The sequence below is a fragment of the Columba livia genome, chromosome 4 (assembly GCF_036013475.1).
Source record: "Columba livia isolate bColLiv1 breed racing homer chromosome 4, bColLiv1.pat.W.v2, whole genome shotgun sequence".
NCBI lineage: Eukaryota > Metazoa > Chordata > Aves > Columbiformes > Columbidae > Columba > Columba livia.
Genome location: NC_088605.1, coordinates 66,687,848 through 66,805,988, shown reverse-complemented (window position 1 = coordinate 66,805,988; position 118,141 = coordinate 66,687,848). Strand labels below are relative to the sequence as shown.

General features: G+C 39.6%; 2 protein-coding genes across 10 annotated transcripts; both read right to left on the bottom strand.

The window, feature by feature from the left end:
* Positions 1-16,290: 16,290 nt before the first annotated feature.
* On the bottom strand, positions 16,291-86,341 carry TNIP3 (TNFAIP3 interacting protein 3). 8 transcript variants are annotated; one of them, XR_002423901.2, is made up of 15 exons: positions 86,147-86,341; positions 83,916-83,997; positions 67,132-67,217; positions 57,595-57,730; positions 47,581-47,667; positions 45,841-45,930; positions 44,656-44,721; positions 43,634-43,765; positions 39,978-40,106; positions 34,768-34,884; positions 31,646-31,771; positions 28,760-28,918; positions 25,481-25,541; positions 17,530-17,586; positions 16,291-17,138 (listed from the first exon to the last, which is right to left on the bottom strand). XR_002423901.2 is itself a non-coding variant. In XM_021298630.2 (15 exons), the coding sequence occupies exons 3-14, from the start codon at positions 67,137-67,139 to the stop codon at positions 17,582-17,584; spliced, it is 1,116 nt and encodes a 371-aa protein (XP_021154305.2). In that variant the 5' UTR covers positions 67,140-67,217; positions 83,916-83,997; positions 86,147-86,341; the 3' UTR covers positions 16,291-17,138; positions 17,534-17,581. The 8 variants fall into 8 exon arrangements, 7 of the variants coding, with proteins under 7 accessions (XP_021154305.2, XP_021154298.2, XP_021154302.2 ...); XM_021298630.2 differs by having other exon boundaries at positions 17,534-17,586; XM_021298623.2 differs by lacking the exon at positions 17,530-17,586 and having other exon boundaries at positions 86,147-86,337.
* A 10,514-nt stretch (positions 86,342-96,855) lies between these two features.
* On the bottom strand, positions 96,856-113,458 carry QRFPR (pyroglutamylated RFamide peptide receptor). Of its 2 annotated transcripts, XM_065062164.1 has the most exons (6): positions 112,551-113,445; positions 104,508-104,666; positions 103,907-103,968; positions 102,861-103,096; positions 101,204-101,301; positions 96,856-99,411 (listed from the first exon to the last, which is right to left on the bottom strand). In XM_065062164.1, the coding sequence occupies exons 1-6, from the start codon at positions 112,888-112,890 to the stop codon at positions 99,008-99,010; spliced, it is 1,299 nt and encodes a 432-aa protein (XP_064918236.1). In that variant the 5' UTR covers positions 112,891-113,445; the 3' UTR covers positions 96,856-99,007. The 2 variants fall into 2 exon arrangements, with proteins under 2 accessions (XP_064918236.1, XP_064918237.1); XM_065062165.1 differs by lacking the exon at positions 104,508-104,666 and having other exon boundaries at positions 112,551-113,458.
* Between the last annotated feature and the right edge of the window lie 4,683 nt (positions 113,459-118,141).

Here is a 118,141-nt window from a genome sequence, read left to right as displayed (position 1 = left end):
TGAATCCAGAGACGGTCCATGTTTGTACAGGAGCAGATCTCAGGCATGGCAGCATGCAACACGCAGGGCAACAAGTCCTAGACTGTAAAATGCCATTCCCTATGCCAATGCAGCAAAACTGAGAAACTAAAAGACAAGGTCAGAAAACCTCTAGATGATTTGGCTTTAGGCACTCTTCATCTCCCTGCACCCCCCAAAGGCTTCCAGGGAATGGAGTTTTACCAGCAAAAATGGCCACAAGAACGAATTTCAAAAGCTGCATGCTAAATACTGATGAGAACCAAATTATTCATTCACATGTAGTTGCAATCTTGTTCTGTAGCTGCAGACCATTTACTTGGAGCTGAAACTGTTCTGACTTAAGTGAGCAAACAAATATCCAAAATTTGGAACATCTGTAGCTGGTTCACAAAGGTGACTGTAAACTGTCTTGGTAACAATTGCGCTTTTCACAGTTTCACCATGCTGGGAGACCCTGTTAGAGTGAATGGATAGGTGCTACCAGAAAATAAGATGCATATTATGGAGAAAAAGAGGAGGAAATGTTTGATAAGCTATCCAGTTAATAAATCTGAATAACAAATCTTTCTAAAGCAAAATGGGCAATTGGATATTCTAGGAGCAGAGAGAGAGGGATAATTCATCATATAAATAATTCATCGCAAATTTTAGCACCCAGTGTTACTGTGCATTTGGCATGGAGGACAGATGACACTGTGTGTGCATGCATGTGTGTGTTTAATTGTGTGTATATACAATATTTTTCACCCAATTATGTGGGTCGCATTTTGATGCAGATCTGAAGATCTGTTATTAGTAATCCATCAATTAACATTTGTTGCTAGGAGAAGGGTATTGTTATCTATTAACCTCAGAAATCGAGATGCTAAACCAGACTTATCAATCAATTGTGCCTCATAGTCTATGATGGGTTTTAGTTATGCAGCATCACACAGTGACCACTCTCGGAAGAGGAATGGGCTGGGCAGCAGGGGCCTCCAGAGGCATGTAGGAAGCATCTGGCTCAGTAACTGCTGCCACCACCCCCAGTGGGGCAACAAATGAACATCCAGGTGGAGTCTCAGCAGACACAAAGATTTCAGTGACAGCGTGCAGGTAAGTGATAAAACAAAAATCACTTGTAAAAGCAGAGAAATTACCTTCCTATCATCTGCAGGAACGCTGATATGGCTTACTAGGTTTTGCTTGCCTGAGGCCAGGCCACAGATTTCATCTGAGCAAGCAGTCAAGTTTTCCCTCTGCCTGTAGGTCAGCACAGGGGTGCTGCCTGAAGCAGAGTGACTTGTGCGTGGGACGTGATGGCCTTTCAGGGCTGGGCAAAGCAGGAGCCTATGAGAACATCTTTCCCCAGGGTATTGCTACTTCATCAAGAGCAACCCAGGCAGGTGGGGAGCAGCGTGCCCAGCACGCTTCCACCAAAACCCCAGAGCTACTGCGACCAGCAGCAGGGCGGTGAGCATCCTGCAGGCACTCCACTGGCTCCCTTCTCACCTCAATTACAGTTTCTTGTTTTAATAAGACACATTTTCTTTACCCTACCTGGAAAAAAATCAAAAGCACATGCAGCATTTGGCGTGCAGCTCACGATTTAACTCAGTGTTTCCCCTGCATCACTTAAAAGCGCTGGTGGGAGGAAGATAAAACAAGACAAGTCAACAGCAGAGCACGGTGAACACAACTTCACAGCACCCTGTTACCTGTCCTCCAGGCGTTACCCGGCTGGCGTAAACTGACACATTGCCGCTGACCCCAAGAAATTACACATTTGGGCTGCCCTTAACTCATTACTCACCTATTTTATCCAATTATGTTTTATTTGTTAAACTAATCTTTAAAATCTCTTGGTGTTGACTGTTTTACACCTCCAGTGCATTCTTTTTAATCCTACTGTTTTATGAACTGATTAACAAGACATTTTGCTCCAACAGCATAAAAATAAAACACAAATCTAAAATATGGTGCTACTGAATGGAGTAGCCAGCATTGGCATTTACCATATCATGGTTGGAAAACACCTGCTGTTAGACACCACTGTAGCACTTGTTTTATTTTGCCAAATTAGATATATTATTACAAAACCATACTAAAGATGAATGATTTTCATGTAAAATCACAAATCTCCATGTGAAAACAAATAACAAGCAGAGCTCTCATGCTCCAAGCATTATTTCTTAATCATAATTTTATTCTACTGACAAAAGAAAAATGGTGCTATTTCACAAAATTTAAATAATCCAATCTATTTTCCAGATAAAATTGTTAACAAACCACTGATTTAATCTCAAGTGCCCAATAGACCCCTTAAACTCTGATGCAAAATATCTACTCCACTAATTAAAAGAAATTAATTTAATAAAGGAGAATCACAATATTGCACACTCACGTAACAGAACAACAAATTCTTTCCTTGGCAATAGGAATCAGCATTTCAAAAATGGTACTTAAGACTAAAAGTTTTGGTTTGTGGGATTTTTTTGCATTTAATGCTTCGTGTGTCCTGAACTTCAGGTAAACATAAAGCTTGTGCAGGCACATGAACAAATAGGATGTTCTGCTCCTCATAAAACCTCCTTGCAGAAGTAGTAATTGCAATTTTTAGGGGCAGTTTGAGGGTTCCATAAGTACTTATCTATTGAACACAGAAGATTGCAACTTACATGGCAGAAACTTAGAACTGGTTTGCAGAACCGACCTTGGGTCAAAGGCCTAACTGAGAAGGATTTACCTTCGCACAGGACAGGTGAAGGGAGTCTGTAGTGTTCTAATTCCTTCCAGGACACTGAAAATATCCATGGCATCAATTTCCTCCTCCTCTTCTTCTCCTTCCTCCTGCTAGGTGAGGACCAGCTCCCATCTCAAGGCTGAGACTTCTCTTCTGGTAACTAGTGATAAGAAAAAAAAAAAAATCAAAACTCTACTGAGCAAAAACACCCAAATCACCCTCATGACAACATTTTTCCCTTCAGACTTTCCCAGAAGATCCAAGATCCCAGGATGAGCCTAACATGAAGATGCTCAGATTTCTTAATGTTTTTGTACATCTGCGGCATATAACACGGGTGTGTGCAGTAGGCATGGCTCTCCCTCAATAGAATAGTCCTGAGTGAACAGTGGCTCATGTCACCGAGTGTATTTAATCAGCAGACAGCCATCATTCCTAGGACATCAGAAGATGCAATTTACTTAGTAGCCAGAAACACTGAGAAAGAAAGAGCAAAATGGAAATTGTTGGTCATTGACCAGATGGTACCTCTGCTGGGAGAATCTGAGGTATATCTGAGCTAAGATTTGATTCTCTGTAATTACTGATACAGACCAACAAGGAAACGAACTCTTAACCTTCCTCCTCTGGGGAGCCCCAGGGTCCAACTTGATCCATTTTCAAAGTCCACACTACAGGCTTTTACAATACAAAAAGAGGTTAAATTAAGCATGGCACAACATCTGGCTACTATAAAACTACAGCTAGCCACCACAGAGCACTTAAAGTATACATCTAGCTACATTAACTCATGTATGCTCTGTTTTTCTTATCTAAGTGTATCCAAGAGCACCCAGCAGTTAGCAGCCTTGTTTTGTGTTGGCATTTGCCTACACAGAAGGAAGGAAAGCTCCAGGCGACAACACAGTGGGATGGTGAGCTACAAAATGGTTCTTCTGAAGGCATTATTGAAGGGAAGCTCACCCTACATGATTTAGAATAAAAGATCACCTGACTGTTCGCTTTTGCTCTCATAAACCCAGAAATGCCATGGTACAAGGCAGTAGGCCTGCTTCATGTTGTCTGAAACTAGAGGCCATTTGGTGTTTTTTGGTTGGTTGGTGGAGTTTAAAGTAAATTCAATAGCAACTGAGTCAAATTCAGCTTCTGTTACCATGGGATGTCCTCTGAGGCGTCAGGACGGCTACCTTGTGTTATGGAGAACAGAGGCAGCAGTGACTCTGCTGCCTCATTAGGAGGTGAAATTAGTTATATCCATGCATTTCACTTTCCATGAAGAACATGGCTTATTACTACCTCACACTGCAAGAAGCAGGGTCTAAATCTCATCTTTGCTCGTACCACCCATGTTGAAGATAAGCATAATGTCCTCATAGGCAGCGTGTTTACATTGCTCTGTGATGTATTAGGGGAGTTGTTTGATTATATGAATAACAAATGTGCTTCTAAAAATGTTTTTTTAAAAGCTTTTGAGGCACAAATCTGAGAGGTGATGTGCATACCAAACTAGTGCGGTCCTGGTGGCAATGACGTGTAGCTCGACCTCTGAATTCACCGATTACGTCTTTCAAAAAACTTCACAGACTACAGCATGCTTAATTCTGCTTTCTTTGCCACACTCCAAAGTTTTATTAGCTGTCTTTTAGGTAACCAAGTTTAAGGTTGAATACTTTTCATTCTCACACCCCAACTGAAAGCTTTTTTCCTCTAAACTATTAGGCAAGCTTTCCAGTGCTTTGAATTTATATGGATTTAATAGCCAAAGGGTATAATTATTATAATTAAATATGAGGAGCATAAAAAGGGACAGAAAGATTTGAAGGAAAGAGTGATAAAACAGTTCTACAAAACAAGCTGGCGACAAGAAAATGAAAACATCAATGAAAGCTTCAAGAACTTCTAACCACAAAAATACGTTTCCTTTTTACACATCTTTAGCATCGGATATTGTCTGTTAAAAGCAAATGCTTGGGAAGACAAGCTTGCTCAATTCAACCCCGTTACGCGAAAAAATCCAACAAAATCGAGGTCTAGGTCCTGTTTTCCCAGGTTCTGCAGCAGCCTGCCGGACCGGAGCTCTATCCCTCAAACAAGAGCTCCATCTGGTGGACTTTCCAAAACGTTGAAGCATCCATCCAGCCCTCCCAGGGCCAAATTCAGATGCACTAATGACACGTGGGAATTTCTGCCATGACCTATGCCAGGGGATTAATTTTGGTCCTCAGGATCAAACCAGAGTACAGACCCCCCTTCAATGAGAACTGAGAGGACTGGCCAGCCGGTATCCGTGCTTTGGCACAGAGTTGGTCTTGCTTTGGTCCACCCTGATTCTGTGTTCAAAGGACAACTAACCGAAAGCTCGCCTTGGCTGGCTATTCAGCTCTCGCAAAGTCATAAGCAGACTTGTGTTAGAGAGCATCTCTTGCTTTCTGTGCTCCCAAAATATCTTATGTAGTTGTGTTAAATGTACTTTCCAATGTCAAACCTTAAAACATCCCTGTGCAATCAGTATTGTGGTCTTTACTGACAGAGAAAAGACACAGGGAGAATAAAGGCTACTTCAGTTTCCTGAAGAGAGGCACATAACACCCTCTGAGATGTCTCTGGGTGCCCTCTTTGGCAATAGCTGCCCATGCTGAAGGGCATAAACCTTCTATTACCCAGTATCGTATCTGCAGATGTTTTGGTTACCCAGTGGCATCTCCAATGGCACTAAGTGACTGTCTTTAGAGGACAAACTGAGCCAAGTGTGACTTATTCCTGGTCACATGGCAGACCAGTGACAGGAGTCCCGATCTCTAGACACCTTCTCCAGCTACTGCACCCAGCCACATCAATGAGAGACAGCACAGCTCAGGAACTATGAAGTTCCCAAATTTGCATTTGAGGATGTTGCCATAGTTTTTAATCCTCTCTTATTAAACACTGGATCCTGTTAAAGATATGTTGCTAAGTAGGACATCTATTTCAAAGATCTATAATTGCTTCCTGTCTCAAGTGAATAGATGATAAAGACCAATATATAAGATTAAAAGTTAACTGCAATAAATCACATTGGTCAGGAATGCAAAATTTAAAACCACACAAGACTGAAATTATATAGAACGCAATTATGAAAAGCTTGAAAACCAACATCTTGTATAACAGCAGAAATTTGTCTCTGACTAAAGAATACAGCATGTGAGAGCACACGTGACTTGTTTGCCTTCAGAAGCACTTTCTGTGTTGTCTCTTGTAGGTGCCTCCACAAATTGGGCAGGGTAGCAGGATTCATGTGGCATCTTGCACATAGCCGCAGATGTGTGTGTCCAGTCCACAAGCCCAACTAGTTTGTCTGTTTTTTCATAGTGACTGTATGTGGTGGGGAGCAAAAGGCACAACAGAGAGCTTTCTATTTAGAATTTCCCTGTAGCTAAGCACATCAGAGCTATTCAAAAGAAGTTGTTTGTGATTCTTGATAAGCCCAAGGACTGCTTGTTAGAAGATGGGCAATTAACAGAAAACTACAAGAAGAGAACTTGTGTGTGGTCCTAGGAAAAGCCCATGGGAGAGTTTGCCTCAAGACATTAAGAAATCTGTGCAGATGAGCTTACTACTGAAGCCATAATGGCCAAGGAGGAATTGATGGGATACATTTATTTACTCTTTCCTCTCATTTCTATAACACCATCTGTAGGAACACAGGGAATCAACTAAACCGGAGAGTTAAGAGTAGAAAACGGCACCCCTGAACTGAGTGGGTGGAAATACATTTGGGGTATTACTATTCAAAATGGATTTGTTTAAAGATAATTATTTTTCTCAGCAGCAGCTTTAAGGTTTTTGTACAAGCCAATGAAAAATATTTTCCAATGTCAATTTCTTCTACCATCCCTCCACAAAGAACCAGCATTTATTGTCTGTAAACACCATGACCTGCTGTGTCAAAGGGCTCTGAGGCATATTACTAAGATTACCACTTAGAAAACTCTTAAACTAAATACAAGAAACAGGCAGGCAAAAAGTTTCACAAGCCCTCGGCTTCTTATTGGAATCTACTTTCTCCTGGGGTCCACAGGCAGCTCATTTTTTTTCTTCCTCTTTTGGTGTGACTCTGAGGATAATCAGAATCCAAACTTGGAAAAGGAGTTCCCTGTGGCAAACAGGTTTCCCCTAGGAGAGGAACGCTCTCCATCACACTGTCTAGAGAGTATGCACACAGTGCTGACCAGCTAACCCAGGCAGAGAGGGCAAAGCCTTACCCGAGCCCACACTGGCACCACGTGAGCTGACTGTGCACTGGAGCATGTACCACTCCTCGAGGAATGCTCCTTAAACCTGGGGTACAAGAAACTGTGCACATGGTCTGCAGCAGCCCTGTCCAAGGGCTGTGTACTGTGCTGAGGCCTGAGGAGTTACCCCTGGGAGCAGGAGCCATACTGGCTAATAAAGCAATGCCTTCCCCTACAACCAGTAGTTGATGCTACCAGTTGTCCCAAGGACATCTCCCACCTGGCAATATCACCAGCTTTGCTAAGAGAATAGGTCTTTCTAGGGTGCAGAGTTGCTTCCTAGTATTTAGGAGTTCAGCAAGGAGAAAGGAAACAACATTTTAAAACCAAACAAAAGCCAAATAAGGAAATGGACAGCTTCAAAGCCACTAATTTTCCCCATCACTATCATAATCTTTGAAAGCAGGATGAGATGAGATGAGATGAGACATATTTGTTTTCAAATGGTATTTTTCTTCTGCTAAGGAATAGATGGGATGATGGAGACCTAAAGAGGAAGACAGAATTAGCATCTGTTGCAGCAGTGCAATGCTCCTTCAGTAAAACTCTGGCACTATACAGGCAGGGCAGAATCCTCATGTACTATTTATTATGTCCAGCTTTTCCAGAGGAGATAGCTTGGTTTCTCTGTGAAACCATCACGGCGATGGTGACCATGTCTTGGCAGTAACTCGACAAAAATCCCATTGTCAAATAGCAGGAAGACCAGCATCAAACTGCTTCAACTGTGCAAACTTCAGCCTACTGTCAAGAACAACATTTCAATTTTTTTGTCCAGACTCATCACCAGCATGTCATGCAGTCATTTATAACGTTTTCCTGCTTCGTTGATAACATTACAGATTTCCTCTGAATTGGCCTGGATTTGGATTACAAATGTTCTACATTTTACGCGCTTATTCCCTCTAAAGTCAATACAGCTACTTTCTAGCATAAAATTGCATTTGCAGCTGTTTGAAGAATTTTATGATTTCCAACGCAAAGACGAGTCTGTACAGCACTGACCATATTTTGACACTCCTACACAAAGTTCCCACTGATGAAAATGGACAGGTTGGACTCCACCTTCTGAACCCACAATGCATATGGAATTATACTTCCTGACCTGATTTTTATCTATACATACATGAACATGCACATATATTACTGACATTTTATGTTCTTATTTTTCTGTTCTGTTGACATAAAATTTCATCAATGAATGACTACGAAAAATACAAAACATAAATCCTGAGTTCCCTAAATAGAGGAATGCATCAGGCTTAATTTTATGCATGAGGTTACTTGTGATACATGTTCAGTGCTGAACACAGATGGAGTTTTCCTTCACTGAAACACTAGTCCACCGGAAAACGAACCTATCGTGTTACACGAGTGTAACCTTACATGACCCTATCTTCTGTTCTACAACCATAATGGAAATAAAGATTGATCGCCCTTACCCACATATCTGCCTTTTATGGCTTTATCAGACAGCCTTCTGAAAGACAGCTGTCTCTACACAAAATGAAGAGTATGACACAAAATACTTCTATGGAAACAATATGTATATCAGAAAAATGCCCACACAGTCTGTAGCATAACCACTCGGGCAGAAGTTGATCACATGCCTAACTGTGCAAGATTCAGATCATGCAGACTGTAATATCAGGAGAAACATCACACTAATTCCATAATTATCTGAGTGTCCATAGTGCACAGTATTTACATATGACATAATGCATGTCCCACATGTATTCATTATGGCCTGCCACTCTCAGAAAAATCTCACCAGCTCTGCGACCTGCAGGATCAGGGATGGAGGCCAAACAGGCAGCGTGGTCCCGGGTTGCTGAAGTCATGTTCCCTCAGGACTGGCCTCACCTGGCTGAGGCTTGTTTGGATTACCTGATGTCTATTAAGCCCTGAGTTCATGCTGTGATTTCCTTGAGCTAAGAGGTTCCCCTATCTTCAACCTGCCCACCCCTAGGAAGCTAACACCTTTGAGACCTCCCAGCTTTCTATCAAATTTGACCGGAGCTGGTAAATGTGACGTTTCATAGGCATTACAAAGTCACTTGGAAGGCCTGGTGGGCACATGCATGCACTCTAAGGCATCTGCATGCACACGGCCACCACAGCTTCATAAACATGGTTCCATAGGAAATCAAGCAAAGAGCACAGACCTGTTCTGTCTGGGCCTCTTCCCCTCTGTGCAAGGGTCAGGTGGACTTGGAGTTGTGTTTAGGAATTCTTAGAAATAATCCACTTGCTGTAATGAAGAACTTGTGCCTTGCACAGTAGAAACCAGGTCTCTGAGGTGACAGAATGGCCTAGGAAGCTTTCGGAAAAGCCAGTTTTTATACCATACTTTGTCTCGCTACAAAGAAAAGGTGTTTAAATTGCCAGGAGTGTTTTTTCAGCCTTGTCTAAAATTATGTGATTTCAGACAAGTCTGACCTTCCTCTCAACTGCAAGCACAGCCATGCTACACCAGCTCTGCTCAAGAGGCACCGACCTTCTCCATCCTGCTGAAACACCTCACACCGCTGGGTGAAAGAGTCTGAAGAGAGGAAAGGTGTCTGCTGCCCATCTCCCAGTGCAACTCCAGCAATGGTCACAGAGGTGCACAACAAGCCTTTCTGCAGCCTGTGGGCAAAGAGGACACTGCTCTTTAGCTCTGGAGACCCCTAATCCTGAAAAGATAAACAGAAATGGAACAACAGTACACTTTTGTGAGCAGGACAGCCTGATTTGGAGCCCAATTAAACTGTTCTAGTAAAATCAAAGTACTCTCATAAAAGAGTAAATAAAATCAATGGATATGCATTTTCCCCTCACTAGGGTGTAAATAAAGCACCAGTGCTGAGAAAGCAAGCACGGTGGCAGGGAGTAGATTCCTCCAGCCCTGAATACAATGGATTATTCACACAGGTGAAGCTTCCCAGGCTGGGAAGAGTTAAAACTAGAGCCTGGTGAATCTTGAACTCCAGGTTGAAAATAAATCTTCATTTTCTCTTACTAGAATGCTTTCTGCTGGGAACATGGCATACTGAGTCTTGTTATGTGGTCAGGTTAAAAATTGTAGCAATCCTACTAAACTTCTTTCCTAGAGGAAAGAGTGTGTATATTCATATATTTAGCTTTTACACTCAAACCTTCAAAACTGAATAATTATTTTCTATGCATATAATGTAAACAGGCATGTATGCACTTGAGCACAAACTGGGATGTGTTAACAGGTGCATGAACTTCACCACTGGCATATACAGTCCTTAGGCCACGTGGAAGAACACAAGTTATCTACACACATTTTCCTACAGATCAACCTGTGCAGTTTAGCAAAGCCAGAATCAGTCAGGCTCTGATGAGCCGCACCAGGTTTCCGTGTATTTCAGAGGCAGAAAGTCTCCAGAATTTCAAGGAATAATCTGTAGAAGTTTAAGTAGCCTGAAGAATGTAATGAGATTTATATGCCTGCAACTGAAATATTTTTGAGAATGACTGACCAAGATAAATGACAGCTGCTTAGTATCCATGGAACATCATGTCAGTGTTACACCATCTAGCATACATAAATGGAGGTACAATGTCTGTATCATTTTCTTTTCAGATGGAGAAAGGCTCACAGTCTTTGTAAAATTAAGCTGTTCTAAACCAAAATTAAATGCCACTTACAAACAGTACTGACATTTATATACAGAAGCTAAACAAAATTGGGCAGAGGAGGCTGAATAAATCAGAAGAAACATGAAACTCAGAAGGGATGTTCCTTTCTTCTTAATATCCTCCTCCTCCCCGGTACTACTGAGAGGGTTTTGTTTGCCTTTCCCACATCTCTTATCTGTGCTTTCAGACAGAAAGCGTCACCACATGTTATAGCTTGAATGTTTGCATTCATCAGCGCAAAATTTTCTATTAATAAGAATTCAATTATTTGGAAAAGTTTCCCGTTGGTACAACACCACCTTTTAAAGTTCTCTTCCAATGGGAATTCTACTTTCCACAAGCCTTGTTTGACTCATGAAATGCAAATAGATGCTTTGCTGCGACTCCAAACTAAAGGACTTCAGAGGAATGAGCATGAAAAGTGGAGCCTGTCACAAGCATCTGTGGAACAGTAGGAAGTTACAGTAAGCTTGTGAATAGTAGCACTGTCTAATGCTCTCCATGGGAATACTATTAAATTAACAGTACATTCAGATTAATTGTGCTTTTTTTTCCTGGGGATTTTTTTTCTGTTGCCCAACAGGTATCTTGTAATGCAAAATTGTGGTTCACAAAGGTCACCCTGTAATGCAGTGGGTTTGATTTGGTGGTGAGGTTTTCTGGTTTTGCAGCTTTTTCTTAGCTATGTTTCAAAGTCCTGAGTTATTAATTTGTCAGACAGAAATAGAAAAGCAACTACAGTGCTCTGACCCAACCCCACCCAAATCCTCAGGGGGGTCAGATGTTTCTTCAGAAGTCATGATTAGTGAGAGCAACATCACACATACACTTTGAATTTTAATTGTCATTATTGAGGATTAGGAACAAACCCTGTGAGCAACCAATAGCAGGCCAGACTCGAGCCTGCTTTTCACTAACTATAAGGCAATATTCATGCCTCAAACCTGATTTTAGTGAGTTATGCTCCCTCCTAGAGCAAGTACATCACTGGAGTCTCTGAGTCCCCCGTTTGGTATCCCCACTCTCATTAACTCTTGACTACAGGGGAATTATAAAAGGGAATAAAGTAATCCCTCCCTTGCTCCTGCAAATGTAACGAGAGCATTGTTACAGCAGTTCATAAGTGACAGGTTTTCTCCTGTGTGGCCACAACATTCCTTCCTAAAAGAAAGCTGAAAGTATGGGGAGATTGACTGTCCCTCCAAAGCTGTTTTGGTCCGAGCAGGTAATTTATGCAGAAATAATTTTATTTGAAATATCCTGCTCTTTATTATCGATGACCATGTTTTTCTCATGTCTCTCCTAGTCCTTCTGTTCAGCACAACTAGGATTGTTTCTTCTGACAATTTATTTCTACAGATTTGATGCTGGATCACAACTAGAAAGGACAGGCTGCTAAGATGTCATTGTGGAGACAGGAAAAAAGAACACGAATTACAAAAAGACCGACTCATATCTCAATCTTCAGCAAGTACAGTGTTGTCCCAGATTTTATCATAGGGAAGTAATCTAGCTGGTGCTTTCTGCCTAGCCTTCAGTAACAGTTTTAAGTGACTGCTACATTTAGTCAAAGAGATATCTGGTTTTGTGAATAACTTGCCGAGGAACTAAGCATGTACCAGCTCTACAGGGTAATGTTATTGCTTTGAATGGATTAACTTGGGATTTACAGGACTAAGAACTAAGATACAGGGTGCCTGAACACAGAAAGGCACAAAAGGAAAACTCCTTCCAAGAAAATGAAAACATCTCCCTTTATCTTCTCAACTAAACCAAACAATTAAGTGAAAGAAACCAAGAGAATGTCAACAAAGGAGCTTTACTCTTCCTTAAAGCTGTAACTTCCTTCTTAATCTAGTTATGCTGTATAAGCATTAGCAACACACATCTTGCTTTCACTCCACAAGATTTCCCTTCTCCAAACCCTTTCCCTTAGCCATAGGAAGACCCCCAAGCCCCCTCTGATCTGATACCTCCCATTAGACCAACAAAGTTGTGATCTACGGTCTCACTCTTGCAAGACCTTAGCTTCTTCAGCCATCAACAGATTGTCTCAGTCACCGTGCCCCATCATGTACCCTCGTTGCCCTCAGCCCTGCACTCACCATCACCAGCCCGTCACACGGCTGGTGGTGAGTGTGAGCCCTTTGCTCTTGCATGAGGAGCCCTTGGTCAGGAAGCACCTGGGTGTTCCCCATTTACAGGGCAGGTGGAAGCCAGGCTGTTGCTGCCATAAGTGAAAACACAGCATTAGCCAACGTCCTGGCTCCTGGGGGGAAAGTGTTTTATTAATCAGAAAATACTTTCCACCCTGTGGTGTCTTAGAGACCTTTCAACTTGCATCTGCAAAAATCAGAGAAATTCTTCCGTCATTCTCATAACAAAGTTAAAATACAGAAACCATTTTCAAATCTTGAGGATTTTTTAACAAGACCTTCAACCTGAGTAGAAATTCTCTCTAAGCTCAGCACAGGGTGGTACAGGCAAGGCGGTGCTAGCAGAATTTCCAGCTCATTAGGGTAAGGCTGCCTTCCTAGCCTATTATGGGGGAAGAACAGGGGGAGCTGGAGCAGCTAAGCTTGGCTTGACCAGAGGGTGTCAACATACAACACCAGCTTTTTCTAATTCTATTCTAGACTATAGAAAAGGAGAAGTGGATGAAGACTGGAAATTTTGGGTATCCCATGATCCTAATTCCCTCAAAACACATTGTAGTGGAAAGCGAAATGCTGACAGAGCAATGATTGATAGGAGGCTGGGAACATGACATGGAGCTAATGAAGTGCAAGTCTTTGGGTATGGGGAACCAGAGCCAATGCGTTCCTTCATCTACAGAATTCACAATGCATTTGTAGTTCTATTATTTACATAATTCATTTAATCTCAGAAGAAAATATTTTTGTTGATGATATGTTCTAAATGTAATTAATGAGATTATATATATAACAAAGTAACACTTTGCATTGCTGAGACTAATGCACTCATCCCTTTTAGGGGATTGTAGAATGGCATTCCTTGGCAGGAGATCCAGAAAAAAAGCCCTGAACTTCTCCCAGATATTATTAAAAGACAAATAAGGATGGTATACTAGAAGAGTGACTAGGGAGTCACCACCCCCAGAGGTGTTTAAAAGACATGTAGATGAGGTTCTTAGGGACACTGTTTAGAGGTGGACTTGTCAGTGTTCGGTTAATGGTTGGACTTGGTGATCTTTAAAAATCTTTTTCAATCTAAACGATTCTGTGATTCTATATGTCAACATGCATGCTCCCATTGTAAGCAACACAGCTTTCCAAGGGCTGATCACTGCCAGCACCTGGACTCCCTTGTCATTTTAACATGCTGAGTAATCAGCTTCATTATGGATCAGTTCTTCTTGTCACATACCTAAAACTTCACCACCTTGCAAGCATTTTTAATGTGGCAGGTGAGACCTTATGACATGGTAGCACAGGGCTGTGAGTCAAGCACTGCTGTTGCATCTCTCCTGGCCAGCAAACTTGCTAGCATCAAGGTAGGACAAGTGTGGCCAGGTCACATTAGTGGATCTCCCAAACAAGTGAAAAGCGGTGGCTGGCATGGTAACCTGCATTCATCATTCAGCAGGATACAGTGGGCCACAGTCAGAGCCCTGTGGTGAAACAGAAAGCCTTAGGGCTGGTAAACATCTATTTAAATTGCTGAGAGGATTTGACAGAAGATCACTTTGTGATTGTCTTGTTTCTCCAAGCCACCTTGGAGAGACTGAAGGAGTCAGGAGGGTACAAGCAACGGGTGCAGCTCATTACTGCTGTTACAGGTTTAGGTATTCAAACAAGTGCCTGGTCCAGTATGAAAAGAAAGTTACTCTCCCCGTGTGAATTACTCCTCTAGCAATGTGCATAGTAATTCCAGTATTCCCAAACCCTGAGCAGTTGCTACAGGAAAAGGAAGGAAAAAAGAAAAAGCCTTTCACAAACATCTGAGATTAGCCCCTACTGTAAAACTGGCTCATTCACTGCCCATACACAAAAATACTGGAGAAAGCCAAATAGAAAGGATCGGATCAAAAATTTGGTAAGTGTTTGGAAAATAAAATATGTACTAAACACTGGGAAATGCTGGAAGGTTCTTTAAAAGGCCAGAGGAAGAACCAGGAGTGCTGATACCCAGTTTTGGCAATGCTTGAGGAAGGAAAAATTGTCTGAGTACCACAGGTTGATTTTAACTGAAATAACTCACCTTCTCACACTTGTCTGGGTCACTGAAGAAAGCATATCCTTTGGGGCTGCTTGAGTCTGACAACGCTAATTCAAACAGATGACAGCACCTGCGTTTGGGAAACATACGTCATTACTAGAAAATTAAGAGGAAAAAACTGTAGAGGCATTTTATATGCATTTTAAAAGATACAAATTCGTTATTGTATAATACAAGGAATACCCCCCACTTAGCATGATTATGATCTGTGTAAGGCTAGGTTTACACTGTTGTGCCTAAGCCATCTAAACTTTAAAAGCCTGTGACTAAACTAAGAAAATAATAATTAGAAAAAATATATCCCTGTAAACTCTATTTTCTTATGGTGAATGACTTGCACTGAATCATCTGCTTGGGCCAGATAATGCCTGCACAAGTTGTCAGATAATGAGAAAAGCTCCACAAATGGAAGGCACAAACCTTTGCAGTTAGTTGGAGAAAACAGTGGAAATGAGTGAAACAGGGGTTTGTTGCCTCCCACACCAGCTACACAGAAGCTCATCTGTTTGGAGGATTCACGACATCTTTCAGTGCGGGGTGCTCTGCCCACAGCATTGGTCACCTGCTGAGAGCTCGCATTGAATTAGGTTACATTATAATTGGATTTTCCGAAGGCACCGCATTAGCATTTTCCATGATCTCACCCTTATTAGCCAAATCAGTAATCAGGAATAGTACGGTTATATTGTTTGCTAGTCAAACTATCTGCTGCTATAGTGTCTGTAAGCCAGCTCCAAATTCATGCAGAGATAAAAACCTCCTGTCTCTCTAACAGAGACTTGGGAGTTTATTCTGCAGCTAATGTTGCAGTCAAACTCTAATTTTCAATAGTTCATGAAAAAGCAATTTCTCTCCAGAGGCTGATTCACTCAGTGCTTTGCTCCTATTCTTTCCAAGTCCGTATCACAAGTCAGGAACATTGTTTATTTGATCAGTGTAGGCAAAAGCAGCATGTCTGTAAAATTTCACAGCAGAAAAATCCTTTCCCATGGACTGTTCCCCATTGTGTCCAAAAATCAAATGCTGAACATGTTTTATCTTGTAAGGTTATTATTTTAATGCACAGGCCTTTGTATATTGATAGGAATGGAAATATCTATTCCGAAAGCAGAAATGCTGCATGCAGGCAATCTCTAACTGATCGCTTTGTATAGCTCAAAAAGCTGTTTGTGTGAGAACTTAAAAGCACACAATCTACTTCTGAGCTATTAGGAAAGCACATAAAACATCTCACACAGCTTCTTATGGTGCAAAAAATCTCAGTTCCTTCTTTCAGGTGGGATACCTGCCTGAAGGGAAGAGTCAGTCTTGGAAGTAAATTATCAGATAACGTTTGCTTAACAGCCATTCACCACAATTTTCTGAAAAATTACATAGTCTAAATACAACTTCATTTTACAAGCTCAGTTTTATTCCCAGGTTAGAGGTTACAGAACAATGTTCAGATTCATTACAGCTCGATTCATTACAAGAATCATTTGGAAATATAAAGCCATTTTCACTAACAAATTAAACCCATGAAATCTTTCTGCTAAAATTTTACTGATACAAATAAGTACATCCAGGAAAAACTGGTTACATTTTTCATATAATTTTGGAGGAAACAGAAGGAGAGCTGGCCTTGGCTCAAAAAGGGAAGTAGGCACCTTCTACCTGGCCTGGCATCAGCGGTGCCCTGCTTACAATTACACAAATGTGTTAAAATGGTGAAGCAGATTTCCTTTTTACTAAACAACCAAGAGAAAGTGTACAGAATTCAAGATGGTACATCATAAAAAAAAAATCATTCAGTGGAATCAAATTAAAAAGACTGTAATTCTCAAACAAAAAAAAAAATCACAACCCTATTGGGCTTAAAAGCTCCTGAATTCAAACCAGATGTGACTGTTGCTGAATCCCCAGCAATAGCTCCATCTTTTATCATAAGGCTTTTTAACCGATTCTCACAGGCAACACAAACAGCATCTTCAGAACAAAGGGCAATAATGCTTCCCAGCAGTTTAACTGGATCCTGAGGATCACTAGCCTGTATGATCTGCTTTTTCTATTGTCCTCACAGGGATTTCAGCAGGCATAAATAATGTGCACTGAAGAGATAAGGAGCTAGGAGGAAGAAAAAAAAAAAGAAAAGGCAGAGCAAAACAATAATGAAGTTGCAAGACTAGCTTGTAGTCTTTGGTCTACACTCCTCCAGGTCATAGGCTGTCAGCGATGGGCTCCCTTCTCTGAAGATGAATCTGCAAAAGTAAATTAATACAAATTATTTTGACACTGAGAAACACAACTCACTTATGATTAATTTCCCTCTATATTGTAACACACACACACATAGAATCAATACTGTAATTTATTATGAACCTGTAACCAACACAAAGGGCAGTGAGAGTGAGGAAGCAACAGAGGGCAGGGAGATCATAGAGTGCACTAGTAGTCTCTTGACTTTCATCTAATCCTGATTCTTGAGACAGAGAAAACAGCAGGCTCTAATAACCTAAAGCCCCCACGTAAAATCTTTCTAGACCTCTAAAAAGAATGCTGACATTCAGCAGTGCTCATAGGTATAATTAGCATAAGGTGCACCCAAGGGAGTAGGTCAGTATGACAGAGGGAAGAATTAGGTCATAGTACCTACTGTTAAGTAGGTGTCTGTGGTTCACAGATGTATTTGACAGTAACTCGCTCAAGCTAGGAAAACAAAATAAAATCAAAGAAAGGAAATATATTATTGCCAGTGTAACACATACTTCCTTCCTGAAGTTTCAACAGATTCTGGAAATGTTGTTACATGTTGCTAGTAGCACACACCCAAGTGCACACAGTACTTCACTTACGAGAGAAACATTAAGAGTGAAATATTTCCACCAGGGTTTTGAATTTGCCTAGGAGAACTGCTCTGCAGCTGCTACACAGTAACCCCATCATTCACCTCCAAACCCACAGTGCTGCTGATATGCAAATATATAGGAAAGAAAACTTGATTGAAAAGGACCACATTTGTAGCAAGCAGTACAGTGAATCATCAATTTTGGTGACACCTTTTCCTTGCAGGCAGTAAAATTGATGTTATTGGTTCACGAATGCCAGGAAGAGGAAAAAAATCAGCAGACTGGTTCTTTGTGCAAGAAAAATAAATGTAGGTATTTGTGTTCATTTCATTTCAAATAAATAGCCCTCTCTAAGAGCAAAGAGGGTGGAACAAAACTTTTCTAAGAAGAAATATGCTTCTAAGCTTCACATAAAATGTTGCTATTTGTATCACAATATAACTTGGGGAAAAAAACCAAAACAAAACAAAACTAAACAACACCAAACACCAAAACCCACAACATAGAGAACTTGTATATTCAAACACCTCAGGCAGCTATACAGTGGCAATGTCCCACAATGATTTTTGTTCTTTCTTAGTCCCACTGAGACACACTGAGGTCACTCTGCTTATGCCAAGATGCTTTTGGCTCCTTAAGTGCTTGCCCAGCTGGTACAAACCAGCAGATACCACAACACTGCAGGCATGGTCTGCCAGAGAGGAAAGATAAACATGATATAACACACAGTTCCCAAAAACAAAGAGTGTCTCTCACCTAGGATGGCACTAATAATTCAGAAAACCTTCCAGATATTCTGCAGTGTAAGCCGGCTTCAGAGCCCCATAGACAGTAATTTTACACTTAAAACACATGCAATAGGCAAAGAAAGGTAGACTCCACTTGCTGCAGTATTACTGCTACTTGAACAAGCAAATGAGACAGAATTAATTTTTACGTTGCTTCCTTGGATGATCAATGAGGAACCAAGGATATTTCCAGATAGCAGACACGTTTCATCAAATCACCAGGAGAGAGAATGAGCTAATGAAAACATCCACCATGTCACCTGTCACCAGAAGATCACCCTCAAGGTTCCCTTTCAGGCAATTCCCCTTAAATATCTTGATTTTTACCTACGTTTCCTCCTCAGAGGAGAGGAAAAAAAGAAAAGGCAAAAAAGCCAGTATGTGTGTTTGAAGCCATTTAAAATCTAACAGGTAGTAAATGATAAATCCTGATATGTTGTTTCATAGAAATAAAATCATCAAATCATCAAATCATGCAGTTTTTTAAATTACATGTCCTGTTCCTCTTTGCATGAGTCTTTTCTGCATGGTACCTTGAAAAACTACATTTTCTGTGTTCTTCAGTTCATGTTGACTTTTCAAAGCAATAACTTTCTAAAAACTTCTCATGCTCTGAAGTTAGAAATTAAAGGTGTGTTAATGATCTTTGTGTTACGTTGCAGTAACTGACATCAATTCATATCAGTAAAAATCTTGAAAACAATCACATTTTCATTCCCAGGGGGAATGGCAAGCTGCTAATTAAATTTATGTCTCAACTGCTTGGGAGCACAGATAATTTCTAACGTAACGTATGCACTGAGGACAGGCTGATAGTAAAATTGTTTAAGGGTTGGGATTTCTTCCAGGAAAATTAAGATGTTGGTTAAATGATTTTTTTTTCTGTCTGGTTTTCATTTAAGACCTCCAAAATCCATTTTTCAATTTTTCAGTTTTCACCTCTCCCTATAGATGTCATTATTTTCAGTGGAAAACCCCACACTTCTCCCTCTCCTTCCAATTAGCTGTAATTATAACAACATTAGCAGCAGAGTAGGTACCTTGAGGGTAAAAATCTGAAAAGCAGCTGAGTATGGAAGGGAATAAGAGATTATATTATAATGAAAATAAGCAGACACATCGCACTTCATGTCTTGATCTGGACATCTCTAGGGCTTTGCATGTTTCCCTGGGCATGCCAAGACGAGGTGATGACCAGCTGCTCTCACCTCTCCCATAGGCCTCCAGAGCTACCCCTTGAACCGAGAGGCAGGTGATGGGCTATGTTTTGGCTTCTCCCTCTGCCTGGAATAACTGGATCCAAAACACAAATGTACTGTTTAGGTTCTGAAGGTAACGAGGGGCAACAGGCACAGACTGAAGCACAGGAGGTCCCATCTGAATGTGAGAAAAATCTTCTTTACTTTGAGGGTGCCAGACCACTGGAACAGGCTGCCCAGGGAGGCTGTGGAGTCTCCTCTGGAGGCATTCAAAACCTGCCTGGACACATTCCTGTGCAATATACTCTAGGTGAACCTGCTTTAGCAAGTGGGTTGGACTAGATGATCTCCAGAGGTCCCTTCCAACCCCAACCATTCTGTGATTCTGTAACTGGAGTTCTTAAATGCATGTACTGAGACTCTTTCTGCCAAGAAAACAAATACAGTAAGATTAATTTTGAAAGTAAAGATGGCAATACATGCCAGCGGCACGTGAAAAGGTTCTTGCTCTGAGTAGGCTTTGAGCAATAAACCTATTTTCCAGAGAATTTTTCATTAAAAACTGTATTCAGGGAAAATCTCCAAAATTGATCTTTTTTTTTTTCAGCTGTCTTTCCAATTTTGCACAGTTGGATAAGGAAGGAAGTCAACACTGCTTGCCAAACAAAATGACACTAAGTACACTTGCTGGAAATCATTCTGCTTTGCTCCTTAAAGAAAACAAACAAACACACACGCCTAACCAACTGAGAACAAAAAGATCAGAAACTGGTTCAGATACCAGTTTCAGCAATGCTGAGTGACACAGCACAGAAAGAGTTAGGAGTTAATGTCGCTCCAAAGAAAGCAAGCTGGTCAAACAAGGCTAAGCTTGGAGAATTTAAGCACAGTTTAGGACCTGCACAGCAAAGTCCCAGGGGAAGGACCAGGCCAGAGGCAGGCAGGAAGAATTATCCTCTTGGAAATACACTGCTGGTACAGTGAGACAACATCTCTCTTCCTTAATCTCTACCTGCCTCCCATCACTTACCTTTACATGTTGCCCTTTTCTCTTTATTGTGACCTTCAAGGAAACCCCTTCACTTCTGTGGAAGCCTGGTGATTTCCCCCTAATCTTGCTTTGCAGACAAGTGGTTCCCTTGTGAGGACTACCTGAGTGGTCTTGCCCTGGCAGCCTGATCTCCATTGCAGCCTACCTACAGAGCGTGCCTGCACACAAAACATTCCTATCTATCCATCTCTGCGCCCTGCCTCCTTTCAGCTGGAGAACTTCATGTTTGGGAAGGTATGGAGAAGAAATATTTATGTTCACAGACAAGCTGAGCTCTTGTATGACTTATCTGAGGTTTGTAAGCAGTTTAACAAGAGGTGCGACATGAAACTTTCTGCACACAAATGGGAAGAAAACGCTAGTAAAATCCGGCAAATAAACCTGAATACAGCCCACACCCTCCTATTTACATCTAAATTGAGTATCTCTGGATTCAGTTCAGATCCCAGTGGTGGCATGGAAAACCAAACTCTTGAAAGGATAGCAGTGTGAAAGAGCAAGAGTAAAGGATCCAGGTTAAACCCTCACCTTCCTGTGGTCGGGCAGACACACAGATGGCAGGTAACTGCACCCTGCAGCACAGCCTGGTGTGGAAGTCACCCCAGCCTACAGATATGCCTTTAGTACCTGCTGCATTGCAAATGTGCAAGGGTGTGGAATACATCAAGTCAGTAAACACATTGTCAGAGACAGAAATTTTTTCCCATCCGTTTGGAAAACTATGTATTATGCGGTAATTCTTTACTGTCCCATGCCACCCTTGTCAGGTCAAACTGCCTCCAAGTTCCTCTGTTCACCAATGGAGAGGCTGTGCTTTTCAAACTATGAAGCCTATTAAAACCATTTCTAGGGTTCCAAGGCCAGAGGGGCCTGAATGGCTCTTTGTCAACTCCCTAAAGTAAACTCCCCAAAGCCAGAGACATTTTTAAAAGCAAGTTGAGTGGTCTATATTAAGCAGCCAGAGGGATCATCAATCTCTGGTTAAAGAAGGCAATTAAAAAATAACTGTGGGCAACTCTGGACAGATTAAAAAAAAAAAAAAAAAGCAAAAAAAATATTAAATCCTGATTAATGAATCAAAAACATAAAGAAAGGCTAAGTCTTATCCACAGAATTCCATCCTGGATCCCAGAATGTCTGAATACAGACAGTAGCTTTTATTTTACTTTTTAAGCATATGGAGAAGTAAAAATAGTAAGTGTCATCAAACACGCATACCAAGATTACTAGTTGTGTTTTGTCACCTCCACACACACTCCTGCCATCACATTTCCCTGCCCTAGGTGAACTAAGGCAGAGATAAGATGCTCATGCATGCTCTCGCATCATGCCCTGAACTCTATGTTCAAGAAGATGCTGACATGATGCAGCAAGCCTGTGGCACCTCTGGGAATAACTGCCTCTCTTCATGGAGCATCTTCAGCCTTACATCCCACAAGGACTACAGACCCTTCTTTTCATCCAGATTAAACACTAAAATGGCCCATAGGTTAACTGTATAACACAGAGGCAGATCACTAAAACCAACTCCTTATGCTCAAGTACTGCAAGGCCTACAGACCTTTCTTTTCAGTAAGATTAAACCCTTAAGTGGTCTGTAGATACTTAGCTGCAAAATACAGAGACAGGTTACTTCACCAACAAGAAGCATAGGATGGTTCTATGACACTTTAGTCAAAGAACTGAGGACTACCCAGCACATCACTGAATGTCACTTAACTGACACATTTCTTGGGAAAGAGGGAGCTGTGGTAGCCATGTTTAAGTAACAAGTGATGTTCGCAACTCCAAACTCTGCACAGACACATAAGGTTTTTGCAAATAGATATGTTTCGTTGATGTAATCTTAGTAGCTTCCTTTAGCTTTGCTCTCTTCATAAAGCTAAAATGTATAGATTTCATTTAGATAATTAAAACTGTCTTCCTACCATGGAACATTTCTTGTTCATTCTCATCTTGGAAAGGTTTGATGCAAAAAAGGGTAGAACAGAGGGGTTTGAGTGTTTTTTTTAAATCCTTTTCCCCACCGGTTCCTCTCATACTTCCCGCATTCTGATGAAGTTATTTCTAGGCTAATTATAAAAGGGCTCAAATAAAAAAGTGCCAGATCCAAACCATCATACCACTGTGAAAGTTCAGTGTTGGAAATAACACTGCTCCTTAGGCTTGTATATAACTGATCCTCTGCCAACTACCAAAACATAGATTTGTGGGGAAAATAACATTCTGGAGTAGAAACTTTGGGAAATAGGATCAAGTAGGATCAGTACCTGGGTGCAAATACCTTCTTGCCCCACAAAGGAGGGGAGAGAGGCAGGAAGACACAAATCTAGGTACATCTGTATAAAACCACACAGAAACACACACAATTCCTCCTTGATAACAATATGCCTTTACAGTCCCAAAGACATAGCAAACTAGATATCAAATCTTTGTCCCAAAGCTAGTTAGAGTTGATGTAGAGAGTCTCATATATTTCAGATATCTTTAAAACAGACTTTTTTGGATGGCATGTAATAGAAAATAGCAGTTTTCTGGTTCATTTCACTTGTGTCCAGCTCTAAAGTTGCAACCTGTGACCCATGTTTTGTAATTATCCCTTAAGAAAAAACACCCAGTGTCAAAAGAAAATTTGTTCAGCTAAGGAAAATTTAAAAGGTTTTCCCTAGAAGCACCAATCTACTGAAATAGAATTTCTAAAGGAAACTGCCTCATGGCTGGGAGTTGCTGCATGATGATTTGTTTTTCTATAATGAAGGCCTAACTCAGAAGAGATAAGATTTATTGGTGAGTTTATGCCCTACTGAGGAAATGAAAGATGAGAAATTAGACTCAGAAATGTTGCTACACATAGTAGCTCATTTAAACCCACCATTGTAATTAGCACTCAGACAAAATAGGACAAAAAAATTGGAAAGAAGATCAAGAGTATTTTCAACACATATTCTTAGTGTTTCTATTCTTCAAACTTTTCTCAAAATTATTTCCTTAAATGTTGATTTTATATAGGTGACTATATCAAATACATAAACCCAGGCTAGTGCGCTTTGATAGTAGAAGCTAGACTTCTCTATGATTGATGGCTAATAAAATAATCTTTGTTTTATCAGCCAAATTAAAAAGAACAAGAGCCCTGAAGATGTTAAAGCAGACATCCTACACACAGCACTATGATGAGACTAGCTGAAAATTCCTCTTTATGGGAACTGAAGAAAAAAGGGAAAGGAAAACTCTCTAAGTGTTCTACTTACTGTCTCACTGAGAGGAGGTATTTGAATATCCTGGACAAGAAACAATAATAAAAAGACAGAGCATGGATTTTAAGAACAGTTTTTTTCCAGGGAGACAGAAGTCAAGTCATATAAGCAAGCAGGCTAGAAGAAGAATTTTCTGTTCTTCAGAGCCTCTTGTACTGCCCTGGATCACAGCTGCAGTTGGTGGCCGGACACATTTTGTTTACTATTATAAACATCCTCTCTGTATTCTCTGGTGCAATAAATCACTTTAAGTGGGAGGAACTATAAAATTAATCTCCTCTCTTGCAGTCACATCACTACTTTCCCTATGACCACATCAGAACCCTACAAACAGTTGCCATGCAATTATGGGAAGCTCATCCTCCCTTTTGGGAAGATATGTTCCTCAACCTCCCCTCTCTTCTGTGTGAATGTGGACAACAATAAACAATGGAAGAGCACCTCTGCAGCCATCTTCTTCTTCTAGATGCTACGAAACAGCTTTGATGATGAGCCCCTGCCAGCCTATATGGTACCCACTCACACTGAAATGACAGACACGTGAAGCACACACACTCCTGTTGTGCACAGCAGCAAGCTTTGCTGGTCCCCTTGTGCAGAGAAGGATGATGTATCATTCATCTGAGATGGTATCTCTACAAATGGGCCAGCAGACTTGAGAACAGAACAAATACAAAACTTCAGGTGCCAGAATCCTCAACCACTTTTGAAGGGAAAGGGGTAGTTTAGGGGAGTTTCCAAAAGAGAAGATCCAGAGAGGCAGATTTCCACCCAGAACAACTTTCTTTCTTCCCTGTGCTCTCTGGTGTCTATCTTTCGAGTGGTCTGAACTAAGTACTTCAAAACACCCAAGAGCTTGGCATGGATTCAACTCCAGGCACAGGTATTAAATACTCCTCCTGCTTTCCGAAAGAGAGTTTGCACTCACACTTCAGCAACTAATTAACTTTGTGCATTTAAATGGTTTTATTTTCAGACCTGGCACCTTAAACTATCAGAGCAGATCAAGCATAGCAATGGGTATTTTGCCTTTAAAGTGAAACAACATCCTAAAGCCTGTACTTTCTTATCAAGGACTTCTAAAGTCTGCCCCATCTTGGCCCTCAGGTTCACCATTTCATTAAATTTAGTCTTAGCTGGAGCAATAGAAGCTCCAAGGACAACTCTGAGGATATATTTTCTTCAGGACTCTTAGTAGGTGTTTAATGAGGTAAATGTGTGATCTTATAGTGTGTAATGGAGACATTTTATGAATTGCAATGAAGCTGAAAACCATAATGTAGATGATATTACATTAGAAACCTCATCTGTGTTGCACATACATCAGCCTCGGCTCTCTGAGGCAAAGCTGTCACATAAGCACTCTACAGATAAATAGTAAAGTTTATTCCACATCCCTCAAAGGCCCTCATTTTTAAAAAGTACATTTAAAATACGCTCTGTACAGCTGTTGTCTTACCATTTGCCTTGTGCTGCACATCTGGCGGAAACTGGTCAGGAACATACCACTGATAGTCTGGCTGCACAGAACAATAAAACATTATTACAGCAATATGGACTTCATAGACACTTCAAACAAAAGAACAGTGACATGTTAGAAATATAATTGTGCTGTAAAGTTTTTACTAGTCATACAAAAGTAGTTTACAAAAAAAATTTCTTATATTTAGCTTTATATTTCCACTGATTGAGTCTTTCAGCTTGCTTCCTTTTTTATGGCATGTGGTTTAGATGCTGCACTCGTCAGAAATATTGGTGTAAAACCTTGCTAGATCCCACAAATCAAAACAAACATTAACAGAAACAAAACAGATTTTAGAAGAGCTTTATAATACACTGTGGCAAAGGAATTAAGCACACTGCAAGATATTAGCCGACATCACATTTTTAACTGGCTCCATCCTCTGTACTAAAGAAGCCCAGAGAAACATGGTACACATCAATCTGACAGGTGAAACAGTTCTAGTTTGAACACGTATAACACACGTAATATGTTTCAGTGTGATAGGAATAACCCATTTAATAAAGTTCTCTCCCCTCCTCCCTTCCCCACAGGTTAGCATTAGTGTTACAATTACATTAGTTGTTATTGCATAACTTCCTGAAAATACTGTGGGGTAGGAAAACTCCACATCTTTCTTATGAGAGAAAGTATTGGGAAGGTTGTGTCCACACAAACATAATTTTGTCCAGGGAAATCCTGGAAGAAAGAATTACTGCATTACAGTTTATACCACACACAGTGGTAAATGAATAGCAAAATACCACTATAGAAAACAATTTTGGGACCAGACAGTTCCGTTGAAGTTGTATTAAACTGTCTATGTGGTTTGAATAGCACATGCAAGCCTGCCAAATTCCAGGTAATTACTGCCACAAATTAGTTAAACTGGGGAAATAATTACTGTTTTGCAGAAATTACTCTGACAAAATCCTGAGTAGTCCCAAGGAACATCTTACAGATTTCAACTTGTGGGAAAGAAATTTCATTGACTTCTAAAGAAGCCTTGCCTAAATTAAGATGGCAGGATGAAGCTGTAGATACAGAAAACAGATTTAACTTTTATGTATGCTGTCATCCATAGTTACATAGCAGTAACCACTATCATATGCTGTCAGGGAAAAAAGGAACTGTCCTATATTCACTGAAATTATACCATCCACAGGAATTCTTAACTAATTCTGTGCTTGTGAGCTAACAAAATAGGCTTTGATACAAAGCAAGACACTGCTTTACTGTAAGCACAGGTGGCTTTTCATCTGATGGCTCAAAATATATTTATTTGCATTGTTTTTTTTGAGTTTCCATTGAATTTTCTGCTCTCTGATCAACTCTTTCACAGGCGCTTACACTATGCAAACTTGAAAAAATTTCAGAGACTAGTGTGTATTTCATATCAGACTAAGCAAAATGCTTTGACTAACAATGTAAAAAGGAACAAAAAGTAGCAAAATATAACAAGAATGAAAAAGCAAAAGCATAGACTAAACACACAGGATTACGTATGTTAACTCAGGACACTCATTAAATTCTAACACCTCTCTTCATTGCTAGCAAATTGCTCAGGGAGGTATCAAAAGCTCAGAGCAGCAATGCTGCACTCACAGAGAAAGAATTTAAAAGAAAACTCAGAATGAAACTGGGAGTTACAAAGCAACCAGTCAAACTCACCCCAGCACTCTGGCAGGAATGGCAAAGTTGTAAACCTGGTGATACCTCACAGAATTAGAAACCCAGATGATGAAAGTTCAGGGAGAAGAGCCAAATAATCTGGGACAGTGTCCAAATTGCCATGAAAAACATTGTGCAATACTTGCAACTGATAAATAGGCAGATAAGCACACTCATGTGTGCTTAATGGAAATTACTTGTTTGACCACAGCTTTTCCGGTGGATTTCTGCAGTCTGAAAGCATTTTGCAAATTCAGCTATAATGTCTCTAATAATTAACATCTTTCGATATGCAACAGCTTTAGAGCCAGAAACAGATACTGTGTATTTAGAATGACATCCACCATGTTTAAATGCATTCTCACTAGATTTGAACAAGCACAGCCCACTTAGATGCGCTTCAAAAATATTCTTTGAAGCGTTATTTTTCTTGAAGCAGATAACTCTGCCTCACATAGCCTGCCCTAGTGCAAAGTTATTCTTCTTCGTGCTGAGGAAGACAGAACCCTGTTGTGTGCCAGGAAAAAAAGGTATTCCTAAAACATTCACAGCCAGAGTGTCTCAGCCTCAGTAGAACCTTATCCTTCATGTAATCCCGTTTCACAGCAGAGTACCAGAGGGAAGATACTACTCAGTACAAGCAACAGCACCTGGAATTTCACACTTGCAGGTTAATAGCAGCACTGCGTAACCTGTTGATACTTTGTCTGCCCACCCCAGAGTGCATACAGGGAATGTGAGATTGTGCAGTCTGTCTACAGTAGGATTGTCTGACTGTAGGACAGTTATATTACCTACGAATGCAGAGGCTGCAAGTAGAGAAGGAAAGGCGTTTTCCAAAGACAAGGCCAAAGGAAGAAATACCCAGTGTAAGACATGGAAATAAGACATATAAATCAATATGCTTTCCTGGACGCAATAAAGGGAAGTGACCAGAATAATGCTGACCACAGTCAGTTTCTCATTTTTGCCACTATCATGGATGTTGAAGGCCCAGAAGTGGGGTCCAGAGAGTATATCCAATTTATGAACTTGGGTTACTATATAACTAGATAGGCCTCTGAATATGTGTCATGGAAGTCAAGTAACCTAAGAAATTAGTGAGAGTCCAATCAACCAACCTTATTTTTTTAACTAAGGAATGACCATCAGTATCATTGAAAACAAATGTATAATAATCCCTTTTTTATTCTTAGTGATAGTATAAGTAAATAACATTTGCCAAAGTAAATTTAAAATATATGAGAACATATACAACTCATCAACCATGTATTTAAATTCCTGCAATTTTTCCTCTGTGAGCACAGGCTTCTGTTGGTTATGCACTGATTTGCAGATAGCCAGGTAAGAGAGACTGTACAGAGATCAGGAAGACTGTTCCAGACCTAAGGCTAATTCTAAAACCAGTACAAAAATCTTTATATGGAACTGATAATGAACTGGGAAACAACAGATTTATTTACTGGTGAGGATGGCACTGTGACAGCACCATGTTATTCTCCTGTGGTCATGATGCTGTGAGAAAAACCAGTGCCCTTGTGAAACAGGAGACAGTGAACACCTTACCGAGTGCTGCTGCTGCTCATGGGGCCTACGAGATGCTGGGTGTGCTTGAGGATCTTGATAGGGAAGAACGAGTCCACAGCTCCCATAATTAACACACGGTGAAAGAAAGAGCGAAGGTGGGTAGCTGAGCCTCTCAGACTGTACTGGGAGGTCTTTTGTCTGTTAAAAAATAAGAAAAGCAAGAAGAAATTCGTTAATAGTGGGAGATTATGAGCAGCAGAATATTCATGTACAAATTCATCAGTAAAAAGTAACAGGGAAGAAACCCTCCTCTCTCAGCATGTGTCGTAATGCTACTCATTTAGCTCCATCAGACTGTTCAGGATTTAAAAATATATTTAAGAAAGCTGACTTATGCCATGCCAGAGTCTTGACACTTTTTATGTGAATAAATAGTAGTTTCAAGATACAGCAAGCACTTTTCTGGGCGTTTTCTACATTCAAGAAACATTTTCGTGACACATAGTTGTTTTCAGTAGTTTGAAATAGAACTACATGGACAGGCACTTGCATAACAAGAAAAATTCATAATTTTGGCAAAGGACCAAAGTTGACGGCCTCAAGATTTGCATCTGCCTTTTCTTTGACCTTCTGTCTCCCAGCAGCCAATGGGAACTTGCCTGAGGACAGAGCAAGGAAGGGTAGAAGAAGCGTCACAACTAAATAATTTGACTTAAGAAAACAAACCGATAAATATTCTATATGGCTCCTCTCACATTTAAAATCCTTCACAGGCTCTGTTTAATCAAATCCCAAGCCAGGAAAAGACAAACAAGATTTCCAGTGTAAATTCCCAGCGCACCAACTACTCGGCAGTGACTGCCTGTGTGTGTGGTGGTAGAGGCAAGGCAGCCTTCTGTGAAAAAGGAGGAATTGCACAGCATCAAATGCCGTGGAGCAGCTGAGGCACTGCAAATTCACACCCTGCTTGTTCTCTCTCTTCTGCCCATAGCCACAGATAATCTGTAGAACAAATTTCGGTCAGCAACTGCCGTTAAACGTGCACAGAGGATAGCTAAAAAGCCTGCTGCTGAGCCTCCTTATGCAGGTGAGCCTCGGGCACAACTCCAGCATCCTCCATCTCCACAAGAACACACCAACAAGTCCCAGCATCTGTCCTGCTGCTAATTTCCAGTTACAGAGCTGCTTCTCTGGCAGGCTAAGAGAGGAGGAAGAAAGGAAGAAGGGCACTTGTTCTCAAGATGTAAAGAGCTCAAACCCTTCAGCTCTTCTCACCATATCTTCTGCCAGTGGCTTTGGTGACTGACAAACAGAAGGAGGTGCCAGAAGTGGTAAGAAATGGAGATAATGCCTCAGTGCATCTGAGGACCAGCATTTCCGTGACATCCAACAAACAGGCACAGGAAAATAAAAGCATATCAGCTGCTCTAACTGCCTTTCTAGTTGTTCTTTTGCTTTCAAAGAAGTATTAATCTATGCAGAAATGAAATATTCAGCCTAATAAATCAACTCCTCAAAAGCTGTATCCAAAGCTGTTCCTGTCAATGAAATGTAGGTACAGTCAAATCGTATATACACATTACACAGCACTTGTACAGCCCTTTGGGTATGTTGTACATGTGCATTGCAGTTGGCATTTCTCCTGATCTAGAGCAGCTGGTGAGGAGTGGGAAAGGCCTTTTAGCCCCATTTTTAGTCCTGCTCTCTACTGTCACTGCTGTGAGGGGTTCTCATGGAGTGCATTGACCAGTTGGAGTTGTTTAAGAAATTCTGTCTTTCATAGTCTCTAGACAATGCAAAAATATAGAGGAAGAAGGCATCTTTGAGTACTCTATCCCCTACAAAAAAAATTCTTTACCTTATTGAACAACACAGGAGTGGGCTGGTGGGTGGAGGAAATATACCTACAGGTTGCTGTATGCAATACTAACCGATTTGTCGAGGTATTTCTACAAGACTGGGATGTCCTGAGTGGCAATCATGGCATTCCCTCTTGTACCGCTATTTGTGTACTTGCAACGTTTCCAAGTAGCCTTAAAGCACTGACTAGCCTGAGGCTCTACTGCAGCAGTGCCTGGTGTCAGCCAGGATGCTCAACCTGCACTGCACTCCAGCTGAAGGTGATGGGAGAGAGGGGCCCTTGTCAGCACCTGGACTCTGATCCTGTTGCAAGACCCTACTAGTTTCGATGCATGGGTTGGTTGAGAATAAGTCAGTACTGAAATTTCTGCTTCACAATGTTGGAGGGCACAATAAATCATCACAGAACACTTTGGGAATCAGTTGTTCTCTTAAAACATTGCACAATTTTGTCAAGACAGAAAACCTCAAAATTACATCATTTTTAAAGGGTATTGAGAAAGCTCAGAGTTTTGCACGCCGTGATTTTGCTTTGGCTTCCTGAATGTCTGTGAACAGAATCCTGACACTACTGCAATGAGATAAAAAGGATGTCGCAACAAAAAAACCATTACAGAGGCTGCTCAGCTAATTTGGATGGAGACAAGTTATTTTTTTTTCCTCAGTGATATTAGCATTACTCTGTAATCCCAAAGCAGAAGTCAGAATTCATTACAGAAGCTTTTTATTTCAAAAGCTGGTTTGATGTTACAACTCTCACATCAAGTGCCAGTGAAACAACCAACAATCTTCTGGATTTGTTTTTGGTTCCCCTTCCATTTCAGAACATGTTTGAAGAGTTTTTGCAATAAACACTCCCTTCATCTTCTTAATTTGGAAGTAGTCTCTAATCATTTCTCGTCTTCTTACTGCATTGCTTCAGAATGATTTCACCCCAGGTGGTGACCTCATATAAAATCCAATGTCAATTAATGGAAGCTAGAAAGCCTTGAGTTGTGTGGAAAGTGAGAAAATAAACATAAAATACATATGTGCCAGCAATGGAAGCTTTCTTTTGATTCATACCTGACAGTTTAGTTTACTCAGTTGAGACTGTAATCTCTCATTTATTTTCTGCAATTCTTCTTTCTCCTCATTAAGTCGTTCTCTGTCAGATCTCTCCTTTCTGAAGTCTTCTTCATATATTTGTACCTGCAATCATTATGATCGAGTATGTGAAATTCAGCAGAGGCACAATGGAAATTTTCATCCACTTTGTTGTTTGGTTGTTTTTTAAACACTGGCCAAGTAGTAGGGTACTTTGCAAAAGGATCCCTTCTCTTTACAGTCCTGCAATTAAAAGCTTCCCTCATCTTTTTAACACCAATAAAAAGTGACAAGCAATGGCTATTCTCCAATGGCACCTGTCAGTCAAAACAGTCCACACCTTCAGTATTTATAGACCCTTGTAATTTAAAAAGCTGCCTGGCAGACATCAGTTTTAAATATTCTTATAAATAAGATAGCAAATACTAAACATATAAATCTTTTAAAGTGATAAACAGTAGTAGAACATTTTACTAACACCTTTTTCCAATTTTCTTTTCAATTATGAGCACTTTAATCTCCCCTCTGTACCTTGGATGCAAGGAGTTAGCATCTGGTGGAGATGGCAGGTGCTGGCACAACATGAAAAACTGTCTTGTAGCATGCAGTCTGACAGACATTATCACCTTATTCAACCTAACGATGAGCCAATATGATCAAATAATATCCTGACTTTTTATAGCCTATCAAATACCAATGTGACGAGACTGACTTTAAGCCTTCTTTGCTTTACATTTTTCCATAATTGTCTGCAGCTTTATCCTACCCACTGTGCTTGTTGTCTAACTAAGATGTGGCCCAAAGCACTATTCTGTGCAGAAGAAGTGAGAGTATTTAGAGTCATGGTCACATATGAATGACCAGAAGACTGGGACTTGTCAGTATGGTCAAGGAATTTAGACCTTGGCTGGAGCACTGTGAAAAAAAAACAAAAAAAAAAAAACAAAACAAAACCAAAAACCACTGTAGGAGGCTATTGTGCCCCAAATGTTAGAAACTACATGTGGAAAAAAATAATTAGCCCATCTACCTCTTGTCTGCAGTACAGGACTCAAATTCATCCTCTCAAACTGCAGCCCAAAGAGTCTACCCACTGCAGTTTAGAAGCAGAGGGAAACGTTATATACACAATTCAAACTGAAAATATAGAGGTTTGACCCTGTCCCTGAAAGATAAGCTGCCTTCCAAATACTGAAGGATGCAATGGCTTAGCTCTTATGTCACCAGGAATCATAGTGCTTCATCCCATTAAAAAAATACCTGACCACCAGAAGCACAGGCAGCAAGTACACAGATTCAGAAGCAAACCACAAATCTGTAAATTAATTGGTATTAAGCTGACAGGCTTTGTTCTTTAGCGAATGGGCAGGCATCCAGCTGGTAAGAAGCTGAAGGTTGATGGTACTTCTACTGACAAATAACAGCAAAAGCACATTGGGGTTGGAACCACCACCAGAACTTTCAGAGGTCCTTTCCTGTCCTCTCAATTGGTCACTAAATCTCACCAAAGAACTTCCATGCTGTGGGTCATACCCTGTTCATCATACAGATGCCGTTTTCTTTTGCTGGCAGCAGCACTATGACTTCACAGGACTAGAGAATTGTTAATGCCTCAGGAGAAGAAAAAAAGTCAACACAGGGTTCTACAAATTATTTTCACAACTTACCTGTCACAGCTATTCCTGAATAACACTCTGTAAAATGAACAAAGACTCTGCGTGGCTACATGGGCACTCAGCTCCACAGCCTGTGCCTAAAGGAGACATGAGCACCCCTGACCCTCTGAAGCAGAGGCAAAGCTGTCGTTTGCAGAAATCCAGGTCTCTTGCATCCCTGTCCACCTCTATGCTTCTCCCTTCAGTATTTCCTCATTCCTTCTCTCCTGATTCCCTCTCTGCTGTCCCACCTCCCTCCCGCTTCCCAGCTGTACGATCTGCTGAAGCTGCAAGAGAACCAACATTTTCACAGTTTTGCTGTTTTCTCAGTTGCCTTGAGAAAGAGGGGGACACCTTCCAAGGAATTAATGCCTTCATCTCTCCTGCAGTGGCCAGCGATGGGCTGATGACAGCCAAGCTCTAATGAGACTCTGTCACGCCGCTGTTTGTCCCAAGAGTCCCTTCTCCATACAGTTAAAGCCTTCTGCTCCACTTTGTGCAGAAGGAAGTCTGGGCTCACTCTACTAATTTATACAACTAGAAAAAGACATTCATAAAATGGTTATCCCATGAGTATTCCGGAAAAAAATAAATGGTTTACTCTATTTTATTGTGTAGAATGAAATAATTCATTACTGTACAATCTAGTGCAGGATTTTATTCTCCAGCATGTGGCAAGCATTACATTCGAGAACAAAATCTGGCTCCACTGTCAAACGTGACAGAAACAAGTATTTTATTCCCACTGAATAAAATTCCCATTTTGATCACATCCATTTGTGTGTCAATAACATTAACCCTAACACTGTCCAGAATGACAGATCTAAAAGGTAAAATGATCTGAAAAGTATTGTGTTTTTAAACAGATTTTTTCATATGGAAAGAAAAAGAGCGCACAAAGCACTTGAATTGCACAGAATGAAGATTAAGAATAATAAATACACTTCTCTATAGTGGCTGCTATGCAGGTTACAGATTCAATATTTTGCCTCATGCTTTGAACAACTGCAATGCCAACACATTGGTTTTCCAAGACCAGGATTCTTAGATAATTCACTACAATTTCAACTTCTAAGAAGAAAGGAGAAGACAACACAGGCAACAGATTTGTCAGTAACTCATGAAGTTTGGCGTTACCTCTAGATGAAATTCATCCCCTAGCAGAGAGCTGACGGGACATCTCTCCAAGAGTCCCAAGAGCCATTCTACTGCTTCAAGTCCTACACAAGGTCTTTTTCCAGTCCTCTGCAAGGACTCAGTTTCACTTTGTGGATGTTGCTGTGATGACAGCATCTTAGGAAACATCATTTGAACAGGCCACAGCTCAAGCGGTTCTTCCTTTCAAAAGCTCTATGTTATATCAAGTCTACCAGGCATGGTTCTTAGGGGACAGGGCAAAATTGTGCTGCATGAAATCCATCCAGTCTGAATTCTGGCTGTTCTCACCTGCTGTCTGAGAACTTCAAGTTGGATTTTCATGTCCTCAAGGCTGTTCGTGTCATTCTTCTCTGAAGGAGTCCCAAGAACAGGTGAGTGCTGCTTTTTCAACACATCCAGAAGGGCCTGAAATGTCAAATATCAAAATTAGTAAACAGAGATTCACTACATCAAAAAAGTCTCTTCAATGTATTAAACTGTTTTCTCTCTAAATAAACAGATTAGATTGAGTCACAAACTTATGGACCAAGTTGCAGTTGCTTCAACTATGTACATTAGATATAAAACCCATGAATAGCATATATTCATGACCAGGTCCAAATTTTCAAAGCGCCCACACTACATACAAGAATTTGAGACAATGTTGTTTAGAGGACTGTGCTTTTACTTATAACTATAAACAACATTTACCTGTGGAAATCACAGCTGCAAATCTCATTCATATACACCATTTCTCTGTGCAAATCAGAATTTGGGAAAACAAAGACAGGAGTCTAAACTCAGCTGAGGCCAAAAGCAAGAAAACCAAAAACCCAGGAACATAAAAGCAATATTCAAACATGGGCTAAAAATGTGTCTATAGTAAAGTCAGGCTGACACATTTTTGCAATAAGTGTGCAAATTTCTTCAACTGAAACTGAAGTAAAACCTCCAGCCAAGAGGAAGTAAAGTAGTCTCTAAGGCTCGTCACTAGAGGGAGTTATGAATACACACACTACACTGATAATGCTCTTACTCATTTTTCAGTCAAATTCTGCCATAGTTCTTAGCAGATTTTATTTACTTCTAGCAGTATCACACAGCTCTTCCTTGGACTGGAAAAAAATTTTAAATCACTCTTACACTCTGTCTATGACCACATGGTACACATATGGTATATTCTATTTTTAGACTATTCAGTACTTTTCAGTGTCTTTTACATAATATATGGACTCAGTTAACATCTCCCCCTTGCTGGCCACACTCCATTCATGTCATAAGGGAAGGAGACAAGATAATTTGGAGGGGGAAGAGGCAGAGGAGGAAGTGGCCAAGCAGGAAAACTAGTATCTAAAGTAACCCAAGGACTAGCACATTGCAGTGCTCTGCACAAATAGTAAAGTAAATAATCTAAACACGTTGCACCTTGGCATTTAAGTTGGCCATGGATCGCCAGCAGCAGCAAGAATCAGTGAAGTCTGACAGTATCGCGGTACGTATGATACATTCCCTGGCTGACTGCAGCCCAGATCCTTTCCCAGGTGCGTGGTTTGCTAGGTATACTACTCTTCCCCCTGCCCACATGGGATACATCTCAATCTCGCTGACAAGGACAGAGTTACGAGACTCATCTGGAACGCAGGGGACCTCTGGATGTCCAAGAACCTGCTCAGCACTGAGCCAGGGAGATCAAGTTGCTCAGGGCCTGTCAACTGAGTATTGAGCACCTCCAAGGGGGATGATTCCACAGCCTCTTCAGGCAACCTCTTCTAACACTTGACCACTCTTGAAAGAAAGTGCTTCAGATGCCCCAACTCAAAGATAACTGGATGCCCTGCTTCCTTCACAACATACCATTTTCCCAGTCATCCGCTGCACCCACTTTTCATACATGTCTGTCTTCTGCTAAAGCTCCTTCACTAGAGTGGGTGTATCTTACTGATCATGGCCACGGTGATGTTACCAAATGGTAACCTGTCTTTACAGCTGAGGTATGTATATGCACAAGCTGTTGATGAGGCTCTTGATTCTTGAACAAATGGCACTATATTGACTGTTTTTCTTCGTATAATGATACAGACCTATTAGGTATTTGGGCAGTCCTTCAGGTTTTTTTGTTTATTCGGGGTGGTTTTTTGAGGATGTTCTACATCTTACAATTGTGGAGGGGGAAAAAAAAAAAAAAAAGAAATCTAGAAAATTTGATCTTCAAAAGGTTAAGAGTAGAGAAAAATAAGGTGAGCATTTTTTTTTTTTAACCACATTTGGAAACAATATTGAAAGAAAACAGAGCACAAATAAAGCTCAATTGGTTTAGGGTCATACTAAAACCAGATCAAAATCTTTAAGGAAAGATTGTAAGAGACATTTTGAGAAGTTCTAGGTATGGGGAAAAAAGTAAAATTCTGTAATGTTGCTATTAGATCAACAGCAAATTATTGAGAATTATATCATTATAGGAGACTTGAGGTTCCAAGTATAAAATGAAAACTAAGCACTACTAAAGCTAATAACTCAAAGATGTAACAGGAATATTTTTCTTTCAAAATTCCCATCACACTGACCTGACAAAAGGTGGGGCTGTTTCAGAGTCATTTATGGAAGAAATGAAGATACTACTGTTCCCTGTATTTAAAAGACAAATGGGAATAACATGATCATGAGACACTTCAAATTAAAAGTAAATAAGCTATTTTAAATAGGTAACTAGGATGCTAAACTTCAAATGAGCAAATCTGAGAAATAACAAACAACTTCTAAGCACCTTCTGCAATGTCCTGTATGCAATTTTTGAAGATCTTTTGGCTATTCTGACTTCATCAAAATTCAAAGTACTAGACAACCAACCAACCAATCCACTCAAGCCCCTGGAAAATAATATCTCAAGGAAGATGAAAAAAAATGTTTAGGAAAAGGCTTGGTGGGCAGCTAGATTAGTAACTTCTAGAAGAAAAATTAAAATGCCTTTAGGAACTGGAGAATGGATTTAATCCCAAGAAAAGCTATCACTTTTGGTAGCTTTTAGATGACAGCACCGCGTAAGCAAGACAGTCACACTGAGCTGTATGTTGCAAAACTATGCAAAATATATACATCTATAATATAAAATAGATACATATAACCATATTTTTTCACTATACACATGAGTAGAAGGAGGAAGGCATTACACAGGAAAGCAAGACTGAAGACAGTATTTCCAATAAGAAGGATAACACAGAGCACTGTGGCAGTGGCAGGATGGCTGACAGCAAGGAAAACTTACAGATGAGAAAGAACTCACAGCTCACTGAGTTAAACTCAGCTTAACTTAATTTGGTGTTAAATAACATTCATTCAGAAGTACTGCGATCTGAAAACTGAAATTCCAAGACAAGCAGCACAGAGTTTTTCTTAAATTTTCAACATCAAAAATGGGACTGTATGACTGAAAAGTAACTAACTTGGTTTCCGAAGCTGTGAAAAGAATAAGTAGTCCATGCAGCTAGAAACCTCTGGATCTAACCTGAAGAGTGTGCCAGGCTTGGGAGGAAATTTTGAACAGAATTGCCTTACAGATATGAGAAATGAGATGAAGTAAAGCGCTCTTCAACACAATGTCTTTCATAAAAACAAAAAACAAAAAAAAAAAACCCTCTCAACATTAGAGCTTCTTATTAACTGATTATTTCAATATCAGTTGAGATGACACTGCAGCAAAGTTATGAAATAAGTCAGAAATTTGGCTTGAACTATATGGCAAAGGAGGAAACAGCCACAGGAAAGACAACATTCTTGGGAAATGGCATTGCAAACTATTATGGTATTGCAACATCACTTTCATGCTGCAGACATCAAAGTAAGATCAATCAGACGCTATACTTTAGCCACTCTGGATGTCAGGATCAAAGTTAAATGAAGCCAAAAGTTAGAATATTAATGTACTTAAAGTAAAAAGGTTATTGTACTTAGAAACAAGTAGTAAAGTCTTCCATAAACTGAGAACTAAAGAGTTTAAAATGACTGAGATGAAAACCATTAATATTAGCAGGCAGAGTTGTATTTTATAAGACCTAAAGACCCGGGTCAGCTTAGCTAAACTGTCCTCCAGTGAAAGTATGACTACTCACTGTAGCTATAGGGGAAGAACAAGTGCCCCTGAGAGCAACCATATTTTCACTAGAGGACAGTTCTGCTTCACAGAGAGGACAGACCTGCTTCACACGAGATGTGAAGAACTGTTCAACAGCAGATCTGTTCAACACAGCTACCAAAAGAGTAAATGAATGTCATCTGCCCAGAATAAATTCAGCCTAATTGAAACAGATTAAAGTATCTAAAGAAAGAAGGGTCACAGTTCCAGAACAGCCTTCCAACAGAAGCACAGTAGAAGGAGCTTAATTATTTTTAAGGAAATATTTTATTTTGGAGAATTTGTAAGAACTTCAATACACTGAATATGCAATAGCAGGAAACTAGACTTAAAAGGGCACAGAGAGTCCCCTCCAGTCTTACCTGCGTTCAGGATAGGAGATTTGAAGAATGCAAATATGTGGAAAAATCAATAAAGTATTGCTCATGGGAAAATATGTTACATTAAATTGATGTTTCATTGAAAAATATGGTCTGTTTACCCCCCGTCTTTGTTACAACCACATGGTAAGATAGGACAGCAAAATAAAACATTGAAATTAGTTTTTTACAAACAGAGCCTCAAAAGAAAGTTACACTAAGGCTTTGAACAAATCTTGTCAATGAATTTCAAAAAGAGCTAGAGATCATACATTCTGTCATATTTTTTAATATAGCAATGTTACTTTTTTGCCTTGACTTTTGCACATAATGGCCCAATAGATTGTGTATCACTTCAAGTTACACAGCAATAGTCACTGCAGTGCATTTCCTCAGGAAGTGTTTGTGGTTCACCATGAAATACAAAATTGCTAGAAAACACCCACTGTTTTATGTGATCTTTGATTAAACAAAGTTACATTTATTACTTTCCCTTGGCTGAAAAAAAAAAAAATCCCATTTATCTATTTTATGGCAATTTCCTCAATGACACATATATACACAAACATATGTATAAATATGTATGTACGTAAAAAGTAAGACAGGAGCATGTCTTCTGAGAAGACACCATTATTCTCAAACACAGAATATATGTAAAACAACAGGTTTTAGACTGATTTTTTTTTAATCATAATGTTTGGCTGGATGCACATGAAAGCATCTTTGTGTCATTTCCCTTTTGTTGTAAGGAGGGAGAACGTAGGAGAGCTTAGATATGACACACAGGTTTCACAGGAGAAGCCAAAGAGTCTTTTAATTTTCCCCTTTAGAACACAACCCTGAAGAACAGCATGCACAGGTATTAGCTAAAGTAAGTGCTTGCTTGTATCCCCAGTTCCCTAATGGTGCCACAAGCTTGCTCCTGTGAACAGGTTGTTCTCCCAGGGCAACTGGTAGTGCCACTGCTTGGCAACAGAGACCCTGGGAATTAAAGGAAGAGGTCATGGTCAGTGGCTCCTTTTCGTTCATACCTTATTGAGACGACTTATTTCACACTCATAGTGTTCTTTCTTTCTGATCATTGAGGCATTCTTCTGCTTCAGAATCTTGTTCTCTTCCTTCATTTCATGAAGGGCTTCACTAAGGACCTTTGTTTCTTTCTGGGATGCAAAAATACAGATAAATGCTGCTGAAATGCAGATGGAACCATTTTTCAAAAACAATTTTCAGCGTATCTGTTGTCTGGCAGATGTGTTGCATTTTTGTTGTCCCAAACACAGCTGGGAAGGAAGGCAACAGGAAGGCAGATGGTTAGTAAAACCCAGATATGATAAAGTCTTTTGAAATTATTTTGACCATTCACCATATGACAAGACAGAGACAACATACCACACTAAATCCCTACTCTTTACAGTCTGCAGTTGCACAAAGGCGTGAGAAAGCTGGCAGGCCAAGCAGATTGGTACCATACAGATAATCATCCCAAACCTGCACTGCTCTCACGTACTCATAGTGTAAAGCCAGGGCTAAACACCATTGAAGCCCCAGCTGTGCCCAGTGTCATACAACATTAAAGACAAAATCAGATCTCGGCATCACGGTCTGAGGGCTTTTTCCACAACATGAGAGGTTAAGGCAGGTCTCAGCTTGTTCAAGAATTACCAAGCTACCAACCAAGGCTAAAAAATACACCGTCTTTGACCCCATCACAGTTGTTGACTTGAGCTTGACCCTCCCTAGTGTGTGTGCCTACACTGTTGCCACTGCAGCAAACTACTTGCAAAAAGACTTACACATTAGTCTTTCAAGACAGTAATATAGGAATTACTAGGACAGATTTGACAAACTTTGCCAAGTTTAATTCTCTTTTTCTATTGCTTTCAGCCGGGCTACGTTCAATTTACAGTGAAGGGAGCTAAGATTCAAATGAGATCATGAAGCAAGTGGCATCGTGTAAGTTTCCCTCCCTTCTCTCCCAGGTTAATGCACTCCTCCCTAGCCCACTTTTGTCAGATTGTCTTAGACAAAAGCTGTTTAGACACATGAAACAGAACGGCTTCTTCTACAATTGAAAAAAAAAAGAGTATTTAAAAAATTCTTCTGCAGCTCCTTTATGGGATTAAAAAATGAGATCCAACAATCACACTCCCAGGCCACGATATGAATGTTATTTTCTGTGCAACAAGCATACCCCTTGTGCAGCCAGCTACTCTGGGCATTTACTGTTCAGGCCCATGAGAAGTGCATCCCTGTGTGCTAACTGAGCCACTGAAAAACATCCTCTTACATGTGAGGTAGTTTTATTTTCCTTCGTTCTAGGTTAGTTAGAACATTTCATTTTCTCCCCAAACTAGGCAAGATTAGCAAAGTATCTGCATTAAATATAGGAACTCACCCAGAGAGCTAGCTCAGGCTGGCATGAGCATGTATGTTTTCCAATACTGGAGAAAAACAAAATACTGAAATTCATATAGGCTATTAGCTATGTTCTTCTCTCCACCTTTGCAACCCCCTTTTCCAAAATCCTAACACACATTCTCTTTCTTGGAGGCTGACACCTTGGGGATCATGGCCATTTACAACATTTCCAGTTTGTTCAGGTTTCTGAACTACCTTAATTTGTACATCTCATTGCTTCTTATTTGACAAGGAATCTCAGATGTCATGGCACCAAGACTTTCCAGTGACTAGGCTGATCTTCGATTACTGTCTCTGGGTACACACCCATGGCTAGAAAGAACAAAAATAATTAAATCTCCCAAACAGTCAGTATACCTCTGTGGGCCTTGGAGGACACAGGGACAGGTAAGGTTCGCAACATTATCATTCTGTGAGAGTCACACCTCTTCATGCATTAAAAAGCAAATGAAATGGCTCTGTAAGATAGCAGCAGCATGTAATCTGTTTAGGATTGTTTGGTGCTGCTGCTTTTCCTGAATGGCTCAGCAAAGTACCCAGAGAACTGCCACTCTGAGTAAACAAATTTAAATGGTACTGTCAGGATGTTGGACTAGATAAGTGAGTAGAGAATAAACATCTTTTTACTTTGCTCTGATGGTTGCTCTATACATGTATTGCAGCTCCCTGACTAGAGGGGGGTAAGAAAAAGATTTAAAAAATAAAAAGGTTGCTATCTTTCAGGAAAATAAAAAAATACATATATACACACATGTATATATATATAAAACGAATGCAGATATGAAGAACATTAGTTGCTGTAGGAAATAAATAAATAAACAAACAACACATAAAGCCCTAAACCCCTAACCATAATAGATCTGTCATTCTGGGCCACTTCCACATCTGCTGAACTGTTTTTTCTTCATCCTGCCCCATGGTCGCTATAGTGTTACTCAAGTTAGCACGGCTGCTGACATGCGTGTTAGAATCTACATTGATTCAAAATTCTCTGCTTTTAGCAGCTACACCTGTAAAGGTGCAGATCTGCATCCCTGCATGACATCCAAAACATACATACTGCTCATCCTTTCCTTTTCAAAATGGTAGCCAGGGCCATTTTTCATATGTTAAAGGGCAAGCAGTAAAAACCTTAGCAATATGAATAGGAAGATGTATTGTCTTGCATTGACTCCACACTCAGCAAATATAGGCAGTGATTCAGCAAGTACATAATGACGTTTTACTTTAAAACATCTAAACTGTCCTAGTGGTTGAAAATCAAGCATGTGCTGAGCTAAGACCATATTATAACTGATAAGCAAGTAAGATGAATGTCCTGTTTATGAAGATTTTAAGGTTTTTGCATTTCTTTTCCTGCAGCAGCTAATGCACATTTAATCTGAGTTCAGAAGTGATACAATTGCCACTTGTTTTCAGGTTTGTTTCATGTTATCTGTAGAGGAGCCCAACCTCGACTGTCAGAGCACCATCCAGAAACTCTTCCATGAGGTCAGGAAGTACATGACACCATGAAACAGAATGAGAATAGGAGGTGTTACACTTTGTGGTTCTTGTGAAATGGGGTACAAGTTTTGTGTATACATTGGGCATATACATGCTGATCAATCGGACTGGTGGTTTTACTGTGCTGGGAATTCTGGTTAGGGATCTAACTTTAGATGTGAATGCCACACAAGAGCCAGTGCCTAAGGAGTCCCAAGAGAGGTGCCCAACCACTCTCAGGGTGAGGCAAACACTGCTTGAGAGCAGCTGATTAGCCAATACTGAGTAAATTGCCAATATTTACCGGGAGCTGAGATAACCAGTCTATATTATCAATACCAAAACATGGGTGTCTGGAGCTGAATTCATTCCTGCAAGTATTTATTGCCAAACATTTTGTGTAACATCTGCAATGATGTTCCTATTCCATTTCAAATCACTGCAGCATTTTCGTTCACAAAGAAATTCACCCCGAACTGAACAGTAAAGGAGGAAATCTCTGCACTATTCATATCAATCTGCTCTTTACTCCCCTGCACACACTAATGCTGTGTTCTCTGCCAATTTCTATGGAAATGACTGTCTCCCTATACATAAGTTCTCTCTGATCAGACAGAAGAACAGCCACTGCCTTGGGTTTGATATTGAAGAACACCCAACACCACAATCTCATCACCCAGCTATGCAACAGCCCATGCCATGCCACTCAAAAAAAGAGAAAGAGGAAAAGCAAGGCAGCCTTCAGCCCTGAGCACAAACAGGGTAACAACATGCACCCTCCTACCGTGTCCTGCAGTGGCCTTTCTCTGCCCAGGACTCGCAGCCTCTCATTTTCTGGATGCTGTCGATGTCTCTCTTCCTCCAGCTCACCGACTCTCCTCTCTGACATGTCCAGTTTTGTTTTCATTTCTGCCAGCTGAAAAGCAAGGAACAGACTGTGGTGGGCTGACTGGGGATCCTGAAAGGCACAGCACCCAAAGGTGCTTTCAAATCCTTTTGGCTTTCAGCAGATTTGCATAAAGGTGTGAATCTGATCAGGTGTAAGGTTCACAGCTACTGACTTCCCTCTTCTTCCCTGCAAGTTCTCCTGATGTGTCTGCAGTGGAGACTTTTAATGATCCTGGGCAAGCTGTCTGTTGGCGTTAACCCAGCTGGCTCTAGCATTGATTTGCCACCAAAGGGCAGCTACCACGGGTCTGTGCCTCCATACCAGTTCTCCATTTTAGTGTTCTTTTTGTTTCCTTCTGAAGTGTGGACTCCTGCAATGCTGCACATCCAAACAATCTAGCCAGAAGCATAAAACAGTCCCACATTAACTAAGAAAGAGCCATTTGAATTCTTCTTCAATTTGGGGAAAGAAAAAAAAAAAAATTGAATAAACAATCCGGCTCTCAGTAGAGTTTACCGGAAAATAGTAGAGAGGAAAATTTCCTGATAAGAGTGACATGAGGTCACTTTGCAAATATCCTTTTCATAGAAGGAAACAGGAGATGAGAAGTGTCAGTCAATGAACCAACTTGGGTTTTGGAACAGCAGGCAAAATTGTAAGCAGCCAGCTTCACTATGTAGCTGATAATAACGCGTGGAGCAAAGATACCACACAGCCACAAGCAAGAATGAAAGCTATGCCAATAGAATCTTGACCAAAAAAAAAAAAAGAAAAAATGGTATTTATTTACAATTTTTTTAAATTAAAAGCTTTTGTACAGAGAAGTTTCTCAAAAGCAAAAAAGGCTCTCTGGTTATAGAAGGAAGCATTCATGGAGGGTTTATTCATACTACAATAGAAATAGTCAACATTGTTACCTGTTTTTCATAAAGCTGTTTCATATTTCTGAATTGATGATCCCATTGCTTGTTCACCTCCAGAAGCTGTAATTATCAGGAAGCCACAATAAATAACTCTTAATTCAACATTGACAACAAGTAAAAAAAATAGACTGGCATTCTAATCATCTAGCTATGAGTGTTCACAACCTTCTCATTATCTGGCCAGCTCATATCACAAAAAGCAAGTTTAAGTTTTGGGAAGCTTTACAGCCCATCTGCCAGTGCTTTGGTATTTCAGTTAAAGTGCATGAACATTCGGGAGCTCACATTCAGGAAACAAGCAAATACACAATAAGCTACAGGTGAATCGTTTGCAACACTATACAAATCCCAAGCTGCAACTCCTAAATGGCCAAGGACTTCCTGGATAGCTTGCTTCAAGTTACATAAGCGTATTTCCAATTAGAAGCTCTCTGACTTCAAACAAGTGAATTGGAGACTCCTATTAACCACAATTACTACTGGGTGCAAGCCCCACTTATCTTTCTCAGTATCACTAAACCAAGCAAGTATATACATGCAGGACCAGGAATATTGGCTGACACTACGCATGCAAGTGGCAGGAGTGAAGTCAATGTGCATGCATTTTTATTGGAGAAAGCCAAATATGCCCCTCTGAAGCATTTTGCTTTGTATAATATAGGGTCACTCTTTAGGATGCTCAGCCAAAGAACAGCTTCCAGTTTGCTGCTTCCTGGGACAAAGACACTACTGGCTACTACTCCCGATGGTTCCTTGGCCTTTACAGTAGTGGTCATTAAGAAAGTTTGCCCTTTGTACCATATAAATCTCTGCTCTTCTAGATTCTTAGCCACCTTACAAAAAGTCATCATCTGTTCTCAGGAATAGTTCTCCAAATACAACTCTGCCTAGCTTGGTAGAGAGAAGTAAGACTATAGGAATTAGATTAACCATAACACTAAGTGCTTGCACACACCACACTACGAAGAAATACAAAGCAGAAAGTCTCCACATAGAAATTTTCTCACAAAAACACAGGACAATGTCTTGCTGGACTGGCAGGTGAAACCAATTGCAGTGTAAACACAGTGTAACAGTGATAATATATTCAATGATTTCCTGCCCCAGACATATTACTGATATTGTAATGTTTGCCTTAGAAGTTATAACTACCTAGGTTAAGGGTAAATTTAAGATTACCTCTCGTCTCTGTCTTTCCAGTGAGAGGATCTGTCGTTCCAGTGAACTGGCTGATATAGTCTTCTTTTTAGTCACTAGTATGTGCCTTGACTGGAGAAAATATATCTTCAAAAATGAATGCTTTAAGCATCCTCTCTTCAAGTCAAGATTATCACATAAAACTCCCATCCACCCTGCCATGTGCATGTAAAGAAACTGAAACAGCAACATTGCACTTGCATTTCAGTACCTTTACACCTGCTGATAGCAGATTCTGAATCGCACATCCGCTTTAACCCAGTTTAATCTGTATTTTAATTGAAGCATTATGCAAACAGACACTAAAATGTACAAAATTATATCCATTTGTACCGTCTGAGACATAAAAGACAAAATAGGATTTTAATTATCTTACAGATGGTAATACAAACAAGCTGTACAAACCACAAAAGTTAAGCATAAGCAGGAGTGGGCATAAGTAATTCCCTTAATTTACAAGAACTAGAATAATTAGTAGTATTGCCCCTGGTAAGTGTTTGCAAGCCCAAGGCAATAAACTCTAGCACAATGTGTTCAAAACAAGCAATACAGTAAACAACTAGGTCATTTAGAGAAATTAGGAAATCACCCTGCAATTGTTCAATTTTTTAAAGTGTGGAGTTTTGTCCATGCAGGATGACAGCAGCTAAACCCTCATTTTTATAATGGTAGTTTCATATATCACAATTTCCAGTAAGTTTCTATGGATTCTCATGAGAACAAGTATGTGCTCTATTTTTTATGTTTTTATCTATATCAAGAGAACTGTACTGCACAAAATATATATATTCATAAAAATGAAACAACTATCTGTTCTGATATGTGGTCAGAGATTTTTTCTGTTCCCCTGTTCTGAATTTTCAACCAACATATGAGAAGCCATAGAATAAAAGTGTGAGCCCTTCTGAGATCTTAAATCTCCTGAAATAAATTTTTCTTCATCTAGAGAATTTAGTGCCAAACACTAATGAAGAAGATCAAATAACAGTTTTGTTGTGCCTTTTCACAGGCAGAACTCCTGATCACTTATTTGCCCCTTGGCCAGTCCTGCCAGGCTCTAATGTGGAGCACTTGACTTCTATGCCAGAAAACACTTACTTAATCCCTCTCCCTGTAGAAGTTCATGAACATGTTTAACCTGAAGTATCTGAAGCAATGGAGCTAATAATTTGCTGAATTTCTTCAGGATATGGGCCTGGGGCATATATTTAAGTGTATGAAGAGTCCTAATAAAGTCAACACGACAACTCAAAAACTGAACAGCTATAGATACATTTGGCACCAACTATCACAGAATCACAGAATGTTAGGGATTGGAAAACCCAAATCCTGGTCATGCAAGTTTTTGGGTCACTCAAATTAAGCAGTTTCTACCTTTTGTAAAATAACAAATTTAAATGACTTTTTTAAAAGGTCCTTATTAAATATATATATATATATATATATATAAAATAAAATAAAGTATTATTAAAAAAATACTTTTAGGAGGGAAAAAAAACGCACTAAGGGAGGTTTTCTTTCTAAGAATGCCATATCCAAAAATATTTCTAACATTTCCTTCTACTTCTAAACGGCATAAAGCATTCAGACAAACCTACTGGAACAGACACGCTTTCCCATTAATTGTCCATCTACAAAGTGACAAGCACAATACCGGCACCAGCTCACGGCATTCCTGTTAATCAGACAACACTTGAGAGGACAGCTGAAACAGTCACTTACTTCTAGTGGGTCTGCTGGGGCTTCCATGTCACTTACATCTGCCCATGCACATCCAGAATGGCCTTGAACATTTGTTTCTCCACAGATCTTTGGAAGAAAAATAGCAATGAAACAGATATTTTACATAGGCTAAAGGAGTGGGAGGATCACATTCAGACCCAGAAGATCCGCAAGCACTGCCTGTGGAAGCAGCCAAGGCTCAGAATAGGTGGTGGAATTCTGATTTTAACCTTTTCCTCCTTCCTGGTGGGGGCTTTCCAACAGAGTTGAAGGACACTGCCTATGACTAACATGCCGGGCAAGGCAGTACTCTGCCTAATGTGCATGTAAATCACAGTCAACCAGCCTGTTCACCCCGTGGGAGGAAGTTGCATGTACAAGGGAAGGAAGGGTACACTTTTTCAGTAAATAAGTGGACAGGGTTTTCTACCCTTGCTTCCAGTTGTAAAAACGGTCTTACGTAAGTATGACAAGTATTAAGTGACTGTAAGACAATGGGAACTATCATGACTGAAATATTAGTGAGTCATGCTTAGAAAAGAGTAACAGTGAAGTCTGTTAACAGCTATGGGGAAGAGCACACCCATACAAACGCCAAGATGTTTAGGGGAAAACCATAATTGGAAAATTAATTTACTTTCCCTGAAGAAAAGCTGTCCAAAACTGTAGAATGACAGGTGTTTTTATTATTCTCCTAAGGACCTGGTATTTGCAGTTACGTACCTTTTCTAAGCATAGATCTATATTCAAGCTACTCAAGGCTTCTTCACTTGAATAGGCAAGGTATCAAACACTTCAAACTTGTCTTAGTTTCCCATTTGGAAAAAGTGGTTAACATTACCAAGTTAAACTCACAGGAAAGATTAACAAAGAAAAAGCTTCCACAGACTTCAAATACAAAGTCAGGGTGAAATAGAAAAGCACACAATATTGTCATCTTCAGTCTTGGAATTCTAAACAATGAGGAATTTGAAAAGGAAACATGAAAGAAAAGTACATTTTTCCTTATTGTGGAAAGATCCATGGGTCTAAGGTTTTTTTGGTAGAGGACGCGTATTTGATTTTCAAGGAACAGAATTAAAGCCAGGCCATGAAAAATCAAAACAAAATAATATAAATAAGTGAGAGATCTTTCAAATTAAAAAAAAAAAAAAAAAAAAAAATTTAAACAAAGTAAAGTAATCCTGTGAAATCCTGGAATTCAACAACCACATTCCAATCTCTGGTTCATCATGTGTGACTAAGCAACTCCTGTTTTGAAATAAATAAATAAATAAATAAATAGGAAAGAAAGCTACTGTTTTATAATATTTACATATGAAATATATCCTCCCTACCCTGATGTTCTTTTTTATTTTTGCATGGTTTATGGAGCAGATGGAAAAGTTGTGGGGTATAAAGAGACAAATTTTTAAAAATGTTATTTTAATAAAGACATTTTTGATTCTGCATAAGAGTTATCCTACCCGTCAAAAAATAAAAACAATTCACCTGTACCTACGTCAAAACTAGTCTTTGAACAAATATCCCTTTCAGGTACAGCATTGGTTTAAAGAAGGAAGATCTTCTGGCTGGTAACACAGCAGTGCATTTCTTGACATTTCTGCAGTGATTAATTCTTTGCAAGAAATACAAGCCAGTAACTGTCAGGCAATGAAACAAAGTAAAGCTCTGTAGCACCTGAGCAAGGTTAAGTGAAAGGGGAAGGTCATCCTCGGGGAAACAGACACGCGAGAAGCCCAGCTTCCAAAATGAATAAACACACTGTGCTACCTGAGAGAATGTAATAGCAACAGTTAAACTGTATAATCCCCATAGTGGAGAAAGAAGAGGAAGCACCACGCATTTTTAAAAATTAGACCAAGTATTACATTATTATTAAAAGTTTATGTCAAATCAAAGCTTACATTTGATTACTTCAAAGCCTTTTGCAAAAGTAGGCAATAACCCTATTATAGACAAAGGGAAACACACCAACTGAATGCCTTTATGAAAGGTGCCATTTATAGGGATTTTAGCTAGTTGCACTATTGCTCCTTTCCACCCTCATCCACCCCACCTCTTGTGATGCTGTGAGACATCTGGGGAGACCTGGAGAAAAAGTGAAGCTCCAGGAAGAACAGAGACTGGAACAGCAACAGTCTCTCCACATCTCCCCTTTTCCACGCCAAACTGACCTGCACATTCATCCATTTTCACTCTCCGTGAGCCCACCATAGCGACCAAGCAGCCACAGCCATTACCCTTTCCCACACTAGGGCTACGCACAACAAACAGCAAAACTTGAGTCAAAACTCTGAAATACCTGCTGTGTGTATGCAGTTTGGCATTGTCAGTGAATGCAATCTATACTGGCCTCATTTACTGGGCAAATCTTCAATCAAACATTACAGTCTTTTTTGAAAGATGCATTGCTCCCTGCTACGAATCAACTGCCTCTGAACAAGACATGCCTGTGTAGAAGCTCTCAGCTTGGTTACTGGCCTTCTACCCTACATATACACATTAAGAAACAGCGCCAGGCTTTCTTGTGCCATCTTAGCTTTTGCTTTTCACTACAGGTATTTTATACAAAATATGACAGCATAGAAATGACATCAAATACTCTTCAGTGCCTAGCTAGGCAAGCATAGCATGCACACAGATAACAGTGATGCTCCTTCCCACAGAGCTTAAAGCCAACTGCCTTTTAAGAGACTTGACAGGAAATACATCTCAAGGGAGAGAACATGCTGCTTAAGAACAACAATGCTGCTCAGTTGTGTGGGTAGCTTGGTGGGAGATAGGTATCTTGTTCCCTACCTCACAAGTGTTTTTCTGTACTGATTGCCAAGTAAGAACACTACTGGGTATTAGAAAGAGAAGGGTATGTCTAAAGTCTATAGGGATACCAGAAATGCCAACAAGTAGGGAAGAAAAGCTCAAGCCCTTCTAGGGGTGATGGTCTTTTTCTAGTGATAACTGGGAAAGGTTAAAGCAAAATTGTTGTCCTCCTCTGTGAAAACAGCTCATGGCACTGAAAAGAAGGACCAGGAGATGACAACATTTGATTTCTTCAGCATCGCAAAGACCCTACATTTGTCTATCGATCTACTGCTACACAATGAGGAACAACTTAGTTGTACAACAGCACTTCAGAAATCTGAGATATATAAGAATCCTTGAAAGAAGTCTTTTTGACAAGTATCAGACTTCAGAAGTTAAAAATAATAATAATAATTAAAAAATTTAAGGCATTCATATGTGGTTTGAAGCTATCAAATCAAATACACAGTTTTAAATTGCTTGGAGAATTCTGGTTGAAGACCGGACTTTGTAGTCACAAAGGACTGCTTACAGATACAAGCAAACTTTCCAAAAAATGTTATATTTTTCAGCCTGCAAAAGAGAAAGAGAGCAGTTAAAGAGGAAAATTTGTCCTAATGTTACAGAGCCACAGGAAGCTTCGCAGGAAGCAAAAGCGACAGCTGAAGAAGGTGTCTGCAAAGTGTGAACAGGTCTGCACAAAATACTGTGAGAGTAAATTTTGGAGGAAAAACACAGACTTAGCAGCTTTGTCCAAAAGCATGGTAGCGTATGATTGCTAGGTGTTGCATTGTTTGGTAAATTTTTACAGAAAAATTGAGAAGATAACAGAGGAGAAAACAAGTGTGTCTGTTTTGAACAGTGGAAAGGATGTATACTGATGCTGATGAAGGTGACTGCCCCCCAGGAGCTGTGTGAGCAGCTCTAGCAGCCATGGACTGACCCCTGACCATATATATGCCGGACACTGCCATGCACGTTAACATCACCTCTAACACTGCAGTAAAGGGCTTGCGGGGAAAATCTAGTCATAAAATCATAGAATTGTTTTGGTTGGAAGAGACCCTCAGCATCATCAAGTCCAACCATAACCTAACTCTAGCACTAAACTGTGTCTCTAAGAACCTCATCTAAAGGCCTTTTAAACTCCTCCAGAGATGGTGACCCCACCACTCCCCTGGGTAGTGTGTTCCAATGCCTGACAACCCTTTCTGTAAAGAATTTTTTCCTAATATCCAATCTAAACCTCATTCTCTCGTCACAGACAACTGAACACCAGATTTTACTGTGGTGAAATCATACCTGCTTTAGGCACTAATATGCAAAATCAAGACTTGCTAAATGTGATGTAACAGCAGTGACAAACTGGTCAGCAAGTTTTATAAATCTCAACATAATGCTTGCATGAACCTTAATTTCCCTGATTATTCAATCTCTTCCTCTTTAAATGAACAGATCACTCCGTGTCACAGCATTTACTGGTTACACTGAGGAAAAAAAAAAATTACGAGAAAATAGACTGCAGGGAATAGTCTCTGAGTGGAGAAATACAAACTGGGCAATCTCTCACAGCATAACTGCCTCTGATTTCTCCATAAGCACGTGTAAAATGACATCACAGCCTGCAGTGGACAGAACTGTGTTTGTTTTTTTTATCCTCCCTAAAACAGACAGACGTACAGGCCTTTATCTAGCTGAAGTCCACCACACGCTTTATAGGAAAAGTGTAAATAATGTACATTCTTTTTTCACCTGTTTCTCATCCCTTTATTCTACTTCCACTCTCTCTCCAGAGTCACTTCCTTCGCATAGTCCTTCTATCCATCCCAAACAAGGAAACAAAATGTCATTACTCCTACTGCTGGGCTATGACGTGTAATTGTACCATTAGCTACCACAGAGTGTAAATCAACCTTTCCTCAAATTTGAGCATAGTTTACATAAGCACGGGGGAAAAAAAGGAGAGAAACAAACAGAGGAGCAAGTGGAGTTCTCTAGCTGTAGAAAATGAAGTTAATACAAAAAGAATGATCACACTTTCTGTCTTTGAAAAGCTGGTCAGATCTGGCTCCTCCTAGAATAATGGTTGATAATTTCTCTCTATGTGTATTGTAAAAATGTTTTCTTAACGTCTGTATGAGCCCTTCTGTTCCTTCGCTTCCACTACTGTATCTCTATTACTGTGACTGATCAAAACATGAAAATATTAAGAAAGTATTCTACAGAGCAAATCTGCATCTGTAAGTTTAAGTAATAGTCTGAAACCTTCTATATTGTCCGTAAAACATAATTTAAAACATTTACATTCTCTTAATCAACTTGAATCCTTAGTCAGACCTTTACCGAACTTTCTCCCACTCTTCACACTCCTTTTGCTCTCCCCATCCATGTTCACACACATACTTAGCCTATGAAGCATTATCCTTGGAATTTATTATTTTTGTCCGCACTACAGGCAATGGTGACAGAACCGGTCATGTGTTTTTCAAAAATCATCAGGCAGCTCTGATCGTTAAGACAGATGGTACCTGTTTTGTCTTTCATTGTTGTTCACAGTGGTCTTGTATTACTTTAAAGACTGGGTGGAAGGGGAAACACCCCCTTGTATTGCAGTCAGTTTGAGCACACTCAGGGAAGAAAGTTTCAAACACTTTGCAACATGCTGGCGGGGAGCTGAGAGACCAAACCTCCTGTAGAGAGGCTGCTGTGAGGAGCAGGAATAAGCTGGCCAGCTACCAGGTACAGAAAACACTTCCCAGGAAGCAAATGGGACCAAGGAGGATTTTCTGCCCCTAAGAAACTCACCAAGTTCACTCACAAGTGGCAGCACATAACCCTGCCGGCAAGGGCAAAGTGGGCTGAACTGCTTAGAAGCCCTTTATCCATTTCTATTCTATTTCTATGGTATTCTGTAATTTCTGTTACTAGCAGCTTTGAGGTTGGGTTATTCCTCCTTGTTTAAAAATGAGAATTCTTTTCATTTGTACTCTAGGAACACCTGACCTTCCTGAGTGTAAAAGGCTTTTAGTCATCTTTGGAAAGCTTGCAATGGGAGAAAAATTGAAGCATTGGAGCCTTAGCCAATACTGAACCCTCTCACAAGCATCAGCACCACAAGAAGAGAGAAGTTGTCATTTTGATGGTGTTGGATCTTTATTCTGGGAAAGGCTTCTGTTACAGTATTACAAAATAGGCACTCACAAATTAAGATAACAAAAACTACTTATGACTTCTGAAAATTACGGCTGTTCAGTAACTGCAGTGAAACCAAAAGCCATTAGAATATTTGATTCAAACAAAAGGGAATTTTCCCTTGATGATGGCAAAATGGCAAAATAATCTAATTATTATATTTTTCTTTCTAGCTGATCAGGTATCTGTTGCAAGGTTTGTTGTGGATTTTTTTTATTTAGTTATTGCAGTGTTCGGTTGCAGAATTTTGGACACTAAATTTCGTCTGAGATTACTTAGGTTAAAATTTGGTGGCCTCTGGGGAGCCCTCTGTTTGCTTACATTTTGGTTGAACTTCTCTTTTGGCTTTTTTCCTGTAGCTGTTGTTATGCCAGTAGTTCTTGCTGCAATATTCTTTGCAACCCCTTTTCCCATTCTGGTGCACAGGATAAAATGGTAAAATCTAAGGAATTTTACTTGAAGAATAAAATCAGCTCTTAAACCAGAAGAAGAATCTACCTCTTCCTGTCTAAACCTGGTCCATATACACACCCAGCAAAATGCGCTAGAAAGGGATTTTCCCTTAAAATATGTGCAGATGCAAAGTATGTCTCTTCATATGCGGGAACCCGATAAAATTAGAGCAAGATGTGGTTTCAGAGTAGGTAAAACATAGCGCAGGATTCTGTTTGAATATTTCCTTTATCCGCCATTTTCCATCATCACTAATGAGACTAACCATAAGGGCACAGCTACTCAATTACCTGAGCATTTGCACGCTCAGGCCTCATGATTAAAATCCCAGTTTCATGGTACGATAATTGGATGACAATTTCTAACTGTAGCAAACAGGCTATTTTAAGTTTTACAACTCAGTTACTGCAAGTACAGATAGACCTTAAATGAAAAATATTTTTTCCTCACTTCATACCCAAAGCAGTTTAGATGCTTGAAAGTTTATTGTTGGGCTTTTGTTTGGCTTTTGGGTTTTTTTTGTGGGGTTTATTTGTTTGTTTTACCAATTGATCCCATAAAATATACTGTCTCTGTCAAATTTACATTGACACACCACTACTTATTTTAGTTGATAGTCTTTCCTTCCTATTTGATACTCTTATCTGCCCTCACCTCTCCCAGAAAACACCCTTCATGTGTGTAAAGTCTTGATGAAACCCTAAACATACTGAAAAAACTCTGCAAGAGTACTTTTTAGTAATATTTGTATTTTGGTCCATAGTATTTAGTCTAGCTTATTCCAGCTGAAATGTAATCAACTTTAAACTTGAAAAAAAGGAAGCTGTCTTTCTGGTAATAGATGTGTTTCTTCGTTTTTTTGTATTAAAATAGCAAATTGCGTGATCCCTTTGGCCTTCAGTTTCCCTCCTATAAAAGGCAGAACAAAGAGCCCTTTGCTTCCCGAGGCACGTTTTGAGGACATGCAGTTTCACAGACAGCAGCCTCTGCAGGACTGGAGCTTGCAGTCCTTGTTCCTACACACGCCTGCTGCAGGTCGCAGCAGTAAGTGATGTGACAGAAGACGGTGGGAATAGATAAGTACACATGAATTAGAAACTATCAATTGCTCTAGTCAGTGAAGATTCCATCATACGTTTCCCTTCTTTGGTCAATGGATCTAGCAAAAGTAAACATGTTTTATTAAAGCAAGAAGAGCCTAAATCAGTGCAAAATAATGATGCCACACTCAGGTCTCACTTCTCATTTCAGCTTAACACTTAAAGAAAACAGTTTAGGCAGCTTAGATGAGCTACATAAATGACACAGGCACTCAGTCTCTCATATTAGATCAATGGACCACATTTGGGTGTTGGGCACCCAAGAACATCAACAGGCTGTCATTGCTGTGACCTGCCAGTAAGGATGTTCCTCTGTAATCTCCTTCCTCTTTTCCCTCTTCAGGAGGGGGGGAACATAGCATCATGACAAGCTGCACTTAAAGTACTACAGATAAAGGAGTCATAGGTTGAAGGATATGCTGAGAAATAGTTCATTCTGCAGACCTACATGTTCTCTCTCACAGATGTTTGCCTTTAAAAACCACAACAATATTATATGGGTTTGTTTGTTTGTTTTATTTTTCTGGGGGGAATAAATAAAACTAAAAAAAAAAAAAAAATACTGGTGAAAAAATGAATTTGTTTACAGACATTTCCAGATAACAGTCTCAAAAGTGATTTAAGCTCAGAAGGAAATGCTGCTTTGCAGTGTGCAATTTATTATCTTCACTGCAGAAAGAATTGTTACAGAATAAAAGTGACTTACTCTGCCAAATTCCTTCCTGATAAACAACACTATAGCGAAGTGCACACTTTTTTTCATTATTAACTTTTTCCTAATTCCTAAATATAGAATTTTCCCCTCATTTTAAGTCTAAATCAGCATTTCATTTCATAAACTGATATTTTTTGTTTAGTAGTTGTTGAGGTTTTTTTAATTTTAATATTATTTTATAAGCTGCTTAATTAAAAGTATACTAGGTTTGTCAAAAATATTACCTCCTTTTCCAAAACACACATTCTGATACATGTACTCCTAGAATCTTATACTGATGTTGTTGGATCTTATCACAACAGTCAAGCTGTCACCCACTTGAAGTCCAAGTCAAAAACCAACCAACTGATAAGCTGTTTGACTTAAAAGTATAAATAAAATATAGCTAGTATAGTTCTAGTGTGGAAATAACATAAGCCTTCCTCCCTTAAGCTATGAAAACCACACACACCTTACATGGGCAAACAAGTGCTATAAATGCAAAAAGCATAAAAGCACTCCAGATGAAATACCACTACAGTGTTCTGTGTGAAGCACTGAAGCACCCAACAGAAAAGGTTAGGGTGAGTATATCCTTTCTTTTTCCTCCCCACACCAACACCTCCCCTTTCCAACATCTCCTTCTGTTGGAGTGAAGCTAATATGCAGGACCAGGTGTTTCCAGAGACCATCTGTAGCTTGCTGTTCTGCCCTGTAATTTCATACTTCAATGCTACTCAATTGTGCACTGACTTCTGTTTTACCATGCTTATTCCTTCCCTGGGGCTGGGAATCCCTGTTCTTCCCTCTGGCTTGTCCCTCACTGTGTCTAATCCCACTAGTCTGACCCTGGGACATCTCCTTAGGCTCAGCTCTGCTTCATGCCTCAAGGTCTTGAGTCATTTTGGAAATGGCGGTTTACATGTGAAAGGAGCTATGTGTAATTTTGTATTTCATAGAAGGGAGTCATCTCTCCTTAACCTCCTCACCAATTTCCTGCATCACACCCCAGGCTGCTGCCTTCAGAGGTTTCCTTTCCCCCAGCAGAGTCACACAGGCAGGTAACTGTGTCATCCCTTGCAGCTGGATGGCGGTTGTGGCTTGACCACTCCTTTCCTCCACACCCCTCACTCCTCCCTTTGCCAGTTTGCAGAAAACTGGAATTTCCTTTTGTCCTTCTACTGCACAATAAAAAGTGGTAGAGGAGGGAAACCAAGAAGGAAAACTAGAACATGTTTCTGTCGTGATTGTTAACCACTGCTTCACTGCAAGCAAAGACAACCATCTTAGCAGATGGCTTACAACTTTCTGTTTGTAATACCACAGAAGTGTGGGTTTGAATCATCATTTTTCTTCTTTTTCCTATACATCTAAATGCCTTTCTGACATTCCCAAAGATCTTTGTCCCCCACGTCTCTGTTCATCCTCAGTTAAATCAGAACTACCAAATGCAATAACCTAAAGAAACATCAGTGTTCTTTGGGTATGCAGTTTTGTGGATCTGCATTATCCAAAAGGCACAGCTGACTACAGAGGGTGGCACTTAAGCTAACCAGCACGTTTACCTGACCTTTTAAAGCACTATAACAAGTGTCTTGTCACTCAGACTTCCTTGTAACAGAGAGTAGCTGTATTGGGAAAGCAGCATGTAGCAAGTTCATTGCATCATATCAGAAACCAATAAGTTTCATGCATAATCAAGCCACACAGGGAACAGCCCCGGAGTGTTCTTCCCTGACAGACAAACATTCAAAAGCAGACTGCATTTACCTTAAGGGAACTCAAAATTCTCTGAGGATTCCTACTCTCTTGAGCAACAGGTTCAGGGTCCTCACAGGACTGGGAAGTGTTATTCTTCTCTATCAGGTTCTGTATTTCAACATCAAGCTCTTTACTTTCACACCTGCTTAAAAAGAAACAGCAACATTATACTTTGCACAAAAACTTGAAGCACAGACAGGGTAAATTTGTCAGCTGTCTTCTTAATGTGACGACACAGACAGAGAACTGGTCCAGCACCAAGCTCCTGCTGCCTTACTTCCTTGTACACAATCAGAGGGCACTAGAGCAGTGTCACACAGGCAGCCTCTAAGTCCTTTGTGATAGAAATCCATTTAAAATATTCAAACAGGCAGTCTTAATGAATTTTACCACCTTGCATCTAGAAAATCCAAGTCAACACTTTTGGGCAATAGATGAAGACTGCCCTGCGCTCTCACCCCCACCCACCTCCAATTTCAAGGATCAACTTGAACGGAAATGCTATCCAAACAGTTAAATTCATGTTGAACTCCAAATTTGGTGCTCAGTTCACAAAGTTTTTTGGTGGTACACTTTATTTTCTGTAACACTTTGTAATAGATACCTGACATGCATTTTCTTCTTTTTTTTTCTGTTTGGTGGGGAAATTATTGTCTTTCAGTATCTCTGCTAAGCACCCTCAGGACTTAAGTGCACTTAAGGGCTTGCTTCAAATTTGTAGAACTAATTAGCAATTAGGGCTGATTCACTTGACACACTGTAACGGTGTAATGCAAATTTCAGAGAATGGACCAGGGCACTATTAAAACAAACACCAAAAAACTCTAGACCTAACCCAAGTTTTCAAGAACTACTCATCTCTTACAAGCTCAGACTTCCATTTCCTAATCAGCTTAAACCAACTCTAAAATATAAGTAATGCATGACCAGAAAGCAAACTGCAAGGCTCAAAAGTATTACCAATCTGTTATAGCAAGAACACTTAGGCAGAAAATAATAAATTTTCCATTGGAACTACTAGAAAAAAAAACAAAAACAAAAGCAGTAAGAATTTAACAGTTATCCTTATTTCAGTTTAGACAGGCAATCCACAGGGATCAGACTGCAGGTTCTGAGGAAACTCTAGAAGGGTAACTGATAAAATTATCCAATAAACAAATACATCTATCCTAATATAAAAGTAAATAAGTGCGGCAAATTTTATACTGACAGCTTAAAGTGATTCATTTTATTCTTCATATTTACAAAGACTGTAACAAAAATGTATTTTCATGAAGCATGAATGCAAAATCATTTACAGAGGTACTACAATATAATGCCAACAGCGGGAAATAAGGTCAAGTAAAACTCAAGAGGGTTTTTTTTTTGACTTGCCACCTAGTAATCAAGCAAGTGGGAATTTCATGGCAGTTTTGGAGCTGCCATGAAGCCTGACTGCACCAAAACAAAACAAAACAGTTTAATGGCAGAAACAACAGAAACAAGATATTTGAGTATGTTCTGAAAGACAGACCTCTGACACAGGAAATAGGACTTTTACGCAAGGAACCAAGGCCAGGTTTCTTTAGCGCTGGGTGGTTCTGAAGCACTAGAAGACATCATGTGCTTTTTTTCTTCTCTGCAGAAAGATATTTCTTTGTACTAACCTTTTGCTTTGCTTTTTTCTTTTAAACCAGTATAGCAATTAGAACAAGTTCAAAGAAACAGAGTACCCAGCTGAAGAGAGTATTTTCTTTTGTTAGACCATTTTAACTGGCCATAATTCCCTTCCAAAGCCACGACAAGTAAGAGGAAGACTTGATGCACGTTTTTATGAATGTCTCGGCGGCGCAGCAGGCTGCAGCTGCTCAGAACGCCTGCGGCAGTTTCCACAGCCCCAGCTGTGCGTGGGTGGCAGGTGAGCCCCAGCAGCACGGGACCACGTGGCGGCTCGTGGGGCTGGGCAAGCAAGCAAGGTCGCTCAGCACAGGGCCAGCACGCGATCTCCGCGCTTCTCAACTTCCCTTTTGCTTCTAGTTTGAGGAAATGAGCAGGACTATGGCCATGCACAGAATCAAGAAACCACCAGCCTTGTCAGCACAAATACATGTACAGCAAGAAGAGAACTACAGAAGGAAAACAAGGAAACTTGAGAAAGAAATCCAGCCCTTTTCTATCGTGGTAAATATTGCAAAATCCTGGACAAACCAGTGCAAATGGCACTTTTTCTTTTTTAAGCTATTCTGTGATAAGGTTCCCCAACAATAAATTTTCAGGCAGCAGCACGACCAAGCATTCTGCTTATAACCTTTGTTTTAATCAGCTATGTAATGTGAACTTTGCAACCTATATAGCAACACCCCTTCACTCTCAAGTGCACTCCCCTGCAAGAGAGCATCTTCGGCTCCTTTCAACTCCCATGCCTGACCTCACCCAAGATTGCTTTGAGTAAAAGAATTGGATATACACTGTGCAGAGCACTCTGGGCTTTTGCAGATGCTTGGAAAAAAATGAAAAGCTGCATCACAGAACCAATCACTCATGGTGCAGTTTTGGAAAAGTGTGTGAAACTATCTACACACAGTAAGATATAAATTATTGCTGCAGCCTCCTTAGGGCCCCAAGAAAGGTGGCAAAAGGAATGGACAGGTTAGGTAAAGCAAGGTGAAACATTACTGAGCAGTACTGAGGCATTCAGGATGGAACTGCTAAAACCACAAGCCAACATTTTCAGATTTAGCTTTCAAAACTTCAGGTTTTTTAAATGTGTTTAAGCAACCAGCCAAATGTAGGCTAGTTTCTCTCTTCTTTTCTTGCTCCACAGACCTCCTGTGTGAGATCAGTAGAGTAACCAGCTTACACTTAGCTGAGAGAAACAACTCTACCCTACAAGTGGATTCTGGTAAAGACTATTTTGCTCATTGCCTGGGGTTGCGGTCACACACCCTGCTCTAGCAACAGCAAAGCCAGCCAAAGAGTTTAACTCATCTGCAGCCCCAGCCACTTTCCACCTTTGCTACTTCTCTATAACAAATTACCATCCCCAGCTGCTAGCACGGCCCACTCACCTGGCTTGGTCAAAGCAGTCAGGGATTCCTTAAACCCTTTTAAGTAAAATAAAGCAGCTTAGACTAAAACAACTCTTCAGTATAAAGGAGCAATGTTTAGGTGCAGTCTAGAGCACAGTAAAAGATGAGCAACAACCACTGGCAGGAGAGCAGCAGCAAGTATTTAGGCAAGCTGCACTCATCTCTGCTGCAGGTTCAACCACAGAGAGAGGAGATGCGTGACCACAGCCTCCTGAGATCAGAGAGTGAATCAAGCTGGGAAATACCCCATGAAGGTGGTGGGTTGGCTTTAAATATTTCTTTTCAAACAGGAAGTGTTCATTCCTCTGCTCCCCGCAGTCTGAGGCTCTGGCTGTACGTGATGTTACTCCCAGCTGCTCCCATCTTGTCTCTGCATTCTCCTTTCTGAGCTTAGAGGTGCCTGGGCAAGAGCAAGAACCAGCTGTGCCTGGCTAAAACAAAGGGAACCACAAAAGACTCAGATCCCCACAAACTGATTGCTGCTCTGTAATACACTGGTGTTTCAACATTGTCACGAAAATCAGAAAATGATTTCATTGACTGGAATTCTCAGTCCATTTGGCTTTCCCTCAGTTTTGAGGCTAAGGTCTTCTGACCAGAAATTATTACTCCATTTAGCTGTATTTTATATTAGCCACTTGGATAACTGGAATTATATACTTATTGTGATGTAAAACGTTACAGTCCACACTTTCAAAGCACACAGATGATCTGAGTGCTGGTGATTAGGAGCTACCCCAGAACCAGACAGTTCTTGATGATCACCTGAGCTTCCCCTGGTGAGCTCTAGAGGGCACACGGCATTAGCTTCCACTTAAAGCAATTTTTTCAAAACTACTTTTGTTTTGTGAGGTTCACAGATATGGTTCTGCACCATTAATATCCTTACTGTACTACCTCATTGGTAACATTTTCTAAGATGAGGTATTTCAATTTTTACTAATTAAATTATGGGTTTGCAAGTAAAGCAAATAGGCAATCTGCTAGAATTGAAAACAAAAATCAGAAAAATGAAATACATTCAAATTTGGAGGTAGTTTTTCATGTTTTGTAAAATCAATCATCAGAGAATATTAAAAGAATTCTCATGTGGTCATATGAAGCAATGTTATCCCTCTTCTATGTGTAAAAGCTTCCTAAAGTATAGAAGCAGGAAGCTATAGAAAATACACAACCTATCCTACTTACACAGTATATTATGATTAATGCAGAAGTCACTAAAAGATCAGATTAACTCCTCTTTGTAAACTCTGAGTTGCTAAACTTCCTTTTTTTGTTGGGGAAAATTAAGACATTTCACATGGAAGCAGAACCTACAGATATTAACAGAGGAAGCTGGTCTCCCTGCATAAGTTTTAGCAGCTTATAGGAGAAAGAGAAAGCACAACCTTACTCATCATTTCCATGTCATACCTGAAAAGTGGTAGCCAATATCCTTCTAGCCATGTTCTCCAAGAACAAGAAATTCCATAGGTCTATTTGCAAGTGGCCACATACATGCAGGGCTTCACTGCTAGAGATTAACTGTGCACCAGATTACAGACATTTTCATTTTTCCCATGTATTCACCTAGCTGCCTTTAAAACGGTTTTGACTTTTTTCTCTATGGTTTGTCTTTGCGCCATTTCAAGTTCTAGGCTTTATCAGCTTTTTGTAATTATTTATAAATGGTTGTGTAATTTTAATAGCAATTCAGTTTTTCAGCTGAGAGTCGTGACGTAATTGTGCCCAGCACATGCTTTGTACATTAATGGGACTGAAATTCCTACACAGATCAAAGCCATACAGCAAAATAAACTATGCTGATCTGTCTGTCCTCACAGGGTTAGGCACTGGAGTGATGGCTGTACATACAAAGGGAATTATATCAAATTATGCATGTAACTGAGTCAGAGCAAACCCTATATTTGGCCCAAAACTATCCCTAAAGACAGAACATGATGGCACCAGAAAGGAAGCGCAAGCTGTGGACACCAATGGCTTCAAATAGCATCAAGGGCTCTCCTTGCAGTCAGTCTTTTCCTGGCTAGGAGAAGCAGCAGAAGACAAAACAACTGCCACCAATCCATGCTTTCAATAATGGAACAGAAAGCAGTTCCAGCTCCCAATGACCCGGTTCCATGTTCTTTTGATGAGACACATGCTTGGGGCTTGTAGTAGCATAGATTGATAGCCAAAAAATATATGTTTACCAAATAGCCTGGCAGGAGGCTCATGCAGAGTCCCAGTTCTGCAGCTGGTACCATTTGTGAGCTCTTAGCTCTCCCTCGTTTTCACTGGAACCAGCATTATTGCTTACAAATAGTAGTTATGTGGCAACAATGGACATACCTACAATGCATCTTTAGGCAATTATTGCAAAATGAAAACAACGCGGAAGACATATCTATTTGAAATAAAAATTTCAAGGCTGTTGTGCTGGGGTCATTCTTCTCTGGTGAAAGGGCAAATACACACATAAACAATTGTGGGGGAAAAACAAAACAAAACAAAACAAAACAAAACCAAAGAAAAGGGTTTTAGGCCAGGATTTACAGCCAGACACCAACACCACAGAGTCATATTTTGACGGGAAATGAATTCCAGAGTGTAGGGGTTAAACACATGCTTCATCCCCTTGGGTGGGCATTTGGGACATGTAGGATTCTTACTCAGCTAAGTCTGAAACGCAGATCCACATAAATAAATCTCTGCATTTGAATTATGGAAGATGAGCTGGTTTGGATGAATTAAAAAACATGGCGAATTTCAAAGCAAACCATTTCAGCTAATATTTCCCTTGACACATTTCACTTCAGTAAAAGGCCTTTAGAATATGGGAGAGAATGAAACCTATATTACAGAAATTTTAATCTAATTTGTGCTGGAAACAGACATAGAAGAGGAATAAAATTAAACATATAATTCTTACAAACTACAATGTAATGGTAGAACTAGCCTATTCCTTTATGTTCCATCTGATTTTACAGGATTCTTGTTCTTTTCTAATTTAGTTTTTTAGAATTACATTTTTTTCATGTAAATATATTGGGATTTTTATATTAAAATCTTTTCCAGTTAAGTCTGAATGACAAAGAATTTTCGGTCCAACAAGCAACGGGAAGAAATTTTGCCAAGAAAACAAAAATACTTTTGTTACAGAAAAAAAATTTTGCAGCCACATGAACTCTTACGAGTTCAGTAGATCCTGAGCTGACAGACAATAGTTACAACGTCATGCAGCTCCCTAAGAATCAGTGGTGCTATTCCAGTACTCAACACCCAATGAGCAGAGCTCTGCTCAGAGTTTAGGGTTAGGAATTTGAGCCAGATCTCTTGAAATTGAGCTCCACTAGTTCTACATTCCCCCTCACTATTACCACTATCAAAACAAAACAGTTTATTGGGTACAAAGTGTACTGCACTGATGCAAACACAAAAAGAACATCTCCCTTTCATGATTATGAGGATATACTTTAAAAGAAAGGGGGGGGGGGTGGAACAAAACAATAAAAAACACTAACCACCAAACCAAAAGCAACATGTTATTTTAAATTACTTCCAACTTAATTTTTTAACTCCAGTTTCATAAAAAATAATTCACCCTCTATTTCAAAAACATAGCTGGAAGAACAGCCACCAGCAACAGCTGAGATCCACCTAGCAGAAGAACTGCATTGTTTTTGGATATGTCCCAAATGTTAAAGAAAGAAGTGCTGGCACTATTGGTTTGGGACATGTGAGATAAGAAATAATCTCACTGCAGTCCCAAGAAGAGAGCTCCATAAAGCAAGGTGTATTATAGGGGTTAAAACATGTACGTACTGCAACTATAGCAGAGAAACCACTTAAACTTTCGCTCAAATCTGATTTAGCCAAAACATCTGCCTATCACCCCATAAACGTCCCTACACTTGTGCTCCCTTTATGACAGAGGAATGGAGCTTTTAAGGCACATTTAATAGCCAGCAGCTGTTTGGCTGTTAAATGCCACATCTGGAGAAGCTGTGTGCTGTTAATGTGAACAGAAACAATTATTCTTTAATAGTTTTGCTTAATTTTAAGAATTACACAAATCACAACAACGAAAGGGGTGAATGTTCTTAATGAAAACACATCTGGTTTCTCTGAAAATAAGCCAAAAGAAAACAAAAAAAGGCCCAGTGATTAAGTGAAGCTGCACCTATAATCTGCCACATCTCCGTGGAGAGAGAAGCTACTGATACATAGACACTTAGCATCTCCCAATCTTTGACTAATCCCCACAAATATTTAAAATGCAAGAAGATGACAACTAGCTGGGTCATTTTAAATAATATGTTACTTATCACAAAGTTCTGCACTCCTCCATGCCTGCAGGTTCCTGTCCTTTGGGACTGTGTTCCAATGCGGCTGCCTCACTTCTGTACCCCAGGCATACAGCCTGTACATCAGGACAATAACAACATACCCTTTTCACTTGGATCTTCTGCTTAATTATGCTACCAAGACAGTACTTGAATTTCTTCCTGATGGATGGCATTTGGGCTGGCTTCAAACCTCAAGAAAGCCAATTACATTATTTTCACTCTCTTTCTTGGGCTTTAAATGAGCCGTGAGTGAGTGACAGATGACTGTAGCTGCATGAGGATCACTGGTAGAAAGGGAATTGAAGTATTGCCATGAAAATGAATCAAACGGAAAGCTAGTCAAGAAGAGCCACCAAGTAGCATGTGCTTTCTGAGCAGATGAATTCCCCCACCAGAATGCATTCATGCAGAAAGCTGGAGGAAGACAGCAGAAGAGCGTTGAAAGAACTGAAAACTAGGAGCTACAAAACAAGAGGGGAGACAGGTCTAGATGTTTTCAGGTGCCTGCTCTTTTTCTGTTAAGACCAATAGCTAGAAAACTTGCACAACTTTTAGGACACCGTCCTAGCCTCAGTAGGCACCTTTTTGAAATTATCTCCCTCCAGCAGCACTTTCTGGACTGGCTGCTCGCTCCACATCTACAGCTTGAGCACCACGAGTCTATTCACATCTTACACACACTCATTGCTGTGGAAAGCTGTGATTCTGATGCAATTACATGGTTGACATTTTTAACTTGTACTTTACACCACTATTCTTTCTTGTCCCAAATCAGGCATCACCACAAACAGAACAAGATCTATGCATTGGCTGTTTTGCCTCCTAGTTCAGCCTTGGCTAGAATGTGGATGCATCACCAACACCTTACTGACCTGGGCTTACAGCTGGGCTGCACCCTTGGAGGAAAACACATCCATGATTCATCTGGCTTAGTGTCTCCCACAGGGACCTAATATTTTCAGTGACTTACTAGCAGTGCAAGCAGAATAAACAGATGAACACCATTTGGAAATTCAGCCAGGAAATTTAACATACAGTAGCTGACAGAGGACAACCGGCTCTGTTAAGTCAGGCCAACTTCTTGCCTGCGGTAGCTGGTAGGCAGCCAAGCTGAAAGGCAGAGGAAGCTCATTGCATGGCTGTCTGTGTTACAGATCCAGGGCTTGAACTGCCAGCAACTGGCATTGGTTTCACCAGAGCTGCCATCGCCAGACAGGAACCTGGTGCCTCCCGCCCTCCACAGAGACAGGTTAGAGTCAACCTACACTGGCAGCAGCTCACAATGTCTTGAATAAGTGGGAAATCCCAGCCCACAAGGGACTTCAAATCCAGTTCTTTCACAATAAACTAACCTAGAAAAAATGCAGGAAGAAGGGTAGGGTATTATTTCTTAAGCTTCCCCAAACAATCTACAGTTACCTTAAAACAATTTTTTCTTTTTATCTCTCTCTAAAATCCACACCCTGTACTTAGTAGTTTTTAAAGCTACCTTTTAATCATTCTCAGCTGCCTGGAGGTTTGGTGTTTTTTTGGTTTTTTTTTAAGCCAGAGTTTATCTTGCTGCCTGCAGCGGTATTCACTGAAATACTCAGCACTATTGATTTTTGTAAAGCTCCTTATTACTCACTGACAGTCTTAGAAAGGAGCTACCATTATCACAGCCTCATTAGAGGCTGTAGCCATAAGACAAGCTCTTTATCTCTATATCATAGAGTATAACCTCTTTTACTGTCATTATCAATAGAACTAACATTAGTTCATGAACAAGCAGGTGCTCAAAGAGGTTGTGAAATCTCCATACTTAGTTGAAACTCACCAAGACAGGCCCTGAGTAACCTGAACTAACTAGCCCTGCTTTGAGCAAGAGGTCAGTCCAGATGACCTTGAGATCCCTTTCACCTACAGTGTTCTCTGTGATTTTGCTATTCTGAGCACAGAAAATTTCTGTTTCACTCAAACAGAACTGATACAGACCTCCACAGGACAGATTAAAGAGGAAGAAAAAGTAGTAACCAGGGTCTCTGGAAGATAAATTGATTGCCAAATGCAGGAAACACTCAACTGTATATTTCCAATAATGTAATGTAAATTGCCTTTTTAAAAATAAAAACAAAAGAAGTCTCTACGTGTAGAATTAAGATAGTAAATACCTTTCCATCTCAACATTCTGATGGGGCCACAATTCTAGATTATCCTCCGCATCTTTATTCTTCCTTCTGAGGTGCTCGCAGTGAAGCTAGTAGAAACAGGGAGGTAAAAAAAAAAGTACACTTAAAGGAAAAATAAAATATTAACTATATAGGAAGAAAAATTTAAGTGCACAATTACAATGAGAAGAGATAACCAGGTCTTGCATGCATTTCTATTTTCCTTTTCATATATCGTAAGTGGCTGACAGGTAAGCCAGGAATCTACTTTTTCCCTCCCATCACCATTCTCTCTTAAATCCATCACTCTGTCAGATACAGTTTTGCAAGGGTAGGAGCAATACTAGTCTCTGGCTGCAGTGGCAAGAATCTCCCCAAGGAGGAAAGCTGTCAGCAGTGGGAGGAACATTGGAAGTGTTGTAAAAAGGACTCATATTATTCATCTTAAAATAATCAACTATCTTAAATACTCTAGAGATCAAGCATGTCCTCATGTTGATCAGAAAATTCATATGCTTCATGGAAGCATTCAGTAAAGCTACTGCTCCAAATTTAAGTGAATTTGGGTAATGAGTCTGATCTAGACCACTTGGAGAGAAAAAGACTCATGCGTGAGTTATTGTGCATTAGTGCATTGTCCAAGAACTATATGTTAGGGAATAGACTATTTTAGCTTACTGAATTATTTGGTATACTGCTTCTTATAGAACTTCATTAGAAATAGCTTATATAGAAATTGCTTAGCATAAGTAACTTAGGCCACAAGCTGTGAACTTCTGAACTTTCTGCCTTGTTAAGCAAAATAGGACCCCAGAATTTGTTCAAGCAAGAAGATAAAGGAGCTTTTGATCATCAGCATGAGCTACATCCGTAGAGATAAGTCAAGGAACAGAACGGCACATCTAAAAGAAAATGAGAAACAGAAGAATGTTTTGGTTATTTCCAAGGACTTTTCTCCCCACCTGCAGGTCCAAAACAACAACTAAGACTTAGACTGACATCTGGTCTGACCGATAACAGACAAACAAGTACCTACAGAGATAAGAAACAGCCTGCCTGATGAAAATTAAGGGATCTAATGAAAAATGGGGAGATCCTAGAGTCTAATTTTACAATTGGCCCAAAATGATGCATAAGGAGTGGGAAGCTTAGATTGTAAGGATATCATTGCCCGGGGTTTTCTTTACTAGCGGTCCCTCTTCTGGAGGCACCCAGCTCGAGCTGCTCTCTACACCATGCCTTGCAAGTAAGTTATTTATTTAAGAAGAATTTCTGGAATCCATGCCTGAGTCTCTGCTTTGGGAAACCTAGGGAAAAGAAACTTCCCAAATGTATACAGACTCCAAACGAGCTTCCCTCTGGTCAGGGCCAGCTACTGTCTCAGCACTGCATTTCCAAAGAGAGAGGAGAGAAGAAAAAACACACCTTTCGCAGAGAAAAGGACACATATTAGGGTAACAGTAAGCAGTCCTCATTTAGATATTTCCTTTCAAACTCCGAACAGGAAAAAAAAAGTGTAAGCTTTTAAAATTTTATGAGGTACCAGCACCTCTCCATCACAAGGGAGAGAACAGATGGTACAGAGTGAGCCAATGCTACCTCATCCAGAGGACTTATTCTGCTCCTGTGCTGTCGGCTGGTAAGAGCCCTGGGTACATTTCTTCAGGCTATATGAGACATCATTAGTTCATCAGAAAAGGAGACTAAAAGTCTCATTCTTCTCTTCAGATCTAAATGACAAACAATAACATTATTATAGTTGCTGGATTTAGCAAACTGGCAGGTTGCAGTTAATTTTGAACTAAGCAATTTCATAACACCTATCATAAGGATAGCAACGTGACCACTAAAAAAAAGTGAGAAGCCATCAAGAGCAAAACCTGCTATTTATAACCAAATAAGTTTTAAATTACAAGTCACTCTCTTTATAGGTACCATCAACTTTATGTGAAACCACAGCTGAACATTTTATAGAAACCATGCTGCTTCATCTATGTGCAGAGCAGAAATTTAAAATGAAAGGTTGCCAGGAGAAGATCTGAGGTGTTTGGCATCCCTCCCCCTTCTTAATTCTCATTCCTGCAGGCATTTCACACATTTTAAATGCATCTGGTAATCACTAATTACAAGGACCCTATTAAGAAAAAATGTCAATTCAGTTTAACAAGAAACTTGATTCCAGCTTGTCTGAGTTTTATGAGTGTATGTTTAATCATAACAAAAACATGTTGAAGTATGGAAAGCTGTATTTGTTTCATTTCAGTGGAAGCTGCAGACACGGGGTACCAGTGAGAATTAAGCCTTATTTTGGAGTGCCTAAACTTGGCTTGTGGGTGTCTAACTTAAAAATACAAAATTTGAAGAATGTTGACCGAGAATTAATGCTCCCAGCCCCCACTGAAACAAGAAATAAAGTGAAATCTGTCCATACTTATCGGAAGTAAAAAACAACCAACCAAACAAAAACAAATCAGAGAATCCAAACTGCTAGTCCATCTCTAATGCATTCAACTGGGCTTAGACATTTCAACAGGCACAGATGCATTAGTCAAGTTATGCACAGTATTACAGCCCATGTGCTGAAAAATAGGCCACATTAAAGTGATATAGGTTAGATGTTACTGAAAAGAAAATAGCTATGTTGGTAAAATTGATACAGCAAGAAGCAAAGAAAGTTCAGAAAAACTGAAAAGAAAAAAAGACGAGAAGAACACAGAAAAAAGTGTTTCTCAGGCATGTCAGCTCCTGGTTCTGCAGTGACAGAAGAGCAAGCCAGGCTCAGGGGCAGGCAGGGAAGAGGCGCTGCGCACCCCCTGTTGCTGGGGAATGCTCTGGGATCACAGGGTGGGTGCTCTGTGTTCTCCCCGGCCCTGCTCTGACAAGCCAGGGAAACGCATGGAAAGAAGCTGCTAAAGCTGACAATTCCCAAATCACTGTGTGGCCCAGCTGCACACCCAGCTAGCATAACTAAGCAGTTCTCCAGAAGTCCTACTGCTAACATCTGCTGGGGTGGGGGGGGTCCCCTCCCCTGTGTCTCAACACGGTCTGTTATACATATCTGCTGACTCTTAGTCATATGCAGATTTTGCAACGTGTCCTTCAGTGCTGGGCACCTTGATTTAATACGTCCATACAAGCCAGCCCAGCTATCAGAAGCCATTTTGTTCTTGTAGCATGGGAGTGCATCTTCCCTTTTTTATTCAGGCCAAGATATGGTCAAAAGTAGCAAAAAATTATCTGCGATGAAAACTGGCGTGATCCACCCAGCTGAGCATGGTCAGGCTAGTGCCAGCTTAGCAGCATTGCAGCATGACCACCCACTTAGATTTGCTTTCACTGTTTCCCAAACTATTGATGCACAAGGGACCATGTTGATATGGAGTAATGGCTTTGCCTTTCATTTCTTATGGGTTTTTTTGGTAAAGCATGTTAGTTCTGGAAGTCTCTTTTTTATAGTAGTTAAAAAATAATTTAAATTATTCTTTACAACAAAAAATTTACTGCAATGAATCTGATTTGTGTTGGCAGCGCAAGTTAAGCTAAAGCTACAGCTATGAATCTGAACAAAAGAGATGCAACTAGGTTATCATACCACGTGCAAGTGTTTGGTTTTAAAACAGCTATAAGTTTTTACAACTATAATATGCAATTTAATGCTGTAGGTTTTTATTACAGACAAATTGAAGCCAAGATGGATAAAATTCAGCTACTTCAAAGAATTAAGGCTCTTTAGAAAATAGGGGACTACAATAGTCATGTAAAAAATTGCTCAGAATTACATAAATTTTCTGTTTTCTGTTAAGGCTTTTAAGAACCTGAATACCCTGAAGTAAAACAGGATCAGTTTTGCTCACAGATTTATGGGTTTTTTTAAAATAGTTGGTAAAAAGCATGCAAAATTCCCTTGGGGCTCACCCACCAAATTTATAACTGTTCCAGTAATAATCTAAGTCTGAAGTACTTCCTAGATACATTCAAACAGGCTGAAAACAGCACTTTTGGGTTGGATTATTAATTTGTATTAAAAACAAGGGAGTTTTCCAGATACAAAAATCACATTTGGAGAGGAGAAAGAGAGAAAAAGAAACCACTCAAGAATGACAAGATGACTTACTAATTCTAATAAATTCTCTATTATAAAAATGACCACAGACAGAAAGACACTCATGCTGGAGTTTAAGAAATGTTATTCAAAATGAACTTCACAAACATCTGTATTCTAAGTGTTAAATCCTGCACGGCTCTTGCACCATTCTCTTTTCTTGCTCCAAGTCTAGTTCCAGGTTAAAGGCATCCTACTTTTCCAAACAGTTGCTCATTTTCCCCAAACCTGCTCTGTCATTCACTTGTTCTTCAATTGCAGCAAAGCGATATTTTGTAGGGATGCAATGTAATATGGATGTCAGAAATTAGTCAGCCTAAAAGAGGCAGAGAAGGGAAAGGACGTTTTTGTTTTGCTTTTTCCTGCCTGGATCAGCTCAACAATTCAATTTTACAGGCCACCACCACATTAATGGATATATTGTCGCAGTGGAAGGAGCAGAAAACAGTAGTATGCCAAATAAATGGAAGTATATACTAGCAAATGCTACATAAGGAACAAATCCATTAATAAGTTACCCTTTCAGTGATACTCATTTCTGTATTGCAAAAGATCCAAGGCCGGTCACAGCCCCATCAAGTAAACTTACCTCATGTAAGTGTTACCCATATTGTAAAATAGCACCGAAACAAAGTGGAACATATATAATCATAAATGCTGTTGATAAACAACCATCAGGTTTTACATCTTCTGTGTGTGTGGCTGTCATGTAGGAGGAGTGGGAGGGAGAAGTGGATTATTACTGTAAATGTGATCAAAATGGAAGAACAACCAAAGAAATTTTAAAAAGCAGTTAATGAAACAGATCTTAAGCAACACTCACTGAAACTCATCTGAAACAGCAATAAAGCCTTCAAGACTTTTTGCTCCGAAGAAGTCAAACATATAATATTTCTGTGATCTCCTCCTACCTAGATATTCCCAGGTTTGGTATTCATAATAGCACTCGTGTTCAGTACAGTCAGCCTTGAACCAGCCATTGCATTACATGTGCTTCTACTTTTGCTTCCACCACCCTCCACTAAAAATGCAGCTTCAGTCATGTAAACGCAGCACCAGAAAAAGCCACAGACAAACACAGCAAGATCTGCCAGTTCTCTCATCCTCCCAGTTATTTCCTGATAAAGTGCTGAAACTTCAATAGTACACAGTTTCCAATCAAAATTTTAAGTGTGAGGCTTGATTTTTGACAAAACAGAGTAGTTGGGTTCCTTAGTTCTGTCTTGGCCTATTTGGTTCAGATAAAATGAAAATGGTACCAGCTCTGTGTGATGGAGGAAGATTTAATGCCGAATACTTAAAACTGATCTCACCATTAAGTACAATTCTCCTTGGTTGGGGTAACAGTGGATTCAGAACACTGAACACCCCCAAAAAATTAATTCACAGATGCCCTCCCACAAAGCTGTGATATCCACAACTTGATAAGCAGTCTATTTACATTTCTTGAGATAATCTCAAACTATGCAGCAACTGAAGTAACTCAAAACCCAAACCAGTAGAAACGCCTTGAAGGGGATCGGACCAAGCAATGAGCCAACTAAAAGCTAGAACACGCTATTTCTACCTAGAGCTGAATGCCTGGCTTTCAGCAGAGAGCAGATGGGGCTCCTGGGAGTCTCTGCACTGCGGGTCCTCTGGCTCCAGTCCAGGAAAGGAAAACGTGCAGTGTAATCTCTGCATTTGCTTTCTCATACTGGAGGTAGCAGAGTGACTTCGCACAGGTAAGACTGCTGCATAGCTCTTTGGTCCTACAAGTGCTGGTTCACCACAGGATGTCTGAAAATACTTCTGTTGACACACACAAACTAGCTAAAGTGGTGTGTACAAAACATTGTTTTAAACGACATGACCTTGTTAAAAATCAATATATCACTTTTTTCTTAAAACAGGAAGAAAAACAATTTTTCAGGCATATTTTTCTCTTTGAAAATCGGTCCATTTGTAGACATTTTTGTATTAAAGATCACGAGAACTACATCTAGAAGTGAGAAAATTATTCCCCAATGAGTATAAATCCCTTATTTGAGTAGAAATCAGTGGCACAAAACCAAAAAGCAACCACAGTCATGCCCAGGGCTCAGGTGATACCAACTTTTGCATTTGAGCTTACCATGTAAGTCACTCCACATGGGCATCTGCACAGATGAGTTTAAAGCATGCAGGCTAATTTGAAAGGCTACGAATCATAAGTTCAGTGCCAAAAATACCTTGACCACACTTCTAACATGCAAAACAGTCACATAAGAAATAACTAGAGGAAGTTGTAAATATCAAGCCATGGAAGCCACACACAGCATACCTCAAAACATCCTCAGCCATCTCTGGCTTTCTTTAGTCACCCTCTCTCTCCCATCACCTGAGACTATTTAAAAAAAAAGGTGAAAATTCTAGCCTCTAATTATTGTAAGGTTATGAGTTCAGGGGATTTAAGCCTTTCTGTTTTGGGGAGCTTTACAACATGTTAAGAAGTTGCTAGAAAAGGTATGATGACAAGTAAAGATGTTGCCTATAGAAAACCCTATAGAAAATTTTTCTGTGTTTTGAAACAAATTTTAACTTCGAAGTTAGTTGAGCCCCTTCAATATTTAAATGCAGCCTGTCATTAATTTTCTAGATATTGCACATGGATTCCTGATTTTTAATACGTTTAGAAGAGAATATTTCTTCCCTGGAAAATGTTAGGTTCAACTAAATCCAATTATTGTACACAGAACTGGGGGCAAAGGCAATGATACTTTGAACAACACCTATCGTACACAATTTCTGTGAAAGCAAACTGTTGCTAATAGAATACAAATTAGTTCTGGAAAAGCATAAAACATATTGATAAAATAAATCCCCCAACAATAAATATCTCTGATTTGTTTAGAATTCATTTCTCAAGCTATCATAGATCTGTCAAATACAGAGAAATCTGTCAAGTACACAGATCTTCAGAGAAACACTTGCAAACCAGGCATATTTCATGGAATAGCACTCCATGAGTCTTTCCAATGGTATTTTCTCTTGTTCTGCATCCAACTTTAATTAGCATGACAAATTACTTGGAGGTGGGCAAGATGGAAAGAACTTAGGTATTGGCTAAATACCAGCTTTAAATTGTGCAGTAAAAAAATTGTTCCTTATTATTATTCACTGCCAAAGTATGGACGGGAAACACTCAAGAGATAAAATACAGAAGTGAAAAGGAAAAATGCCTCAGGACAACAAGAGGATTAATAACTATGATATTCATCGATAGTGCCCAAGATGATTTTTCTGAACAATTTTTTACTAAGATCTCATTACAGTGAAACTGTGATGCTGTGATAAGAAAGAGAGATGCTGGAACTCTCTTGTGCGATCCAAGTCAAGAGAGAAAAATACAGGATCTCTCAACTCAAATGACTTCAGAATCAAATATCTGAAGTATAAAGAGTTAGTATATTAACAGGAAGGAAATAACTCCAAGAATGGGGCCCATGTGGCTGAGAAGGAAGGGAATCTGTGAGAAAAGAATTCAAGATCTAGGTAGATCTCCCTACAAAAACTATGCAACTACAAGAACAGAAGTTTAACAGTGAGAAGGGAAGAAGCATCTGACTTAGACGAGAAGTGCAGCTCCACTCTATTTCAATTTCATGCTCTCAGCCAAGCTTCAAAATCCCAGGACAAAAATCAGAAAGAAGAGCCCATAGAAATGTAGGAACAATCTAACAAGCTAGCTGCAAAAAACTTTGGTATTGCTTGGCTGGCAGGAGCACCAGTCTTAAGCAACTCAGAGACCTGTGAAATGCATGTTCCTTCCTATACGTTCTAGAGTGCCCATGCCCACACTTCTGGAAACACAATGCTGCTGCTGGTGCTAGAAACTGGGACTCTGCCAGCAGCATATCACGGTGTACTAAGGATCCAGAAGCAAGTCAGGGGAAGATGATCCTTTAAAAACAAATCCTTCCCCAGATTTCTAAATGGCTTTGCTGTGCACATTTTGTAATGCTCACAGGAATACTGACAAATTTTGCTTCAGTTTGAGAGGTGGGAGGTGAAGCAACCTGGAGTTCCTACAGGTGCCCTAGCACAACGGGTACACGTGCCTTCTGGCAGCAAACACTGGCTCTGAAAACAGAGGGGTTACTTCTCACTACAATGGATAGAGATACCACAGCTTTACATTTTTATCAAAGAATTAAAACACGTTTGTTTTCTTCTCCCTCCAAACAAACCTCATCTCAACAGTCCTTGTAGCTCACCTCATTTATTACTTACTAATCCAAAATATACCACTTGAAATTTATAATACTGTGATGACAAGTATTCCTTACTCAAGATTGCAATGCATCAAAATTTCTTCTGAGACACAGCATTAATGCCAACTTACAGCAACAATGCAAGTAAAAAAGAAAAATCAACCAGCCCAGAGCCCTAGCCCAACTTCAAATGCTACATGGATTATAGAAGACAATTTGTACCAGATGTGGCTAAAAGGCCCTCCTGTTCCCTAATGACATACCCAGCTAAGGGAATCCTGTGCCTGCTCCAGTCAGTCGGCAGCACAAGGAATACCCCAAACTCTACAGAACACGTTAAATTTCCAAAGGTCTCAACAGAAGCATTACCCAAGGGAGGATGAGAGTCAAGCCCAGTACAAGTGCAGCAAATCTTTGTATCACTAGATTTGCCCTAAAATAACTATTTAGTCTTAATACTCTATATGGCAATAATACTTCACTATTCCTGTATCTCTTGTTGTCTAGCTTTGTGCAAGAAAAGAAAGTAAAAGAACTCTGCTACAGTTATTCTATACAAAAACTATGAAGAAATTAAAAAGCTATTTAGAAAAATAAACTTTTAAAATAGTAAGTTTTGGATTTGAGGTCTCTTTGGTAGAGGACGAGAGAAAAGAGGCACATTACTTCATTCTGAGGCCAGGCAGAGACACACTGATATGAACTTCAAATTAATGTAGAAGTTACTCACCATATTTAGGGAAGGTGATCGTCTCTGTGCTGCTAGGTTAGGACACACTAGTCTCAATAAAGGCCTCTGAATCAAATGAGAACTAAGTGGTTTGGAGGCAAATATATATATATCTATATATATAATCTACCTCAAGGTTTAACCTACACTCCAGACTTAGGGAAACCCCTTTCTTAAAGTCATTCTAACGTTGAGAGGATATTCATATCTCTCAAACACAGCCCACACAAATATACTTGAAAGCACCGCTTGTAAGAGACCACAGAGGATTCCCTCTCGTTCTTCAGATTACCATGGAACAGTGACACAATGGTACACCCACGTACCAGCAAGAGCCACTCTGTGGGAAAAGCAGCGGTCTAGCACGGTGGAAAAGTTGCATCAGCGCAAAAGGTATAGAACGCAAGTATTAATCTAGAAGCAGAATAATTTACTGTAAGGAGTAGATAGGTCAGGGACTCACTTCTAGGAATGCATTTTAATTAGAATTTATTCTAAAGGTTTCCCTACAGAATCAGCACTCAGTTCAGCCAGCTATAGTCTCCTCATCAGAAGAGACATTCAGCTCTTCCCCCAACCAGAAACACTACGTTATCATATCTGATTTTCTCTGAGTAAGAGGGCGTACAGAGGTGGAGACTTGCTGAAATGTCTTCTCTTCACCCAGATGAGAAGTGATGAAGCATTTTCAAGAGTATACTACTCATTTCAGGCTATAGTCCACTGCACAAAGGAGTTGATTAATCAGGTTTCACAGATGATAAAAAGTAACCTTGTCACGCCTAGAAGTGAAATGCAGGTATATTCAGAAAAAGATTCATATGTAAAGGCTGATCTTTGTGTTGGTTTCGGTTTTGATAATAACGAAATCTGTGCATCAAGGAGTATTAAACCATTCTGACATTTTTGGGAGATTCCTGTGAATTCTGGGTTGGAAACACTAGTGATCTAACTACCCTGAGATCATTTTGACCCTCCTAGCAGAAATAATACAGCTCCTCAGTAGTGCACAGCGGATCTTTTTCTGTCAAACCATTTACCCGCTGTCACTCACATGCACATAGAGAATAGTCAGTTGCAAATTCATGTTCAATTCACTGCTGTTTTGTTGAAACAAAACTGTTCTGGAGGCATTTGTAATTATAGTGCAGGAAACAACAGGCCAGGGTCAGGATGTGGGAGACCAAGGTTCAACTCTTTCCCCAGCTTTCCCTGAAGGGAGTTTAACTGTGTTCATACCTCCTGGATAAACATTTTAAGTGCTGGAGTCAGAGTGATTTCTACAGTTTTTGCAATAATTGTCCTCCCCTACATGTGAAGAATTTAGTGTTATTTTGTTGGAGAAAATTTTAGCAACTTCAGTTTGATGGTTCAGACACACCAGACACAGCACCAACATCTTCCTTTTCTCAGAACAGCATCCTATTCACTCAGCTCCACATCAGTCACTTTGTCTTACCCTGATTTCTAGTTTAGTTTTATATAAGCATTTATAAAAAGCAGAACAGCGTCCATGGGGGAGGTTGAAAGAAATCCGCCAGTGAACGCGCAGTAGCACACTGCTAGAGTACTGTCTCGGGAGAGGAGTGCCATGTACTCAAATCCTTCCAAGCAGCAAAAGAAACTGAAGGCAAAACATACACCTCTGAGGAGGGGAAATGCTTTTCCCACTGGATGACAGAGTAATAAGGGAATAGCATTACTACTTCTTCAGTAATGCGTTCACACAGAGTACAGCTTTCTATGTTTTTGGCATTCACTGCACACAAACACAGCTTTTAACTTTGGACTGACCAACACATTTAATTTCTATGGGAGTGGAAATAGTTCGGGGTGTTGTTGTCACTTTGTCATCATCTGTCAGCTCAGCAACAATGATGGGACTAAATTAAAACTTGCATGTGTGCTGTTCCTGGGTTTAATATCCGTCACCTGTTCAACTGCTTCACTGTGGTTCCAGCCAGGGAGGTCAGGAATAATCAGATTTCTCCTTAGTCTGGACCAAGCGAAGCCAAGACAGTTAAGCCTTTAAGGTCAGGTGCCTTCTTATCTGAAAGGCAGCATGCCAACCCATGAGTTAAGAGAAGTGATCAAAGATGCCAATTAATTCTGGGAAGCATTCCCTGAATAAAACAGAAAATTAATGCAAACATTTTTACTGGAGTCATTCTGAGCTGCACATGTTTACTGTTGTGCTAGGCTACTTCTAGCACGTCTCAATAGCCACGTGTGGAGCACATGTAAGGAGGGGTGTGCTGTTCTGTCCACTGCAGCAACAGCTGCCTTGTGCAGAGACTAATTGGGAACAGCATCCTTGCAGCTACCAGAGAAGGGGAGATGAAAACACAGGCTCTTCCTTTCCTGTTAACACCGCCTTAACAGCCACCTTGACTCAAACAAATATATGGTTTCAGTTTTAACTCCTGTAAATGTTAGTGGTATGAAAGTAATGACATTTTGATCACAGCAAAGCAGGTACAACAAAATGTTTTGTGGAGGCAGCGAAAAGTAGTCAATGGAAAAACTGAAGGGGGAACCCTTTCTCTTAACAGTGGAAAATTGTGGGGGTACAGCAGAAATCACATGTGTATCTTTTAACCTGACCTCCCCACTCCCTCCATTCATAAAAGGAAAACCCCTTTGGCTACACCATACTCAACTGAATAATAAAAGTTTCATTGCTTCTTAGGCATACCCAAGCCACTTTCTAGAGAAAATCCAGATTGGATGGCTGCCATTCAAATTATTTTATTATTCACTGAAGGACTGTTTGTTTAGGGGCTTTCCATAGGGGAAAAATAAGGAAATGAGTTAGAGAAAATTTAATATAATGCAAAGACAGCAGCTTAAAGTACTGGATCCTAGGTGACTTGTAAAGGGCTTAATTGCCATGTAAGTATTATTCAGGAGAGAAAAGATCACTACAAAGAAAAAGAGACTGGAAAAAAGGCAATTTTGGAAGTGCTCAGAAACATTTTGGAACTCCAGTATTCTGGAGTGGAAGCTGAAGGGAGATTTGCTGCCCAAGAAGTTTCTAAGATTTAGGTTTAAGTTATACTTTGATACCACACTTAGGGTGTTAAGAATTCGTTCTGCTGAAACAAGGCAGCTCCCTGTTCTCGATACGAGTCACTCGCTGACTGTCTACAGCTGTCCTCCTCTACTTTTGGTGCATGAATGAGAACTGCTCCCATGCACTTGCATTTTAGTCAAGCCAAAATACTCTCTTCTGCTTCACTGGCAGAAATACATTGACTGCTATCCTTATTTCCAGCTGTCATGTTTTTGAGGTCAACTAAACAGTTAATAGTGTGAGTACATCTTATCCACACTTGAGATAGAACTGAAATACATTTTTGTGCTCACAAGTAACTTTCCCAGAGAAGAAAATGCTGCTATGCAGTTCTACCCTAAATTTTAGTGAACTGCTTTGATTTTAGTTTGGACTCAGTCAATTTTTGCCTGAAATGTACTAAATGTCAAAGTACTTCCCACCCATTTTGTTCCTGCTCCGTCTGTGGTTTACTGCTTAGCCATGAATGAAAGACCACCCAAAACAGTTTCTCCCTTCCTTGCAGAAACATTGGAAATGCCACAGTTCCTTTATGAGGTCTTGGATGGTGATTCAACCAATGCTTTATTACTACTCAAATACATTCTTATGCTATTTCCCTGGATTTTCAGGAAGATGTTCATGAAGTTAATACAATAGCAAGTACAAACACAGGCTATAGAGCAGGCCAGCAACGGGTTCCACTAGAGCATCACTACCATCACATTTTTCAGTTCCACAAACTTTAAATACACATCTCAATGTCAACCAAGTTTGACTACAAACCCTTCCTCTGGCCAATAAGACGACCTCATTCTCCAGTTGGTTGCCCACCCATTGGTTTCTACCACTCCTTTTGTTTACTGAAATATTGCAGTGTTTAAATTCTGTTGTAAACAGGAGTTAAATATAGTTTTAGGCAAGGTCTGAGTTCTGCGTGAAAGGAGTTTCTCATAAGCGTCAGAAAGATTTCATTCCTATCCATACATGAGTTAACCTGCTTGACAATTAACAAGAGAGAAAAGCTAATGCTGAAGCCATACTAAGTTTCCTACTTTATATGTCAGTGAAATATGAAAGCAACATCTAGTGGTTTGACAGAAACATGATCTTTACCTCATGGAGATAGGGGTTTTTTGGATGAGGCAAGGTATGTTCACCAAGATTCAGAGACTGTTGAAAACTGCAAGCTGCAGACACTTTCCTGCCTTAGCTATTACATTGCTGAGCTACAACAATAAGACGAGGCACAGAGCCTAGAATACCTCATACTACTACAAAACAGTACCAAGAATTTGCTCAGTGAGATGATCTACAGCAAAACCAAATTCCTCGTCTTTCATTTTCTTTTCAGCAGCAGAGTGGAGCAAGTTACTATGTTTACCTGGAACACTGGACACCTTAACAGAAAATGTCAAGAACAGATTGCAATATGTTCAAAGCTGAGTTCAAGGTGATGGAAAGAATGAAGGAAACAAACCACATCACCACACACTCTAAATGAAAGACACACACTGTTGACACTATCCAGTCTTTCTAAAATAGATCATGCAAAAATGTGTATTTTTAAATGTCAAAAAACCTTACAAAAACAACCCATTACATTTGTTTGTCCCTCTGTATAGACACTGTGGAATTTAAGCACAGCAGAGGTTTTGGTCACATTAACTAAGGCACTATTAGAAGCTAATGATCATGGTAAAGAAACACTAGAATGATACTGAATAGGGTAATACACAATAATATCAAACAGCATTGTACAGAAAAGCCGCTCCCTTGAACAGCAAGTTTAGCCTGCCTTCATCAGCTACCACCAATACTATAGGTTGTAAATTGTCACACACAAGAGATATGAGAGCCTGGCTTAAAAATCAAAGGACAAAGAAAGTAAGGCCCAGTGTACTCAGTAAGAGCCAGTGTTTGCTGTCAGCACAGGTGGCAGAATAGCAGAAGGTACCTCCTCCTGGGTTTGCAGCTGACCAAAGGCAAACAGGGGAAGCAAAGTCATCTCGTAGGAAGTATCCTGGTTGTTGGTGAACAGCAAGAAAGGCACTTTGCAGGAGAGGAGCGTGGTGAGGGATGACATGTCTGCTATGTTTCAGATGAAAATTGTACTCATTCTTGGCTGCTCTGGAGGATCTGATGACCTCCTTTTCACAACCACTAATACTCAACAGACAGCAGAATTTTTTTCCCCCCTCATAACGCATATGAATCTAATTTTCCCTTTTTGTAAAATCAAGAATAATATCTGCTTACAACTTTGCTATATGGTTGTGCAAGACATACAAGTGTGTGGTGAAGCTAATAACCACATTAGAGAGAGTTCTCTCATTGTTAGAAGCCAGATCTAAACATTTCTAATGCAGCTCTCCATCACATAAGCACGCAGACACAAACACACACACGCACAAAAGTGTAAGGGAAAACATTCCTATATATCATCCTAGAAGCAAACTGCCTTTGCACTGTTTCCTGTTACCAAAAGAAAGCACTATAAAAATAAAGGAACTCCTGTTCTTAGCCTGCTATTTCCACCTCATATGACCTTAATTTTATGGAAACTGTACCCTTGTGTTATTCAGACTTTCCTCATAAAACATGGACAGAGGCAGTGTGTAAGCATTGGGGAACAATCAAGAAAAATGTAAAAATTCTTTGAACGGTAAAGAAAAAGGTTGTTAAAATGATTAATTTTTATAAATTATGTAAAGAAAAATGAATTGCTGTAGTGGAGATAAGGTGTCTCTTTTTTTCTTTTCTTTATCCGTGAAATAAAAAAAAAAGAAAAGAAAGAAAATAAGAGACAAGTGCTTGAAGCACTGGGATGCTATAGCAAATGTACAGTTTTACTTCCTCTATGTACTTTCCCAGTAATTAAAACCTTGAAAAAAAGATTGAGTACTGAAGATTATTTTACCAAGTAGGGCTACATATCCATCCATTAATTTTACTCTAAATCTTTGCAGTAGAAGTATTAGACCACCACAGAGAGCCAGTTAGCCCAATAAATACGCCACTACTACCTGTAAGTCTTTTAAATGTTAGCAAGCATCCAAGTTAGCAAGCATCTGAATTTCCTAAAAAAAAGCATAGTAATCTTTTGTAAAGATGGATCTGGAAAAGTGACTGAATATGTATGAAAGCATTATTCAGACAAGACATTTTACCACAAGAGAAATATAGTAATGGTCACAGAAATTAAAACAAAATAGTTGACTATTAGCAGTTCATAGTCTAAGTGCCAAGGTAACCTTAATTGTCTATGTAGAGATCTCAATGCATAAATGATGTGTTATTTTCAAAATTTCTATAGGGTGCATGGAAGCTTTTCCATTTTCAGAAATGACAGACGCACTCATGTCCAAATATTCCAAACCAGCCAGGCTCCATGCTATGCACCTAGGTGCCATATGGGACTGCCAAGGGCCCACTCAGCTCCCAATAGCCATGTTTTATCCAGCTTTGAGTCCAAGCAAGACCAGACACAGATTCCTGATGTGACTCCCATGAACAGCTAGCTTGGGCCATCACCCAGCACAAATGTCTTAGTTCTGCAGCCAGGCCTCTAGACCTTGGAGACACAGACAAACCACTCCACCCAGACCTGGCTTTGACCCATGTGGGTTTTGCACTGTGACGGGTTTAACAGTTTCTGCTCAGCATAACATGAGACAAGTCTGCACTGCTGGACCCTGAGACACCCTCATGGGAGGAATGGTGGAAAGCTCAGTATTAGGCACTGGTGATCTTCACTGGAGAAGGCTGACCTGTACTGGCCAAGCCAGTCAGCTTCCAGATCCAGTGTGTCTCCACAGGGACCCACTCTGCACCACAATGCCCCCATTTGCAGTATATGCTGTTCTGGACGGGCAGCCCAGCTCCTTTGGTCCTGCTACCATAAGGGGATGGCAGCTAAGCAAATTTGGCATTTTAGGGCATTGCTATGTGATTCTGAGTCTTAAGCACTCAAATACCTTTGAAGAAAGGTAAACCCAAAAACATTTTGGGGGTTGAAGGATAGAGCTGTCTGTATCCTCTTGTTCATCAGCACAGATTCTCCTCATGTTGTTAGGAAATTACTGTTTCCTGAGGTCATTGGTTCAGAGCAAGGCCCCTTAAGAGTAGTTTTCCTAAGGAAATCCCCTCAACTTCAGTTAAGAGTATTTTTTAAATGTTCTTTCTCTTCAAGCATTAGTCAAAGGCTATGGGAAGTAGTACATCTTTGTGGCTTTTATTAACTTATTTCCTTTACAGCAATAGCTGTAAAACCAGTAGTGAGATTCTTTTCAAACTTGAGAGTTATTGTGGGGCCTTCAGACACCTCAGGGTCCTTTTCAATGCTCAGTAACCACCACATCTCAATATAAAACCATCATCTTCCAGATCTTAATACTGAAGACACTGATACAACTTGCTTTCAAATGATGTCTTTGGGGTTTGATTTTTGTTGGGTTTTTTGTTGTTTTTAATTTGTTTTTGTTGTTGGGTTTTGTTTGTTTGGTTTTTGGTGGTTTTTTTTTTTTTTTTGCATTCCTAGACGGCCTAGAGTAAAACTGCATCTGTTGAGCTCTGTTTAAGTGACAGATAAAACCAGAAAAGGACATGGGAAAAAAAACATGCCAGGAGGTCTTTCAGTGTCCAAAAGCAGCAGAGAACAAGTTGTCTCACCTAGTGCCAGGTGCAGAGGTAGTTGTCACCAGCAGAACGGGGGGAGCCTGGATTACAGCCTGTAGAGGCTCTCAAGTCAATTCTGAAAATAAGGAAGGAAATTCAGAGCTGAAAGGGGAAGGCAAGTAAGCATTTGGAGAATACACCTGGATCGTCTGTGTGTCTCCGCAGCCATGAGAAGGCAGAACCAAAGACTACTAAAAGTGAAATTTCCATCTTCTGTGTGCACACAGAGATTTTGAGATGTGATGAGAACTCCATCACGACACACAGTTGCAGCAGTCACTCCAGATAAAAGAAACCAATAGACCATGGTTTCAGATGACAGCTTCTTAAAGTAACAGGGGCTAAACCAACAGTAATGTAGATACAAGGATAGTCAGATTTATAATGAAAGAAGGAAATTCAAAGCAATCTTCCATGCCAGAAAGAAACATTTTCAAAGCAATTCAATTTTGAATCCATAACCAACACACAAAAAGAAGCTAAACCAGACTGTGCTTCATACTGAAGAAATCATAATATTCATTACAGGGAAGACATGAATTATTATGGCTTAGGTTTGTTGTGGATTTGATTTTGTTTTTCTTTGGTTGTTTTTTTCTTTTTTTTTTTTCTTTATTTTTTGTGTGGTTTCTTTTTTTTTTTTTTAATTTTGTACAGAACTTCAGAGATACATAACTGCTGAATAATATTTTCAGTTTAAGATTGGTTTTGATCTATTAAACTTCTAAGCTGCTTACTTCTTACTGGAATTGTCATTAATCTCCAAATTAATAAACAAAAGTAGCAACAACATTGCTTGCTTACCCTACAACTCCCCCGAGCCTCTCTCTGTTTTAAACTACAACCTACGCAATGGAACAGGATTATATTTTAGCAATAATACAATTTTATAGTTGGAATCCCCTTCAGTTTGAAGCAAACAGCAGCAGTGACTCATTACAAGGTATTTAAAAAAGGGGATTTCCTACTGAAGTAAAACACCAATGAACGTTACAGAAAACAAAAATGAGCTAAGACAACAGCAAAGAGGGAGCCCAAGGGTCCACTAGGGAGGCAAAACAACTACAGAATAAAAGTAATAGCTTTTATTTCAGGTAGAGGTACATGACCCAGACTGGATTTGTTATTCTAAAACTGAAACCAGGAGACATGCCGAAACGTGAGCCTTCGCTCTGAAGCCCAGCTGAGCTAATGCAAGGCTGCTTTCATCAGTCTGCAGAAGTTCTGTAGTTTTTTGCTTCATCCTGGACTCTGGCAGAGACAGAACCACCATTTGCATCGCCTATTATATTGTACCTGACACAGAACTAGGCTTTGGTTTAGCTGTTGCACAAGACAACTGAGAAATGGATTATCAAGAAGCAAGCCATTACCCAATACCTGGGCTCACTCCATGAGTCAGAGCGGAGCACTCTACCGCTTTCAGTAAGTATGAAGGTCATTTTTGCAATTACTGTTTCTAGTAAAGATAAACTCCCACATACAATGAAAGCAGGAGGATGGTTACAAACTACAGGGGATGTTTCATACGTAGGCTGTTTGAACAGGGGACGCCTTCTGCCTTGAGTACGAACACAAGGAATTAGGATTTTTAGTAATGGGTGACTACCAGTGCGTGAGGCTCTCACAGAGCACTGGCACGCCCGTACATCCACAGAGACATCATGTTATTGGGGGAGGAGATCACCAGCAGGCAAAGGATAAAACCAGGGGTTGTTCTGCCACTGAATCAGTGTTACCTCCACAAGTCGTACCATCTGTCTACTTCTGTCCAGAAGGCATAAGGAAATTGCACAGCTTAATGTTCATACTGCACTCAGTCCTCCAACAAAAGATATTACTGCTGACTGACTGTAGTTGTATTTAGGTATCGTTTTTGCACCGAGTTTAGCTACATAAATTCTACTTCTTCACTACAAAGGTACAGGAACAGCAGACAACATTAGGAAGTCAAATTAATCCTCTGCCTCCACCTGTGCTAGCAGCATAAAAACTGCACAAAATTAAGCAACAACTAAAAAAAAATTCTCAATTTCAAATAGCAGGTATAGAAAGCAAGAGGCGACCAGGCCATGTGCATATATGCTAACTAAAAGGAAACCAATAGTAGAGGTACCAAACAGCCTCACTTCTCCACAGCAGTTGTTGCAAAGAACTGGGCCAACAATTCTACCAATTTGTTTGTGAAAACTTAATACCTATATGAATTAGAAAAGGTCACTCACCCTTTTGTAGAACTGTTATTCTTTCATAGCAGAGTTTTGTGGATGGTTTTTTATCAGAATGAATCCTCTGCATTGACTTCTAGGTCCAGGTATTAGAGATCCCTTTTGACTTTTCTCAGGCTCAGATGGCTCAATGCTTGCATCTAGAGAGAAGAGGTGGAAACAAAGAAAACTAATGACAGAATCAAGGGCATCAGTTAAAGGACTGGGGTGGCTAAGGAAGGGAGGGAGGGAGGGAAGGATGACACAGGCACAAGAAAAAAAAAATCGGCATAGCAGAGCTATGAAAGAGAATTCACAGCATTCTCTTGAAGTCTCCAACTCTCCCTTTTCAGTCAGTAAAGGACCAAGCTAAATTTACACTCATTATATTTATACACATGCAGATAAAATATTCCACTGGGCAATAAAGAAACAGTAAATCTTTTTCAAACCTCTTTTCAGTCTGCTTTTCCAATCTCTCTTCTTCAAGCAGTTTATCTTGCTACATCTCCCCCCACTACAGTTTCCTCTCCTGTAGGCCCAGCAATAAAGCTGGTTGAAAATTTTCTGAAAACTGGTCTGTTTGAAAATGATAATTCATTAAAATCACAGCTCTTCTGCAGAAACGTGAAAAGGGGACAAATACTTGGGCAAAAGGAAGGAGTAGGACAAATAACCAGTGGCCTCAGATCAATCAAATATGCAGGTGCTTCAGGCACTCTGGCTCAGATGACAGTAGCCTTTCCTTTTGCCTGTCTTCGCACCCACTGGTCAAGCACTTCAGCTTTCCCCTTGCAGAGAAGTACACCATGACCAGTGCTCCTGCTTTCATGTGAGGTAAGGCACAGGAAAACACTGGAACCTGCTGTCCACCCATTTGCCTGCCTTCCAGTCCCCTACACAGCCAGGTACCCTGACCTACCCTCTCCCCAGGCATGAGAAAAGGCAAGTTTTGAGGTGCAACAGCCTCACTCTGAATTTGTTGCTGCTCTTGCTGCATTTGTCTCTCAATCAGCTGAACTCCTACAGAGCAGCACCTGAGGACAGCATCTTCCTCACCTCCACCCTCCTACAGCAGCAGCCCAGTCCTCCCTCATTCCTCATTAGACCGGAGAAAAGAACTTTCTTCATGGCAAGGGACAGTGGAACTAGCTTCTATTACACCAAATTAGCATTTTTCTGCAAAAATATTCCCTTAAAAAGGTCCCAACTATTGCTACAATTTTGTTAAATCATGCAGTCCAGATAAAGACAACTACTCTCCTTCACCCACCACAACAGTTCAGATTTACATATACAAACTTCCTAGTATCTACTCTTTTTCTTTTTCCCTCTGGAGTTATATTCGTTCTTTCAGTGTCTCCCTGGCTCTTGAAGGCAACAGCACCAGTCTTCGTGGTGCTGAAACATGAGGTTGGTATTGCAGCTTATCAGCAACATCCCAAATTCTTCACTGGGAGGAGTTTATCACAGGTGTTGGTGGTCCCTCTTGGTTATATTTATATTTTCTTAACACAGTCGGCTCTCTTTTATTCAGCTGCCAGTTTAAGTTTGAAAATTACAACACAGTCCACCCCAGCCTCAATTAACATAAATGATTAATGTTTGTTAAATTACTACATCCAAGTTCTCAAGTATTTACATAAGTGGTTTTTACAGAACAAAGCTCAGATAAGTTAGGAATAAATAATTGCCTAGCTATTAAGCAACATCCACAGCAAAAGCAAACTCAAGGCCAAACAAGCCCTGAGAAAATCCATTGTCTGGCCAGTACAACACCTGTAGCCTTTTGCTACTAACTGCAAAAGTCCTGTTTACCAGGCTACAGAGTCTCCATCCAAACTGCCTCTGTAGCAACACCAAAATGTTTCTTACAAGGCAACGTACTCAGCATATTCATGGAACATATGTCAACCTGCTAAGTCTGTTGGAAGGCCCAACTACAAGATCAGACAATTTAGGAGAGGAGGAAGACAATAGATGCCTGCACAGACTTTGTAAGTGCATAATTAATAGTGCAGCCCTGCCTTGTACCTGAGGAAATTCAAATCTGTTTCTGGACTGTAGGAGTGAACGTGAACTTTTTGTTGAAAATAATATCATTTGTTGAGGAAAATGGAGAAATCACTTTGATGATATTTCAGGATGTCTTGAGGAGGTAGCATCAGACTTTGAACTGGTTAAAAAAAATTTAAAATCAATATGCAAATAGTTCAGCTTTGTTTTCATCTAAAAGCAAGTTTGTATGGCTATCTACCTCTAACATCCAAATTAAAAAGTTATAAAATTAGAATTTACGCTGGAATCAGAGCATAAATTGTTCTGAGTGACAACAGTAGAGAATATTAACAATGATGAAATCAGTTAAGATTAGGAAAAACAGTCTGATATTGTTTGCTTGTAGTGTATAAGGAAATGGAGTTTCTATAGCAATGAAAATCCTACAAATTGCTAGATTTCTGCTTAGCCGATTTGATTAATTACTTATTCAAGTAATGTGCTTTATCTGTTCTGAAATCTCAGTTTTAAACCTGAAGTTTTGGCTGATAAGCAAGTAATTCCAGAAACTGTACAGTAGGAAAATCGAACAGTCACCATAAAATCCGACAACTAAAGTGTCATCTTTCAGTTCTCTGCCGTCCTTAGTTGCCAAGTAGCATCTTTGATATTGTGTATTTCATTCTGCCTACTAACTACACGTAACAAAGATGATCCTGACAAGCTATAGACTGGTGCACAATTTTAACCATAACCCATGTGGAGTATTTTGGGCAACTTTTTGTCAAATAAACCTTTCAGTTTATTTGTTCCTCAAAAGTGAGCTATAGAAGATTCTGCGAAACATCCCACAAGGTGTCACTAAAGTTGCATCAGCTTCAACCCTCAAACACCCTCTCTTGTCTTTGCTTCCCCTTCCTATGAAGTATGTTAAAGGCAGTTTCGAAAATATGAAAAAAAAAAAAAAAAAGGAAAAGAGATAATGTCTGGGCAGAAGTGCTTGTGCAGCACTATCCTTTAAGTTGGGGCCTATTAAGCAGCTAGGCAATAATTCAATAATTTGAACAGTGAATGAACCACATACTTTCACATCAATGGGAAATGCACATCAACTCTAGGCACCAACATTTAGTGAACTGGCTCAAAAAATTTGCAGCAGGTTTCACATTTTACACAATGGGAGTCAGCAGAAGATGTACTGCTCCCCTATTAAGATTCCTAATATGGAAAGTGGAACAAAAATCAACCATCAGCTCTTCCTCAGTTCCACATTAATCCTAGGAAATATGTTTTGTCTCATCTCACTTTATTTTCATCATTCACAGTTTTATACCCATCTTTTAACAATCACACCTATCTCTCAAAGCTGCACAGATTTTTGCAAATACCTGTTCTCATCAAACATGATGGCACAATATTACCCTCATTTTCAGTGACCACTTAAGGCCCTTTTTATTGAACACTGTATGAACAAATTATCAACTTAAATCTAGTCTGCTGGAGAAAAAAAATATATTCCTCCTTCCTTCTCCGCCAAGATTTCCCTATCCAGAAAAACACACCTCACTTAAGATGTAGGTTAACTAACCTTTGAAAAATATCTTTGACACAGAGCTCTCAAATAGAAGTTACTTTCAGTGCCTAATTTTTCCTGTTCTCTGAAAGATCAATATGGTTTACAGCCTTAGTAGATGACACATTTACTCATAGATGAACAGCACTAACCTAGCACTCTCCAGCTCCAAAAAGACTCGAGCACACCAAGTGTAATGACTTACATTGCTTATTCCCTACTAGCCAGTGCACTGTAGTTAATTGCTGCAGAAATTAATCACCTCACTCCATCCCTGTTCTACATTTCAGATTCCAAAGAATACCTCACGTGATGCCAGCAGCCAAGTTCTATGTGCCCGTGCTGTAATGCATAGAACCGACCTAAGCTGATTAATTTCTAGCTTTTAAGGACTGTCCCTTGTGTCTTTGATGGGATGCTTCAAATGATCACTTACGCCTTATTTTACTCCTCACAACTACCAGGAAGGCTGAGCCGATCTATCAAATCTTTGCAGAGTAATAGCAGGCAATGTAACCACAAGTGAGCCATGTCGTCATCACACAGTCCAGCTTGGACAAGGGGCTCTTAAACAAGAATGGAAGCACAAAGGGGTTTTTTGGCCATTTTGTCATCACAAAAACACGCTGAATTGCACATCTAAAGTAAGAATTATGGCTGCGGATTCATGTTTCAGGCTTAAGTCTCCCAAATAGTTGTATTCTGCCCGTTCACATTCTGAAATAAAAGATTGTGCAAGGAAGATATCTCTAAGGGGTCATATCTGAACAGCCAATTTTGCCTTCCACAGGGTCTCACACAGCTTAGGACAATGACGCTACAAGTTATTTTGTGCAAGGAAGACCTTGTAAAAACAGCAGAAGGTAAGATCCTCATGGCATGTCCTGCTATAATAGATGATTCTGGGTAGAAAACCTATCACAGCTTCCTAAAAATTTTCATCCAAGTTCAGCAGCCTCTAAAGAAAAGAAAACTCAAGTGCCTAAGGGGTTTTCTTTAGCAACAGCCATGGAGACCTATAGAAGAAAGCCTTTATACTGGCCATGGCTGGGATGCAGTTAGCTTTCTTTATAGTAGTGTGTATGGTGCTACAGTTTGGATTTGTGATTAAAACAGAGCAGGTAACACAGTAATGCCTTGGTTAGGGCTGGGCAGTGCTTGCACAGTGCCAAGGCTTTCTCTTTGCCTTACATTGCTCCCACCCCAGCAAGTCGGCTGGGGATGGGCAAGAAGTTGTGGAGGGACCCAGGCAAGACAGATGACCTGAACCGGCCAATGGGATATCCCACCTTATAATGGCATGCTCAGCAATAAAGACTGATTCAATCAAACTGGGGGAACAGATCGAGCAGCTGTGTGGGTGCTTAGCTGCTGGCTACCCACAAATGTCTTACAAACTTGTGACAGAAGAGTTACATTCTGCCTTTATGCTTAGGACGTCAGCTCAATAAAAGATCAGAAGGAAAGCTAGAAAGAGGACATTCCCAGAGCTCCCCATGACTTTGTGTGAGAGTGAAGAGACTTTCCAGGTAGAAGCAAAGAGTTCAGACCAGCTGAGAAAAGCGTTTTGAGCACTCCTGCAGGGAGGCTGCTGGCTCGCTCTCGGCTGACACCAAGTCCCATGCATGTGATCAAAGGAAAAAAAATTCTACATTTATGCATAACCTTTAAAGTCAAATAATTTTAAGTGGCATTAGAAATTTTACATAGAGAGGATTTCTGCTGCAAGCTAAAATATTTTTTTAAATCAATTTTAAAATGTTTCCAACCACTTTAATTGTGAATATAGATATAACTAGTTTATATATAGTGGAAATATGAGAGGTTTGTACTCCATCTTTCTTATAGGCCAAATATTGACCTTATTAGTAAGTTCATAATTTCAGAACTGAGATTTCAACTGATTGCTAATAAAGAAATCTTTCTCCCTCCTTTTCTCCTTGGGCTTCCCCACACTACATCACTAGATTTGAGAAGCAGGATGTCTACAGCTATGGGCCTTCTAGTACACTCCAGGGAGTCTGGCAATGAGTTGTCCAAAGGATTTAAGAGCGCCTTGATCTCTGTTTTTTTGTATATCCATTCACTAATTTATGTTTCATGCACTCAGTTTCTAAAACAAGAGAGAAACATGCAACCATGGTATTTGTTTGTTTTTGAAAACAGAAGATTTCCAGAGCAAAAGGGATGACCTTTCAGATGTTTCTCTCACAAAGGCAAATGTAAAACATCTCAATTAAGGCTTTGAAAAACAATAAAACCAGTTTCTATTGTATTGGTTATATTACTGATCCTTGGTCAGTCATTAACTCTTTAACTCAAGTTTTTGTCCTCCCCCTGTTTCAGGCCATAGCTAAACCTAAAGAACCCCATACTGCACCCTCCCTCATATCGGAACAGACCCATTCCCCTTTCTGACAGCGACATCATCTTTCTGCAGGGAAAAACATTTCAAAGTTCCAAGAGTGTATTTGGATGTTTAAGCTGACAAAATCAGAAAAACGTAAGCTTTCAAATTCAGTATCCTCCACATTATGTCATGGCTATAATAGCCTCGTTAGCAATGTCACAGAATATATGACATAAACACCAAAGCTGAAAATAAGGAAATTCTTTAAGAAATACCCTGTCACATGCAGCTCTCACTGGGAACTGAAATAAGGGACACAGTCTTTATTAGCACTATCTAAGAGAAAGAGCTGTGTATCCAATGTGTTTCAAAGCACCATTGCACAAAGGAGAAAAAAAAATATACATCCAACACCTTTCTTCACGTTTCTCCTTAATGTGCAGTTCTAGGGAGACGGGAGCTCTATCAACCCTTCCCAAATCCGAAGAGCAAGCCCATGATGGCTTTTCGTGTTCGGCGATGGTGCCATCTACAGCCCGAGACCGGTCACAGCACATCCACACGGAGCTGCTGTAGGCAAGGGATTTTTCAGATGTTTTTGCCAAAATAAGCTCTTTGATATTCAAGTCTGAACGAGAAAACAGGTTTAATGTGATATTTAGTAGCATATACTTTTATACGTCACCCATGGAGCTGTTATGTGTTTTCTAGTTAGTTGTTCTATGATTGCAATGTCTTTAAGACTCTTCAGCTATGGACCAAACCTACTAATAGCTAAGTTGGGCACTTAACAGACGTGCCTACGGAAACCATATGTTAGAGGCAAGAACTGAGAAGCAGAAGAACATTACATTTCTGTTGTCACACACACAAGACGCTACACAGAACGTATTTTACAGACTCCAAGAAGAAAGTTTGTGAATCTTTTTATAAGCTATGGTTCAGCTGTGTACAATCAAGACAGACATCCACATTTGTCACCTGAGCCAAGAAAACTCAATTCTGAGTGCCGCTGGCAGATCATTGAGAAGCCTTACTTCCTAGGAATTAGAAATATGTAGTCAAATAAAATAGAATATATAAATAGCAATGCGTCATTAAATAGAATTAGAAATAGAGTGTCAATAGAAATACGTAAAGTCAAATTCAGAAATAACAATACATAGTACATGTAAGCTACCACAGGAAGAAAGTATTAATAAGCAACTGGAAGCTTGAGCTGATGAAAGTTGCATTTTCTTCATGTACTAAGCGGGCCAGATGGAAAGACAAAAAACAGCTCTTGTTTACAACAACGATGTCAAGTGGAGCTGATCTATTTTATTACAGGGGCCTCAATAACTCTACCAGTGCTGCCTGGCTCAGCCCACATCATGTGTTGCTGCTCATCTCGCCACCTTCACTGTCATTACAGCTGCAGCCAGGCCTGATGCCAACTGTCTGTCTGACAGCTGCATACACTCCTCTTAGTGGATCTGCAGCTCCCCTAATACATGCAAACCTTTCGTTAGATAAGTGCAGGTGTCTCAATAATTTCGAGATTTCCAACCATAAGCAAGCCAAATGTAACCAGTACAGTGGGCAAGGTCTTGTTGTAACCTCATCAGCAAATACCTGCCTGCAAAATGACTGGCTTGCACAAAATTAAAGCCACCCAAACTCTTTTCCCTCTCCAGGGAGACAGATGTATAAGTCTTCTGCTTTATTTATTCCATCAAGAATTCATTCTTCAGTGCTGGAAGATACCATTCAATCTTGCAGAACTTTTGCTTGAACAAGCTGTTGAAGAAAAAAAGTGTACCTGTGATACTACTGGAAAACTGTCTGATCACGTAACAGTTACTTGTACATACATTATAATATATATGAAGGTGGCGTAACTACAAGTAGCAAGAACACCTATTTCAGATGAGAAAATGAAATGGATTTACAAATTAGTTATAAACACCCTGAACATATCTGAAATCCTTCTCACATATTTCAAAGACATAACAAGAGAAATGTGGACACCTTGCCTTAAACTTTAAGTGATTTAATCAAGGCTTTGCTCCGAAGCGTGGGGGAAAGAGAGTCTAAATAAGAATTTGAATGTAATTAAAGATAAAATTTAAGATGTGGGAAAAATCACCTGAAATCTGAAGACTAGAATTTCCAGTTTGTAAAGACACATGAAAGTACCCACAGTCACACACTGTGAATTCTGTACAAGGAGACAGTTAAGCATCCAAAGGCACTTGTATTCTGGCAAACAGAGCTAGCAATGATATAGCTGTCAGAAAATACCAATATTTATTCCATGAGGCACTGTTAAAGCCTCAGCTGAAACATTGTGTACTATTTCATAATGCATGTTTGGAAAAGCTGAGATGGAGAAGAGAAAGACCACAAGCAAGGAATCAGTAAACTTGCCTGACAAGAGACGCTCCCAAGAAACCTCGATGTGAATAATTTAGAAAAAGTGAGTCCTGCCATCAGAAAAACAAAAACTAGAAAGCTATAAAGTAATTTCAACTGGAAACTTTAAAAGAAAAAAAAGTATAAGACAGGAGCGCTGAAAAAAGTCCTTCAATGTAAGGAGAATACTATGCTATTTTAGGATAGAGTCCTTTGCAGAAGCTGACCATATTCCATAAGAAGCAACTGAACCCATTGAATTACAACTCTAGACTCACAATACAAGATTGTATCAGAGAATGGTGATACGTTATTTTTAATATGATTGCTCTCCTCTTTTCCTTCATTCTAACTTTGTATTTCATTTTAACTGTTACCACCACACAAAGAGAAATTTATGAATTTCACAACAGTAAAAAATTCCAAGAGATACCATTTTCTAAGTCATTAATAATTTTCTAGTAACAACTGGGGAAAAAAAAAAAAAAGCCATCACACCCACAAGAATTGCTTGTGCAATGGGAACAGAAAGGTTATAGGCCAGGGTAATATGTAGCTGCAGGCGTTTATTTTGGATGAGAAGGGAAGAGTTGTGATCAGTGTGTGTAAGAGTTTAAGGCTTTCTGTATGTGAATAAGATGTTTGAAATCAATAAAAACTTAGTCTTCAGCAGCTGATCTTAATTACATGTTTCTATCCAGGTGCTGAATAAAAGGACATTTGTTCAAAAATCTGGCTATGCTCCACAAAACAAGGTATCTTCTGTTAACAACAGAAGAAATTGGTGGACTGACACTATGCTGATGTGGTTTTTAGGCCTGAAAATGGTAACCCCGTAGGTCAGCAATTGTAGAGGAATGAGTACATGAGCACTGAGAAACTTCAAATGGACATCTCTTGGTCTGCATCTCGATGTCGCCCTCACTCGATATCACACAATTCTTAAAAAAGCTTGTCAGTGCTACAGTGAACTGCAAGCTCTCTGTTCAGTTGTTCATCATCTTCAGATTATTTAATACCTGCATAGCACCCTGTTAGCCCATAACAGCATCAAGTGTCCTCAATGAAAGCATAATTCCCTGTCTATTCACCACAAAGTATTACAGCCCAGCACCTACTTCTAGTTTAAAACCAAACCTCAAATCAATCCATCTGATGTCCTCTGAAACAAATTCCCCCCAAAACAGAAGAAATAATTCTGTCAGGAAGAAATCTCACATAATATTTATCCTCTTCTTTTTTTTTCTCCCAGAAAAAAGGGAATTCTGTAGTATTTGCACTGTTAATCACTAAAAGGGTTCACTCTCTTCTACTCACCATTTTCCTTGTTTATGTTCTCCAATTTCAGCTGATTTATATAAGCAAGGCCATACACCTGACACTTTTTCCTAGTCCATTAAAATTAATTAAAATCCAGAGTCCCTATTCAGTTGAATATCTTGTTTCAGACTCCTGTCTGCATCCACATGCCATGTGGATGCCATGTTCCTGGCATCATCTCATTGTAACTTTAAGGCTTTACTCCTTAGAGCCAAGGAGGGAAAAAGGGGAAAAAAAAAGCTCTACATTTTGTGCAAAGTCTAAGAAATTAGAACCCTTTAAGTGATTTGTTACTAAGATATTCTAAAGTACACTTCCTGAGGAAGCATTTTTCCTCAAAGAACACAACACTTTTGACAAATGCTCTCAGTTTAGAGAAATGAACATGGTTATCATTTCTGTTCACCGGTTAAACCATTAGACAGAAATTTTTCTGATCAGATTCACAATGCAATTCTGTTAATATAAAATGGGAATAAGCAAGCAAGCTGGGTGGACAGCAAGGCTGCGGTTTCCACAGCAGTGCTACCCATCTCTGGTTTGAAGTCCTCAGCTACAGCCACATACCCAGAAACACAGGATATGTAACATTGCAAGAGACAGGCTACCAACCAATAGAACGATTTGTTTTGTTAGTTAAACCAAAGCTGAAGCTCTGACATATTAAAAAAAACATGGGCAAAATCTTGGTTCTGCTTAAACCAACAAAGGGTTTTCTGTTCCCTGCAGCTAGAACTTCTTCACAAGATTACCCGGCTCTGAGAAAACTATTGTGTCAAAATGCATGAATAATATAGTTACTATTAAGGACAGTGCAAGAACTGTCTTTAGTAGTTTGGTTTACATTTCATCTAACCATCTATCTGTGCTGAAACATTTACCACTTCTATCAAAAGACTGCAATTTTTTTTTTCCCCTCTCTCTCACCTTATTCTGTAAAGTCCTTTAAATCACATCTTTCAGGATGGCAGTAACAGCTGGTACCTGAAACAGGTCTGGAAAATAACCACAAAGAAAAGCACATATAAACAAAAAGAGACTCAAATAATGAAGTTTATAGCAGATGCACCCAGTGTATCACAGTACCAGCAATGACAAAAAAAAAGGAATTTTAATTAAAAAGATAATACAACACTACAACAGTTACTCATTGACATAACATTGTATAAGACAATAAAATAAACAGATAAGTCAAAAACATAAAATACTTAGAAGTTTTTGTTAAATACTTGTTAAAACCCATCATCAAAAATAGCAGTGCAAATAAATGAAAAACTTAAAGTGTTTTTCAGTTACAGAATCTGTCGAAACCCATAGTTCTCATCATCAGCTTGATAAACTTTACACCAATGAGGAAAACCATGATAACAAACCTCCATGAGCCCCTGTTCTCTAGGGCAGAAAACTTCCAGTAAAAGACCACTGTCTAGAAAGATGAAGACCATTTCTCTCGTAGTTTGTATTTCAAAGGAAGCCAAAGTTGTAACTGCAGGCAAAAAAACTGTGACTGTTTCTTACAGCATTATTCAAAGATAATGGACAAGGGCATGTCTACATGAGTGTCTAAAACAGAAACTGAGCTCGCTCGTGTTTTGCCTAGACATAGCTCTCCAAAATCGTTATTTTATCTAATACATAAGTTTATTTAAATAGGAGTGGTCTGAATTACCGGTTATCAGAACAAGTCAGGAGTGGTCCCCTGTCATTGCATATGAGTATATCATATGCAGTCTAAATAATATATATATATGTAAATAAAGGGTAAGTCACAAACCATCATCAGAATTCCTTATTCAATTGAAATTTGCAAACATTACAGAAGGATGAGATTACTTCCAATTTATACAAAGATAATTTAGACTAAATTTTCATTTACAAAGACATGTAAGTGGCAATGCAAAAGAACCTTTAAAATTACTGCCAAGGAAGCACCAAGGTCCTTTAGATGAGACAAAGGATGACAGAAAAGAGCACCAACATTTCACAGGCGATTAAAGGTCCAACCTAACCTCCGCTGGAGTTGCAAGTTATGTAAAGCCTCTTTTGTGGGATCTGATCATAGTATATCACTCTGAATCACACTTCTTCCCCAGCCCCACACTTGCAAGAATCCTTCGATTTTAAAATTCTTCAGTTTGACCCACCAAGATTAAAAAATTTTAGAATTTGTATGGATTTCAACTCCAGGAAGCCTAAAAATAACAGCACATTGGCCCTGTTGTTAGACAGTAATTAATGATGGAGAGAGAGAAAAATTTGTGCATGTCTGCAGAGAAGTGTCTAGTCAAAAGAGCATGATATTCAACTCTAAGTCTTCCGTAGAGTCCCAAGAGGCTCTGGATCTGGCCCTTATATGCCTCCAGAAAATGGCAACACTGTGTGTTCACCACACTTTCAATACATAACTCATATATCCAAACATGACTAAGTTAAACTCAATGCTTATTATATAGATCACATCTCCAGCATCTGCAGCCCCTTGATTTGTACAGCACTTTTTCAATGTCAACATTTTTCAGCAGGAACAATGCAGTTAACAGGGGAATACACTAACATTTGATTTTGTACCCAAGAATTAACCTGTATTAATTATGCATGCATTGTTAATTTCTGATATGCTTCCCATTAACAAAACCTGAACATACATGCAATGTTTAAATCTTAATCTCTTCAGAGCCAAATTCTGGCTGGCTCGTTCATATACTTTGCCAATTAGAATTGCATTTCAGTCTGCATTTTTCCTGAACTAGGATCTGAAGTTTCTCTGTCTTCAGAGCTGCAGAAAGCAGACCTTACAGACAATGTTAAACTCATGTTAGATTCCCAAGTTACCCAAAGAAAGTGTGCATTTTTTTCTGTAGTTCCCATCTTCAGCTGTGTATGGTACAGCAGTGTGCCAATGTCCAGACACAAAGTAAACAGAGGAAGCAACAGCTATTTGGTTTACATAAAGGAGAGGGCAAACTTTAGAAGAAAAACGTTTGTGGGATTTTTTGTTTGTTTGTCTGTCTTTGGTTTTTCTTTTCTCTCCTGGAAATCATACAGTAATATTGTTTTCCATAGTCTTAATCCTCCTCTTTATAAAATATATTACATTTTCTCAACCGTTACCCCAACATTATCATAATCCACAAAATATTCTTCCCCTCATTTTAGCATGCAGAGTAGAAAACTATTTTAAATGGTTTATTCAAAATTATGAAATAAAGAGAATGCTTTTTCCATCCTCAAAATCTTTGTGATGTTACTGTCCATTTCCTAATGCAGAATGCACCGTAAGCTCAGGGCTGAATAAGGCAAGGTGCCTTTTCAAATTCCTTTTTGAAGCTGGCTGATCACAGAACTTGACTTCAATGTTGCCATCGCTGAATGCCTCCCTCCTGGCTTCATCTGAGTCAATGGGATCTCTTTGAGAAACACTTGCCTTTTGCTGTCTCATAGTAATCCCCGAGTTCCCAAATTGCCTGGTCGGTGATGCATTTTCTTTGACAACGCAGAAGCAGATGGCAGACAGAAAATTTTTCTTAAAGTTTTCATTCATGAAAGCATACACAATAGGGTTGCAAATAGAATTGAAGAATCCTATGATTTGGACAATTGCAAAGATCATTTTCACTGTCACATCATCATATTCCTTTTCAAAGTTACCTGGAAAGGAAAAAGGAAATATGCTGTAAGCACATAATGGCATAAATACCCACTACTTAGCCCATTTATATCCAGTCTAGCATTAGAAGCTTTTGTTTAACATCACAAAAGACCTTGCTGGAGGTTCTTAACACCACGATTTTAACAGCAAGGCAAGATCAAGATCTACCACACAGTCCTGCTCTGTATATATGTAAAGAAGGACAAAGTAATGCAAAAGAGACAATTTATGAGCAAAAAAACTTGCCATAACACCATAAACACCAATCCCTATCTTGTCACACATTGCTTCTTTCTGTATTAGCACAGACCAGCTCAGAGTAAAAATGCATCTGCTTGGTCCCATCTCCCACTTTTTAATCATTCTTATCACAGAAGACTATGAATTGCTTTAATTCAAACAGCTACCAAACTTTTAATAAGTAGTATCACACAAAAGTTTACATGGCACATAACCTAAAGACCTTGAAGCACCTGAAATAATCCCTGAAATCAGCAATGAAAAGAGAACAAAATATTATATAAACAAAGTTTGTGGAGCGTTATGGACAATCTTAACATGGGACAATGCAGACAACTTTGATAGTTACAGCTTCTGCATTTCTGATTCTGACAAGGTATCATTGTAATTTTGTTCAGCTGACTGGCTGCAGGACTACCAGTTTCTCTGCTGTGACCTTGCTTATGATAGAAGGCAAAGAGGCAGCTGCTGCCTTTTGCAAGTAGATTACAACAGCTACTTTGAACTTTCTACATATTGCCAGCTGTATAATCGCACATACTATAAGAGTCCCCTAGCAAGAGATGGGAGATGAACAGTACAAGACCCCAGAGAATAGGGCACATAGCAAAAAGGAAAGATAACAAGCATAGAGGACATTTCCAAGCTACTATGCAGTCCAGAGCATAGTGGTTCAACTGGATTAGTTGTGTATTATCACTATGATGTCCAGTATTTAAATTTCCAATATGATTACCTCATTAAATCCAGTGCAGGTGAAAAGACAAATATTTCCTAGCAGTTTAACTCAAAACAGTATGACATCTTAGACAGATGTAAATAGAAGTGCTCATACATGAACTTAAAATTAAATTTGAATTTTAAAGTCACTTGTTCAAGAGGCTTTACAATTGGAAATAATTTTTACCTTCTGGTCAGGTACTTCGAACCTTTCAGCTAATGAGGGTAGCATGACAGACATAGAAAGAAAAAGAATCTACAGATATAGCCTCACTATCCCAGCATTCAGGTCTTGCATTTTCCTAAGTATTACAACATCTAGTAAACCTCCTTTACAGGACTGGATTATGTGCTGTTCAAATTCAGAAGTAATGCCAATCTCCCTTCCGAAGGGTTTACATTCTAAAAGAGCTCATAAAGTTTGGATTCCCTCCCACCCACCCTGCAATGAAGGCCAGTAGGGTTTACAGCCAAAAAAAAACATGTTTTTTTATTCACAGAGCAGGAGATGTGGCTGACACACAAGTGTATCTCAGCTACATGGTATCTCCCGAACAATACATCCAACAAGAGGTTTTTTGAAACATAGTCATTTTCTTACAGAAAATGCAGATCTGTCTATTGCAGACTTCAGCATAATTTATCTGTTGTTGGCTACGTATCTCTATTACAAAACAGTGATTCAGGACTGATAAGCAAAACATTTGCCTTTGCTAGCAGAAGGTGTTCTATAGCTAAATGCTGTAGCAGCCTCAGCTTTTCAAAACTTGTATTTCCATTATCAAAAAAACTAAGAAAGGCTTTATTGTATGACACATAGCAGATACTCACTGTATTCTATCATCATGTGAATCACGTGGAAAGGGGCCCAACAGACCGCAAAAAGAAACACCACTGTCACCATCATTACAATCGCTCGTTTCTTTTTCCTGAAATTGCATCAAGACATTCCATACTGAAACGACTGGTGGCTATGTATGTCTCATTAAGTTAGATCTGCAAATGTGTTCTGATGGTTGCAATAAAACCCTGAAAGAATGCTCAGAAGTACGCTATTCCATTTTAAACAACAACAACAACAAAATAGGCAGCATCGTATAAATCTAATACGTAAATTAACGCCTTTTATTTCTCTCTTTTGTGAAAGTAATGCACTTTGCAGCTGCAGCAAGCAATGACATCTAGCATATCTTGCAAGATATTTTCACTCCATTCAAGCAGACGCAATTCCAATAGAAGGGGGTGGGTGAGGGAGGGGGGGAAACAAACCAAAACCACATGAAATTCCATTAATAGCTCAAAAAAGAGTGTTTTCCTAGAATTGGAAGCACTGGCCATACATGCAGCACCCAATGACATACAGAATTTCACAGCAAGTAAATGAAACTATACCTGAAACATTCAACCTTTGCTGGTGGGTGAAAAGCTGGAGTAACAGCAAGAAATATACTCCCTGCCTCCACTAGCATATCTCACAAACTCAAGATATACATTAATTTATTGGCATCATCAAGATATATAATTCATATAACTGCATTTATAGATTCCAAGAAGGATCTCTCACTTTAGCTAAAGTAGCAAAACATCACTGGTAGCAATTACAAGATCTTCTCCCCACTGTGTGAAAATAAGCTAAGGAGTAGCCCAAAAATTACATGTCACCTTAACTCTTGTGAAATTGCATCCTCTTTCAGTTTTGACTTACAGGGTCCACTTCCTTAGGCACTTTGTTAGACAAATATCTAAAGAATCACTTTAAGCTGCTTATCAGCTTTCTCCTTAAATTCAATGCTTAAGGTGATATTCTCCTCAATGAGCAAAACTGTTAGAGGTTTCTAGCACATCAGGCAACAGATCAGTTTGCCAAATGAAAGGAAAAAACATGAGGCAATATTAAGGGTAGAACACATTTAGTGCTAAATAGCAAAATACATAATTGCTGATGTTTATAACTTTTCAGAGAGTTACCATCTGGATAGTCTAACACAAACCTATCTGAGAACACTCAAAACTGTTCAGAAGCTATATAAACTGTACCAAAGTAGTTTTTAAACTAATTCGTATTTTTTTTAACTTATAATAGGACCATAAAGCAGTGTGCACAGTCTCAGAATTATAGGTGGAACTTTCCATAGAACATAGAGAAATAATGTAGCAGCATTTTCCCTAAGTCATCTTCTAACTCATGGTCTACATTTTTCAAAAACAAACATTTCACAATGTATAATATGAGCTTTATGGAAAGGGCTTGAGTTCCAAAGTGTGGCTACAATATACTTTGAAGAAAACAACTTGTTTCAGTGGCCTTAAATTGGATATCTAAGTGTTAAAAAACTAGCTAGCTTTAAAAATCTGGCCCATGTTTGTAGAGTTCCCAAAGGATAAGGATAGATTTTTTTTTTCTTCTTTTACACTGTTTTTCAAGAACTACCAGGAAAAAAAATGCTTTACAGAAGTCAAAGTTCCAATTATATTTTACTTTACACACCTTGATATTTTAGACATTTCATTCCCATGAATGGTCTGAAGAACTGAAGCATCTCCCACCCTTTTCTTAATCCAGAGTTCATAACCGATTTTAGTGTACAAAAAAAGCATCAACATCAATGGAAGAAGAAAGAGTATAACAAGAATAAATGTTGTATAAATCTTCTGATAAATCGGACTGGTCCATTCTTCTAAGCAACAAACATAGACTTTTTCATATAGAAAGTCGTATTTAACCTGTAACAAGTATAAAGCATATGAGTCAATACAGTGTTTACTCCAAGTGTAAAAACCAAGCACAGTCAAATATTCTTTGCTCTTAATACAACAACCAAAACTCAACAGAGGGACTTATCCAAGTGACAAAATTCTTCCAAGCATTTTCCATATCAAGTGTTAGGTGATCCAAGTTGACAAAGAGAGGTCAAGAAATGCTTTGATTTGCATTCCTCCTCAAAATCTTTTTTTTTTAATTAGGATTTTCAAAGGAGACCATGGCTATGTATTTTGCAAATGGTTATACAGAAGCCTCACATATTACTCACTTAAAAAAAATATTTGTTAACATTAAAATTCACTAAGCAGTATATTCTGACAAGCTTTTTTTTTTTTTTCCTCTCCAAAAGCATACAGTAACTGCTTAAACTATAATGGGCAGCTGATTAGATTTTAAACTAGACACCATTCAAAATCTCAGAAAACACTATGGCATCCTGAAACACTAATCTAAGCCCTACACTGCTGTGTGCCAGTGCATCTATAAACCAAGTGTAAGCCACAGCGAAAGTCAGAGGTGCAATGAGTCAATGAGTGCTCTTTGACATAATTGGGGAGGGTAAACATGACTAGCTGCTGCTGGTAGTCCATCTTCCAGTGCATGGAAATCCTAATCCTTAGCCTTTCTCATGCTGGCACACAGAACCGAAGCTTCACTTCTCTTATCCCACTCCCATTTCTCTGGAGTTTATTCAGTCTCATTACTAAAGGCACAAAAAGGTCCAGCAAGGACTGAGTTTAAAACATGAATTTCCATTTCACCTAACGTACCTCAAGACGTTGCACATGCCACATGGGTGATCCAACAATAACTGCCAGCAACCAGACTACACCTGTAAACAAACACATTTTTAATACTTTGTACAATAAGCAGCATAAGTTCTGGTATTAACTGTTTAACAGCTTCATCTTTAAAAAGTCAGGCAAAGTAGACAATTTGAATAAAAAACAAAGTTTTGTATATGAGGCATACATCAGTCAACATTCACATCAATAACAGCATGCTCTTTTGTTATCAGTTTCTTTTCTTTCAAGTTACCTTCGTTTATTGGTATGCGTGCGTAAAAGCAACTTAATTTGCATGAGTAACACTATGTATTATATATTGTCTTCATATAACAATGGAAGGACCATTTACAGCAGTGACATTCCTTTAGCAACCTGGCAAAGGTTTATCAGAGTCTTGTTTGAAAAAATGAGGGGTTTGGCTAGTAACTACTATACACAGAGGCACTATTTTATAAACATTATGAGGCTTATCATTAACTCTCCCTCTGAATCACTGGTCATATCAGTGCCTTTTGTTCTGTCAGGTCTACATTGTTGATTATTTCTCTATACAAACCATTACTAGAGATACCTAAAATCTTACCTAGCATCGTGAAAGCTCTTTTATTGGTGTACTGCCATTTCATTTTTAGTGGATGCACAATTCCCTGGTGTCTTTCCACAGCAATGCAGGTCATTGTAAGAATCTCTGTTACAATAGCAGTGGATTGAACAAATGGTACCATCTTGCAAGCAAAGGCACCTGCAATAGTCAGAAAGTAAGGTATGCAACTGTTGTAGTTCATGAAAACAAAACCAGACTTCATTACTAAAGTGCTATTGTACAAGAACAGATTACTATTATTCAATCTATTTTAACAGCTAAACTGCTAAGTCACCTATTTAAGCTACTAATCAAATGTAGCTTTGATAAGTCATTCTTCTGTCGTACACACCACATCTGCAAAACCAAGACTTCTAAGGACATACTTGTTGGTCTGTATCAGTCTGAGACTTATTCCTATTTCACTTTTCACCCAGACTTCCATCATCTAGTTCCAGAAGTGCCAAGTTACAGGGATACTTATTACCATTTTTACCTTGGCAGATTATGCTCCAGTTTTATGAAGGTCTCCATGTTAACTGTTTAAAAGTATACCTTTTCTGCTGTTGCAAACACATTCCTCTGCTCATTTAAAATACCACTCTATTTGTACACTTGGGCACATAAAGCATCATTCTGCCAAATGACATCTATAGGAGTCCTCCAAGAGACCTAGAATAAGCGGAAAAATTCAATATCTTCATCATCTTTCCATTCTCCAAGTCTCCCTCTTTCCTGATTAACACATTCTGTTAATGACTGTGTGCACATTAGAGGCAATTTCCTGCCTGCATTTCCACAGATGTATAGGTTCTTATAGTGTTTATGCACAGCTAGCACAGATCTGCAGATTTCATCGCTGCTATAGCTTCCCAGAAGTGACTAATATGTTAAGAATCGAATATGTATTCTCCACTACTCATCCTCAAGTCCCAACCCTCTTAGAAACTGTAGTTTAAATTACTCTTCCTCAAAAATCTTATGTTAGTGCCTTTTCCAACCTACTTGTCATTTACTCATTTTCTGACCATATTTTTGACCCTAAAATAATTTTGTATGTCTGCATTCTGACAGTCTCCTCACATCCTTACAGTTCAGTATCCACTTCAGCAATGGCTGGGATTATTTCCCTTATTTATCATTAATTATACTTTACCTAGGTGTAGTCCATAGACTCAACACAGCAAAAGAATATCCGATTCAATTATTCAGTTGTAAGTAAACCCTTAAGATGTCATAGACACCCTGAGGGGGAAAAAACATAGAAACACAGAAAACCAAAAGAAAATAACAGGAAACTTTCAAAAATTAATCCTACCCTCCATGAAGGGAACAAGGAACAGGGAAACTTCTGTCCACTAGGCCAGGCTTTCAAGGAGCTCTTGGGAAACAGATAGTGAAGTCCAGTTCCTGATCCAATAATGCATGCACATTTCATTCAACATTTAACTGCCTTGTGTAAAAAAGCTTCACCTGCAGCAAGAAGAAACTGATGCGAACTCAAGTGCCTGCTAGCTGTAAGCTCATTCTGGAAAAACTGAGGAAAAAAACCCTATTTTTACTATAAGGAAGATATATTAATTTCTGGGGGGAGGGGTGGAAATATGCTGCTAGAACATAGTTTAAACAGTGAAAATAAAATAAGACTGAGACAGGTAAAAAAACAGCTGTGTGAAACACTGATACATTCAAAACATGTCAAGCTAGTTTCCACTTTTATGTTCAGATATATCACGGAGTAACAGAAGACTTAAAAGGAATATACTATTTTATGCCTTTTTTCTAACCAAGCTGATAAAAATGTAACTGTTGAGAACATGGTTTAGAGAAAATAAGGTTTAACAACTATTATTATTCAAGTCTTCTTTCCATTCACTAACATGACTGCTAGCAACTTTAGTAATTTGTATCAGGTACTATGTACTTCTCATGATACACTTACCTATAATAAAACAATATTGGATTAAGAATACAATGAAATTTCATATCTCCCAACCAATCTGAAAATAAGAATGGATTTGCTTTTTATCTTTACAATAAAGGCACTTGAATGGCTTTATTTTGTTATTAATTTATTAATTCTTCAAGGCATAATTTTGCATCCTAACTAAAGATGACAATTAGTGAAAGAGTAACATACAAAAGTAAGAAACAAAAAGCCCACTTAAGTGAGTTTCAATCAAGATTGTTTAAATCTCACTCCTTATAGTGTTTTTTGAGTTATTAAGCTAATCAGCATTTGGTTAAAGGGAGCATTTGCCAAAGAAAGTCACTTCATTTTAATGGGGGAAGGAAGGGAATGTGAAGTGTTTCCTGGTTCAATAGCACTGAAATAATGCTGAGAAAGCAAATATGGCTTAAGACAAACTTTTAGGAACAATGTTTAAAAGCTGTATTGAGATATATCAATCATAAACATAAACCTACAGCTGCTGTCAAGAAAAGAACACCCTAAATTGTAATAACCAGAAGAAGTTGACTGTGAGGTGGAAAAAAGCAGTTAGAGCTATTTGTCTTTCAAAGGTGAAAAACAATAAAGAAGCAGAGAAGTATGCACTCTTCTTCAAATCGATGAATTAAAAATGAGGTAAGAAAGGATGAGATCTACTTGCTTCAAATAAATCCGAGAGATGCATCAATTTGAACAGTACAATCACTGTCTACAGGAAACTGCTGAAAACAATGCTGTCCTGCATTTCAGTTACACTGCAACTACCAGCCAACAACTTCACAATAGTTAGTAAATGACAACCATATAATAAATTACATAAGAAAATAGTGATTAAGTTTCCCTAAGGAAAAAAAATTAAAACATGCATACATTTTAAACATCCTCTTACTTATGAAAAGTAGTCTCCTACCTTGTAAAAGAACTACAATTAAACAGATGCCTCATACTTTTAGTTACTGTCAAGATGTAAACTCTTTGTAGAAAAATAGCTATGAAACACAGATTCCAAACAACATTACGATTTATATAAAGCAATGCTTCTTAGCTGCTGATTTGAATCATTAATTACTAAAGCCATCTTCAAGAGAAGGAATTTGAGAAGCTTGATCATTCACTTTTTCCAAGCTAAACATCTTTTTCTGTCATTACTAACTCCTTATCTTAAATCCATACAGCCTTTAAATCATTGTAAACAAATCAAGATAATTATTTGCCTCTTCTTTCAATGAAAAGAAGCGCAATAAAAGCAGGCAAAAAAAAAAAAAAAAAAAAAAAGCAGGCAGAACATACAGTTCCAGCAGGATTTGGCAGCTAAAGCCCACTGACACAGCAACATCCTATCTCTGCCATCCCAGCTGTAGTCACTCACTCTCAGAAGTCAGTCTACATGGACTACTCTGTTCTCCTGTGTATTACAGTTAATTGACCCAAACTAGATTTCTTCTCTCAGGCTTCAAAATGATTGATCACTTGGTAAATACAATATACAAGATTTAAAAGTGAGTGACTTCAAAACAGAAACTCTTCTATTATCTGCTTGTATGCATCCCAGCCTTGAGTTAACCAGTCTTTTTCAGAACAAAAGGCATTTTCCTTGCCCCTAAATCAGAATCAAGACATAATGATCAAAATCTAGGATTAATGCAATCACTGACTTACTCTTGAAAACAATGTTTACTAGTTTGATTCAAATGAAAAGCCTAACTAGATCCTCACTTAAATTGGAGTTTAAATTCTTGAGTCTGACTCCAAAATGTGACCATCACCTACTCGGGGTCATTAATGGATGTTAAAAGAGACGAACTCAGGTTCTAGACACACGGAGCTAAGGGAAAAAGGCTGCCACTTTCTGCTCCCCATTGCAGAGGACACAGGTAGACTTATTCCACGTCTTTGAGAACACCCAGGGCATTTTTATACTACACTGCACAAAATACATAACAACTACGTAACTACTCCAAATACAGAGACAAACACAGCTCCAATACAGTAAACATTCTGATAGGAACCCAACACTGAAGTCTTCTTGTGCTAAAACTAGGCATTGAGAAAACTTTAGTTTGTTTCTCAGATTCTGATTCATCTCTTCAGTTTCCTGTGGCTATGCTGAATGTATCAGAATAGATGATTTTTTTTCAGCTTTTTTTTCAATCTATGAAGTAGTTTTAGGCATCTAATATGTCTAAATCAGAAATAAACTGATAAATATTTTTCAAATACTTTCTAAAGGCTGTTTAAAACCAGGTTCTTTTATTGGAAAGACTTGCTGAAAATGTATCTCCTCTTTTGCCTGTTCATTTTCCATTTACATTTCCCCAGTAGAGAAACATGTGCCTTTTTTAATATTTTAAAATATACATTACCTAATGTCTTAAATATGTATCAAAATCTTCAAGTTTCTACAACGTAAGTCTTTTAGCAAACACTTCCAACAAATTGTTAGTGAAGACAGCACTGTAGCATTTAATACTGTTTCCAATGGGGAAAGAAAATAATTTGCAGAGGATTATTTGGAATTAAAATAAGTAATTGCTTCTACTTTTCAAGATGCTAAGACATTCCCAAAAGTACTCCTCATGCACTGCTGAAAACTGCATAGTTTATTCAAGCAATGATTAGTTTTCCCCAATGATAACACATTCAGAAGTCTGCAGATATAAATGGTATTCCTTTAAACAATTCTTCATGCCTCCGTTGTCAGAGGTTTTGCCTGTATGTATAATTCAGCCATTCCGTTCCCCACTTAAAAATCAGATTCTCTTTTATCAGGATAACAAAGGCAAAATCCTAAAGCCATTCTCTGATGTCATCATCATCATACAGATTATATCCTTAAAGGTCTTTTGTACTTGGGCAATACATTTTTTTATATCCATTCTTGGTAATAAAGGCATTTTGTGTTCTTAGTACTTTGCTATCCATGATGCACAAGTCTCTCATGTGTTACCTACAGAGGATAAAGAACATTATATATACATCTGCCCAGAAAAAGGTATGAATGTAGCATTGGATAGTAGATCTGTGGTAGTTTAAGTCAATTTATGGTCAACTCCAGTAGCTGAGGTAAAACAGTATAATATGGGATGACTGCATGGAATTAGACCATGCACCTCAAATAGCCTATACTTTATTTAACAGTGCGAGGTAGAGTCCACTTTCTTGAAACTGATGTTGCTAAACTGCAGGTGAAGTTAAAACATATTAATGAATATACTGTGGAAAAAGTCATGCCAGTACTCTAGTTTTTCCCAGTTCTGTCAGAAATTAATCAAGTTCTGATAAGTGTACTGCTGCAAATGTGAGAAATCTTCAGTATCTAAAGCATCTTGACAAATACTATCTATTACAGAAGGCACTTTACCATCCACAATTTAAGTTACTTTACATCACCAGCTATCAACATTTTCCTTGGAGTCTCATTCTAAACTACGCATACTTGGAATCCTTTGGGGTAAAAGTGCTTCCTCCTTCACTTTAGAGGGACCAAAATGGTAATTAATCCTTTCTGACAGCATCCCAGAATATCTTAAGAGATAACATCTACTCTGAAACTATGGCTGCTCCAAATCAAAGACAAGTTCAAAGCATACACATCTCAGTTCACATCTCCTAGTACAGATGCTTGTTTTAGTGATGCAAGTGCAGCTAAATCAAGACAAAGTGACTAAGTGCTCCAAAACACAAAGATATTTCTGGCATCAAACATCTCAGGGTACACCACTTTCCAATAAGGATATGTTACATAGTCAAATCACCTTTTTCTTAACAGATCTGGAGCTTGCACTGCTCAGAGATGTTGCATTAAGGTGGATAAGAATAAACTTTTTCAGACTACAAAATCAAAGGCAAACAGAAAAATCAGCAGAGCTAGCAAGGAAAAGACTCCTCCCAGACTGGCAGGTTCTGTTTTGAGTATAACTGTAATCACAATTAATGCTTCACAGCATAAGTCTCAGGAATCATATACCGTTAAGATACCATCAATTTACTTCTCATTTGTTTTCCTGAATTTTACTGTACACACACACACACCCCCAACAGTGAAGGGTAACATACATCAATTATGTTACTTACTATGTCCTCCTGATACTGTGTTAGTTAAAGCTAATTATCTTACCAGAACCATAAAGACTGCTATCAAAGTCAATGGGACCTATGGATCTGCTTATACTGAAGACCATAGCAATGAGGGTAGACAACAAGTACCGTAAAACACACAAAACAATGTACTTTAAAGTATTCAGCTACTAAATATGTGAAGATGTTTGTTGCAACTATGCTAGACCTTTTATGCTCAGTACTTCTAGATTTTTGTCAAGCATCCTCAGTAAGAGAAGGTAAGCAAAAACATAGTCTCCCCATGCTGTTCCACATGTCTGTGCCATATCTCCTGTAATTCACCTCAGGTGGAGCCTTCATCCCACATAACTTTCAGTTGATTCTGGTCAGATGTGTGGTCAAACTGACAGACTGGGGTCTCCCTTACAAGAAAGAAGAATCACACCTCTTATCTTTAGGGAAAGTTATCCAGTCCTCATCCATTTACGTGGTATCTCTTGATGCCACCAGGAACTTTCTGCTGTATTCTTTGAGCAAGGAGAACTGGAACTACCACAGTCAAAAGGAAGGCACAACAGTATAGCTATCGATTTATTCTATATTTTTTTATTTACAAATCCTTATTAGTTCTGGGGTTCAACATCTGTGCTGTCTTAAAGTAGTGGTTACTCTCCCCAAAAGACAGATCATGAGAAAATGAAACAGTTGTCCTTATTATCAGTAGCTCCTAGAGTTTTGTATTCATAACTTCTCCCAGGGAGTTCCTGTTTTTCAGACAAAAAATGAAGCCAAATTTTCATTGGGTTAAGTATCCATGTGCTTTTCAAGTCTCTTCTGACCTGTCAATTTCCATCCTGCATTCTAATCCACAAGATGTATTGGAATCAAATCTCCATGTTGTGAATGTAACCTTCACTGTCTCCCAACATCAGAAGCACAGGAAGCTTTGGAAATTGAAACGTGATGGTGTCACTTTATGAACATCCTTTCTGTTCATACTGAAGTATTCTGAAAAATATTTCAATTTGTGTTTGTATAAGATGTTGTCTGCTACTTGCTGCAAAACCACCCCTTTTATTTTTCCAGTTAAGCCTATCAAACATTGTTTTAAGACCAATAAAAGGAAGAGAAACACGATTTCTAGTGTTACTTCACCTTTGACTTTTTGCTACGTTACTACTTTGGAACTGAGATGCATAAAAAAGAAAGAAATAATAGTTCTTTCTAGGCATCAGGGAGGCCTTGCCCAAAGGTCTTCAAAAGGAATACAACATAATTCCCAAGATATGAGCATATCTTTAAAATAATACATCATTTCAACATAAATCCTGCATGTTCTCTCACTCCCTTAATTCTCCAAGGATACATTTTTATCCTCTCATGAAAGATTAAGGAGGTCTGACTCTGAGTGGACTGCTGTCGGATGAACTGAATAAAGATTGAACGCTCTTCCACTTGCCAGACAGATTTCATTACTTCGAGGAAAAAAAAAAAAACAAAAGAGACAGTACTGCAAGACTATCTCTTCAGCAGCACACAACATACAGCTTCTCACACACACATACATACTGCAACTTCTAAAGAATACAAGCATGAAAGTGCACTAGGTTGAACATAACCCGAGGGAGTGGTATAAAGTCATTTAACCGTGCGGAAAAGCAGCTGACGGCAGGCTGAGGTTACTGAACTACACACCTGGAGAGAACGCTTCAGTCCTGAGATAAAAAAACTCCGAACGCGACCAGCAGCTCTAGAGAGACAGGCGTTCAAAGTTTCCACCGTAGAGTTTAAGCGCTGTACGAGTGCGGAGCGCAGCGCAGGAGCGGCCCCAACGGCCGAGGCTGTCCGGGGCTCACGGCGGGGAACACCGACACCCCGGGGGTCCCTCACGAGAGGGGGCGGACGTTCCTAGTGGCTCCACGGCCACAAGCGCAGCTCCACCGCTGCGCCTCACCGCCCGTTCTCCCAACCTCCCCCGGCGGCCGCCGAGCCCGTAACGACCCGGGACTGCCCGCCCCGGCCCCGGTACCCACCGCCGAGCCAGTTGGAGGAGATGTTCTGCAGCATGGTGAAGGGGACACAGAAGAAGGCGATGAGGAGGTCGCTCAGCGCCAGGGAGCAGATGAAGATGTTGGTGACGGTCCTCATGGCTTTGCTGCGGGTCACCACGTAGAGCACCAGGCAGTTGCCGAAGAGCGCCAGGGCGAAGATGAGCACGCAGATGAGGACGAAGGCCACCTTCGTGCGCCCCGGCAGCTCCGGGATGTACACCAGCGGCTGCAGCCCGTAGAGGGCGATGAACTGCTCCCGCGTCACGTTGTTCTCCCTCAGGAGCTGCGCGAATTGCTCCGGGGTGATGTTCAAAGACGGCATGGTGCCGCCCGCCCCGCTCACCTTTCAGCGCCGTCGCCCGCGCCCCGCCATTGCCGGACCGCCTTGCTCCGACCGGGCGCAGGGCGAAGCCCACCACGGGGAAGAAGGTGCAGGGGCGCGCAGGGCCGTGAGCAGCCCGCCGGGGATGGGGCAGCCGCAGCGCCGGCAGCCCCGCCCGCCCGCAAACTTCACGGCGGCGCCCACAGCCTCCGCCGAGCGCCGCGGCCAGCTGGCCCCCGGGCGGGGCGGCAGCCAATCAGAGCGCAGCGCGAGGCCGTCTCGCTCCCCCTCCTCGCGCGCTACTAACGCGCCCGCTGTTGCGGAGCGGGACAACCGTTAAACGGTTTTGTGCTCCGGGGCGGGCGGACTCCCGGCGGCGCCCTCCGGCACCATCCCCTCCGACATCATCCCCTCCGACATCCCGCGGCCGCTGAGCGCCGTGCCCGGCGGCTGGGAATGCCCAAGGTGAGAGCTGAAACTGCCCAGCCAACCTCGTGTCAGGCTGGGATCAGCCCCTGAGGGTGACAGACACTGGAACAGGCTGCCCAGGAAGGTTGTGGAGTCTCCTACTCTGGAGACATTCAAAACCTGCCTGGACACACCTCATCTAGGTGTTCCTGCTCCGGCAGGCGGGATTGGACTAAATGATCTTTCGAGGTCCCTTCCAATCCCTAACATTTTGTGATTCTGTGAAATAAAAGAGCTTGCACAGTAGGTGCGTGGCTTTCTTCCTGAGGCTGGGCTCCTGATGCACCCAGTGCATCCATGCCCAGCCAGGAAAAGGCAGCAAAGAGGATGGTATTTCCCCCTTCAGCCCCCTCTGCACCAGTGCCACTGCAGGCCCTCACATGATGCTGAGCCAAAGCTCAGCCTGAGAAGTACTTTTCCAAATTTTTGGCCATTGTGCTCACAGGACCCACATCAAGATACCCCTCTCTGAGGGAATATAACCAACACTTGCTGGAGGAGGATTAACAGAATCCCATCTCTCTGCTCAAAAACGCACTTAATCAAGCAGGCTAGGCTACTTAGGTAAGGTTATATAGGCTCACAAGGTGTACTTAGTGAGCTGGCTGCAACAGGAGTAGAGAAAATGCCACAGCAGTTTAAATGTGGATAATAACAAGAGTAATAACAGATAAAGAGTAATAACGGATAAAGTTGAAAATATGCGCTGATTTGTCTTCCAACCTATTTTAAATAGCCCAGTACAGCTTTTTCACTAGCACAGGTATGACCCTGTTGTACTATATGATAACACAGCAACAACTTATTTTAAATTGAAAGGGATCCAGAGAAGGCAATAACAATATAGAAAACCGTTCTGGCAAGAATTCCCCCTCCCCACAGCAATAGTTGTGGACACAGACGTAAGGAAATAACATCATCTGGGAGAATGCTGCAAAATTATCTTTTCTACAGAAAGAGTGCTCCTTGCCCTGGGTACATGTCCTTACCTGTACCAGAGAAGTATAAAACAGAATGAAGAAATGTCTAGCAGAAGCCATCTATTTATTAGGTGTTATTTTGCAGGCTTGCCAAGGAAAATTCGGTATGGAAGAATTCACCAGCAAGTGGTTCTCAGCAAAGTTAATGTTCTCAATAGGAGATACCTTGTATGATATTTGAAACAAAATATTTGTGTTAAGTGGAAATCAACGAAAGCAGTTCCTGTACCTGAGATGTTATATATATATACTCCAATCTGCACAAGTCAGTCCTCGAAATGCTATGACGACGCTCTTTTAAGATATAGCTCAATGGCAAGGAATTAGAATTCTCTTTATTACCCCATCTTGAAAGGGCCCTGTCACCCTTCCTTGGTGTGGTATGGCCCTGCATTTTCCTATTGAGATCAGTGTAATCAGGCTCCATTTCTGACAGGCTTTCTAAGCCTTGTTTTGGAAAACAAGTGGTCATTAGACTGACTTAGTTCCCAACATTCAGGCAGCCCTTTTACCTTCTCTGAGGCATGCCCTGGCCAGAAAAGCTTGTTCTTTTAGTCCTGTAATGATCCTGCTGAACTTATGCTCCATAGAGCACTCACACTCCTAGGTTCAATTTTCCCAGCACCTTCCCTTGAATTGTACGCTAAATACACTAGGTGTAGCCTAAAGACACCTTCATGTACTCTAGTAATACACTCTTTCCTATACCTCTCCTATTATTTTTTTTCCTTCTTTTCTTCTTCTCCCTTGGGTGGATAACAGAAACCTCATTTAGAAGCTCTTCTGTTAACAAACAAACTGGATTCATTTTAACAGATTTCCTTCCTATTATAAATAATGGAGGACCAAATATGGAGAAGGCCATTCTGTCATCACAGGCTGCACTGTTGTGTTATTCATTGCAAAACCATCCGAGTGTATCAAGAACTTAATAAACAAACAAGAATAATCTCTCACCTAAATACTGCAAATAATCCTTTTCTGTGGTTGATATGGACATTGTTCTGCATCGATCCTTATTTTGTTGTTACAATTGCTCATTGCAAGTAATAAAACAACACTAAAAATGAAAAACAACTGAATGGTTAGTCTACAAAATATAAACAAATCTTGAAGCTGTAGGCTATGGAAGTGTGTCATGACATCAGCTGCAGATTTAGCTGTTTCTTGCATGCAAATAAAGACATGACGCAGGTACTTTTACAGATAACATTTACTCACATGGAGAAGATAAATGTAGGATTTAAAGAAATTTCCATTCTGTATGAGCATTATTGATCCTCTTGGCTGAAGCAATATGAGCATGGACATCATACAAGTGATATGGCAAATCACTACTAACTGTGTTACCCAGCTCCTTGACCTGAATGAAATTATATTTGGAGTAAAAAGGGCTGAGTTACAATAGGTGACCTCATGTAAAGCCTGCTGAAATTACTGAAATGACTTCTCTGCTTCCCTGGGCTACAAATGATTGGTAGGTAGGGAAAAGTGCTGCTTACTTTTCAAGGCAGGCAGCTAGTGTTCTGCCTTACCCTGCACCCAGTAGCAGCTGCTGGCTCCTGCTGCTTCCTGAAGTCAACAAAGCAAAGAAATGTGGGGCTGCTCTGGCTCTCCCCACTGTCATTCAGCTCTTCAGTAAAACATGACCTGTCATGTAAACGTGTTTTCTCGAGACCTGTAAAGAGAGGGGTGCATGGTTAAGAAGGCAGTCCTGCCTTCGTTCTTAACAGAAAGGCTGTTCTATACACAGCCCTTTGAAATGAACGGGGTTTTTTTCCTTAATTTGCTTTCATATTTTGTAGATTTGAGCAACTTCACTGCTACCTCACTTGAGTATATATATATATATATGTACACACACACATATATAATATTATTCTCCTGCCTGACTTTTTTTGGTTTTTAGTTGAGATTTTCTGTACCTTTTATCATCTACCTCCAAATCCACTTCTGTTTCCACTGAAGTCTGTGCAGTTTTGCTATTTACATCAATGGACAAAGGTCGTACCATCACAATCTTTATGACACTTAACAAATTAATTTCTGTTCTGAATTTGAGAAGCTGTAGTCTTCTGTAAAATAAGGACCATTATTAGCCTGTACACGCCTTTACAGAAAATAATAAATTAGAAGGCACCTTTCTGTTCCTCCAATTATGATCTGTGAAGCTGGTGTGTTTACAACCATAAAACACAGTTTGGAAAAAAAAAGTATTCCAACACATACCTGACTATGCAGAGACAGAGCATTTTTAGTTATTCTTAACTGAAAAAATTAAGCTTCTTGCTAATTAAATGGCTAGAAATATTTTACCTCTGTATTGAGAACGCCAGTGAAACCCCCTTGCAACTTTAACAAAGATCAAGTCATGGGTTTGCCGGAAATTTTACTTCAACTTCAAATAAATTATATATTATTTTGTCACAAACCTACAGACTGATAAGCGTGAAAAGTGGTGAAATACGAGTTGTGCCAGATTGCACCCTGTCAAAACCACTAATTTATTCATGCTACTGTATGCTATTTTTTTTTGCCTAGATGATTCATCCGTGTGACACTTTCTTCTCATTCAAAAAGGACAGTGTATTTTCTGCATACTGAAAAATCCTGCCAGTTAGTTTGTGCACAGGTGGTAACCTTTTCTCTTACAAAGATAAAAGAAGCTATTTTGTCCCTTTTAATAACAAGCAATAAGATGGCTGCTGCAAAACAAAGCCAAAACCAAAGAATTTGCATATATGATTTTGCATAAGTTTTGTAAACTGGGCTTGAAGTTTGTAAAAACTGTGATCATCACACACTTTGAACATTGTGAAAGCAAATACTTGTTGTGTAATCCTAAAACAGAAATTTTAAAACAAACTTTATTCCTTCCAAATCTGTACTTATATTGCCTAGTACAGGCAAAAGAAATAGATTACAAAACTACTGACAGAAAGAATCCCTTTCCTCCTCTTCTTTGACTCCCTTGAGATTCCCAAAGACTTTGGAAGAGATACTTCCTTTCAGATCCACGTTACAAGCTTTTAAATAGCCACTGCAATTAATGCCTAGTAAATTTTATTAGCCTTGGATCCTTTAGTAGATACATTGGAGATACACTCACCTCTAATCCATACTAGTACTGCAGCTTTTAGGATCATTCTTCAAAGGAATGGAACAGCTTACCATCATCATTAGGTAATTTTAGGTTAAGTAAAAAATAACATAGCTATTAAAACTGTCAATGCAGCCTCCAAAACACAAATTTAGCTAAAGCATTTGCTGTTTGTTGTGAACATATGATTGAGGAGAGCACTGAGGCTGAATCCTTATCTTTAGTTTTACATGCTTTTGTACATTTAGGCAAACAAATAACAAATTCTCTTAGAGAAGGGAAAACTCACCACTAATTGGACTAGAATCTTAGTCGGTAACTAAGGAGACAGCTGAAGGCTGGTCTTATCACTGTATACCTACTTCTGGCTGTTGTCTCATCTTCCTGCATGCTCCTACTTTCCATCACTGGTGATGACAGGGAGCTTCCACAAAATTTATCAAGAAATCCAAAGTATTTATCAAGAAAAACATCAATATCTAAAATAGCATTGCACAAAGTTGCAAAGTATGTTGGTGCGGTTGAATAGAAAATAAATTACATTAACCTGAAGTGTGGGCTAACTCCAAAATGTTTTGTCTTATACTGTGTAACCCTGCTGATAAACAATGCTGGCTGAAAATCTTTATTCTTGTGGACCCTTAGGTCTCCGGGGCTGGGTTCGTGTACACCTCTAGATTTAGCAATTGTCACTTAGTTTTAT

Excerpts from the sequence above, each read along its gene's own strand:
- QRFPR (XM_065062164.1), bottom strand. The coding sequence starts at position 112,890 with ATGCCGTCTTTGAACATCACCCCGGAGCAATTCGCGCAGCTCCTGAGG. Across the intron at positions 104,667-112,550 it reads CTCCTCCAACTGGCTCGGCG|GTGCCTTTGCTTGCAAGATG; the intron begins GTGGGTACCGGG and ends TGACTATTGCAG. Across the intron at positions 101,302-102,860 it reads GAAATGTCTAAAATATCAAG|GAAAAAGAAACGAGCGATTG; the intron begins GTGTGTAAAGTA and ends ATGCAATTTCAG.
- TNIP3 (XM_021298623.2), bottom strand. Across the intron at positions 47,668-57,594 it reads GAATTTTGAGTTCCCTTAAG|ATCTGTGGAGAAACAAATGT; the intron begins GTAAATGCAGTC and ends TTTCTTCCAAAG. Across the intron at positions 28,919-31,645 it reads TGAGTAAACTAAACTGTCAG|ACAAAAGACCTCCCAGTACA; the intron begins GTATGAATCAAA and ends ATTTTTTAACAG.